This window comes from Zootoca vivipara, chromosome 9 (genome assembly GCF_963506605.1).
Source record: "Zootoca vivipara chromosome 9, rZooViv1.1, whole genome shotgun sequence".
NCBI classification, from domain to species: domain Eukaryota; kingdom Metazoa; phylum Chordata; class Lepidosauria; order Squamata; family Lacertidae; genus Zootoca; species Zootoca vivipara.
Window position 1 is genome coordinate 40,026,691 of NC_083284.1, and position 144,179 is coordinate 40,170,869.

Genomic DNA, 144,179 nt, shown 5'->3' on the forward strand with positions numbered 1-144,179 from the left:
TTGTTCCTTGGGCCGGCCTTGGATGTCTGTGCTGCTTGTGCCCTGATAGCTCTGTTACTCTGTGAGCCAGCAAGGACAGAACTGAAACAACAGGCTAATTTAAATGTAGTCTGGGAAGGGTACATCCTTCCATAAGGAGGCTCCACCACAGAGAAGACCCCGCTTCTTGTGCCTGTCCACATGATAGAACTTAAAGATTGATTCTATTACATCAGTCAGGTGATTTTATCTCTACACCCTAGAGACCAAGATTAATGATGGTTTATTTTTAAAATGAGACTTTAATTGCAGATCAGCAACACTTGAAATGAGATAATAATTGCAGACCAGCAGCAAGTTTTTAACATTTAAAAAAACCAAAACTTCACTCATTGATCATTTGTGGGTATGTATTTTTCCATGTGTGAGCCTATCTATTCATTTTTCATGGGAGAACATCACAAGCTAATTTTTCCCTATTATTTTTCTGTGGTTATGTGTTTTCCTATATATGCAATCCGCAAGATGCAATAAAGACAAAAACACATGAAATGTAATATTGATTTTCAGCAGCTGAATTTCCCACGGAGGTAATTTATAACAACATTTATAGCTTATGAGTGATTATAGGACCATATCACCCCAAAGGTCCATTTCTTTATAACTACAAACAGCTATGTGTGTGGAAGGAGACCACCCCCCCAATTGCATTGCATTGGACAAGTCAGTGTCGTTCCGCCTAACTTGCTGCATAGAATTTTTTGATGATAAAATGAGATATCCCCATGTGTGCCACCTTCAGCCTCTGAAGGTAAATAAAAGGAATATTTCCAACTTTTTTGAGCAAGAGAAACTACATGAGTAGGCATGGGAACTGTAGTTTATTGGGGGTTATAAGAGGGGATCTCTAATCCCTGCACAGAGCTACAATTGTCAGAGTAGTTTAACAGTTGATTCGTTTTACCTGGGAATTCTGGGAATAGGGGTCTCCTAACAAATCTTATATCCCTTCATAAATCACTGTTACCAGGATTCTTTTTTTGGGGGGGAGTGTCCATTACTGTTTAAAGTGGTATTATACTGCCTTAAATGCATAGTGTAGATGGGGCCTAAAACTAGCAAACCGTGTTAAGTGACAAACACCATGATTGTTAATGGAAAGATCAGGAAAACAGGACCATCTTTGCTGGGCCATGGCTCAAGGACAATAAGGATGGGGCTCGGCAAACTGGTGTAGAGATGGAGTTTGAATGCTCAGTGCCACCCCAGAAAAGGTGCACTCTCTCTCTCTCTCTGGTAAGTAGCAGCATAGCCTTTAAGGGAGGAAAAAGAGAGAGGAAAGATTAGTTTGGGCTGTGATGGCTCATGCTGAATCAGAGTGGCAAGGCGGAAGGCAAGGAGACCAACATTTAGCAGAGGTCAATGATAGGCTGAGCCAACAAATTACAGTTTTGCCCCCATCCTCCTCCCTGCTGAGTTGTGCAAGGGCAACACTAAAGGAGACGGAAGCTGACAACCAGTGCCACCCCTTGGACCACAAGGGGTGGTGGGTCGGCTGAGGTTGGTGGGGCAGTGCCCCATTCACCTCCACTGGGGCTGGTCATGGAGAGTGTAGAGAAGTTGGTGGCAGCAGAGAGAGATCAGAAGAAACCCAAAAGTATATAATAATTAAAAAAGGAGCAATGGCTCCCATGAAGTATTCAAAGCATTGAAACTGCATCCTGATCAGAAAAGGTTGCCCACTCCTTGCCTACTTCCTAATCTTGGATGAGCTCTCTGCTGTTTTTCCCTCATGCAAAAGTGACACGGGCTCTCACTACTTTTTCCTAGGATTACTTCTAAATCCTATCAAGCCCTTGGCCTCACTTGGCCTCAGCCTCCTTCATGCCCTACCAACTAGTAGAGCAAGAGACAAAACCACCTCCGACATGCTGGAGGAACACGGTGTGCCTTCATCCGCAGCCCGGCTTTCCCCAATAGCTTTTGTTTCTTTGTTGCTGTCTGTAGAAAACAGCTAGAAAGTCTACAGATATAAATCAGGACTAAGCAGACGGGGCGAGCCGACGCTATGTCACAATGTATTATCCCTTGAGTTTGTGCCGCATGGCTGCTGGCGGTATGGAAATGCTGCAGAGCTGAAAGATAGGCTCAAGAACACAAGCCCAAAGAATATGAGAACAAGGTAGGATACTGGGTCTGAAATATTGTCAAAGGGTGGGACATGGTCTGTAAGAACTGTGTGGGCTTCAGCAGCAGTCAGAAAGCAGTAGCCTAGGACTACTAAACAGGTATTTTAAGTAGGGAAAGGGCCATAGCTTAGTGGCTGAGTTCATGCTTTGTATGCAGAAGGTCCCAGGTTCAATCCTTGGTGTCTCCAGGCAGAAATGCCTGCCTAAAACCCTGGAGAGCTGTTGCCTGTTTACAGTGCTAAGCTAGATGGCCCAATGGTTTCACTTGGGGCAAGGCAGCTTCCTGTGTTGTAAGCATAGGATTGATTCAATGGTTTGATGCATATAGGTCTGTAGCCTTTTCCTGAATCTTTTGACTGGTGGAGGAAAAAAATATTATGTTGGCCACACTTGTGACACATGCAGTTGCTGGCCTGGTGGAGTTGGAGTGATGATATTTCCAAGATGGAGTCATCCGTGTATGAAAGCACCATGGCTGTGTGCACACTGCTGTTTACTGCAACTCCGGTGTGCTCCCGCTGTTGGTGTTCGAAGCTGAGTTGACATGATGCAGGCCACAATCCATATGTATCCTTGTAGTTTCTTGAGAAATACTGTGGATCGATGTGTTTCCCCTCAAACTAGCTTCCATCCTATGTAAAAATGCAAGCAGTGGCTAACCTGAGGTGTGTGTCTGCATGTGCAGACAAAAGCTTTGTTGAATAGGTTGGTGCAGGCATGGTGAAACACATCAGGTAATACACATGGGGTGAAGAAATCCCCACCCTCTCTTTGGTGTGTGCAGCCATGTAAAATTGTGACATTAAATGACCTTTCAAATCTTTTAGGAGAAAATGACCTTACTGCCTTTTAAGCCACTAATGTATACATAATGCAAGTCAGTGTATGTCATGGTATACCTTTATTCTTTTGGCTAAATTATCAAAACGTTGTCACTCTTTAAGTCATCGTGATGGCATCCTTTCAGGGTTAACCATGGTTTCCTATTATAGATTTTATTTTAAAAGCCAGGATGCTGGTAAGAATTGCTTGTTTATTTTGCTCTGAATTCTATGCATAGGGAGGGACGTATATATAACCCAAGCCTTTGACTTATCTGGCATATTTTTGTTGTGGGTGTGTTAATTTATTTGTTTAAAAATTGCATGTAAGCAGGGCCCTGTGCTCATCTTCCAGAGCAAACATGTTAAGTATGTAAGGGCCAGGGGAAATAAACATTTATCTGATACAGATCCCAGAAATTAAAGTCATTAGCAATCTTAATATATTATTGAAATGCCCATTATATATTACTTTACACATTATATGTATTATCTTTTGATATGCAGAAAATGCCTTAGTAATCTATTATTAGAGGCTTAAAGGATCACTTGGAGACTTATAATCCTCTTAGTACACTGACAAAGATAACAAGATGTATCCTAAAAGACCTTGAAAGCATAGAAATCTACAGGTAAACTTCTTCAAGAAACTCAAAAACATTAGCTTGGTGAAGCATGGATGTGCAGAGAAGTGGATATATTCAGCCTGTACATGACAAAAATCAAAATAAACATTTCTGACTCATTTGATGCCAGCGGTGATGCTTCAGGTTGATATACGGTAGTCTTTGGAGTTGCAGGGCCTGGTGTGGTCTGAATGGGATTCCAATAGATTGAATCAGGGCTAAAGTTTTGGAAACATAGGGCGGATATGTACATCAACTACAGTAGATTCATAGAAAGTAGAGTGGATTTTTAGATGGATCTAGAGTATTGCTGTAAAACTTTCTATTAGCTTATTAACTAGGAAAAGAAGATGGGGGGACAATTCTGATGACTCAAAATAAGAAGAAGAAGAAGAAGAAGAAGAAGAAGAAGAAGAAGAAGAAGAAGAAGAAGAAGAAGAAGAAGAAGAAGAAGAAGAAGAGGAGGTGGTGGAGGAGGAGGAGTTTGTATTTGATATCCCGCTTTAATCACACAAATTCCACATCTGCCAACAAACCCATGCTTTAGTAAGCCACACCTCCATGCATTCACTCACACTGAAGCAGCAGCAGCAGCAGCAGAGGAGTATGGATTTGATGTCCCGCTTTATCACTACCCTAAGGAGTCTCAAAGCAGCTAACATTCTCCTTTCCCTTCCTCCCCCACAACAAACACTCTGTGAGGTGAGTGAGGCTGAGAGACTTCAGAGAAGTATGACTAGCCCAAGGTCACCCAGCAACTGCATATGGAGGAGCGAGCAACATGCTGAAGGGCTTCTTGCCACTTGCCTTCCAATTCCTTTGAGATTTCAGACCTTGAAGAAGTCGGCTTTTGAGCCTAACAGCCAAGGTAATCTTAAATCAGACCTAAATCTCTATTGTCTGCTGGATGTTTTTGGAGAGAATTTTCAGCATGAAAATCCACCCAGCATGTTCCCTGAAAGACACTTTAAAACACCAACAGCAACATAGTTCACCACCCTTTGCATCAAAACCATTCCCCACCACCATCCTAGGGGTCACACATGATAATGTCACCCAGCTAAACAGCCAATCAGACCTGTCATTGTGACAAGTCTCTACGGGCGAGCAAAACAAATTCAGAGTGGGGAATGACTTCTTGTATTGCACTGTCCTTCTCTAGGTTGGTGAGCTGAGAACAGGGTTAATGCTTTATTTACTTCCTTACTTAGATACATAAGATACACCTCTGCCCTTCACTATCAAATGCCAGTGTGGTTTACAAAATACATGAAAATAAGACCATATTAGAAACTCTCTCTCTCTCTCTCTCTCTCTCTCACACACACACACACACACACACACACACACACTTTCTTTCTTTCTTTCTTTCTTTCTTTCTTTCTCTCTCACCCACCCACCCAGAAAAACACACAAATCCACAGGAAACTACGTAACTACATATCACTAAAATGCTAGGAATTAGGATCAGCAAATGCTTGGTTGAATAAACAAATCTACAACAGATACCAAACACAACTAAAGTTGGTGGCCATCTGTTGTACTTCAGCAGGGAGGGAATTCCAAAGGCAGGGGAAGTGCAATAAGACCTGCACCAGCAGTTGATAATTCCAAGAGGCTGGGGAAGAGACTGGCCCTCATTGCCCTCCCCAACATCGGCCCTTTGCTGCTGCCAGCCTCCTCTGGAGTAAGGATCTGGGAGCCAGCTGTATGTCATCTAGGCAAGTGAAAGGACCCTCCCATATGAACTGTATTTAAGCCATACTCCTTGGAGTGCAGGAAGACTAGAACCAGAAGCTTTGTTTTGCAGCCCTGCTTCTTCTACAGACCCCAGGTTTACCATTCTAGAATCACAGGGGCCTTATGTGCACATCTGACCCGAATCTCACTTCTGTAGCATTACAGTAAGTACATAAAAATTTTGCAGTAGTTAATGCTTTGCTCAGAACATTCTCCATTCAGCTATTATTTTTACATCATGTTTTTGTTTGATTGTCTTGATTCTCCTCTTGGTTCTGCAAGAGTTGTAGCACATACAGTATCTCCAATAAGTATACCTGCCCAGTTGGTACTGCCAGGAGGCTAGGAAAGAGGCTGGCCCTTATTGCCCTCCCTGACCTTTGCCTTTTGCTGCTGCCAGGCTTCTCTGGAGTAAGGAAGTGGGAGCCGGCTGTATGTCACCTAGGCTGGTGAGATGACCCTCCCCTCTGAAATGTATCTAAGCAAAGCTTCTTTGAGTGCAGGATGGCCAGAACCAGAAATTTTATTGTCAGTTAACTCTTGCTTTTTTGTGTACTTAAATATTGAATTTATTCTGTGTTTGTTAAATTGCTGGTTTGACTCTTTTTTTTAATTTGCTGACATGCTCTGCATTTTGATGTTTTAAAGGTTCCCTTCATGTATCCAGGATCGAGGCCATTTAGGGCTTTAAAGGTCAGCACTTTTGAATTGTGCTCAGATAGCAGAAGCCAATGTAGATTTTTTGGGACTGGTGTTATATGGCCCAACAACAAGTTTTGGCTGTATGTTGTTATTCCAACAACATTTGGGGTGAACCACTGATGAACCCTGGCGTACAGAGAGGGTTTGGGATCCTCGTCTTGATTCTTTTAGCCTTCATAAAGTTTGGAATGGGGCTTTTCTGCCTTCCCTTAGCCTCTGCACCCCTGAATTCGTATTCCTGGGTTTGGAAGCACCTTTGCAAATTGTGTGGAATGTGGAGGAGGGGAAAGCTGGCAGAATCTTCCTTATTCTGGGAAGGAAGAAACAACTTCCAATCAATTGTGTGCATGTGTGTGTTTGTGCGCACACACACACACAATTGTTAAAGCAGCAGGAATCTCTATGCACATTTATTCCTCTCATTTGTCTTGTGGGGCAATGCAGGCTTGGTAAAATTCACATAGCTGAATGCTTCTTAGATGGATTGTAGGATTGCTTGACAGGAAACTGCTTACAAAACTGCAGCAAAGGCAATTTGTTTTGGTTAGAGAAGAACCTTATCAAAACTGACAGACTTCCAGTGATATATGAGACAGAAATTTATTTATTTTTTCTCTTTCTTGTCAGGTTTTGTAAAACAAACTCTTGCTTTTACAAAAACCAAAAATCATCATCTCTTCTTAAGAATTGCTTTAATGAAGCAGCAGAAGAATATTTTAAAAGCACAAAAAGTTCCAGTATAATCAGTGTTACTGGGACTGGGGCTTCGTATTATGCATGTTATGGGCTAGTTGGCTATAATACACACACTGTAACCTTACATTGCAAAAATAGGTGGCATCAGCAAGACTGAGGGTATCCCAAGGTTTGCAGAGCTACAAAAGATCTTTAGAAGGAGCGGGAACAACTCAATGAGAAGTGAGGCTGCTTAGTAACCACAGAATGCTGAATGTGTGTTGGTGGGGAATAAGAAACAGAAAGTTGGTTGGGAAGGTGGAATGGTGTATGTATAGTATAGTATTTGTGGTATGGAATACTGAACATGAATGCTCCACACTGCACACCCCAGTTATAATAACTTAGAATGAGTTTTTATTCCGGCATGAACAACCTCCCTTCTCCAGCCCACTTTTGCATCATATGAAAATATCTAAAGGTTACTATTTTTTTTCATGGGGTAATAACAACATGGCTGTGAGGTGTACAAAAAGGATAATACAAGTAGGCTAATGACTGGCTCTTTCCCATGAATATTATTTTTATTGCAACAATTAAATGGCTACTACATGGGTAGGCAAACTAAGGCCTGGGGGCTGGATCCGGCCCATTTGCCTTCTAAATCTGGCCCAAGGACGGTCTGGGAATCAGTGTGTTTTTACATAAGTAGAATGTGTGCTTTTGTTTAAAATGCATCTCTGGGTTATTTGTGGGGCATAGGAATTCGTTCATCCCCCCCCCTCCCAAAATATCGCCCGGCCTCCCACAAGGTCTGAGGGACAGTGGACCAGCCCCCTGCTGAAAAAGTTTGCTGACCCCTGGGTTACTAGAAGCCAAAACTAAGCATTGTGTGTAGAATTTAAATGGCTCCTGCCTCAAGGGGCTGCCTATCTTGAAGCAAGTTCTATGGAAATCAGTGAGAAGGACCCTGGGTGCACTTGAATATGGTAATGGTCAAGTAGGAGAGTTGTGACAAAGCAGTCCTTGACAAAGAAGTACTGATGCCCAGCCAAGGAAGGGTTAACAGGTGACAGGCAGTGCTGAAAAAGAGACTTTTCTCCATAATTGCTCTCTGTGTCTGCAATATTCTGGCACATGCTTCTGGCATTTAAAGCAGTTCCACAACAACTGTATGTTGCTCAGTTTAAAAGTGTGGTGAAGTGCCAACAAAGACTTGAGTCAGAGTGGAAAATGTAGAGGAACCAATGCAGAAATGAAGAGGCTTGAGATGTATTTCAGCTACTGGTACCGATCCAAATTAATGCTAACGTTAAAATTTCAGATAAATGTTAAGCGTTTAGAATTCCTGTGTGCTCTTCAGAATTTCTGTGAATGTAAGTCTAATTACTGACTCTGATGTTGTACGTTTGCAGTCTTTACAAGGGTTACATGACAAACTGACCTGACCTTGAAATGCAAAAAGGCAGCACGTACTGAGAGCACTTCTATCAGTTATGTTCTTTTTAAATACCTTATAACTTCAGTATTACAGCAGTGTTATTGGTGCAGGCGAAAGAGTCACAATTTCCAACAAAGAAAGGTTTGTGTCCTTGGCAGGCATAGCCAACCCATTTGATTGTTGATAACTGCAGTCACTCAGTTTGCATAACTCTTTAGATGGCTAGAGAGTATGTACTCCTGGGGCATAATCACATGTGCACTGAAACATTGGCAATGGCATCTTCTTGAAAGGGTGGGTAGGAAATAACAATCCAGGCATTCTCTTAGGGGTTAGATCAGGCATCCCCAAACTGCGGCCCTCCAGATGTTTTGGCCTACAACTCCCATGATCCCTAGCTAACAGGACCAGTGGTCAGGGATGATGGGAATTGTAGTCCAAAACATCTGGAGGGCCGAAGTTTGGGGATGCCTGGGTTAGATTTTATCCATGCCCAAGGTAAATTTGGGTTCTGGTTAATCTGTCTCTCCTTTGGCTCTGGTCCATTTCCAAACTGAAGCCTGGCGAAATCTGCTGGGATTTCCCCCCAGTTGTTCCGTGTCAGAAGTGGCTACAGCCTGGAAAAAGGTACACTGTCAATTTGGTATTAAAACTTAAAAAGCTGAGGTACTTCAATTTCACAAATAAAAAATAAATCAATCCTAAAACATGCCTGGAGTTTCTGAATTGAAATTAGAGCCTGCCCGGCTCATTTCCCATTTGGAATCGAGCTTGAAAATATGGAACATCAAAATGTAGGTCAGTATCTGGTTGAAGCAGATTTGACCAGCATTCCTAGTATGTGCCACAATTTGCACCACCCACAATTTTCTCATCTGAATAGTAATCCTTGTAACAAAGGAAGTTAGAAAGTCCTACCATATTCAGCAGACTCATAGTTTGAGCTGTCAATGGTGACCAAGCAGGGCTGGTCCTACCATTAGGCAGAATGAGGCAGCCACCTCAGAAAGCAGATGCTAGGAGATTGGTCCTCTGCAGCTATTTTCCTCTGTTGTGCCACACAGGCTGCCCTCTGCCCCATAAGCAGTGCTGTCTTGCCTTCTCCAAGCTAGCCTGCTGCCCTCAGGTGTGATGGAGGATTCTCTTCCAGTGCAGTTGGCTTCTGTAGGTGTGTTCCATCTTGCCCTTTGCTTCAGGTAGAAAAACGTCTTGAGCCATAACCCCAAAATCCAAAAGATAACATTTTTGGTGAAGGAATGAGAAAGGGGTGGGTTCAGCCCCTGAAGGTTTCTCTAACACCTTTTGTTTTTCTGTTGAGCGTGGCATTTCCCTGGGGTAAATTTGGTGGTGGACAGGACCAGCATAGCTGTCAACCTTCCCTTTTTTTGCTGGAAATTCCCTTATTCCAGCGCTGTTTCCCGCTGCTATCCTGGATTGTTAGATATACCGTAGACTGTCCCCGGGACAGGTGAGGCTGCTGATCCCTTATTTTCAAATCCGAAAGTTGACAGCTACCGGTATGCAGGTCCAGAGCCGAAAGTGGGCTGGTATTTGCTGGTGTGTGTGTGTGTTTGCGTGTTTGCTTGCCACCCTCTCTCTCTCTCTCTCTCTCTCTCTCTCTCTCTCTCTCTCTCTCTCTCTCTCTCTCTCTCTCTCTCTCTCTCTCTGCCACCTCATTTCTGTCTCTATTATCACCTAGAGCTTATATATAATGTGCTTAGCTAAGCATTTGAGCTAAAGCTAATTTATATATGCTTTTCAAAAGACTGATATGGCTTGCCATTTCTCTCTCTCTCTCTCCCCCCCCCCCCAGCTAAAATATATAGAGAAGGATTCCAGGAGAAATGAAAAATGGACTACTCTGCTTCAGAGACGTATTTGTGCTAGTTTAATGCCCTCCTTGGAAAGAGCCTGTGATTAGACTAGCTAAAATAGCTAGTTTGAACTGGAAAATAGTGGTAATAGTGGGCTTTTTAAATAAGGTTTTTCATCTTTTCCAATCACTCTTGGCCTTTCAGAACAGTGGTTTACTTATTCTAAGAAGGTTAAATCTCAATGGAGTCTAACCAAATGCTGAATTAGAGTCATTTTGGACTCTCAATTGCTTTGTTCATTTTCTTTAACTCCTTGTGCGGAAGAGGTTGCAAGGAAATTGAAACTGAGCTCTGAAGTTTGATCCTGTGGTCTATAGGATCACAAAACTAGTGGGGCATTTCTATTATTACATATATAAATCTGAACATCATGGTGTTTGCTTTCATTTAAAAAAAATAAAAGTGATTCAATTAGGTAACATTACAGACTGTGAGGGACATGGGTGGCACTGTGGTCTAAAGCATAGAGCCTAGGGCTTGATGATCAGAAGGCTGGCAGTTTGAATCCCCACGACGGGGTGAGCTCCCGTTGCTTGGTCCCAGCTCCTGCCAACCTAGCAGATCAAAAGCATGTCAAAATGCAAGTAGATAAATAGGTACCGCTCCAGCGGGAAGGTAAAAGGCGTTTCCGTGTGCTGCTCTGGTTCGCCAGAAGCGGCTTAGTCATGCTGGCCACATGACCTGGAAGCTGTATGCTGGCTCCCTCAGCCAGTAAAGCGAGATGAACTCCGCAACCCCAGAGTCGTCAGGGGTCCCTTTACCATTACCCTCTGCGCTACTGAGCCCTGCTCCTCCCCCCTCTAAGGACATGTGATCTCTCAACCCTTGTCTATCATGGTTGCTTAGAAGTTGCTGGAATGGTGGGGGAGATTTACCAAGTTGGTCCAGTATATGGTAAATGCATCCTTGAGAGATAGGTACCTACAGCTCTTAAGAAGGTGGCAGGGTGCCCATTCCTCAAGAAACCCATATTAGACCAGGAAGTGCTATGTGCAGGCTATGAAAAGGTGCCCAAGAAGATAGTGGCAGCTCAGCACCATATACATCTGGGCTCATTCCATTCCAGGTTCAGGCCTGGTTTCAGAACAAAATCAGGATTGGTTGTCTTGATGGATGACCTGTTATCAGATGAGGGGCATGATGAGCATGTCTCTGCTCATTCTTGATGTTTCAGTGGCATTTGACTTTTTTGACCATGGTCTCCAGCTAGATCAGCTCTGTGGGCTGGGAGCTGGAGGTAATATGTTATGATGCTTCCACTCCTGCCTTCAGTCTCCTCTCCATGAAGTAGACTCCTCCATGACCCCATGGAAGCTGAGCTGTAGGGTTCCGCAGAGCTTCATCTCACCCAAAGTGCTGTTTAACAACCACTGGAAGTGGTCCTTAGGAGATTAGGAGCGAAGTGTCACCGGTATGCTGATGACACCCAGCTCTTTTTTCCTTATCATCTGAGTGGAAGAGGTTGTGCAGATTCCAGAGAAAAATGTATGAGTGCCCTGGGGAACTGGAGACAGACAAAACCGAAGCTGAATCCTGATTGAAGCACTGTGGATAAGTAATTCTTGGGGCCAGGAATTGGACCTGCCTGTCCATTTTGGACGGGGTTGCATTCCCTCTAAAGGAGTGGCTGCGTCGTTTACGGCTGCTCCTGGATCCACCACTTCCATTGGTGGCACAAATGACTGCCACTGCAAAGAGCACCCAGAGGTGGCGCTCTGGGCAGGACAAAGCTGCTAGGCTAGCTGTCATTAAGAAGGGCAGGGCATGTAAATGGTGACGAGCTAGGTGGAGACTGAATGAGTGAAGAGATCAGAGGATGCACAGGGGACTGTAAGACGGACAGGGCCAACTAGATGTAATTATGTAGATACATACTGTACAGTAGACGGAGGTCTGGAAGAGAAGGGCAGCAGGAGAGAACTATTTCTGTTTTCTGCTTAACACCCTCACAAAATTTCCTTCTTTATAATTTCCACCTGCCATGAGGAAACGCAACTGAGAAGGTGGGTTTGAGTGGTAAAATGGTGCCCCTTCCCTGCTGCTCTTCCATTCTGATCAGTTCTCTATGCCTGTTTTTCATTGGACTCCACCCACCAAAAAAAACCCCATAACAGGAGCCTCTTCCACCTATCTATCTGCACACACACAAAAATCCAGTTTTGCCCTCTGTAAAGACTGCAGACCTGCTCAATATGTGCTCTTTTCTGTCATTTGTCATTGTGGGAAATGAAGCTCATCAATTGGTTCAACATTCACAGCCTCTGGGTTATGTACACATTGGATTTCAGCTACCTTTTACATGGTGAGTGCTGCATGGCCTTTGACTGCCCCAAGTCTTGAGGTTTCCTTCCCACTAGGTGGGGAAAGGTGCAGGGCCTTGCTCAAAAGCTGAATTAAAAAGGAAGGGGGATACTGCTGGCAAGCATGCTTTTCACTTCTGTTATCTCCTTCAGCTAATCTCCTCTGCTTCCTCTCCTCTGAGTTGCTACGCATGTGCAGCTTTCACAAGAAACTGCTTAGTAAATTATTAAATGGCTAACACAATTCAACCGCACATGTACCACTCGCTGCCGATCCATCCACCAGCCTCAGTTAATTTTTGCACTAGAGAAAAAAGCTCATTATGTTCTTTCATATCACAGTACATGGATACCATCTTCCAAGATAGCGATCTATTGCCATCAGTTTAACTTTACAGTGGTACCTTGGTTTACACCCATAATCCGTTATGGAGGTCTGGTTGTAAACCAAAACAGGTTTTGCCAATGGGGCCTCCCCCCCCCAAAAAAAAGATTGGAATCCAAAAAAGGACACACACTTCCAGGTTTGATGTAGTTGTAATCTAAAACGGTTGCAAACCAAGGTACCACTGTATCCTAATTGGAAAAGCCAGAGATTGGGCTTTTACAATGGATATTACGCTTCATTTTGATGTACTATCTAAACATTTTGGGGGAGCTGCAGTTGATGTTTAAAAGCACTGAAACATCACACACACTAGGCAACAGTGTTCCTTCCTTCTTAAGAAAGCCTTGTATTAGATACAATATTCATTTTTCAATTTGTTCTCCTTGCTCCCTTTGAGCAATGTGCCTTTGAAGTTCAAGGCGTTACGCTGTAAATCTGCCAAAGCTTCAGGAATGAAGTGGCAGTTCAACTCTTCCTAACCCTCTCAGGGGATCTCTCTTATCTCTCATCTCCCCCCTCCCCCATTTTGCCTTTGAAAATATCTAGGTTTTCAGGTCCAAAACCAAGCAAAAATTTTATGGGCTAATTTGATACAGCTTGCTCATATCTAGGGGAAGTAGCTAAAATGACATTGGCAGCAATGAGACGTAGTAGGTTATTATTATCTCCCTGGAAAAATTCCTAGTCTTTTTCTAAAACAGGTTATTTATGCCTTAACATAATTAAATCACAATCGGGACCGGGGGTGGGGGGTGGGGAGAGAGATGAAGAAAAGGTACACATTGACAGTCTTTCTCACACTCCCAATCTTTCAAATCAATTTTATACATGGACCAAGGATTCAAATATACATTGATAACTACAAGCTGGTCTCTGACCGTAATAAATTTCATTTCATTTCACTGATAACTATGGGACCAGAATAAAAAGGTGGCATATATTATTAATTACATTTTTAACCACTTTCTACAAGATGTCTCAACATGATTTGCAAATCTGCAAAACAACACAATGAAAAATTGAAAAACTAAATACATTAAAACAAAATTCTTAAAAGTGCTCATCCAACACTAAGGATGAATGGTACCTCAGCCCACTAAAAGGTGGCTGCTACAGAACAGGGCAGAAATCATACCACAGTATGATCCAAATTAATGACCACATGCATACTCTTGGTACCAAGGTTGAGGGAGAGAGGGGAAAGGCCCATTTCCTATAAGAAATTACCCTGTTTTGGGTAGTTTTATTTATATAAATATTTATATTTATATAAAATGTTCCCATTTCTATAGGAAAGTGTCTTTTTCTATCCTTTGCTTAGTTTCAACAAAGAAAATGAAAATAAGACATAATTATGGTTATATGTTCTTTTCATGTAGTGCATTCCTGTCTCCAAGGAAAAGACGGCTTATATAGGCATTGTATACATAGGTCACTGAACATCTGTCAGATGGTTGCTAGTGTTACTTTATGCTTCAACCACCTTGGGCTAGAATATGACCTACTTGTGTTGCTTCGAAGATGAATGATCTTGGTCAATGAACCGAATTCATTATCAGTTCCCACCTTTAAAATGCACAAACATGGAAAATGTGGATACTTGATTGTTTAAAAATCTCACCATCTCCTTGCTCCTTCCCTGTATTTAGGCAAGATGAAATGTTTCTTAATTTGATGAGAGGTTGGAATTGGGGGAAATAGTAGTGTAATGTTATTTGGATGGTTTACGCCCACTGCATTGCATAGCTCACTTGCTTGCACAATGTCTTCAGCATATTTTCGAGATTATTTTATAGTAAAACTGACCTTGTGGAAACCAGACAAGCTTGGCTATATTGACATTTGAGTTAGTGGTGCTCTGAAGTTGGACACAAAATTATTTCTAAGCAAACTAACGTATAGCCTGCTTCTCAAATGCAATCCTCAAAGCCATATACAGTGGTACCTCTACTTACGAATTTAATGCGTTCCGAACGCTCATTTGTAAGTCGAAAATAATTGTAAGTCGAATCCCATAGGAATGCATTGGGAGAAAAAATTCGTAAGTAGAAGCAACCCTATCTAAAAATTCGTAAGTAGAAAAAATCCTATCTAAACCACATCCAAGATGGCGGACGGAGCTCTGTTAGTAAGTGGAAACATTTGTAAGTAGAGTTATTCGTAAGTAGAGGTACCACTGTACACAACGAACGTGAACAATGACTGCAATATAAAATAAAATAACGTGGCTGAAGGTGTTAATTTGTATGTGGGTGCACACATGAGCACTTTCCATCTTATGCCAGTGAAATCTATCTTAACATTTCCTCTCTACACCAGTGGGAAGCCCTTGATGGGATGTATTAGCACTGTGTGGTGTTGTTTCCTCCCATCAATTAATATTTCCTCACCCACCATAAGTTCTGGAAACCTGAAGCTAAAAACCTGTGGGCAATTTTTGTTTACCTGTTTATTTCTTTTGAAGTACAAGTTTTAAAATATACTAGATTTGCACAAAAGAGCAGTCAACAACAACAACAACAAATCTCTTTATTGTTCCAAGCCGGGAAACCTGCAGTCTGTTGTGTGGATGTCTACTGGAATTTGATGAAGTGTATGCACACTTACTTTTTTTTAAAGTACAGTTTTCTCATTGTACCAGATTGGGTAAGGGCGGGGCATGGTGCGCTTAGACGTGCCCCTAGAATGCATGGGGGGGGGCCGGAACGGAAACCCCAGCACAGAATGGTCGTATAGGCTGCAAACTGTCCTGTGATCTTGCAGTGAAGGGTGTTACATAAATTTAACACATTAACACACACACCGTCTACAACAGCAAACAGGGCCCACAGCTGAGAGCTGCTCACCTCATAATAGTTTTTCTAGGCCAGCATCCTGAGAATTGGACCCAGCAACTATTTTAGGATGTGTTCACATTACCACCTTAGAGTGCAGTGAAGCTGTTGTTTCATTTCGCAGCTCTTCCCTTTCTCCTCAGCTGTTCTTATCAGGGCAGGGAAGTCTTCATCCTGTGTAGAAAAATGTTCACTCTGGAGTGCTTAAATCATTCCTTCATTCCTAATTTGTCTATTCAGTCTGTATGAAGTACAGGATACATAACAAAAAGTACAGGATATATCATGTGAACATGGATTAAAATCCCACCACTGGAAACTGGAATATGAACACAGCCAATATTTTTAACTTCAGGATCTTGGGCAGTCAAAGCTTAGCTACTTTTTCCCCCCATTCGGAGTGTTGCATGAAATCTAATGTGTACATGACCCAGAGGCTGTGAATGTTCAATGAAGCTATGAGTTTCACTTCTCACAGTGTCAAGTTACAGAAAAGAGCAGATATGGAGCAGCTCTATAATCTACCTGGAGGGTCAAATTGAATTTTACATGTACTGTAGATAGGCAGAAGAGTTTCATGTGGATTTCCTCCCCACCCCCGCCAAAAAAAGCAGCCATGGAAGACAGTGATCACACTGGAAGAGCAGCAGGGGAGGGGCTGCTTAACCCTTTCTCAGGGTCCTCTGCCCACAGTCAAACCCACTTTCCCAATGGTTTTTGCTCATGTGGGGGATTTTTTTTAAAAGAAAAAAATGTGCAATAAGACCAGCACCAGGAGCTGGTACTTCCAATAGGCTGGGGGAAGAGAATGACCATCATTGCTCTCCTCAACATTTGCCTTTTGCTTCTGGAGTAAAGGATATGGGAACCTGCTGGATCTCATCTAGCCTGGTAAGAAGACACCTCCCCTCTGAATTGGATTTAAGCCAGGTGCCTTGGAGTGTGCATCTATGTACTTAAGCCTAGATTATGGTGTGATTGTCATTGTTTGCTAAATTATTGATTTTTGTCATTTTCAAATCTACTGATGTGCTCTATATTTTGCATATTATTTTCTGTCAGAGGCCTGTCTTCACCTGTAATCTTGTACGTATCTGCAAAATAACATTGTTCAGGGGCATTGTGGGAAATTCAAAGGGTGCCTAGACAAAGACACCCATCACTGCTTAGAGAGTGCTGCCATTGCAATCGCATAAGCCCAGCCAGGCCCCATGGACAGGTGAGCTTACTGAATCAGATCATTGGGTCCATCTAGTGGAGGCATCCCCAAACTTCGGCCCTCCAGATGTTTTGGACTACAATTCCCATCTTCCCTGACCACTGGTCCTGTTAGCTAGGGATCATGGGAGTTGTAGGCCAAAACATCTGGAGGACCGCAGTTTGGGGATGCCTGATCTAGCGCAATATTGTCCATACTGACTGGCAGCAGCTTTCCAAGGTTTCAAGGCAGGGGTCTCTCCAAGTGCTATTTGGGGATGCTGACGATTGAACCTGGCACCTTCTGTATCCAAGTCAGGTGCTCTACCCCTGAGCTAAGGCAGTGGTTCTCCAAAAAATATACAAAGCCCCAAATGTAACCTTTACTCATACGGGAATTGCTTCATCCCCTTGATCGTTACGCTTGTTGTTTTCTGAACCATTTCTCAACAATACGCTTTTCAAGGTATTCAACCCCCCCCCCCCCGGCCAACCTGATGCCTTTTGGATGTTTTGAACTACAGCTCCCATCAGCCAGTGGGGTGGAGTTGTTCTTAACTTTCAGAATTTATTAAGGGCAGAAGGCATCTCGCAAAGTGGCTGTGCGAACAGTAATACAACACTTCGGTGTAAAGCTCCCAGTGTTTATGAATGGTTTCGCAACGGAATATTTAACCAGAGAATGAAATTGATTTCCTTTATAGAAGCATTGTGGGGGGGGATACGAAATGTTTTTCCCTTCATTAATAAAATCAGACTGGCAAGTATTGCTCCTAAACCCTCAGTCTGAGCAAAATATCCTTATACTGCTAGTGTCATTTTGAAAATCTCTTCGAATGTGGATTTCTGCCAGTGTTTAAAGACCGAGATTGAATTTATTCAGCCTGCCTGCCAGAGCAAGGCCAGTTCCCCCCCCCCCTCTGTATGTGTGTGCGTTTTTAAAATACTATTAGGATGTAAATGTCACATCCATTTGGGAGGCCACTCATAATCTGGGCCATATACATTATGTAAGGTTTCCATGGCAACAGTTTCTCTGAGGGCAAACCTCTAGCTGTCTGCAGTTTCCACAGAAACTGCTCCCTGCTGAGACAGGTGCCTCGGAGGGAAGGGAAGGGAATAGGAATGAGAAGGATCACGTGACCTCTGCAGCGTACAGGCGCTGTAGCAGATGCAACGGTGCGCTTCCTCCCTCCTCCTCCTCCATCCTCACCTCTCCCGCTCCCTGCATCCTGTAATGCACATCTCTTGATCACAAGATCTTGGGCCTATATGGAGTTGGTCCTGATTTGGAAATGCCACTCATCCCGAGGACACTGAATCCGGGAACTTCAGCCTTTCAGGTCCAGCCTTTGCAGAGTCACTTTGCATGGGAACATTTCACTGGTAAATGAAAACTCTTCTTTATTTCTTTACTTTTCCTTAAAGAGCTGGAAAACAAAGGAAGGGGGTGGAGGAAGCCCATTCTCCGGATTATTCATTTGCTCAGCGATCGTAGTTCCTTTTAAATTAATGGGCTAAGAAATACGAGTTGCACTTATGTGTGATTTTTGGCCCTGGTGAATCCAGGGAGTTAATGTGTCTTTAAATAACAGGGTGTGAAATAACGATTCCAAGAGATACGACTATAAAAAAAAAAGTATAGCACCGTTTTATAGCTATAGTTAAGAAGGAGGCGCGCGCGGGGGGGGGGGGTTATACTGTGGCATTCATGGAAGTCTCAGTGCTGGCATAACTGCAGATTAACATGCAGCCTGTTTCATCTTCTGCTGTCACCTCTTTTCCTCTTTATGGGGGAAAACAGCAGCCTGACATGGTTATTAAATCTGGCAGCTGGGTTGTGCACGCAGAGCATGTAAGAGAATGAGTGGCTTTCAGATAGCAGCCTCCTTTTTTCGCTGCTCCTGGGCTTGAGAGACGGTTCAAAAGGCTCTTTCTCTTCTTTGTAATTACTAATCGGTGGATCGCTGCACAAGTATTCGCAAACAATTGCAAAATGTAAGTATTCTTGGCTTGGCTTGTTTGCTGCTTTCAGGTTGCCAATTAAGGGTAGGGGTTTCGGGTTTTTGCTTTTGTTTTTACTGCAGTGTTCTAGTAGTTGAAAGAGCAACAAGATGAAAGCCAAAGACCAAATCGGGCAGGAATGTTTCTTTGTAGGAATGAAGTGACTTTACATTGAATGGTTAAAGGAGGTGGGGAGAGAAAGATTGGTGGCTAGGGAAGGAAGTCCTGTTTTGCAGTTGCTAGTGACTGAACGTTTTCTGTGAGAGGTAAAATCAGGATCTCAAGCATTTATTTATTTTTTACCATTCTTGCTTTAAAGTGTTACATTTAGAGAGATGTAAGGAACTACTTATTCCTTGAAACTAGGGTTTGTTTTTTTGTTAATCTGGCATCCCTGGTTAAAATTTTAGAAATAAATCCAAACCTGTAGCTGAGAAATTTTGCAGGCATCTGTTTGGAATAGCTGAAGTAGGGTGTGTTAAACCTGCATTGGAGAAGAAAACAGCAATACTAACAAAATGCTGAGCAACACCTTTTTTAAAAAATAGCCTTGGTCTGTTGTTGCCTTTGAAGCATGAAATGCTGGAAATTTTTAAGATGCAGGGTTTTCTCAATGCTGAGGGTTTAGATTTTTTATGACAAACATTTTTTCCCATTCTTTAAAATATGCATTTCATACCTAATCAAGTTATTTCACTTTTTCATTTTAATATATAAGACTACAGAAATGTGGGCTTTTGGAATACAACCTGCCAACTCTCATTCTGTTATAAATAAAACTTGCATAAGAAAAAAAGGTGCAAACTCAAATCAGATAATTGCATGAGAAATGCCTGCCGTTTCCAGTCTGCCTGAGTTGTCATGTCTCGTTTGTTTATTTCCAGGATGTGTTATTTACTAGAGATTCAGTCACGGTATCCCATTTCTATCTATGTAGCGATTTTATTACTGCAATTCTTTCACACGCTTATTATAGGAGGGAAGTGTGAAGAGACTAAAAGGCTGCTTATGTTATGTCTCAATTTGAGTGTTCCTTTAAGTGGCTTGGAAGCTTGGGAAATGGTTTGCATGCTTCCTTCCCATCTCCTTTTCCCAAGTTGTGATAATCATAGTTTTATGTAATCTCAGAAATAGACAACTACTGTATAGGCAACTGTGGTTACTGTTAACTTACAAACCATGGTTTGTGAACACACTTAAAACCATGGGTTGGACTACTTAGCACTAACTATAGTTTACTGAATCCAAATGTCTTAGCATCCTGGTTTATTTCAAGTCCAGAAATGGAGAAGAGAAACTGCATGGAAAAGGAGGGGATGGATTCAATGTACTGTATCACTGAAATTTAGCCTGTTCTGCTATTCTAGGCAAAGGCACACATGTATTCCCTGTTTTACTGCAGTGAAATTGGAATGATGTGCATTTGTTTCTGTGTAACCTGGAAAGCTGTGTATAAAACTATAGCTTGGCATCCCAACAAGCTAAATGCAGTTTGGAAATGCTCTGCTTTCTCCTTTTTCCTGAAAGAGCCACACCCTGTTTCACTATCTGTGAAAATGATCATATTTGGTGACAACTGATGGGTTTCAGCTTCCCCCAGGGTGCTTCATTAACAAACCAACTGCTGAGACAAGTGGTTTCAAGGGTAATGTCCATCGCAAAAAATAAAATAAATTGGAATATGATGCCATTGGGCACCGTGTGTATGGTGAAGGAAGGAGATTTTCCAGCTGGGAAAGGTGCCTGGTGGAAAATGTCTAATCCAGGATCAAGCTGGATTAAAGTCTCTCATTTAGAATTATGATGGCATTTTTTAAATCAAAAGGATTATCATTAAGCTATAATGAATTTGACTTTAATGTTCTTGCATGGGGTGGTTTTGAAAAATGGCTAAAAGTTTGAGATTCCAAATACCTGATGGCTTGTGCTGCCTTTTCAACTATGCTTCATATTGTATCTAACATCTAGTGGTTAAGAGCCAAAAAGAAAGGCTATCTGCCTGGAAGCAATGCTCTCTCTTAAGAAAATCTGGTCCATAATTTGCATAGCTCACTGGTTACTTAATTGTGCAAAAATGGCACTTTGTGCATGTCCAGATGCAATCTGTTGTTAGTTCACTAGTTCCATTTAAGCAAATGTCAGGCTCAGAGTCCTGGCTGCAAATTGACCCTAATAGGGTCCTTGGCTGCTCACTTGCTCTTTGTAGCCTGGGGAGCCCCACCCACATCCCACCTTTGCCCAGCTGTGATCAGCCATCATCAGGGGGACAGGATAGCTGTTCTCATGCTGCTAATCAGCCATCTTTTGAACACCAGAAACGTTGTGGGTGGCGTTTGCTTCCAATCCTGCCAAAATCAGTGGGCAATGGGGAAAGTTTGTGTGGGTGGGAAGGTTGTGTGTGTGTGTGTGTGTGTGTGTGTGTGTGTGTGTGTGAGAGAGAGAGAGAGAGAGAGAGAGAGAGAGAGAGAGAGAGAGAGAGAGGGTGTGTGTGATGGCAGCACTCATCACCAGTATTGGTGATATCCACAAGTATGTGGCATCCAGACACCCATTCACTGCTGGATATGGTCCTTGGGTTCAAAAGGTTGCCCATCCCTGGCAAAAGCTTAGTGAAAAGTGCTAAAAAATCTGGACTGAGTTTCTATTTTATTTATTTTTTGCTGAATGCATGAAATGATGTCCCGTTTTTAAAATGCTTCTCTGAGACGGGGCTTTGCTTTTTGTCTCATGTATTGAGCTGTTTGATTCAGACATCATTGTCCAAATGTTATCAGTTAAGCTCAGGGTTGGCCAAAAGCATGAGGGGGAAGAGGAAACAGGCCCCCTCCAGTCAAGGTATGCAACAACACAGTGTTGGGAACACAGGAAGTGATCATCTACTGAGCTGGACATTTGGTGTACAGCTAGGTTAGTATTGTCAACAGGCCCGGCTCTAGGGGTAGTCTCAGTGGTGCGGGGCGCCGGGGCGCCGGGCTGGCAGGAGGGCGCTGCGTGGCAAAGCCGTGTGGAAGCCGTGCTGCGAGCTGCGCCCGCCCACCAGGGCGGGGGCGCCGGAGCGATCTCCGCGCCACAGGGCCAGGGCGCCCGACCGGCTTGAGACGGCCCTGATTGTCAACACTGACTGGCAGTGATTCTCCAGGGTTTCAAGTGTGAGTCTTTTCCATCTCTACCTGGAGACACCAGAGATTGAACTGGGGACATTTTGCAGGGGATAAAACCCTCTCTGTGACCTGCTGCTACCAGTCAGTTTTGAGAATACTGTGCTAGTTGAAACCAATGTTCATCCTAGGTTTACCTGAGACAGCAAATCTCACAAACACCTCCCTGTCCCACCCTGGCAGGCAGTATAGTAATAAATTAAATAATACCGTAATTTGTTGCACTTTCATGATACCCAAAATCTGATTATTTGCTGCGCTTTCACTATATGTACTCCTTGGCATCTGTTACATAATGCACATAGATCCATAGAATTGTTGACTTGGAAGGGACCATGAGGGTCATCTAGTCCACCCCCTGCAATTCAGGAATATTTCACCCACTCGAACTCATGATCCAAAGATGCTGTACTGACTGAGCTATGTTCTGGTTGTTGTTTTTTTAATATCACAGACAGTAACGGTGGTCTGTTGACCAATGCAAACGGGCTAGGAGTAGCTGTTCCTCTGCAATTGAACCAGCTTGAAACAAACAAACAAACAAAAACCAAACAGTTACACCATGTTTCTCCGAAAATAAGACACTGTCTTATATTTATTTTTCCTCAAAAAAAACACACCACACTATGGCTTATTTTCAGGGGATGTATTATTTTTTCCCTCCTCCTCCTCCTCCTGCCACGGCCGGCATTGCTGCTGCGCCTATCACTATGTCTTATTTTCAGGGTATGGCTTATATTCCTTGAATACTTAAAAATCCTGCTATGGCTTATTTTATGGCTACGTCTTATTTTTTTGGAGAAACAGGGTATTTCACAGAAGATTATACTGAGAAGTAGGAATGAAAAATGCTATGTCAGAATGATTTGTGAAAACCGGAAAGCCCTAGGTGGCCATGGATTTCAGACAATTCTTTAGCCTACAGATAAAATTTAAATTAGTAATCAGTTATTGTCCAGGCACTAGGTAATTAGTAAGCAAAAGCTAACCAATGATGCTTAAAACTGGTTAAGGACTTAAATGAAACCATGCCCAATATGGATTCACATGGACAGATTCCTTCTGTAACATTTTCTTGAACTGCAAGCAAATTTCTGCCTTTGGGTACAGAAAATGGTTTCTTCTAAATCAGCATTTGCTGTCTTATACTTTCCAGCTCATCCTATTTCTTTGCTCAGATGGGCAATGTCATTTAGTAAATAACCGCTGTTGCAGTTTGAAGATAGATTTTTAAAAATATGCTTTAAAGTCTTATTAATAAAAGTCAAGATGATCAAAAGGCCATTTTAAAGCAGCAGGGTAAGGCATGTCACATAGCTTCCTTGTGTAAGGCCAGCTGTGAACACCACTACATGGGCTTTATCAGCCATGAAACACAGTACTTAGGAATCAATAAGTATTGATGAGAAAAAAAGCAATTATTTACAGCGTAATTACAGAGATGCTGGTGGTAGTTCAGTTTAGTGCTGACCTTGACACTTTGGGCGTGGAGGAAAATAAATAATTGCCTCTAATTCATTATGTCAACTCTGTTCTCCCTGAAAATGTGAACAGAAAGAAATTGCATTGAGGCAATGTTTCAAAAAAAAATTAACACCCCCCCCCTCTTGTGGTGTTTGACCTAAGTACAGTATCTTTTTTTCACTCTGTATATTGTGCAAATTGCACAGCCATTCAAGTCTGCTATTGGGGTTGATGATGGCTGCATTCAAACAGCACTTTATTCCTTTTTCACAATGTTTCCTTACGTGATAATTTCCACATTTAACATGCTCTTTCTCATAACACAAACTCCACTTCTGGGAAACTGGCAGAATCTATCTGAAGTTTAGCACTAATTTCTGTGTTATTTGCTTGCGGAAAATTGCAAGTGTTTTGCATTGTAATTTCACCTATCAAAATTTTGGGCGCACATGGAATACATGTCTTTCCTGCCATTTTAAAATTTAGTGCAACCTGGTGGCAGGTTGATCAGAAGGCCACAGTTCCATAATACAACAGATAATGCAGTGTAAAAGGTGCATAGACCCATCTGCATTATAACCGGGAAGAAAAATGCAATAAGGCCCATGTCTGAATGCACCCTAGGCGAGAGCACCCTTGAGGCCAACAGGAATGCACAGTTTTTCTTTGTTTTTCCCTTTGTTTACTTCATAACCACCCCCAAAGGGCCTAAACCTGTTTTCAAAAACTCTCACACTGTTTAAGCCTGTGGAATAGGGTCTAGAGAAAAAATCATAACTCAGTAGTAGGGTATCTATTGTGCATGGCGGTAGGTCCCACGTTCACTCTCCAGGTAGGGCTGGGAGAAAACCCCAGATGTTTTGGATCTCGGTCCCCATCATTGTTGATCATTCAGCATACTAGTACTCCAAAATGTATTGAGGGCCCCTGGTTGGGAAAGGCTGAGGTTAGTCCTTCCTCTCCCACAGCCCCAATTCCAATTGGCTGCATTATGAGAAGAAATGATGTGGGGTGAGCCAGCCATGGGTGTCCCATATAATGTAGTTTTGGTGACTTGCTCAACTGAGTAAAAGTTTTCTAATTCTCTGCCCCTGGGGAAATTGGCCTGGCAAGTTATGTTCTAATGTGGATCTTCATTCCTCCTCCCAGGTTTCATTTCTAGAGCAGCTTCCGCTACCTGATCATAAGCTCATGATGGGAGAGAGCTTATCTAGAAAAGGAGGCCATGGCCCAGTTCTAACATAGCAACAAGCCATGTTTAATAGCTCTTTGGGTTTGAGTAGCATGTTACTGCATACTGTCTGATCATTTCTGCTTTGATCCCTTCTCTCCTCAACCCCGACCCAGCACAAACCTTGAAGACTTGGTTTGGTTTTTGTCTGAATCTGAAATTGTGGGTTTTTCCTTCTGAAGTTCAGCAAGTCATGATTTGTTCTTGGCTTGGCCAGCAGATATCCCTTCTGTTTGCCTCCAAAAACCTCTGTAATTCAGCTGTGCAAGTCTTCAGACTCGATTTTTATGTGGGACATTCCTGCTTAGATCATCTTGGTTCTCCTAAAGCCATGGAGAGGGGCCTGATTTGGATAGGAAGAAGAGTTTAACTCTTTGCAACTTCTAAAGTTTGAGTCTCTTTCCTTATGTGCTTTCCTGCCCACAGCTAACATCAGCTGTTTATGGATGATGGAGGAGGAGGAGGAGAGGCCAGAGGTGAGAGGCCAATCCCTTTCTTCTCTCTTACCCACCACCAGCTGCTTTAGGAGAAGGAAATGACATGGGAAGATCCCCACTCAACCATGAAGCTCAATGGGTCACCATCTTTCAGACTGACCTACCTCACAGTGTTTTTGTGAGGATAATATGGAGATGGAGGGAGAGCTATGTACACCATCTTCTTTATCTATTCGAAAGAAAGGTGGGATGTAAAAGAAAAAAAAACCCAAGCATAATTTTTCAAACAGCCCTTAGTTATTTCAGTTTATTTGCGTTTTCAAGGGAGCATTTTATGAAGCGTGTTTTCCATTTTCGTTACCGTGTCTGCAAAGCATATATGCAAACACATTCTGGTGTTGTTGGCTTGCCTGCTTCCACCAAACAAACACTGCAGTAATAAAATCTCAACTGAGGAGAAATTGATAAAGAGCACAAACGGCACGTGGATGGTACCAGAAACTCCAGATGACATTTTGCAAAATATTTGCTGAAAGATTTTATTGTTGTGGTTAACAATTGCTGGTCCTTAGACACGCCAAGCAATGATACACAGTGGAGTCTCTCTTTTCCCACACTTGGTGTGTCCAGTCTTTTCCATGGGCACTGTTTGTTTTCAATCAATTTAGCAATTATAATCAAGCAGAACACCCACCAGCAGACAGAATGAAATGCAGAATAATAGCCCTGCCTCTGTGTTGGGCATAACAGCCTTTCTGTAGGGAGCAGCGGGGAGACATATAATCTGACAAAAGTTTGAGTCTTGGAGATAAGATGTAGCACATTTGCCGTATAGTGTACAGGGGAACTCAAGTTGCTTATGTAGTTAAACCTGTTGAATTAGAAGCCTGCCTGGAGCATCAGGCTCCTATCAGCACTGGGAATTTACGGGAATTGAGTTGAGTGATGAAAGCACATCTGATGTGCACAAACCATACAGCCCAGCTATAGAGCAGCAACTGAAATGTTTGAGTGCCACCAACTGTTTGCACCAAATCACTTTCAGAAACTCTGGTTTTTTACCTTGCTAGCTCAGAGATGTAGAACCTCAGACCCAGGGACCAAATGTGGCCCTCCAGAATTCTCTGCCAGGTCCCCAAGACCCTCACCAGGCCAAACACCCTTTAATGGGTCCACACCCCATTTTTGCATGACTGGAATGCAACCTTGAAATCTGATAGTTTCTCCTGATTGTCTGGATGAAGGATAAAAACTGAAAGGGGCAGATGTAGAAACTCACTTGCTGTACAAAGGTAGATTTTATGTTTGTTGCTCCACCGCCTTTTGTCTCTGGCCCCACCCACCGCTGCTATGTATTTTCCACAGAAAATATCCCACTTCATATCTTTATTGGTAACAGTGAATAGATGCATGTTATAAGTACAGTACAATGTTAGGCAAGCTTGACAGTCCCAAAGTTTTTATCTTTATTAACTACAAGTAAAATAAGCATGCAAGATAAGATCACTCTCTAGGGCATAAAAAACTCTATTTTTTCTAATGCAAATTACTCTCTGCAAATTACTCCAATTTGCACTGGAGAATTTCCCAGAAAACCCACATTACTGACGCAATTTTATAATAATGGCAAATATTTGGCAAATATTTGCCAAATGCAAATATCCGTGCACCTCTACTTTCCCAGTTAAGCTCTGCATATATACTGGTAGGCTCACTGCTTTAATTATAAACACTTCAAAGGAAGACATTTCTAAATTAAACATATGAAATATCTCTTCCCTTCTCCCCTAATAATTGGTGGTGTTTGGCTGACCATTGATTACAAGTTTTCATTTATAATTTGATAAGCATGTTTCAAGATCATGAGAAGTGCATGTAAGTATGAGAAAGTTAACCTAGGAAATGGAAGGGTTTCTTTTAAATTTTAGTACAGTATTGATATTCTGGATAAGAAATGGATCTTGTTTGTCAGTCCCCCAGAGCTTGTGTTACTGGTGATCTCTGTTAATAACATGACAGCACCAGGGCTGGAAGCAAAACCCATTAACATTCAGAACAAGATCTTTCATAGGATCTTGACCCAATTATTGTTTGTTAGATCTGAAGGCCACCTTTTCCAAATAGTTGTTCCATATAGCAGTGTTGTATTTTCATAGTCCATATTTTCATCATCAGTCCTGGATTTCTGTGGTGCTACATGGTAGCTTAGGGATGCTGGTGGCGCTGTGGGTTAAACCACAGAGCCTAGGGATTGCTGATAAGAAGGTCGGCGGTTCGAATCCCCATGACGGGGTGAGCTCCCATTGCTCGGTCCCAGCTCCTGCCAACCTAGCAGTTCGAAAGCACGTCAAAGTGCAAGTAGATAAATAGGTACCACTACAGCGGGAAGGTAAACGGCGTTTCCGTGTGCTGCTCTGGTTCGCCAGAAGCGGATTTGTCATGCTGGCCACATGACCTGGAAGCTGTACGCCGGCTCCCTCGGCCAATAACGCGAGATGAGCACCGCAACCCCAGAGTCAGTCATGACTGGACCTAATGGTCAGGGGTCCCTTTACCTTTACATGGTAGCTTAAGAATGATTGTTGCATTTCCTGCATAGTGACACTGTGCTTTCTTGGAAGTAGGTGTTCAATGTGACTTACAGTACTTACATGAGTAAGTGTGTAGTCTAAAGCAGTGTTTCCCAACCGGGGACCATATGGTCTCCTCACCCCCGCCCCAGCCTAGCCATAGATATTCCCACACCCCTGTTTCTACCATTGAACAATACTTTCACTTAGACTAATGCAGGGGTCAGCAAACTTTTTCAGCAGGGGGCCGGTTCAGTGTCCCTCAGACCTTGTGGGGGGCCGGACTATATTTTGAAAAAAAATAAGAAAGAATTCCTATGCCCCACAAATAACCCAGAGAGGCATTTTAAAGAAAATGACACATTCTACTCATGTAAAAATATGCTGATTCCCGGACTGTCCGCGAGCCAGGTTTAGAAGGCGATTGGGCCGCATCCAGCCCCCGGGCCTTAGTTTGGGGACCCCCTGGACTAATGCCATCATCTTCTTAATACCTTATAAGTCAAAGGCAATAGTTTACTTGTTTGCATTGCAGTAAAGTTCCAGGTTAAACCATGGTATGCAGTACAGTATTAATGTAGTAGTAGACCTGATGCTAGCAACTGGGCAACTGACCAAGTATCCACTCAATCCTGGCAAGGGGTCCAGATTCCTATAATCCTCCTGCTGCTGCTGCTGCTGTTCTGTAGCAGACTAGTATTGAAGATGCACACCGTTAGTTCTGTATGAACAGAAAGACTAGAGGACAGCATGTGAAGAATCTGGAAATTAAAGAATGCTCCTCATTTCGATGATCTAAATTCTAAAAACTTGATTGAAGGGACAAAATATTTCAGCATAACAGCAACTCTTATATTATTAGCAGTTTTATCACAAAAAAATATGACACTCTCTCTTCATGGTAAGCATAAACAGTGTCTACAGCAAAAATATTGGCTCTTAATGGCCCTTGAAGTCACATGCATGGACAACCTCATGGATTCTCGTGGCTTTTTATGATGAAATGTATGCTGTGTCCTTTGTAAATGGTATAGAAATTAGTATTAGCCTTATCTAAAATGCTCTGCAAAAATACAGGAACCACATGCCAAGGAAAACAGTAGCTGCTACAGTTTCTGCTTGCCTTGTGGTGTTGGGATCCCTGCCAGAATTCAAGATGGCATACTTGCTTCCTTAAGGCATTCTGACCAGGAAAATGTTATTAGGATCATGTCCATTGAAATAATATGCATCACTTCAGTGTTCAAATTGCTTCACATGCATACTACAACAGTCCTGAGAGGCAGGTCAGGAATATGACCTCCATATGGCTTAAGGCCACCTTGTGAATTTGTGATATGACATGAAATCTGAACCTGCAGCCCTGGATCACGGTTCATTCTTATCCACTTCACTGAAAGCAGCTGTGTAGAAGGCTCCTATACAAATTTCAAGGCTAGTTTTCTCCTTGTTCCCCCCCCTCACCATATATTTAAGGCACTTATTTTCACCCCTTTTCACAAGGACCTCAGCCTGGTATAGAATCACAGACGCGGGTGGCGCTGTGGTCTAAACCACTGAACCTCTGGGGCTTGCCGATTGGAAGCTTGGCGGTTTGAATCCTCACAACAGGGGTGAGCTCCCATTGCTCTGCCCCAGCTCCTGCCAACCTAGCAGTTTGAAAGCATGCCAGTGCAAGTAGATAAATAGGTACTGCTGCAATGGGAGGGTAAACGGCGTTTACGTGCTCTCTGGTTTCTGTCACAGTGTTCCATTGCGCCAGAAGTGGTTTAGTCAAGGTGGCCACATGACTTGGAAAGCTGTCTGTGGATGAATGCCATCTCTCTTGGCCTGAAAGTGAGATGAGTGCCGCAACCTCATAGTCATCTTTGATTGGACTTAACCGTCCTGGGGTCCTTTATCTTTACCTTTTTATAGAATCACAGAGCTGTAGAGTCAGAAGGGGCACAATGGCCATCTAGTGCAGGAATAGGTCATCCAAAATGGAGCTCAAACCCACAACCCTGAGATTAAGGGTCCATTTTCACCCCCTTTTTATTCTCACAACAGCCCTTTGAGGTAGGCTAGGCTGGCGTGCCTGGCATGCTCTGGTCCATGGGGTCGCGAAGAGCCAGATACAACTAAACAACTAAACAACAACAACAGGCTGAGAAATAATGACAAGCCGAAAGGTTATGACCTTTGTAGGGAAATGAACCCAGATAGTCTTGGTGGCCCTATATCATGCTGCTTTTAGTGCAAGATAAATTTCTCCAAAATTTTGCTCCACGTGTATGTGTGTGTGTGTTTTATTTAACATAAAAGCAGGTCCAAACCAAATGATATGTGGTGGCTTGTGAGCTTTCAGCACACACAGCAAATGTGTATTTTTTCTTGGAGTGCCTTATTGATACATATTTTCCCCTTGTCTAAGCATTCCTCCCCCCCCTGCCCTGTTCAGCTGTGAGCACTCCCAGCACAGTTAGTTTTTCCTTGTCAGCTTTTCTCACTGCCCCACTCTCCTCTTTAAGAATGAAACACAATATCTTAACCAAACAGATACTGAAGAGGCACATCATTGGCTGGCATTGTCCCCTGATAGCACGGGTCCCGCCTCTTTGGTTGTGCTGACAAGCTGTTTATGTTATTGCAAGGCCACCCTTTAACTCAGCCTCCTGGTGGTTATAATGGGACCAATTGTCTGAATGCTGCAGGGAGCAGGATCCTCTCTTGGAAAGAGGCTGCATTTCAGTGCCTGGAAGGACATAATGGAACGCCTGTAAGTAAGCTCCTAACTGTCCCACCTTTTAGGGGAAAAAAATATATATCCTAGGATTACAGGAAATCCTTATTTAGTACAGTTCTTGTGCTTATGATTCAAAAAAGAAGTGTGTGTGTGTGTGTGTGTGTGTGTGTGTGTGTGTGTGTGTGTTGGGAAGGAAGGTTGAATCTTTTGAACGAACAGCAGCTACTTTGTATTCAGCAACATGCTTCTGAGGACTCCTCTATTCATACCTCAAATGAGAGTGAGATCATCCTGGAGAGGAACAGAAACAGATGGAACAACTTGCGGGATAAGGTTAACCAGACAAACTTGTTGAAGAAGATCTTTTACAACTTTTTTTTAAGAAGCATAACTGTGACTTGATTCTTCCCTAAGTGCTTCTTCTTAAAACATATATTAAGGTGCAGAAATTCATCCGAAAGTAGACAAGATGTGAGGTGTGTGTGTGTGTGTGTGGATATTGAACACCGTTCTTTAGAAAACTGAATGTTTTTAGAAATAGGCATGCTGTAGAACACAATGCTTCAGAAAAGTGCTGGGCAAGTGCTGTTGGTTCTCCAAGATGTATTTATAGGAATAAATAGGTTGTGCTCTGCAGGGTCTGAATAAACTGGTCTGCCTAATCAGCTGAAGCATTTTTAGGCTCACAGAATGGAAGAATGAATTAAACACCCCAGCCTCCATGGGCAAGTTACGGAACCAATCTTAGCCTTTAGATAAAATGGTAAAATTAATCAAAAACTTTTAAGTTATTGTATAGGCATGAAGTGCTTCTAAAGAGGATTCTCAAAACCCAGTGCTGGAATGGTAAACTTCACTATATTACCACCAGTATCAGTTGTGGGAGCTGATTTTAGCACAGTGTCACTCAATTCCTGAATCATAAAGACCCCATTTTCTAAATAGAGAAGATAAAGAGATAGCAGGTAAACTACGTCTCCTAAGCTGCAAGGGATGTAATTAACTTTTAGAACTTCAACAACTGATATCTTGCCTTGCCTTTCATTTAATTGCAAAATTCCTCCCAACAGTCTCTTCTAATAAGGAGTAAATTTCCTGAGGGAGTTTGCTTTGGTTAAAAGAACTACCCAAACTTCATAAAGCGATCAGACACACAAAATATTAGGTGAAGCCACCAAGAAAGCAGACTCTTCTTGTTCTGGCAGTTTCCTGTGCTTTTCACAGCTGCTTTACAGGCTAACATTTGTTAACGGAGAAATCTGAGAGCTCCCTTGGACAAGGACACCAGCCAGGAATATCAAAGCAAAACAGCAGCCATTAGGCTTGGTCTTTATTGAAGACTGTAGCGACAGGACTCCCACCTGCCACCAGGTGGAACAAGATGAAAGCCCCGAACAAAGAGGGCCCTTAACTTTTGTTAGCTGCTAATCCCATGTTACACCCCCCCAAACTACATCACGAATACATCATGGTTACATCATGAAAGGGGAGGTCTGGTGGCAGTAATCTGAGCATCGTGGACCCTGCCCCCTGCCTCCCCTTGCCCTCCACCAAACATCAGTCAGGTGTAACATAAGAGATATTTACGTTTCTTTGTTTCCCAGCCAAGTTAACCACACCCTTTTGTCTTCATCTGGGCTTGTTATTTGTGGAATGGCTACCTGTCTGGCACTCAGGTACCGTATCAGGATGCCAGGGATTATCACTCGGGCAGAGGGGCTGTTGAGTAGCTGAGCTTACATGTCTATATGAATTTCTGAAGTTTCCCCAGTAAACCAGTACATAGATACATTTATCAGTGAATTGTTACATTTGGTATTGTGTTGCAGAGGCCCTTTGAATAGATACGAAGAAACTGTGATGAAATGTTTTGTGGGGACAAATCACAAAAGTCACAAAAGTGAATGTGCTGATTTTGGTAGTGGGCTGCATGTGCATGATGTCTGCTGGAGGGGCAACCCCCCCCCCCAACCTATACATAAATTCCTGCAACACATTTAATAGCTGCAGCTTTCCAGGTGATGAGTTGATCACCTGTTGAATTTCCATCAGCCACTGAAGGTGTTTGAACAGGCATCGGCAACCTCCGGCCCAAGGGCTGCCCATGAACCAGCTCGGCAAGTCCCCCACACGCTGCGGTAAACCGGCGCAACACAGCACGGGGACTCGCCGAGTGGCCCCGGAAATCACGTCTACGCAGCCACGGACATGCGCAGAAGCCATTTCTGGTGCTGCGCTGCCCATTTCCAAAATGTCCGCAGCACCAGAAATCGCTTCATGCACAGCTGTGGACATGAACAGAAGCCATTTCCGGTGTTCCGGACATGCGCAGCGCGGCACCGGAAATCGCTTCTGCGCCTGTGCAGCCCATGTCCGGCCCGTGGACGGTAGTCCGTGGGAATCCTCCGGCCAAAAACGTTGCCGACGCCTGTGTTAGAATAACAGTAGTCTTGCTAGGAAAAGAAATGGAATAGCTCTCCAGAAAAATCTTCTTAAGCATACTTGCATTTCAGTTTCATAATATTTTATGTGGTATCTAATATGTCAGATGCTACTTAGAAAGAGAAAGTCCTTTTGGAAAACATACTAATAACTTTATGTTTTGAGATGTCTCCTGAAAGAAGGCTCTGGGTGTAACTTATTTGCATATGGTAATATTAGTCCAATAATTGTTGGAATATTTTGGAATAGCTGTTAGAATATTTAATACATGTTACAATATTTTTCCTCCAAAAAAACACATTACCGTAAGTTACATATATTTCCCAGGTTGCTTTCCCCCTGGAACAGAAATGGGGATTCTGCAGCCCTCCAGATGTTGCTGGACTCAATTCCCATTATGCTTGACCACTGTAGGCTGAAGGGAGCTGGGTCCAACAACAGCTGGAGAGCCACATGTTTCTGACCCTAATCTAGTCCTGCTATCTTTGCCAGTTGAACCGGAGTTTTCTGTGTCTCTGCCATCTGTAACTGCGGCAGCTACTACAACATGTATTTAAACATTTATACTGACAAGAATGGAGACAGACCCAGGGAAAGAGAATCTGATAAGGATCGTTTCAAAATTCATTGGCACCAATCCTATTTGTTAGCTCACCAACAAATAAACCTGTACAGAGTTCTGTTCTTCAGTAAATGAACAACTTTTAAAGTATATTTTAGCCTGGAATGTCAACATTGTTAACAGAAAGTGGCTATCACAATTTAATACATGTGGGAAATGTAAAAATGGGTCTACGTATCACCTGGGAAATTTGCCTAAAGCACACACCTCTCTGCTAATCTGATTGAAGGCCCAAAAGCAGGGATAGGCAATGTGATGCCTTCTAGATGTTTTGGACAACAGTTCCCACCTTTGCTGACTTTTGGCTGATGTGAGTTTGGGTCCAAAGTATCTGAAGGGCATCTGGGCACCCTGTCCTGAAGCTTTGGAGGAAAATGTCAACTTTTCCGTCTCCTGCAATTCTCTGTGTCACCTCTGCAGCACTGGCACCAAAATGTTGTCTACTTTTATGGGTTCCCAGTGTCAGTGTGAGGGTGTGCTGGGTGGAAAGTACTTTCCTTAGTCAAAAGGAGCATCCTTTTAAACATGTTCTCTGCGGTGTCTGTCAGGAGTAAGTCAGCCAAGTTTATTTGCTCCTTAATTTTGCTTTCACTGTTAAGTCTTCATTGACTATCAACTGATGATGTGTTATAAGACTCTCATAAATCAGACATCATCTCAGAGGGCACCCATATTGCCTCATAATACCTTGAATATAGTACTTTTCAATGAAAGAACTTCCTGTGTTCAAACTCTGAGAATCAATGAAGCTGCAATTCGGTACCCAGGTTCTTAGGCAGAAGACCCACAGAACTAAATGGCTTACTTTTGAGTAAATGTCTAGTGCATTGTGCTGTAAGAGTAAGGGTGTGATGGCGTGCTATTTATGTGTGTGTGTGAATTGGGCTCTTCAGATGAAAAATAGGAAAGAATGGCAAATAACAAGGATAACTCTTGTGACTCCTGGTATGAGTATATAAAGTTAGGAAAAGCTAATCCTGGGCTCACTCAGAACTGCACTGAGATTGCAAAGCCATTGTTTGCTTCCAGTTTCACTACTGCACTCAGATGACAGATAATGCGCTAATTTGGTGCTGTTGAGTTAAATTGGGAGGGGTTGGAATGCAAAGTAATCTGATGGGCTTTGAGCTACAGTTGCTGATTTGAGCCGGGCCACCTGTGTTTATTCTGCCAGTCCGTGATTTGCGGTTTGGACTAGCAGATGGCAGCACAAAGATCTGCACAAAGCCCCTGTCTGGCTTGAAAGTGGGCATGCTTCACTTTCTCTCTCTGTGTGTGTGTGTGTGTGTGTGTGTGCGTTTTTCGGTCGCTTTCTGCATATCTGTATGCAAATCTCCACTTAGAAACTGACTGAACTGTGTCAAAATTCTGCACAATTATGTGCCAGGCCAGCTGGAAGGAATAATATTGTGACAGGGCTGCCTGTGACAGTCCTAACGCCCCACCTGGGTCAGCTGGTGTCATTGCAGTGAATTGTATGATCTGCAGCTAGGGGGGTGTGGTGTTTGCAAGCTTCACTCTCTCCTCTGTGATTACATCAGACTATGAATCAGGTCAGCTGGAGCCGGGCTGGAGGGTGTGCAGGATTTAGCTTTCTGAGCAAGCTTCTGTCATCCTGGCATTTTGACCAGTTTGAACCGTGGTGTGTAGGCAATGCACTTGATCCCTCTCAGCATGAATTTCATTTGTTCTTTCAATTCCCTCCCGCCCCGCCCCAAGCATGGTTTGTCAGGCATAGAGACTTGCATACTGATACAAAACTGGAGACAGGCTGTAGATCCGTACTGGGTCTGGTTGTAGGAATATTTTCATTGGCACTGGTAAGATCTAATGCTGCTTTCAAGGTACACTGCTGAAATTCTAAGATATATTTCCCTGGCAGTCAGCTAAACATGCAGTCTTTTGAAACAATTTTTAAAGAAATGCAGGTTTGAAATGGACAGCTATTGGGTATTTTAAGACTCTGAGATTCAGATTACTTCAACTTGTGAAATTCTACTGACAACCGGATAGAATGTGCCTTTGTGTTCATGATAGATCTGGTGTGTGAATGGTCTGGATGTTTAACACAATAAATTTTACCCCTAGAAGAACTCCGAGTAAATAGGTTTTCACTATATTGTTTGCTTTTTCTCCTTTTCCATTTTCACTACATCGCTGGTGCAGGTCGAAAGTGGTGACAGCCTTTTAATTTGTAGAATTGTAACATTCTGTATATCCCACCATGGAATAGTGGAGCAATGGATTTGGAAGGAAGTTATTGCTGGGTTTTGTTTTTTTTACTGGTTAAGTTTTACTACAACGCCTTGCATTAATTTTCATTACAAAGCTTCTGTTGAAGTGTTAGAAATCTCAGCAAAAGTGTGTTCTTAACAGCAATTCTGCTGTGTTGATGCAGGAGCGTGAAAGATGAGAGAGGGAGGGGGAGGGAGGGAGGGGGGAAGGAGCACAGTGCCCCTCCCCCCAAGTTTGTTTTGGGAGGAGAGGGTGTTGGCCCCCCGCGTGAAGTCAACAGCTGGCATTTTGATAGCTTTCTGCCTGCAGAATATCTATTTTAGAATTTCAGTCATTGGAGCTTGAGAGTACAGAATACCATCTTGACAGTTACAAAAAGGGGGGAAAGGACTTTTGCCCAGTTCTGTATGTCAGGAGTTGTCTGGCTGTCGGAAGAGATTGTGGGATGCTCTGTAAGCTGGAAGAGCCATGAGAAAGAAAACAAATATTTCCTGATTTATATATATATATATATTTTAAATCCTGGCTCAATGCCAGGCTTCTTGCTTGTGAAATGTGGAAAAGTGTCTATATTAGAAGAGGAATGTAGTCAAATTTTCCAGGAGAAAAAAACATTGTTGCTTTCAAACAACTCTTTTTAAGTTGGTTCATCATTTGTTTCCTGTTGTGTGCATTTTTAAACCAAACCCAAGCGTGGTAACCGCCTTCTATTTCTTTTGGTGGAAAGAAGATGTTCAACAGATAAAGTAAGTTAGCAGACTGGAAGTGCAAGATCTTTTATTTGATTTTTTAAGTTTATTGCATTTAAATGTAAGGAAATGATTCCATGTCTGCTGAGTCTGGAAGTGGTGATTTTATTTAAAGGCATTTCATCTACTTTTGTCTTTGTACAGTTATTCAATAACACCTTATTACTTAGTTACAGGTAGGTAGCCGTGTTGGTCTGACGTAGTCGAAACAAAATAAAAAAAATCCTTCCAGCAGCACCTTAGGTAAAGGTAAACTAAGTTTTTGTTTTGGTATCAGCTTTCATCTGCATGCACATAAAAGCTCATACCAAAATAAAAACTTAGTTGATCTTTAAGGTGCTGCTGGAAGGAATTTTTTTATTTTGTTTCGACCTTATTACTTAGGCTAGGTGTTTGGATCTCAAATGATAAGCACATAATAGGATTATAGGCATACATGATGGAAATAACAGAGAAAGGTGAGGAAAGGAGGTTTTGGTGTTCTAATGAGTTTGGATCAGAGGTTCTGTGAGCACATTACATAGTCTTAATAACATTTGTAAATTAACTGCTTGCGTTAAACTTATTATACAAGCAGTAATATTATTGCAGATAGCAACTGGAAACTGTTGGCATTCATTGAATGTTGACAATACTTGAATCAGGGGAAGTCAGTGAGTGAGAATCCCCAAGTTTCTGATATCCACAGTTAACAATTAATATAATTTGTAACATACTAGCAGGCACCCCCAACCTGCGGCCCTCCAGATGTTTTGGCCTACAACTCCCATCATCCCTAGCTAACAGGACCAGTGGTCAGGGATGATGGGAACTGTAGTCCAAAACATCTGGAGGGCCGAAGGTTGGGGGTGCCTGTACTAGGTGAGTTTTTAAAAAAAAAAACCTGCAATTTTTTTGTTTAGCCAGAATGTAACCTTATAAGCAACATACAATGACTAGGCCTTTAGAAAACTAGGCTCATTTGAGATTGCAGTGGGTGGGGGGAGCTGTCAAATCCAGTCAGATGTAAAGGTTAAGTGATTGTTATGATGAGAGTGTCATTACTGCTTGCTATAAATAATGTGTGAAACTACTATGATGCATTGCTATGCAATCACTTATCACAGGAATGCTTCCTTTTATCATGCCAAATAATTACCCATCCTTGGGAACCAAGCTAGGAGGTGGATATGCTTATCACAGTCTGCCCTATTCTATTTTATCACAGTCTGCTTCTCCTGTTTACACAACTTCGGAAATCACTTTTGGTTTCTGACTTTCAGTGCACACTGAAAGCCCAAGTTACTAGAAGAGAATGAAACATGGGGTGGGGTTGGATGGTTCCAGGAAGGTCTATTTATGCACATTTAATAGGGAGTGAGGCCTAGTCCAGATACTGTTTTCAGCTGCATGGCAGCTGCTGTATCATGACTGCTTCTCCCCTCATACTGAAGACCATGTGTCACATGAATGGGGTTAACTTAATGGTCAAGTCTAATGGTCAGGCTTCAGTAAATCTGCAGCTTTCCCCCACCACCCCAACTTTGAAGGTGCAGAAGTAGGTGGAAGCTGCACTGGCAGTTGTGTGGTGATCCCCACAACCTTCCCATCCCCAAAGATTGAAGAAAAACTGGGAGACAAGGCAAAGTGCACTGGCCATGGGATTAGCATGCCTTCAAGCAGTGGCGTCCATCAGGGGCAATACTAGGCTTTATTTCACCCAGTTTTGCAACCCCATTATGCATTTGCATACACACACACACTGGCTGGGAGCCTCAATGACGCCCCCTGGAGGATTCACTCGGGACAAAGAACTCCACTAGTCCCGGCTTCCGGTTTAGCGCCAGCGCCGTCCAGTGGGGTCTGTCTCGATCTCCGAGGCAGCCCATCTTTGCAAGGGGGGGGAGCAGTGGGGGCGACGCTGCACCCCATAGAGCCCTATATCGAGCGTTATAGGGACGAAAAGCCTCAGCGGAGCCCCAATTCGGACTCCCCAACTCTCTGGTAGGCTCTAATAAGAGCTCCAGAGCGAGGAGGGTTGTAGTCGCGGGGCCATTTTGAGCACCATTGTTGCCTTCGCAAAGAGAAGCTCCGTTCCGGAGGCGGAGAGCGCTGAATACTTCCAAAGAAAAAGGATTCAAAAAATAGATTACCGTGAGTAAGAAGGCTAAAAAAATTTGGGGGGGGACACTTAAATTTGGAGCGGGAGGAGATTTAAAAAACGGAAGCCGATCTCCCCCATATTGATTGAAAGTGGAAACAGTTAAGAAAATACCCATTGCCAAGTCATTTGTGGATTTGTTATATCTATGCATCTGCAAGAACTGTGCTGAAATTCCCCTTGGTGACAAGGTAGAGGGGAGAGTGTGAGATTTAATAAGAGAGAAGAGTCTCTTACTACCGCTGGAATCGGCGGTCCTGACGGATTCAGCAAGATTTGTGTAATAGGGAGTTCTGAAACAATGTTGATAAACTGAGCTGTAAAAGTTGCTTACGAAAACTCCCTTGGATTACAATTTAGAAACAAGTAATGGATTTTAATTTCTGAATACATTGTAACCAGTTTGGAAAAATGGCGATCGAATGAAAAATGCTAACACTTCCTGTGCTCTGGGATTGCACTTTGTCCTTGAGAGGAGTACAAAAATGTCAACATACGATTACACAGTTGGATTTAAAGAAAAAACTCTGAAACTCTTATGGGAACTTACTATTGGAACACATAAACAGATTGCTCAATTAGAGGAAACAAATCGACTTCTTCAAGGGGACAAGGGACAAAAAACGTTGGAACAAGAGAATAAACAAGAAACAGAAGGAAAGCGAGAAACATGTCAGCTTTTGGATCAAGAGGAAGTCTGCAATGAGAAGAAAGAGGAAAAAGTTTTTGAGCACGTGAATCAGGGGAATGACGCTCCCATGGAAGGGGGAGCAGAAATTATGTCTGGACTTCAGAATACCCATAGGGAACAAAGACCGTGGGAGAGGATTACCTACATTGAGTGGATGATACAAACAATAAAGGGGCAACAGCGAGGGAATGGAAAATTTGGACATGTAAAATTTCGCAGAAAGGGAGTGGGGTAAATGGAAAAAGGTTTCTTGTTTAAAGGCTGGCTAAAATGGTTTGAAACTGGTTTATGGACCATGGAATTTGCTGATCCGAGAAGGGAGGTGCCGTGAACAGGGGGGGAAGAAGCTAAAATTAGAATATAAGATTTAAAATGGAATAAGAAAATGATATATAGATTTTATAAAAGTATGAAAGTATGAAAGTTCTTGCAGGAAAATTTAGGCAAGGGAGGGAAAGTAGAATAGAGATGTGTGTGTTTTTCTTTTTAGATTTGAAAGGAGATTATTAGTATAGCTGGGAATGAATAATGGGATAGCGGGGTTCTCTAATCCTCCTCCCGTGGTCGTCTCCGTTCTGGGGTTCCCTGGTGGCAGAGGGGGACTCCCGGAGTGGGGGGGAGGGGGGAGGGGGAGAACCAGCTGGAAAAAGAGCCATCTCTTCCTATCTTCCGTACCTTGGAGGCTCTCAGTGGCAGGGAGAGTTCTGGGGTGTGGGGAGAAGGAGGGGAATGGAAGGAGATATATAAGTAAACAAATAAAAAAATTATTGATAATTTGATTAATTGGCTAAATGGACAATTTTAAATTAAATGACATTAGAATGGTTGGTAAATAGTGAAAACTGTAAAGATGGAGTTGGCAAATGAAAATCAACAAAGGGGGGGGGTCTGGGGAAGCCCAATAGACAATGTTTAGGAAATTAGATAAGATTTGAATTTTTGATGTTATGTGTTTTGTTTTTATTTTTATCATACGCTGTGGATTTTTTTCTTCTGTTTTTTTTGTCATTATTTTTATTTTATTTTTTATTTTTTCTTATCGTTTTTGAATGTTAAAGTTAGACAACAGCTGGGTGGATATTCGCCTGTTCCTATCCTTGCCATCCTGGGACCTCTTGGTGGCAGAGGGAGGTTCAGGGGGGAAGGGGGGAGGTGGATAGAGACCCAACTATAAAATGAACCACATTTGATTGCCTTCCTCTCGGGGGGTTCTCTTGTGGGAGGAGAGAGCTCTGGGAGGGGGGTAGGAGAATGTGAAAAATATGTTATGTATGTGTATGGTCTTTGTTATTATGTAAAATCTTATTATGCAAAATCAATAAAAATTAATTAAAAAAAAAAGAACTCCACTAGTCCCCATCCCCCTGGCAGCTATGGCACTGCATCCATGCTGGTACACTCCTCTCCTTGCCTGGCTGGGAAAGGCAAGTGGGGAGTATTATTTATTTATTTATTTATTTATTTATTTATACCCCGCCCATCTGGCTGGGTTTCCCCTGCCACTCTGGGATTACTTTGCATTAGTAGAGACAAAAATTCTAATCATGTTCAGCCACTTTGTGTGTATGATCTCTGTTGGCAACTGGTTGGGAATACAGTAGTGACATTGCAGCAGTCTCCACACCAAGTAATGTGTGTGAACTGGGCCTGACTGCTATACTTTGCATGCTTGCTCAGAAGTGAGTCACACTATTCCCAATTGCTGCAAGTTGCATTAAACTTACCGCACTAGTCCTTTTCAGTATACTAGGTTAGTGTTCCGCTATTAAAACTGAGATTTTCCCACATTATCTCCTTTTTAGCCCAATTCATCTCCATTTCATTTACTAGTGAAATGTTTTAAAATGTGATTGGAAGAGCTGGCATAATAACTGATACAAGAACAATACACCATTCACAAAATTATTGGCCAGTGTGAGGGACAGAAGCTACAGGCAGGGCTAGTGGGGAGGGAGATATCTCCAGCGGCGACTCAGGAAGTAGTGACTGAGGCTCAGGCAAGGTAGCGGAGCCCATGCCTAGTGTGGGAAGGGAAGTGGGAGGCAAGGGAAGAAGGCCGATCCCGCCGACCCCGGAATTGCGCAGGAAATGACGGGGGCGGAGATTCAGTATCCCTAGACTACTTTGCTGGAAGAAAACACGCGAACCTCCATTCGGAGGTTCTGACCCCTAACTGACAACATGTACATAGCACTGTTCTGCACTGTAAATAATCAGCACTAAATAAAAGCATGAAAAGACAACGCTTGGAGGAGTCATTACTCTAGAGTAGCCGCAACCGCGCCTGTGACAGCCAGGCTTACATTTTTGCAACAACAAACTTAATGAAAAAACCAACCAATTTGGTGACATAAATGCACCAATTTCATCTTTCATCTTCATCTTTCAAGAACTTAACGTAGTGCAGAAATTGTATCTTGTCGTTGACATTTGCACACACTTGGACACAGAGGAAGAGGAATCCCCAGCATTCACACTGTCAGTCCCAAGCACACAGAGATTTCTGGGATAAGTAAACAAAACCTGTTAGATTCAGAGTCCTAGGTGGTTATAACCTAATGGATGTGAAAGCAAATAAAAAGCAAATGTCTTAATTTAAGCCTGGCATCCTCAGACTCTAATGCTAAGGCATCTAAAGCGAAGAAAACTGCCAAAGCCTTCTGAATTGCGTTAGGAATTGTACCCTGGATGAGTGAGCCCTGTATTTTTGTGTGTGTATTGCAGTGTGTTGTCTTTAAGCATAGCTAAATTAAGACGAGGGCTAATCTCAGGACATGCAAAATATGCAGGATGTTTCTAGAACTTCCTGTCCCAGCTGCTGGTTTTATTACTTGGGTGAGTTTATAAACAAGCAGGCATGATGCTTTCTTTGATGCTCTAATGTCATGGGAGGCATCAGATGACAAAAGGCTCATAGTCTGCCCTGGTTTTCCATGACAGGAAAAACAAATTGAGAATTGTCGAGTCGGAAGCTACCTGAATGTCAAGTAATCCTCTGCCTTTTCAGGAGTCACCTTTTAATTCCAACCTGCATCTTGGGATTCACCTTTAATTTCCTGCTGCATCACCCTGCCTGTCAGCTTTGTAGTGGTGATGGTTTGTGAGCAATATACCAGTTGTAGACAAATTATCCCATTCATCCTTTCTGCTATTAAATTAGTCTCCTGTTCCAAGAATTAATACCAGTGTTTGTCCATGTTATACTATCATGTATCACAATGACAGAGCATAAAATATATATACCGGTAGTTGCCGGTACGTTCTGGTTTATTTCTTCTTCATCATCTCACTTTGGACTCTGAATTGGAGCCTATATAATTGGCATAACTACCGGTACCTATTCTGCTTATTTTATATCCATACATAAGATATGTATAGAGAGAACTAATTAGATTTTGCTTTACTGATAATAAACTAAACAGTTGATGCTGTTACCTTGCTTGCTGACCTAGCCTACTTCAGAGTAGTTTACAGACCCAGTAAACAAAAACAGAAAGTGTGTGCCTAACTTTAGACTTGTGACATGTAGTGTAACTTCAGGCTGCTTGTTTGTTAATAGTATCAGTTTTCATCTGCGAGGTGGGTTGGCTCTCATTCATGTGGAGTGGAGTGGAAGAGTCCTATGTTTAATGACTGCTGTTGGCCTTTTGCTGTCACGTTGGAATCTGGGTTGCCTTAACTACAGTGGTGCCTCGCGAGACAAATTTAATTCATTCCGTGAGTCAATTCGTTTTGCGGAAAATTTGTCTTGTAAATCACGGTTTCCCATAGGAATGCATTGAAATTTCTTTTTTTGCCTATAGGAACGCATTAATTAAATTTCAATGCATTCCTATGGGAAACCACAATTCACAAGATGAATTTTTCGCAAAACGAATTCGTCTTGCGAGTCACCATCAGATCGCAAGACGCATTTGTCTTGCGAAAAATTCGTATTGCAGGGCATTCGTCTTGCGAGGTGCCACTGTAGTTCATTGTGCCTTGTTGTTTTTGAAAGTTCCAAAGCACTAATGTAACATGTACTGAAAATTCTTTGGTCTGTGACATGGGTCCAAATTTAGATTGTGTTATTTTCCCAACCCTTAGGGACGCGGGTGGTGCTGTAGGTTAAACCACTGTGCCGCTTGGGCTTGCCGATCGAAAGGTTGGTTGTTCAAATCCCTGCAACAGGGTGAGCTCCCGTTGTTCGGTCGCAGCTCCTGTCAACCTAGCAGTTCGAAAGCACACAGTGCAAGTAGATAAATAGGTACCACTCTGGCGGAAAGGTAAACAGCGTTTATGTGCACTGCTCTGGTTTTGCCAGAAGCGGCTTAGTCATGCTGGCCACATGACCTGGAAAGCTGTCTGAGGACAAATGCCAGCTCCCTCAGCCTGTAAAGCGAGATGGGCGCCACAACCCCAGAGTCATAAGACTGGACTTAAATACCCTTTACTTTTAGTATGCTACTCAAGCAACTGTTCTATGAACTCTCAGTACTATCAAGTGACTGCATTGCCTAGCATCCTGGGTATTTTGGGTCATAGCATATGTCATTAGGCAACTCAAAATGCTTTACAAAACAAGGATTTTCAGAAGGCCATGCGAGTCTTGCTACCATGCCAAAATTTGGTGTTTCAAACTTTATGCAATGATTTTCTGCCTTGCAGGATGCTTCGCTATTTGGTATGTCCTCAAATAATTCACAGAGCTAGGAAGATTGCTGAATATTGGTGGAAGGAATAGGGCAGTAGGAAGGTTTTTGAATATCCCTCTTCCTTTCCCCCCAGCTTTAGGAATAGAAGCACTTATTGTGAATGGTCTCTTCAATCCTTACATAGCAACTTTCTTTCCTGATCTGTGCACCCAGCTCATCACCCAAGTTGATGGTGTAACCCTTACTGGGATTAGCTCTCACTAGCCATATGCTTCTGGAATCCCTTCTAGTTGTGTGGGATGCAAAGCATGTTCAGTATTCCAACAGAGTCCTCCTGCAGGAAGGAAAAACCCTAAGCTTGAGAAAAAGCATGCCTAAACAACCAGTGTATATGTATTGGTGGTTGTGGGGTGTATGGTTTCATTTCTTTTTTTCTTTTGAGCTAGACCATAGTCACTAATATAGTGTGAATAATTATAATTGTGCCTGCTAAATAAATGAAAGAATGTGTGGGCCAGCCAAGATTAAGTGTGTGTGTGTGTGTGTGTGTGTGTGTGTGTGTGTGTGTGTGAGAGAGAGAGAGAGAGAGAGAGAGAGAGAGAGAGAGAGAGAGAGAGAGAGAGAGATGCTATGTCTTTAAGGACCAGATTTTAATTATTTAGTAACAAAATGCTTATACTTGAAAGGCAAATATAGTGACTGGTTTCAAAAGGCCTAGAAGAAACCAAGTTCTCTAAAGTGTTGCTAACTTTGAAGAAAATGTACTCTGTGCTAAAATACACCAAATGTTGTTTCTTTCAATTGTGAATTAATTTCAAAAATCTTAAAATGAGAACTATTAGTTATTGTACAGTGACTCACTGGTGCAATCCATCTCCATAGAAGAGCAGCAGCAGAAAACATGTTCCAAGCAGCTTTGATGATCCTTAAACGTTCCCCTTGTTAAAGCATTTCCTGGAAATGCATTGGAGAGCACCTGATCCTCTATTATGCCTATTCCCTGTCATCACTACCTTGATATAATGTCTCTTCCAACTTCTACCTTATCTAACTGCCCTCTTCCTGCCCCTCTTCAATCTCTTTGTTCCTCTCCTACTACCCCTTTCCGCCTGCCAATCTCCACCCCTTTTGCATCTTCTCTTCTCTCTTCTCCTTCTTTCCTTTTCTCTCTCTTTAGTTTCTCTATCGTTCACGCACAGTTACTTTACCAACATGCAGGACTGGATCCCGTAGCTTTTACTTTAAAATGAAAAACAATGAGAATTACCCACCACAACTCCAATGTCTATTTTTCTGATTAGTTAACACTAGTTCAGACTATAAGTATATAGTTTAGTTGTTGTTGGTTCTTTTACCCTCTTTTCTTTTACAAATCGTGCATCCCTTTATGCTAATTTTGAACATTGGTCATCATTTTGTTGCCCGTTCATCCATTTTGGAGAGACCTTTTTGGAACCCCTTTGCAGTCTCTCTTGGTTTTGACTCCTATAAATAATTTGGGTTTGTCTGAAAACTGGACTTCTATTTTTGATTCTGGTTTTTTGTACCGATCTCCAAGGAATATTTGGAGAAAAGCATGGAGGTCCCTTTTTATATTTGGAACATCTACCGTACTTCCACATTAATTGAAGAGCAGATTCAGGAACACAGGAAGCTGTCATATTGTCTATAGCAGGAGTAGGAAACTAGACATGGAGCACCTTTGAAGTTTGCTTGTGGGCATAGTTTGAATCCAACCACCTTGGTTGCATTAGGGCAGGGGTCAGCAAACCTTTTCAGCAGGGGGCCAGTCCACTGTCCCTCAGACCTTGTGGGGGGCCGGTCTCTATTTTGGAAAATAATAATGAATGAACAAATTCCCATGCCCCACAAATAACCCAGCGATGCGTTTTAAATCAAAGCACACAATCTACTCATGTAAAAACACGCTGATTCACGGACCATCTGTGGGCTGGATTTAGAAGGTCATTGGGCCAGATCCGGCCCCTTAGTTTGCCTACCCATGTGTTAGGGAGTTCCCATTGGAACTTGCTGTCAGTGCAGCTTGAAAGAGAACAATTGGGAGCTCATTTTAATCTCCCAACTTTGCAGCCATCTCCTAACCACCCTCACACCTGATGCCACAGGTTTCAGGAAAACTGCCTCATGGGACATATTAAGACCTGTGCCATGCCTCATTAGACCCACAGGCTAGAAATTGGGGGAGCAAATCTGAGATGCACAAAAGCAGGGGAGGAAATGAAAGTCCCACTGCATTCTTGAAATTTCGCATAGCCTTGGATACAACTCACTGTTTCTGTTTCCCTTGCTCAATTTTGTTGAGTACTTTCCAAAAGGAACTTTAAAAAATGTTGGCAAATACTTTGTGTTCAAATTAGGCTGCTTAAATTTGGGGTCCTCCTGAGACGAGGCAACATGTGCATAACTTCATGATGAAGTTGAATAGTCTTATTTGCTTCCTCTAAGTTGAGAAATATTTGGTGATATCAGGGGTTGGTGGTTCTGGTACTTAGAAACTTAGTACACTTTGGGGCAAATTGGTGACCTCATCTTATTCTGCACATTGCACATTAAGCAGATACAAAAGGATTATCACATTAAACATGGGGGACATGACGTAAAAATATGAGCAGCAGGGAGAAGCCGATTAGAGATTTCTCCCTCTCTCATTTTCATTGATTACATCCCATTAAAACCAATAATACTTCTTTCCAAATAAATGTCTGTTGAATCAGAGCATCAGTACTGGATCTATACTTCAGTGTCGAGAGAAAAATACTTACGTGTGTCTTTTGCAGCCGAACTAGAATGGTAGCTTTCTCTGCCTGCTAATCCTGTAATAACATTCCATAGACCATATTCAGCAGACCAGCATCTGAGCCCTGAAACAGCTGATTGCTGGCTAGAAAAGAGGAAGAAGGGAAAAATCCACCCGGCAAATCTCATTGCAGCTCTATGCTGCATCCCTATCCCACAATCCCTTGCACGGTTTGCTGCAGTCTTTCAGCTAAGGGTTGAGTGAGAAAGATGTACTAAATAAAGATTGATTGGCTGGAATTCTTTCGGGGTGGGGTGGCGTGGGGGGGTCTCCCACTTTGTCAGTGACCCGGAGAGTGGGGGGAGGGAAATGAATGACTGCTTGGCTGGGCCTCCTTTTATTACTTCCAGGATTCTCTCCATGGAGTGGTGGAGCATTGTTAGCTTAAGCAAGAAAATAGTGCTGCGTCTCTAGTAACGGCTAACAGGAATTCTCTAACAGTTTCACACGTGAGGCTTTCAGCTGTGATACATCACTGTAATTATGGTTGGCTCATTTGGACGACTGCAGGACACAACTCCATCCTGGAAAGGCTTTTCCCTTTTTTCCCTTGGCAGTGCATTGATTTAAGCTCCTTTTCGTGAAGATGGGTACGTCTCGAACATTTGTTTGTTCAGTATTGTGCCTGGTGGCTAGTAATGTTATGCCTTTTTGAACCCATCCCCCATTGTAGCTCCTTGCTTTACATAATGATGATGATGATGATGATGATGATGATGCATGCTTTAAGGCTAGAAAAGTTATTTAAGCCATATGTGAGCAAGATGATTTTAAAAACAATGAGAAAGCAAAAATGTGGAGGGGTGTGTGCATATGTACAAGATAGTCTTACTTCCTGATGATTATTATTAATCATAATATATATATATATATGTGTGTGTGTGTGTGTGTGTGTGTATGTATATATATATATATATATATATATATATATATATATATATATATATGAAATAGACTGTTTTTATAGCCTTGTCTCTCTGGTTTGCGTTTGCCATCTGAAGTGCTGTGCTTGAGTAATTCTACCTATAGCTTATCCTGTCTTTGAAGCAGGGTTTATATAGCAGGAGTCCCACCCTTGCCTGCAGTTCTGGAGCTTGCAAGTTCCATTGCAAACGTTGCTCCTGGAAACCTATTCATTCATAATGCATGGCTTAGACCCTCTGGGTTGTGCTCACCATTGATAAGTGGTAGGCGATTCAGTCTGATCTTTCAGAGTCTAATCACAGCTCTGGTTGGGTGGAGCACTGCCTTTATTTGAAAATCCTATACCTATTGAACAGGCTGCCCTCAATCTTCTTTATACTTTCATTGTGTAAAGCCATAATTCTGAGATAAGTATGTTTATTAAAACTCCACAAGATAGTTATTTTTAAAGCTCAAAATGGTTTATTTTATTAGGAGTTCTGTTTCAGATGGGTGTGGCTGCCCACACTACTGATTTCTTTCTTCCCTCCTTTCTCTCTTGAGATACACTTACTATTAGTGTTCTTGCAGTACGTGCACACACATACGCTGTGTTTCTTAAAGACCGTTTTTATTAGAAATTGGGCACTGCTTTGTACATCTTTTATAATTAGAAACCTGCAAGAAGGAATGATGATGATGATGATGTCATTTTCTGGGAGGCTGCTTGATGCAAGCATTGATCTCTCATCAAAGGCTGCTAGGTATTTAAAGCTTGAACTCTGGATTTGGTTTTTGGTTTTCTCTGGAGGCATTTATTTAGTCGGTGGTGAGAATTTGTGTAGGATTGTTCATCCAGAGAGTGCACGTGTCACCCCTTCCGCCTGTCTAAAAAATTGATGAAAAGAACTTGCTTCCCAACTTAAAGATAACAGCTTGTCTTTTTATAGCTTTGCACTGAATTATTAGCACAGTTTATAAACCTTCCTTGTTACAGAGACCTTTCAAACCAAATCTTTTCCACCTCTGCGACATACTACATCATATATGTGCTTTTCAGGTGAATCTGTGCAACATCCGGAAAAAGAAATTGTGTTCTGAACATAAAAGTTACATGCTTTCTCATATGAAGTTCATTAATATGAGTTTCAACAAAGAACCAATCTGTTATAGACAGTAGAAAGACTTCTTGGACAAGGAGACATGGGTTCTAGTTTATGCAATCCATGGTCTCACTGCATTCATATGATCCTCCAAGCCAGAGCTTGCTCAAACCATATTTTTGTAGTGTTGATAAGATGCACAACTATGGTTTGTTTAGACCTGGAAGTTGCCTATTAAGCCACATGTGTCAGGGCAGAAAGGAGTGTTTGAGCTCATGGCTTCTCTCTCACACCCTGTTTGGAGGATGCAGCCATTGTGTAGCTATTAGGAACTCACCTTCTGTATTCTTACACATATTTACTTGGGAGTAAAACCCATTAACCAGACTGAACCTATTATTATTATTATTTGTTAAACATGCTTAGGAGAGGGCTATCCAGTAGAAATTTAAGTGGGGATGTGGGAACCTTTTAGAGTTTCTTGCTCAGAGAACAAAGCAATACTTGTAACTCTTTTGTCTGTCTTCTTTTTTTACATACATGACTAAGTATGTATAAATCTTATCTGGACTGGGACCTTGTGTATCAGAACATTCGCAGACCCCAAAAGCAGCATAGTAGGAGGCCTAATATACCGTAATATCCTCTTTGTGTAATAAGAACATTAACAAACACCCTAGTCACTAGGCTTGAACAGTTTGCATAGTGGGCCCCACCCCAACGTCTCCACCCAGTCAAATCCAGTCAAGCCTGAAAGAGGATTCTGGGCATGTTTGGGTGCCTGTGCTTAAAAGCATCCTTATGGTAGCTCTACCGTATGTTCTCAGGGTTCCCTGCAGGGAGGCTCCTACCGGTAAGTAATTCAGTTGAATGTGTGTGAAAACCTACGCTGTATGGTGAAGCTGATTGTGGAAAGGTCAAAAGTTGAGTCAATGAGGACTTTGGGGGTGTGGCAGCTGCATGTGCATCCATTCATCCCCCTACTCGAGTTTTTCAACTGCAGCTAAAACAAAACCTGAATGTGACTTAGGAAGAAGGAAATAGTAAATGGTGTTGGTTTCTGTGCACAGGCAAAAAAATATTTATTCCATTTCTATAGTATTGCTCTTCCAATAGCTCAAAGTGGCATATGTGGTTTCCCCTTGCTAACTTGTGACCCTCCAGCTGCTCTTGGACTACAGCTCCCACCATCCCTGATTTTTGGCCATGCTGGCTGGGTTTGATGGGACTTGAGAATCCAAATACATCAAGAGGTTAGCCACCCCTGGGGCTAAGAGCCGAGGTAACAGCTGTCCAGTCAGCTTGATGGCTGAGTACAGGTTTGAACCGTCTCTCTCTCCATTCCTAGTTCAACATGCTAACCACTAGCTGGTATAGGGAATTTATGTTGTCTTTATTGATAAGCATTATGTGTCTTGTTAGGTTCTGAATGTATTATGCCTATTTTGCTTAATTGCACTTGCTGTAGAATGGAAATGAAATATTTATGTTGTTTGCAATTTTTGCAGGCATGCAATTTTTGAGATGCAATTGCATTTTGAAGTTTGAGGCTTTCCATAAATCCAAGGAACAACTTACAATCCATATGTGCAAAGATGATGTTTGCCTTCTTCTGCTGGTATTACTAAGTCCTGTTTGGCTTCTCTGCAGTAAAGGCTGTTGGAAAGCTTTTGTCCTTACAGTGGTGTCTCGCTTAACGAACGCCCTGCTTAACGAAATTTCTGCTTAATGAAAGGATTTTTCGAGCGGAGCTTGCCTCGCTAGACGAATGCGTCTAGACGCGGTTTCCCATAGGAATGCATTGAAATTCAATTAATGCGTTCCTATGGGCAAAAACAATTCAGTGCATTCCTATGGGATTCGTTAGACGAATTTTTCACTATAAGAAAAGACCCGTGGAACGAATTAATTTCGTCTAGCGAGGCACCACTGTATTTTTAACTAGCTTTGTCTAAAAGAAGGGTTTATGGGGGAAATGAAAGATAACATTTGAGTGGAGTTACTTAGTCAAATATATGCCTCTGTTTCCATGGGCAAAAGCTGTGTGAGAAAGAGATCTGTGTTTTAACTCTGTGCGACTGAGTCTTACCTTCCTGCTAATGGAATGTGGCCCTAAAATACATTCTGTAGCAGCAGTAATGTGGCTTTCAGCATGAAAATGGTTCCTTACTTCAGATTTAGACTGATATAGATGGTCTTCCTATTGACTGCAGGCTATGAGGTCTACCAGCATGGCCAATCACTGGTGTACAGCTGTAGCTGATGATATATGCAATATATAAATATGGGAAGGTCAAAAACAGAGAGGTGTATTTTGCATCGCATGTTACCTGATTCTTTCAAGTGGTGATGGCAGAAATCCAACCTACTCTATGCAACTCATGTGCTCCACCAGTGAGTTATGCTCATTCTATAGCATTAGAAATGTACACTCATCTGATCTGAAAGCTTGTTCAGTTGGTTAAGGCACCCTTTTTCTAATACTCGATATCACAAAAGTATGGTCAGGTTTTAGCCTTGTCAGTTCTTGGATGGGAAGATAGCGGGAACAGGATATAAATATAAAGAATGAATTTTAGAAGCTAATGCATTGTAGTAGTTGGGTTTTTTTTTGCCTTGGCAATCTTCCCAGATGCTTTTAAAGCAAGCATTTCTAGTGTAGCATTTCCAAGCACTACACACTGCCTTCTTATAAATCTTGAATCAGGATGAAGCCCACTGGGATCCATTGTTAATAAGAAGTTAACAGGGGAAAGAAAACCGAATGGTGGGAGGGAGGGGAGTCACAAACTCGGCAGAGTGAATGGAAAGGAGATGGGCAAATATATGTGGGAATGTATTTTGTTTTGTTTAATTGGAAAATCTAATAAAAAGTATTAACAAAAAACAGGAAGTCAATTCCCCACGGCTTCTAAAAGGCTGTTGTTTGCTTGAACCTTTCAGCAGTGTGCAGGGCAAAAGAGAACAGGACCCACATGTCAGTGGTCTAGGATGGCCAGTGAAGCCGCCAACATCCCAAGTCCTGTGGTGCGTCAGATTGACAAACAATTTCTGATCTGCAGCATATGCCTGGACCGTTACAAGAATCCCAAAGTACTCCCCTGTCTGCACACTTTCTGTGAGAGGTAAGGATGATTTCTGTTTCCCCCAACCCAAAGTGCATTGCAGCTGGCTTGTCTGTCTGGATTGCCACAGTGATCTGTTCCCAGATGCCTAGAGTTACACTGTTAATTCAATGAACCCCTCAATCCAGTCAACAAGTTCTCCTGAAATATAAAACTTTTAATGAGTAGGAAGGTAAAATGCCCCTGGGCTCGTTTAGATTTATAAGAAGAAAGACAGGATTCAGATACCATTGCAAAAGTAATCTGTGCTCTTTTGGTAAACCATTCTGTCTTTATTGTGAATATTCAGCCTGTTTTTATTTTTAAGGTATGGCCTTCCATGTCAGCAATACAATTACAGATAGAAGGGGTGGTAGCAATAATTTCTTACTGGGCTATTTGATCTGAATCTAGGCAATGAAACTTAGCCCATTTAGCTTAAAAGTAGATTTCTTCAGCATGAGTAGAGCTTGGTTCCAAGTGGAACAAGTTCAGAACTGAAGGATGCTATATCTGAACATAAAGATGATTCAGCACTTTGGCCTACAACTCCTATCAGTCCCCGCTAGCATGACCTTGCTGTCTGGGGCTGATGGAAAATGTAATCCAACAACATATGGAGGGCACCAGGTTGCAGCTAGAAGATATGCAGAACTTGAACCGGTGGCATTTTTCCCTACGTTGTGTTTCCTTTCCAGGAAAAGAAGCAGAGAAGCCTTATCATTTTAAAAAATGCTGCAGCACTGTCTGAAAGTGGAAACGACATTTCCACCATTTCTGCTTTTGGCTTTTCATGGTTTGTCTGTTTTCATTTTGTTAAACTGCCTAGTCTACCATGTTCCATAAGCATTTGCTTTGTTCTTTTTTTTTTTTAATATTTCAAACGCAGCGCTGCTAATGACCCTTATCTTTCTATACATTTTAGAAAGAGCTCAGGTTTTCTTGGTGTATTACATTAGAAGTGTGCATGCACACGAAAGCTCATACCTATGACAAACTTAGTTGGTCTCTAAGGTGCTACTGGAAGGATTTTTTTTTTTATTAGAATCTGCTTCAGCCTGAAAGGTAGTCATATGCATTTGCCGCCATGGGCTGATTTTTGTCTGGATTCAAATGCTCAGAGTGATGGGCTCAAAGCCAAATCTGGGCTTAAAACAGCCTGTGGTGACAGATGCACATAATTGCCTCACCACAGGCTGCAGCAGTTAGAAGTCAGTAAAGGCTGGGCTTTTCCCTCACAAAAGCTAAGGTGGCTGTAAGAATAACCCTCCGGAATGGTTCATCATCCTGTGATGTGGAGCCTGGAAAACAATTCGAATAGCCATAATGCTGTTGTTGCTTTTATTAATGTAAGATGAAAATGGCAAGTGATACTTGGCAGTGTTTCCCCCCCGAGCTTTGGAGCAGAGAGTGAGAACAAGCAGATGAAAAGATGCTCTTGTAACCTATAATGGTTGTGGAGAAGAGGACCCTTCACAGCGCAAGACAGTCCTGTAGGGTCAGGAAGTAATTCCTGTGAGCAGAAGCTAAGGCTGTCCACAGGAGTCATAATCATTCCTGTTTTTTAAAGGAGCATTTAAAATGCATTGCTTGTTTTCTGCACTATTGTCTGTTCTCAGATTGTGCAGATTTAGGTGGTGTGTGTGTGTGTGCCACAGATGACAGTGTCCTAATAAAAATTAGTGGGTACACTGCAAGAAACAAAGCTTCTGTCATACCACAATCTGCTCTCTGGAAAAAGTTGCATTTTTGATAGTACAGCCTGGAGGCAGTCTCTTCTTCTTGCGCTAATGCCTTCCCTCCTTTTCTCCGGTTTAGTCTGTCTCCAGTCATCTCACTACATCACTGCCATTTTATTTAGGTAGAACCCCCTATCCCTCACCCCCACCTGTGGCTGTCCATATGTTGCTGTATTACAACTCCCACCCATTGGTCAAGCTGGGGCTGATGGCGGTTGGGATCCAATAACTTCTGGAGGGCAACATGTTGGGAAGGCTGTCAGAGTGTTTTGTTCCTCCCTCTTGATATGAGTTGCAAAATGTGAAAAAGTAAAGCTGTGTTCATGATTACTCTTCTGTTCTACTACTACCAGTAGGAAATCGCAGACAGCACAGTTTACTTTTTGCTTTGATACTGGCTTATCTTTTTACCATCCTCATTAGGTGCCTACAGAACTACATTCCAGCCCACAGCTTAACCCTTTCTTGCCCAGTGTGCCGCCAGACGTCCATCTTGCCAGAGAAAGGGGTTTCTGCTCTTCAAAACAACTTCTTCATCACCAACCTGATGGATGTCCTGCAGCGAACTCCAGACAATAGCATTGAGGAGTCTTCCATCTTGGAGACTGTCACAGCTGTTGCTGCAGGGAAGCCACTCTCCTGCCCCAATCATGAAGGAAATGTAAGTGGATTAGGCTCCTATAAATAAGGCTTCATCAATTTATTTGGCAGAGAAATGGCTGTTTTCAATGGCTCCCCCTGAAATGATAGTTGGGGAGTATTGGACTTGCAAATGATTCATTAATTTCTGCAACATAAATCTTTGCTTGATAAATTTTATTCAATCGATTGAATGCTTTCGAGAGTGAATTGGGATGAATTTGTGTGTGACATCAAATTAACTCTTAGTCAGCCCAATATTGATAGTTTTGGTTATGTTTTTGTTTTGTAGGGCATTGCATTGACATGTCATGATATTGATCATGGTGGTTAGTAAATGTGCTTTCTGGCTATCAAGATCAGATGCTAATGTTCTATAATTCATTTAAGCTGTATTTTGTACATCAGTTTTAGTTTTAAGTGAAAGCAGCTGTCTATAATTCAGAAGGTGTCTTGTTACTTTTGCTCCTCTTTTCATCCATAAATGAAATAAAGTATTCATTGAGTTGAAAGTCCATTTCTTTCTCCGTTACCACCACTGTTATGAGACCTTTCCTATCATCAGTCTATTTTCAATCTTTACCAACCTGGTCCACTTCAGATGTTGTCAGGGTGGATAAAAACCAATGATTTAAAAAAAACAGATTTTTTTGATTTAAATCAATTTTTTTTATTTAAATCTGATTTTTTTTTAAATAAAATGCTTTTTGAGGAAAATATATTACCATCCAAAGGTTATTCCATCATGAAATAAAGATTAGTTTTTAAATGTAGAATAAGGTTGTATATGTTTAATTTTTTGGGTAAATAAATTCCATTAATCCATTCACAATTTCACGCTCTTCCAGAGGTTTTTGTAAGATTATTGGGCAGTTTCTCTGCCTACAAGATATTATCACAGATGCTTGGTTTACTTTTGCAGTTCTCAAAACTGAATTTGACTCAACAGAGATCACATGCCTCTTCTTCACAGCAAAAATGTTATAACATGAACAGAGTTGAGAAAAAGACCTTAATCCTATTGTTCTACAAACCTATGAATACAGAAACAACCCCTTCAGTGCTAAGTTTCAAGAAGTTCAGTGAATAGAATAGAAACAATATTTTTCTGATTGTTTGGAGTGGACAGTATTTAAGTTTTTCATATGTAGGCTGGGCTGACAGTCTAAGTTTCTTAAAATATATATATTTTGTTTTTGTTTAGCCAAATTAGTTAACAAACATGGATGTTTGTTTAAGCAAATAACATATGCTGTAATGTTACTGTTTCAGTTGAATAAATCTATTTAAATTGTTATTATTAAGGTAATGATTATTTTTCTCCTTCCTAAGTACAACAGTAAAGTTGTCCAAATATGAATGATTAACCTATTAAACTGGGGATAAAAAACTAATATGAAAAGTTGTTATTCTAAAAATCTTCATCTATTTGCATATTAAAGTTATACCAGCAAGAATTAGTCTTTATGTAGAAAACTATGATTTAAATCAAGCCTTACTGACTAGTGATTTAAATCGTGATTTAAATCAGTTTGATTTAAATCAAATCCACCCTGGATGTTGTTGAACCACAACCCCCCATCAGCCCCAGCCAGCATTGCCAAGGATCAGGGTGGGTGGAGGTGGGACCCTAAGAAGCATCTGGAAAACACCTTGCTGTGGGAGGCTGACCTATGCAATCCAGATCATAATAGGTAAATTGGGGAGCAAATGAACTGCAGGAGGTGTCTGCAGAGCAAATATTTCCAGAGCAACAAAGCAAACAAAACAGAACTACGTCAGATTTAGGGCGGTGTGGGCTGTACAGGGCATACAAACTTGATAAGCTCCATAACTGAGAAGAGGGGGTGCCAATTCTGGGCTCATATTGTAAAAGATTACCCAAGTCTGCCCTTGAACAGAAGGGAAAGCAATACCTTTCCCAGCAAGTTCTTAGCTAATCTGGCCTAGGTAGAAGGTTTGGGGGTATTCCTTTCTGATAGCAGGTCATAGCCTGCATGTGGACAAAAACCATTCAAGAGAAATATTATTAGATTCAGCTTTACACCACCTGGCACAATTGTTTTCCGGTTATGGTAATCAGTGGCACTGAAAGATGAAAAATCTGCATCAGGCACATATGCTAAAATGGGTCCTTGGGAATAAATGGAGCATATGGGCAGAATTATGTCATTATTCCACTTGAACTGGTGGGTTGGCATCCTTGTTGTTGCATCACTAAGCACTACCTTGCATTCAAAGTGTGCCAATATAATGTGAGCGGCATTGCGAGCATTGCTGCACATGATTAGGAAGCTTTTCGTAAAATTGAAATGCAATTAAGTGCTTGGCAACACGACTCCTGGATGTAACACACAGTGCTATACACTTATGGCTCCTGGATGTAACACACAGTGCTATGCACTCATTAGACTCCAGCTTCCATCAGCCTCAGCCAACATGGCCTACAGTCAAGGAAGGTGGGAACTGTACACCAGAAATCTGGAGAACACCATGTTCCCCTGCTCTCTCCTCTTCCCCTCCTCCAATTATGATCATTGTCCTCCTTTGTTCCTAAAATCCCCTTCTGTTAATATATCAATCAAAACAAGATTGTGATTTTTTTTCTTGATTTTTTTAAAATCTTTCTGTAAACCACTTTTTACAATCAAATGGTGTATGAAATTTATGAATTGATGAAATAAATTACCGGTAATATGACTTAAAAAAACAGATCCAGTATTACAAGACAAAAATGCACCTTTTTGTAGGTAGGCTGGTAGCATATGTACCTGGTTTTCATCTGCAAATCAGGAGATTTATGATCAGTAAGGTCCACTCCTTACAAACTATATCTTCTTGTTGTGGCCATGACATCTTAGTTTTAGGCAATAAGTTCCAGGCTTTCCTTCAATGAGACAGTTCTTCATTTATTTATTTCTTTCTTTCTTTCTTTCTTTCTTTCTTTCTTTCTTTCTTTCTTTCTTGAAGAGGTATCCAAACCATCTTGGGAGTACAAAATATCTTTATCTTTCTGAAGTGTCCAGACTCCACTAAGTAAGAGTATTGCCATTCAAAGTGACCTTAAACAGAGATTGTGGAAACTTCTTCAGTCCTTTTTCTTTTGTAGGTTGAAGACTAGAAATAAGAAAGTGAAAATGTTTTATCCTTTGTAAAATGAAAAAGTTTATATTTCTGTGGATCTGCAAGAGCTTCTTGGCCTCACTGAGTCCTTTTTATATAATTCCTTTTAATGTTCTCTTGCTTAGTTTGAAAAATAACTGGTGCTCTCTCCCTCTGGCAAACTTTTAAATGCCAGCCCTAAGCAGCAATGATCACTCCCCGTTAAGCTTTTGGCTGCCAAAAATATGGCCCTCATTATCTGCAAACCTGATGCCATTCTGCTTTGTAATTCAGAGTGCATCACTAATGCCTTAGGCATTTGTGAAGTAACTTAATACTGTACTCCTAAAGCACAAGGCTTGACAAGGCTTATCTGAAACCAAATAATGAGAAAATGACAGCCATGAGAAAGAACATGACAGCCGTGAGTGTACCTTTTGGCATTTCAAGTACCCTAAATTGTGTACGTATTTATTTGTGATTCTTAAAAGTAGGGAAAAATTCAACATAATGGTTCATACAAACCACAGCTATAAATCCATGGCATTAAACATAATCACTGCTTTTTAACATTTTAATCACAAGCAAACATTTTGTTTGATGGTGCAACTCCAGTCATCGGCTCACATGGCTACTTATTACACAAATCCCATTCTGTTGACTTCTTTTGCTTGCAGGATTTGTAAACAGGGCATTAGCAGAACAATCCAATGCACATTTATTCAAAAGCAAGCACATGGAAGTCTTTGGGAGTAAGGCTGCAATCCTTGCCCTGCTTACCTGGGAATTCAGTAGGGCTTGAATTTGAGTAGACATACTCAGTATTCAAAATGGTGTGCCTCTATTTGGAGAAACTGGTATTCTACTGATAGTCACACTCTCCCTCTCTGTAACAGCTGATGGAATTTTACTGCCAGTCTTGTGAAACAGCCATGTGCCGGGAATGTACAGAAGGAGAGCATGCAGAGCACCCCACAGTACCTCTCAAAGATGTAGTAGAACAACACAAGGCTTCGCTTCAAGCACAGCTAGATGCTGTCAACAAAAGGTATGGAACCACCTCTGCAATGTGCATGTTTTAGCACACAGTGTGGCAAAACGTTTTGGTTTTGATTGCCAAAAACCCAGAAGTAAATGCATCTGTTTCCAAATCCGCCTCAGAAGTTGAATGGCTTCTGCTGAGTGTTTCTCAATTTTCTCAATTAAATTTGCAGGCTGCCCTCGGTTTTCGAATGTTTTGGAAGTCAAACAGTCTTCCGGAACAGATTACATTCGAAAACTGAGGTACCACTGTAGAGAGAACTATATAACTGTGTTACATAAAGAACTATAACTTTCAAAAGGGGGACCTGAGCTTGCTTTCTCTTGCCTCTTTCCCCATCCTTTTCCTTGTGTTATAAAGTCTCTGTAACAGAATTTCTCTAAGAAACACTTGAAATCTGATTTGTATCTTTATCCCATTGTGATCACCAAGAATAAAAATCTTGTTGCATGATGTCACAAGGAAAAACTATGGCAATTCTATTTCAAACAGCATTTGTGATTTACGTTTCCAACAGGCTTCCAGAGATTGATACAGCACTTCATTTCCTATCTGAAATTATACATCAGCTGACCAACCAAAAGACCAGCATTGTAGATGAAATTCATTCCACTTTTGATGAACTCCAAAAGACTTTAAATGTCCGCAAGAGTGTGTTGCTCATGGAACTGGAAGTCAATTATGGCCTTAAACATAAAGTAAGACCCTTGTTCTTTTCAGTCATATTTTATTTCATTTCTGGGGTGTGTTATGTTACTGGGAGAAACAATGTCTGAAATCTAATCTTTAGCTGAGAGAGAGGCTAGGAAATGGCATGTTTGCCATGTAAGGTTAATTGGGAACCATGTAAGGTTAAAAGGGAACACAATTAATACAGCACATCCTTGCACAAATTCATTTTATCCAACAAAATTCCCCTACAAAAATGCAGAAGTGATATGTAACACTTGAGTCAGAGATATATTTTAAATTGTTCCGGTGTTTCTTTATTAAAAAACAAAACAATGGCAACAAAAACTTTATATTGCATCATTGTATCATAGTTATTGGTTGTATTTTCATTTTTTTACTTTTCTGGATATTATTAGTCAAATAGTTGTAAAAACCTTACAAAAGCTAAGTGTCGCTATCTTGGGGAGTGGAGGAAATAACTTTTAACATACATTGTTCTGGGTGTTTTCCATATATCCTCATATGAAAAAGTTTATCTGTCTTCAGTTTGGCCCAAGGCTTGTTCATGTAATACAAAAAAAACCCAGCAATAACAGTTTAGTTTTATGTCAAAATAATGCCATGAACAAAAGCTCTCCAAACTGGAAGCTTAAAAAAAATCATCCAAGAGAACTTAGCACATATTTGATCAATGCTATTCAGGTGGTTTTGTTTTGTTTTTGTTTTGTTTTGTTTTGTTTTGTTTTGCTTTGCTTTGCTTTGCTTTGCTTTGCTTTGCTAGAGCCCAACAAATTTTCTGCAACATTATTCCATTCAAGGCCATACCTCTACATTTCCCACGATGGATGGGAATTCATTCATTTATTTTTGGGGCTACTTGGTTTAAATCTATATAACCACAGCATTCTGTCTATCCAGGTCCTGCAGACTCAGCTTGATAGCCTATTGGAAGGACAGGAAAACATAAAGAGTTGCAGCAACTTTACAGCCCAAGCACTCAACCATGGAACTGAGACAGAAGTCTTGCTTGTTAAGAAGCAGATGAGCGATAAGCTAAATGAGTTGGCTGTCCGTGACTTCCCACTGCAGCCTCGTGAGAATGATCAACTGGACTTCATAGTGGAAACCGATGGGCTGAAGAAGTCCATTCATAACCTTGGAACTATTTTAACCACAAATGCTGTCGCTTCTGAAACAGTGGCCACAGGTGAAGGACTGAAGCAGACAGTGATAGGACAGCCTATGTCGGTCACCATCACTACCAAGGACAAGGATGGTGAGCTCTGTAAATCTGGGAATGCTTACCTCACGGCTGAGCTCAGCACGCCTGATGGGAGTGTGGCGGACGGAGAAATACTTGACAATAAAAATGGCACTTACGAATTTTTGTACACTGTCCAGAAAGAAGGGGACTTTACCCTTTCCTTGAGACTCTATGATCAGCATATCAGGGGCAGCCCGTTTAAACTCAAGGTAATCAGGTCGGCCGATGTGTCCCCCACCACCGAAGGAGTTAAGAGGCGTGTGAAGTCTCCTGGCAGTGGCCACGTGAAGCAGAAAGCTGTGAAAAGACCAGCTAGTATGTACAGCACTGGCAAAAGGAAAGAGAACCCCATCGAAGATGACCTGATCTTCAGAGTAGGTATGGAGTGCTTTGCCTTCTAAATTATTTGGATTGCAATGTCCAGCTGCAAACACTGTGCGTGGAACTGTATTGTTTTAGGATAAGTGTCAACACTAAGCAGGAGAGAAGAACCTGTGGTGCTCAATAATAATAATAATTTATTATTTATACCCCGCCCATCAAGCAATTGTTGGGTTCTGGTTCCCATCAGCTGCAACCAGCATGACCAGTGGTCGGAGAAGATGGAAGCTGTAGTCCAGCAACCTTTGTAGGGCCATGGTTTCCCATCCCCGCCCTAGGACATTATCTAGTTCAGAGGTGTTGGTTGATCGATGGATATTCATTTGAATGAAAAGTGGCATAGACATACAGAGTGGCCTACAAACAATAAATAACAACAACACAATAAAACAGAATAGCACATCACAGATACAGCGTGAACCATATCAAATAATTAACAAATCATCTATGAAAGAATTTCAATCTACAAAACACTACTAACGAAACATCAACTAAAAAAAGGAGCTGAACATCAATATTACAGCAAATGTCATATAATTAACAAATCAGTATGGCTTTTGTAATCTGTAGAACAATACTAACAACGTTAAAAAATAGCAACAAAAAGTTAGCTAAGCATTGTTAAGTTCATACACACACTCTTCACATTCCCACAAAATCGTAATCTTTCACTCTATTTAATTTGTTAAAATACACATAATATTGTTAAGTTTGTTGTAACTGAGCCTTAGCCATACTGTAGTTGGACTTTTCTAACTAGATGATTCTCCCTCTAATTTTCTGTGCCAAAAGTATTGTATTTAGTAAATGTTGTATGCACTTCTGAGAATGGGTGGGGGAATCACCCCATCTATATTGCTTATGGATTTCATAATTCAAAGACAGTATGTCTGTCGCAGGACTGCTCGTTTATCTCATCCCTCAGGCGTATTCCAAAACCTTATTATCTTGAGGGCAGCCGGAATTCCCTCTTGGACATTCATGCACACGGAAGTCCCTGCCCATAGTGGGGGAGAAAGGGGAGAGCAACACACTCAGCTCCCCCAGAGTCCCAGACACCCCTGTTCTGGAGACTGTGGACCTCCCCCTATTGATCTTCACATTGTATATTCATGATGATATTGGGGTGGTTTATTTTCTCTACCCCAACCATTGTGAAGCCCCTTTCCGTGCAATACAACTCTACGTCTCTACTCCTAATGATGAAGCTGCTGATTGGACCTGGAGGGCTGAAATGAGTTTTTGCAGCCATGTACTTGACTTCTTTCCTAATTGTTTTTATATGTACATCTCCTTTTAGGTACCAAAGGGAGAAACAAAGGGGAATTTACAAATCTTCAGGGAGTAGCTGCATCTACAAATGGAAAAATATTAATAGCGGACAGCAATAATCAGTGTGTGCAGGTATGCTCGTTTTTTCTTCTCTGTAAGGGGGTGGGCTTACAGGGAGCAGCCACCCCCCATCAAATCCAGCTACTCAGACGGTTCGGACAGCAGCGGAAGGAAAAGAGAAAGGAAGGAGGAAGTGAGAGGAGCGGGGTAGGGCTCAGACAGCATACAAGAGCCCTTCCTGCAGCCTGTGATATCAGCGAGGAAGGAGGGGCCAGCAGAGAGTTACAGCGGGGAAACAGCAGAGGGGCGTCCTTTCAAATTCACCCCGGAACTGAGGCGATCAACGGCTCGCAAACGCAGGGGGAGGAGATTTGGGGTCCTCAAACTACTCTGCTGGGGCAGGAGCCGAAAAGCGCCATTGGAAGAATCTGATAGCACTGAGTAGACATGTTTTCATGAAACTCTTGCATTGTAAATAGCTTTCGCAATAAAAGCATTAAAGACAAGATGGTTTGGAGTGTCGTTGTTCGAGGGTAGCCAGCAACCGCCCTGACATTCTCTTTACCCATAATGGATTGTTTTGGAAAGACACAGTACTGATCAAATGTGGAAAAGAAACATGTTATTGGAAGTGTCAAGATTATAAGATCTTGATAGCGAAGGATTCATAATTACTTCTGCAATAAGTTCACGTAATGACTCAAATGCCATTTTCCAGTTAAAAATTCATTCATTTATTTAAATCTGCACCCCACCATTAATCTCATGGATGTGTATACATGGATACATTTTATGTGAAAAAAACTATTTTTGAAAATTACAGATATTTTCCACTGATGGTCAGTTCAAGAGTCGCTTTGGTATCCGGGGAAGGTCCCCTGGACAGTTGCAGCGGCCTACGGGAGTGGCTATGCATCCTTGCGGCGACATCATTATTGCCGACTATGACAATAAATGGGTTAGCATATTCTCCTCTGATGGAAAATTTAAGGTAAGTTTATGAAGTACAAATAAAAAAATACAAGGAAACTCATTGCCATTTTTAAATTAATAGTAAACCAACAATTTTTCTGAAGGCTTGGGGAATTGATTCTGTATTTCTTGATTAAAGAACTAACTGTTGGTGATGAGGGAAAGGATGGCCAAATTCATGCAGATGAAATTACTTTGTTTGATGGAGGGAAGGGTGGGGTGGGGGGTGGGGGAAAGACTCTAAACATTTGCCCTGGTATTGACTTAAAATCATACAGGGTGGGAATCCTTTTTTCAACCTGATGGTCTCATTCCATTCTGGGCAACCTGAGTGCCAGAAACAAAAGTGGATAATGTAACGAATAGACATTTTTACCTTTGTACACTAGGCCACTTTCTACAACACTCTCACACGCCCTCTCTGCTTCCATCCAGGCCCACAAGAGTCATTAATGGAGTTCATGGTTGCGTTTTAGCCAGGCAAAAAACAGGGTTCAAAAGCAGGGATAGTGAGTGTTGTGGCCTAAGGGGATTTCAGAGGGCCAAACAGAGAGGCATGAGGATCCCCACTCCCCATCATAAGTGCCAACTCCTGGATTGAAAAATCCGGGATCGGCGCGGCGCAGCACCGGAAGTCGCACTGCGGCCATTTTGGAACTGGGCAGAGTGGCACTGGAAATTGCTTCTACGCATGCTCTGCCCATTTCCAAAATGGCCGCAGTGCCAGAAGTCGCGCTGCGGCCATTTTGGAACTGGGTAGAGAGGCACTGGAGGTCGCTTCTATGCATGCTCTTGCCATTTCCAAAATGGTTGCTGCGCCAGAAATCGCTTCTGTGCATGTCCAGAGACTCCAGACATGTGCAGAAGGAGCCTCCCCGGGCCGGTAAGACTCCGGGAGATTTACGGGGTTTTTAAAAATCCGGACTGCCAGCGGGAAACGGCTGGAAAAACAGGGGTTTCCCGAGGAATACGGGAGACTTGGCAGCTATGCTCCCCATATAGATCACAATGAAAGTTGTTACTTCCAATCTCTTGCACTAATTTACTACAGAATCTTCTCCCAAGTATGAATAGTGGCAACGCTAAGAACCCAGAGAACATTACAGCAGTCCAAATGCGTGTATGTTTGAAGCAACTTTAATCTCTCTCTTTCTCCTGTAGACAAAAATTGGATCTGGAAAGCTTATGGGACCAAAAGGCGTTTCTGTGGATCGCAATGGGCACATCATTGTGGTGGACAACAAAGCATGTTGTGTGTTTATCTTCCAGCCAAATGGGAAAATAGTAACCAGATTTGGAAGCCGAGGCAATGGAGATAAGCAGTTTGCAGGTATCAGTTGTTGTCCAATATGCATTTTCTTTTATTCAGATCGTGTGTGTGTGTGTGTGTGTGTGTGTGTGTGTGTATTTGAACATGCTGAAAAAGCATCACTCTAACTTCACCACAGTAAGCAAGACAGAGTAAGTAGACTGTAGTCCATTAGTACTGTCACACGTCCATAATTTCCTGGACATCGCCAAAACTTTGACAGCTTTGCCAAAAAACGCTCAACAACTTTTTGAAATATGGTAACCCTATAGTCCAGGCATCCCCAAACTGCGGCCCTCCAGATGTTTTGGCCTACAACTCCCATGATCCCTAGCTAACGGACCAGTGGTCAGGGATGATGGGGATCGTAGTACAAAACATCTGGAAGGCCGAAGTTTGGGGATGCCTGCTCTAGTCCATGAACAATTACTGTATGTCATAATAAACACACACAGCTTTATTGTGGTCCATAGACCCCAAACACACAGTGCAAAAATAGTACATAAATTTGTTTGTCATGAGACTCTGTTGTATTTGCTTTTCTAAATAGGAGACATACAATTGTTTTTTCTTTTTTAAAAAAGGTACTACAGGGGCTCAGTAAACACATGGGTTGAATGCATACCATACAGTTAAAGGACATTATTTTGCTTAAATAATCATGGGAACTGCAGTTTATTAAGGATGCTGGGAATTGTAACTATATGAGGGGTAAACTGCTTTCCCCAGTCTTGGGAACTGTAATTCTCACCCCCCCCCCATTTTATTAATCTGGATTTTCAAGATAGCCTGCAAAGGAGAACCATAAAACAAATATAAAACAGATCAAAAACATCAGTAACTAAAACAATTATAATAGCAACAGTAAAAATTCAAAAAGTAGTAGATATAAAATCAGTGAAAACCCTGAAATGTGGGTGTAATTTTCACTCTAGTTGTTCCTTAGGCCTTTGGGGTGAGGGGAAGTTGCTTTCAGGAGCAACAAAACTCCTCTGGTCTGACTCCTGTGGTTTGCTGATCAAGTCATGTTTTAAGACAGAGGGAGACAATGTGATCTCCACATCTGGCTGGACCCCAATTCCCATCAGCCCCAGTCAGCGTGACCAAGAACAAGAAGCATGCTCACTTGCAGATGTTAAACAAATTTTAAGTAATCTATTGTTCAACTTGGAAGTTGTACTAAACATTTAGTGGTTGGAAACCAGTCAAACTGGTTTTGAAGTTGGCCAGGTAGAAACCTTTTTATTTATTGTTCTCTAGAGCACTTGTACTCTTGCCCAAGTTCATATTTTTCTTGAGTTCGTAGCTGATTATGTTCTTCTTCAGCCATTAACGTGTGACAGTGAACGCAGCAACATGTAGAGTTCAAAATGGAACCTTGGAGCACCACCTCGTGCTGCCCTTTCCAGAGTCACTTCCAATCAGGCAGGCTGCTAGCGCATTGGTCAACATCAACCATTTTGATCAGAACCCGCATGCAAACTGCTACTTCACATGGATTGAAATATTGTTGTCATGACCTGCATTGAACTTCCTTCCTTCCATTATTGCAGGGCCTCATTTTGCAGCTGTCAACCACAATAATGAAATTATTATTACCGATTTCCACAACCACTCAGTCAAGGTACGATGCTGTTACTTCTTCATAAAATGTAAAATCCCATTGACAATGCATTGAAGCTGTTACTCCAATATGTAGTTAAATTCACAGGTATCGTGCATCAGCCATCAAGAAATAATTGTTTACGTTAGAGGTGGAGAAATACTTGGATTAAGTCTCTTGCTTTGCTCTTTTAAAATAAAGCTGTGTATGTTCTTTTAAATTGATTCAAGAAGTATGAAGTTGGATGTCTAGAAAGGAGCTCTTGGAGTCATTTTACACCATTTTACATCGTTTTGACATGCTAGTTGTCTCCTGGAGAAAGTTACCGGTACTCTTGCGCCAAGTATTCAGGATACTCTGGGTCACTTAACATAATTGCAAAATTACTACATAGTAGTAAGCCATATGTGCCATTGACTGCATAGGAAGCAACATTATACAAAGCTGGAATGAGGAATTTGATGGGCCCTGGTCCATCTACTGCAAATCAACCAGAGATCTACCAATAGATCTCAGTCTGCCTTCTGCCCATCCTGCACTCAGTGACCATTGCTACACCCTACAGAAGCCATACAGTAGTGATGGCAAACCTATGGCATGTGTGTCAGATGTGACACGCAGAGCCCTCACTGCTGGCGCGCACCCCATCAGTTCATTTGCACTGTTGTTGTTGTTGTTCCCCCATTTGTTCTCCCGCTCCTCCTCACACTACAGCTTGTCTCCGCTGTTAAAACCCGGATCCTTTTTGTTGTTGTTGCTGCTGGTAGCCAGAGATTGGTTTTTTTCTGGCGCTTTGGCAGACAATAATTGGGTGTAACAGCTTTCATTTTTAACCCATTCTGTGCTGGGTTTTTTTGGCACTTTGGCAGACTATGTCGGTGCTGCGTGTTAGTTCCAGCGAAGGTATTATTCATCATTTATTTCTGTTCTCTTCCCCCCCCCCAAAAAAAGCAAAGCAACTTTTGCACCCGAAGCAACTTTTTGCACCAAAAAACCTCCAAAACTTTGGTCAGCAGCTCCCCCCAAAAAGCTCAACAACTCTGGGCACTTTGTGATAAATAAGGGTTTTTTGGTTTGATTTGGTTAAATAATTAGTTTTTGGTTTATTAAATACAGTTATATATTACAATTATACATTTTTGTTATTTAAACTATAAATATCGCGAAATTATGGTTTTTTTCTCGAAGTGAAACACCACCTGAATTATGTTCGGTTTTTTGGCGAATTTTGACACACCAAGCTCAAAAGGTTGCCCATCACTGCGAGACCTTTCCAAGTGGGTTCTGTGATAAAAGTAATGCGTAGAACAAAGCTAAGAGCAGCAGGAAGGCACAGTCCCACGTGGGTAAGAGAAATGTGACATGGGCTATTGTAGGGCTTCTTTCAATCTACATACAGCTGAGAAGTGTAACTTTGAATTTTAAATTGAGACTGTTTTTCATAGGCTTCTGGAATTAGGCAGGAAATAACTGTTGCTGTGGTTTGGATTACAATTAAGGAAGCAAGACCACAGGAGAGACCCTAAATGGATTGTTGGCATAGTTTAGCGGGGGGGGGGGGCGCTCCTCTTTTGATAAACATATACCCTGAGAAGCAGCAATTGTTCAGCAATGCAGGATTTCCTAATGACAACAGAGGTTTTCAGTTCTATGGCCAGACTCTGGCAAACAAGGAAATAAAATATGTTGGAGACAAGATTTCATTGCCAACCTGCTTAATAAAATGGAAGGGAACTCAAAGCCGATCTGGTTTAAGCTCCTGGTTTCAAAGGTACAGCCGGCACATGGTTTTCAAAATACATTGTGGCCAGGATTGTAGCTAACATCCTCCCTTCTGGCTTCCCCAGCAATACTGGAATGGGCAAGGGCAACTTTCCAAACCTCTCTCTGTAATTGTTGTGGCCTTGCAGCTCAGGGAATATTTTCGACACAATGATTTGTAGTATAAATAGACCATGGCCTTGACCTTCTGCTAACTCCTACGTAAATGTTGCCACATTTTCATTTATGCAGGACAGTCTACAGTGTATCATACCCAAAATACAGGGAAATAGAAGCATGCAAATATAATTATATTGAGAAGCATGGATTGTATTATAAAGTTGTCATGAAGCCAAGCTTTCATGCATACTTATTGTTCTGTTATATATATATAAACAATTAGCTAACAGAAAGAGTTTAATTTTAAATTGCTAGGAAATCAAATCCTCCCCCACATGGGAGGGAGAATGCACTAGGAAATTGGATTCGGGGCTCTTGTTTAAAAATGGGCATTGTTGTTGTTTAGTCATTTAGTCGTGTCCGACTCTTCGTGACCCCATGGACCATAGCACGCCAGGCACTCCTGTCTTCCACTGCCTCCCACAGTTTGGTCAAACTCATGTTCGTAGCTTCGAGAACACTGTCCAACCATCTCATCCTCTGTCGTCCCCTTCTCCTTCTGCCCTCCATCTTTCCCAGCATCAGGGTCTTTTCCAGGGAGTCTTCTCCTCTCACGAGGTGGCCAAAGTATTGGAGCCTCAGCTTCACGATCTGTCCTTCCAGTGAGCGCTCAGGGCTAACTTCCTTCAGAATGGATAGGTTTGATCTTCTTGCAGTCCATGGGACTCTCAAGAGTCTCCTCCAGCACCATAATTCAAAAGCATCAATTCTTCAGCAATCAGCCTTCTTGATGGTCCAGCTCTCACTTCCATACATCACTACTGGGAAAACCATAGCTTTAACTATACGGACCTTTGTCGGCAAGGTGATGTCTCTGCTTTTTAAGATGCTGTCTAGGTTTGTCATTGCTTTGCTCCCAAGAAGCAGGCGTCTTTTAATTTCGTGACTGCTGTCACCATCTGCAGTGATCAAGGAGCCCAGGAAGGTAAAATCTCTCACTGCCTCCATTTCTTCCCCTTCTGTTTGCCAGGAGGTGATGGGACCAGTGGCCATGATCTTGGTTTTTTTGATGTTGAGCTTCAGACCATATTTTGCGTTCTCCTCTTTCACCCTCATTAAAAGGTTCTTTAATTCCTCCTCACTTTCTGCCATCAAGGTTGTGTCATCTGCATATCTGAGGTTGTTGATATTTCTTCCGGCAATCTTAATTCCGGTTTGGGATTCATCTAGTCCGGCCTTTCACATGATGAATTCTGCAGGAATAAGCAGGGAGACAATATACAACCTTGTTGTACTCCTTTCCCAATTTTGAACCAATCAGTTGTTCCATATCCAGTTCTAACTGTAGCTTATTGTCCCACATAGAGATTTCTCATGACATCAATTCTGTAATACTGGGCATCACACACTTTCAATTTTTGGAATTGAAAAAAAATGTTTGCATGATGGGACTTCTAGTTTCTCTTCCCACCCTCCAGGCCCCCCAACAAATCTGTTCTGTAGGACACCCAAACCCCCCAGAACAGATGTTGGGAGCATACAGAGGACTGTTGGAAAGAGGAGAATAAGGAGAAACTGCGCAAATGGGTGTGTAATGCTAACCATGGTTTAGCACTATGGACATGAGTTGGAGTGAGCATGAGTGAGACTTTGGCTTGTATGCCCACCCTCTTCATATGCAGCTGGAAGGAGGACTTTGGCAGCATTTAGTGCATGAGTAGGCAAACTAAGGCCCGGAGGCCAGATCCAGCCCAATCGCCTTCTAAATCTGGCCTGCTAACGGTCTGGGAATCAGCGTGTTTTTACATGAGTAGAATGTGTCCTTTTACTTAAAATGCATCTCTGTTTTTTTTTGTGGGGCATAGGAATTTGTTCATTATTTTTTTCAAAATATAGTCCGGCCCCCCACAAGGTTTGAGGGACAGTGGACAGGCCCCCTGCTGAAAAAGTTTGCTGACCCCTGATTTAGTGCAACTTTCCCTAAATTGGGTTGCCACCCCCAAGCCCTCCTAAGGATGGATCTAAAGCAAGCTAAAGCAACGGTCAGACAATGATTCATTGATATCGAAAGACAACAGGTCTGCTCAAGATGCCCTGGATACAGAACTGGAGAAATTGAGAGATACATAACTGCCCCGGCACCTTACCTCTCCTTTCTCCTGTCAAAAAACGCAAGAAGGGCTTTTACACTTGCCAGAAGCACGGCATTGCCCACGCCTGTGCTGGAGGGGCTTTACAAAAAAATCCCATATGCCCAAAGACTCTGCGTATTCCCACTAGGGGAAATAGGAAGCCCTGAGCACTTGTTCTTCAGATGCCCCCTATATGAAGAAGCTCGAAGGGAGATCCTGGACCCCATACTGGTGAGCTTAGCAAGCCTCCCGGAAAAGCAATTATACAACCTGCTCTTGCTAGGCAAAGACCTGAAGATAACCAGGGCGGTCGCCAGATTCTGTGCCCAAATATGCAGACTCAGACTTTCTTCCCAGCCCGTCTGAATTTTTCCTCAATGGCACCCCGAGCGAGCTAGGCTCAGCTTTCTGCAGCCACTATTTTAAGGGTTAAACTTTTAGCATGGTTATATAATTAATAATTTACTTTTAAATCTTGTTCAAAGCGTCATATACGTTACGCTCCCGGAAACTGCTCTTTCAAAGGGATCCATTTTCTTTTTCTTTTTCTTTTATTTTACTTCTAAGAGCTGGTCCTCGACCGTAATAATAAATAAATTAAAATTAAATTAAAATTGGGTTGCCATTGTGTGCAAACCAAAAATAGTGGTTTATAACTAATTCTGGCCTGTTTCAAAACAAGCCAGTTACAAACTCTGCTCCTTTGAAGCTGGCTTCTTAAATTAACCTGGGTGCTCCTCACCCTCGATGAATCACCATCTTTGGTTTGCTTGCAATGATAAGATTAGGAGAAAGTGAAAGTCAGTTCTGATGGAAACCCACTCTCCCAGCCACACAAAAGGAGGGGAGGGGAGAATGCATGAGCTTGAGTCACTATGGCTTATTCCAGCTTGTGTCTGCAATACCAAACAATGGCTTACTGCTACATGTGACCTGGTCCAGAGATGTGCAGTGCAATCCTAAATGTGTTTGCAATAGGATACTGTTGCAGAAGAACAAGAAATGGTTATTATTTTTGTGTGAGAATAATTTCTTCTTGCAAGCAAATCATGAACTGTAACCAGGGTTTGTTTTTGGCTTACCACACGTGCTTTGTTTGGGAGAGATAAGCAATGAGTCTGGGTTCACACTTAACACGAAGCCACCATGGCTTAGCTCCCATTAGCACAGCAACAGTAGACTTAAGACCCTTGTTTGTTCAGCTAAGCCATTGTGTGTCAGCAACTTAGGATGGCTTTAATATTTTAGGCTTTAAAAAACATCAACTTGCTGGTACCTTCTTGCACAGATTGCTATAATTTTCTTCTGCAGACAGTACTGTCATTTTGGGTTGGTTTAACTATACTTTTGTCTATGACATAGTTTCTTCCTCTTGCCTCAGAAAGGAAATTTTTGTCTTCCATTAAGTTTTGATTTATACGTCTGAGGATGATAACTATTCAGTTTTGGCTTTAGGCTCTTAACCTTCACCATCAAGTACTATATAATTTGTGTCTTGATTTTTATTTATTTATTTATTCAGGTATTTAACCAGGAAGGTGAATTCATGTTGAAATTTGGATCTAATGGAGAAGGGAATGGACAGTTCAACGCTCCAACAGGAGTAGCTGTAGATTCTAATGGAAATATTATTGTAGCAGACTGGGGGAACAGTCGAATACAGGTGAACAAGTGATTTTTTAAGTCAGTTGGTTCAGTATGATGTATGTTGTTTGGATGGGGATGTTTCCTCATCTTCGGGTCCAAGCATCCCATCTCCAAAATGTTCAACTACAACACAGTCTCTTGCATATTTAAAAATGAAATAAGAGTCCCATTGACTTTCCAACTTGGTCTTACTCTGAGATAAGCATTGTGCCTTATTGTGCTTGGGAGAGAAAATATCAATGAGTAATGGAGTAGCTGTGTAGTTAAGGGAAGGGGAACTTGTGTCTCTTCAGCAGGTAAGAAGCCTATGTCAGGATTAAAGGTGTGCCCATGTTAGGATCTAAACACATCCTTCTGAGAGGAATGGAAACCTTTTGTTTGAGGGGCAAACCCCAATGCATTGTCCAAATGCATGATTATATTACCCTTTATTTCCCCTTGTACCCAATAAAAGGATTCACACACAAGATCTGAATTAAAGAGTGATTTACTACATGGAAAAATAAAACAGAAAACATAAGGGGAATGCCAGCCTGTATGTTAGGAAAGAATTCTAAAATAAACCTCTAAGTCTTAACAAGCATAACCTGAGTCCAGGTTCTTATTACTAAGAACCCCAAGCCTCTAAACCAGGGGCGGAGCAAGCGGGGGGCGGTGGTCCGCCCTGGTTATTGCCCTGGAGGGTGTGTCACTCGGGGCCGCACCTTCGCTCCTCGCCTCTGCATGGCAGCCTCTAGAAAAAAAGAAGAAAAAGCTGCAGGTGTGCCGGCCCCGCAATTGGCGCCTGAGCCTGGACACTCCGTTTAGAAGTCACGGGGGGGGGAGATCCCCCTCTACCTAGCACCAATGTAGAGGGGATCACACACCCCTGCGACTTCAAAACGGAGCCTAAACGGAGCGCCCAGGCTCCAGGCTCTGTCTCTGATGCCCACCAGTCTGGTGGCTCTTAAAGGCAGGTCTGAGAGTTTTCTATGGGTGCTGACAGCCGTTCAGGTAACCTGTTCCCAAAATGTTTGGGGCTATGAAGAGCAATGCTAGTGCTTTAAATTGAGCCTGAAAATGATTAGAAAGTATTGGTGTTTCTATGCTCTGAGCCTAGGTCCCAGCAAGCATCCTTGCAGCTGCATTCGTATTATTATTATTATTATTATTATTATTATTATTATTAGTAGTAGTAGTAGTAGTAGTATTTCCCATCCATCTGGCTGGGTTTCCCCAGCCACTCTGAGTGCCTGTGAACTATCTTTCAATACAGCCTCTTGCACATTAAATTATGTCAGTCTAGTCTGGGTGTGACCGTGGCAGGCTTTCAGCAGATAGGTTCGTAGCTGGTGACTTTGCCACCTTAGATAATTCTATTTACTTCATGTGAATCTGTGCGGCTGCCTGCATTTATGCATATTAGCTTCTAGGTGTCCACAGTTCACAGTCTTTGGCTGACACATGCTCTCTTTGACTTTTTCACAGGTTTTTGATGGGAGTGGATCCTTTTTATCCTATATTAACACATCCGCCGATCCACTTTATGGTCCCCAAGGTTTGGCCCTTACTTCAGATGGCCATGTTGTAGTTGCAGACTCTGGCAATCACTGCTTCAAAGTCTATCGGTACTTACAGTAACAGCTGCGGCGGCTCATGCTCAAGAAGTTACTAGCCTCTGAGGGCCAACGTAGATCTTTTTTGTGTGTAGGATGTCTACTTCTTAAATATTTCAATTTTAATACTGAAGGAGTCTCCAGTTTTTGTTTTTGTTTTAATTTCCAAACCTACCTTGTTTACATAGGACTTGCACCTCATACGTTACGCACTGAACTGATTATAAGGATTAATAAAAAAGACCCTCTTCCCTCCCCACCGAATTAAGAGACAATGGGATACTAGACATGTGAACTGCGGCTTGTAGATCAGGCGTTCATGTAATTGATTGGGGGGGGGTTCTGAAGGAGGGGAAAGAATTTTAAAAGCAACATGATCTAAAGCGTTTATTTAACATGTGAATGGGAGCACTTGTTTAAAGCTTCCAAAATTTGAAAATTGTTACTGTAGAGCATTATTTAACCCAGCAGGAAGTCTGGGAGTCTTCTAGATCGCATAGCCCTAGTAAGTATTACACTTGTAACATTCTTCAGTCTTAGTAACTGTAATGAGTAGTTTCTTTTAGTAAAGAGATATGGTTAGCCCTTCCTGTCAGACCTAACACAGCTTAACTTCTAGCACTACAAAAATCAATGCAAACTTCTTGCCCCATGTGGGATTGATGTACATGTTTATCAATTTTCCTACTGCTCAGTGTGTGTTGTAGGGATTTTTCCGGAAACCTGAAACTTCTAAAAAGCTATGGAAATATATTCCAATAGGGATAGCTTATTTCTGGCACTTCATAAAATCAGTTTCCTATTAGCGCTGTACTGATACATTAGGAAGTTAATTGCCATTATGTCAACCTCGCTTAGCTTCGCACCTGACACCCGTGTTTCAGACATGTTCTTGCTATGGTTTATGAAAGTGATCTGCTTTGTTCCAATTGCCCATTTTCACATAGGATAATAAGCCACACATGTACCACATCTGAGGGCCTGCCTTGTGCAACCAAAGGAAGTTTGGTGGTTGACAGTTTTTTTTGTTTGTTTGTTTCATTTTGGGTAAAACCAAGGGTTACCAAAGCAGATGTGCATTTGTTTGAATTCCAGAAAGACTGAGCATCAGAATTAATTGAACAAGTCTTGGAATATCCTTATGAGTGCGAGAGTGTTTTACAGAGGGATTTCAAAAACTGTTCATGACTTCCTCCATCATATGCGCCTGTAGTGTGGGGAACAAAAGAACAAGGAGCATAAATGTAGGGTGATAACAAACAGGAATGCGCATAACCCTGGGTATGACAGAATGTTCTGAAAGGGTCTATTTCCCTCTCTTCCCCTTCCCACATACAAGTCTTGCAACTTATAATTATCAGATTCACCTCAGTGCTTGCAATGTGTTTCCTCCTTTTGCTTAAGTTATTTCCATCAAATACACTTTTGCCTACGTTGTTCCATCAAGTGAGAAGAAAAATACATTTGATAGCAGTGTGGGGTCACGAATTGCCTCCGGCCTTACAAAAGAAGATTCCTGATGGTGTGGTTCGTGAATCCCAAATTTTGCATTTTTCTTCTTGATCTTTAGTTTGACCTGTCAGGGTGGAATCTTAATATCAGCCAGCCTGAACTTTTGGGGTGGGTAGAGCCTTAAAACATTTAAATAATGAGTACAGTACAATGAGAAGACTTGCAAAAACAAAGATTATTACCTACTTTGCCCACAATACAGTAGCTAAAAAGTTGGTTGTTTTAAACTAAGGAATAGATAAGCACTGTTTAAAGGCTTTTACTCCTTCTCACTGTTATAAAATAAACATCTTAAATGAGTAATGTTAAGAATCTAAATTTATGGTTCCTGGATTAATATTTTTGAGTGTCTGCAAAGGCAATAGACAGACACTGCATGGTGTTATTCTCGGACACTGAACCATCTTGAAATCTATTTAAATTCTTTGTGAAAAGGGATATCCTATTTACGATTTTATATGTATTCATTAAGCCATGCAAGCAAAAATAAAACAAAAAAACCTTAAGCTATCTCATAATTGTTATTGAACTTTTAATATAAAGGAACTCACAAACTGTTAAGTATGTTATTACTATAGACGTAGTTCACGACATGTTTTCAAACCAATCTGGCTTAAAATTTTAGATGCTTATGCTTTTATAAACATGTTCTTGTGACAAAAGGAAATATTCACTTGAATGTTACTGTTCTTAGTTCGGCAATTTCTTAAACTGGATTAGGAGCACAACTGTCCATCATGCTACCGTCTCACTTCTAGTGAAGATCTGTGCTCGCATCTCAATGGAATTTTTGTAGGAGCCCTTCCCAGTGAATTGTATTAGGGAAGCATCCAAACTTAAATTGTTATAAATTCACACTTGGAGACCATTTCATGCATGCGGACATTGTCCTTCAAATGCTTTCCTAAAGTAATTGTTTCTTAATCCTAGTAAATAATACCCTAGTAACGTTGTATGTACTATCAACTCAGATTTTAATTATTGCTTATTTCCTTTACAACATAGCTAACACGTGTTAAGGGTAATGTGGCCTTTCCCTCAATATCTAACTTTTTAATTTTATTTTAAAGATCCTGGTTCTTCCTTGATGAATTGTTAAGATTTATAATCTGTTGGTGATGCACACTATTTACAAACTGGTGCTAGTCTGGAGCATTGTTGAATTTCATATTTTTGCCAGATGATATTTTGAACGCTTAGCAACATCAGCTAGCTGAGCGAGGGGCAAAATGAGCGCTTGAAAATTAGCTAGCAATAATCAAAAATGTTTCTTGCTCACCAATTTCCAGTTGTTCGCAATTGTTGCCCTTTACCTGGTTAGCTGATCGAGGAAATGAAAAAATAACCATTGTATAAATGTAACTTCTTTTTTTTAAAGTCATTTTTGGGGGGCCGGGCAAACATTTGCCAGAATTACAGAGTTTGCAAAGGCCTGTGGCTCTGCTGATATTGTTGGACTCTTAACTTCAATCCACCCCATGGGCCAGTGATGATGGGATCTGTATTGCAACATATGGAGGGCCACATGTTCCCAATCCCTGATCTAAGGCATGCATATTCGACCCACCCCCCCACTTACACTGCCAAACCCACAGCCTAGGACACATCTGCACTACAGACCTAAAATGGATTGGTAGTAAAAGGTTGCCCCATGGTGGTTTTTCTGTTTGTTTGTTTGTTTTATTCTGGTTTATGTTTTCAGTGTCCATCTTCTGTCAAGTGGTGCCCAAAGGTAGATTAATAAGTAGTAAATGCACCACGAGCAGAGCAAGTGCATGTGTTTATGAAGGTAAACACTTGCTAAAAATAAGCCTACACATGTCAGTTCATTTTTCAATAAACTCGCAAACTGTACATTGAATGATTTTTTTAAACTGTAAAAAAAAAAAGGAAAACTGATAAATACTAGTAAAGTTTTTACACTGATTTAAAGTTTCAGCAAAGTAGTAAGAAAAATGTTGTCTATTGTTGTTGTCCTTCATAAACATTACAGGGCTTTCAACTTTACAGCTGATTTTTTTTTCTTTGATGACTAAGGATCTAGTGTTGCCATAATGAAAACAAGTGCCCATTAAGTTATGCTTGTTGTGTGAGGAAATGAATTTTTTTAATTTTTTTTAAATGGATGACAGTAAGAAACAAAATGTTAATGTCCATTGAAAATGCTGTTGAAGATGAACTGTGAGCAATGATTTTCAAGGTCTGTGTTTGGAGAATGTATGGAAGATGTTTGTATTTAGCATAGGATGATTCCAAAATGGTGGTAGTTTCCGATGAATGTACCACGCTTAAGTGGATGTTTGTGAGCAACACAGCCTTAACCCTGGTGGTTTGCTTTCTTGCTTTATGACATGGGAATGTTCCATAATGTGCATCGTGTATTGTAATCTCCCTGCGCTAGAAACGGAATTGTTTAATAGGTTGTACCTTTCCAGTCCTTGGAGTGAACGACTCTTTTTGTACATTCCAGCTTTGTAAGCCAGTTTCATATGTTTTGTTTAAAGAATGCTATAAAGTCTTGCACTCTCTGAAAACGATGTTGAAGTATCTTAAGTCAGTTTTTCTTTCTTTCCCACCACAGCCATGCACCCTCTCTTGTTGAGAAGAAATATAAACTATGCCTAGTTAAGGCTGAGGATGAAAGGTGTTCATTGAAGAGTGTTTGTGTGTAGGTTTAGCTTTGTGTATGCCATGGTATTTTTATGCTTTATCTTACAGAGAAAGCTGAAAAGAAAATACCTTGTGTTGGAACAATAGGAAAATTCAGTCAAATGTGTATCCTTTATCATGCACAAACCCCAGAAATAAAAATAAATGAATAATGTGTGTTTCTTTCTTTCTTTCTTTTATACAATGTTGTATTGATATATATATATATATATATATATATATATATATATGACATGTTTTGTTGAGCACTTCTTGTTAATAGGGTAGAAGAAGAATATATACTGAAGAATAAAATTTTATAACACATATACTGTACAAAGAAGCAGAGGGAAAAGCTTTCTAATGAACATTAGGTTGTCTCCACACATACACCCAAGGCCTCATAGAGGGTGTGCTAAGACCCAGCCTTCAGGCCCTCTGATATCCACATGTTCAGCATGAAATCTGAAATAGGAGCTGTGAACTGGCTGAGAAATTCTGCTACCAGTGCACCTACTGGAGGTTTATATACATAGGAATTAAAGTAAGTAGCTCAGTTTTCTTTATAAGGGAGTAAAGTAGCACTTGAGACTTTTAAGGATTACTTTGTTGGTTTACTAATGTACAGTAGTGGAAACAGACTTTTATGCTGTGTACATAGCACTATTGCTAATTCTGACAAAAATTAATAATAATAATAATAATAATAATAATAATAATAATAATAATAATAATTTATTATTTATACCCCGCCCATCTGGCTGGGTTTCCCCAGCCACTCTGGGCGGCTTCCAACAGAAAAATAAAACACAGTGATCTATTAAACATTAAAAGCCTCCCTAAACAGGGCTGCCTTCAGATGTCTTCTAAAAGTCTGGTGGTAGTTTTTCTCTTTGACATCTGATGGGAGGGCGTTCCACAGAGCGGGCGCCACTACCAAGAAGGCCCTCTGCCTGGTTCCCTGCAACTTGGCTTCTTGCAGTGAGAGAACCGCCAGAAGGCCCTCGGTACTGGACCTCAGTGTCCGGGCAGAACGATAGAGGTGGAGAGGCTTCGATTTCTCCAAATGCAGAAAGAAAAACCTGCATGATTTGTGGTAGCGAGGGACTGACTGCATTTGCGCTTTTAAGATTGCTGTTTCGAGGTTTTATTTACAGTGAAGTGGTATACAAATGTCTTTAAATAAAAGAAGCACCACATCCTTTAAGAGGTTCTCGTGTGAATTAACTGTGTTTCATAATCTTTGCAGGTAGACATACTACTTATGCGGGATTGCATTGGAGGCATAGCAGAATACTGCAGATAGGTTTTCTCGCTCTTGTCAGATGTACAGTAAGGAGCAGGGAGAAACTCCGTGCGAAAAAGTGCTGCGGAACATAGACTTTGGGGAGGGAAAGGTTAGATTAGAGACCCGGAAGCCAGCTGGAGCGTGGTCCTTTTCCAGACTGAAAACGCACTACTGTTTTATCTTGCTGCGCGTTTGTTCAATGACAAATGAACGAGAGAGAGAGAGATATCCTCTTTCCAATTTTGTTCCTTGTTTCAGACGTCTATATTGTGGGATTATTGATAACTTTATTTAGACAGCTACCTAACTCACTGTGCGACTTGGAAGATACTGTCATAGCTGCCAAGTTTTCCCTTTTCTCGCGAGGAAGCCTATTCAGCATAAGGGAAAATCCCTTAAAAAAAGGGATAACTTGGCAGCTATGGATACTGTGCTCCAAAGGCGGCCATAAAAACGTAGTAACAAATAAAGAGCAAATCAACAATGGGGGGGAACCCCAAACCCTCCACGGAAAACAAGCAAGCAAACGTATCTGCAGTCCCAACCCAGCAACTGAGATGCCAAGAGCTTGGCCTCAGCGACGTCCATTTTGGGAGGGCGGGGGATTAAGGGAAGCCGGTGAAAACGTTCCCGGAAGTGTGCTCTCTGGCGGGCGCCTCTCCCACTCTTCTCCCTCCTAGCTCTATGGAGTTACAAAGGGCAGGGTCGGCTCGGCGGGGCTGCAGTACCACCTTAAAGGCGCCAGGTGGCGGTAGCGTACCAGGGAGGGAGGGGGCGGAGCAGCGTCGGCGTCTCTTCCCCCTCAAACTCAAATTCCCGCCATCCGGGGAGGGAAGGAAGAGACATGGTAAGCTATCGCCGCCGCCGCCTCTTGGGCTCTCCGCACTCTTGCCGGTTCCCTGTGCGGCGGGGGTGCAGGGGCTGAGGGCGGGTTCAGGTTGCCGTGGAGCGGGTGGAATGCGCTGCTCGCGGGGTTGGCACAGCAAGGAGGGGGCGACCCTTTAAAGTAGCTCTCCTGCTCCCTTTCTTTATATGAGAGCCCAGCTGCCTCAGAAAAAAAGGCCCTCCACATTAATAGACTTCTCTCCCATATATATCCCGCCCTTCTTCCGAGGCAGCCCCCCGAACTACCTTCCATGTTGTCCTCTCAACAACCCTGCGAGGTAGGCTAGGGCCGAAAGTGACAGTGAATTGCGTCATCGTGCCCGCGGTCAGAATGAGGGTGGGGTGACGTCTCTCTGAAGACAGGCATTGCTTTTGATGGGAGATAAGCAAACATTAGCTAAATAAACGGGCAAAACAGGTGTCCTTTCTGTAGCTGTATTCAGCAGTGTGCCACTGAGGCATTCATAGTGGTTTATACCAGAGAAGGGGGTTCCCCAAAGAGGGGTCTGGGGACCACCAGAAGTCAGTGAGTTTCATTCGGAGGGACCCGAATGTGGCTTTGTGGCTGGAAGACTGCTCATCCAAGGCGTGAAATGTTTATATGGATTTCTAATGGTATTTTCACAGGTTCTTTTATTTATTGTATATTAGTGTGTTGCAATTTGAGTTCTATGGAATAAAGTATAAAAAAACTAAAAACTGAACAGCATCTAGCATAACACATTGCAGTTGTTGCAACAGACAGAAATATTATGAAGTAGTCTGCCAAGACCCTCAACGTTTTTCAACTGGTCTGTGGGGAAGTTTGGGAATCACTGTACTAAACCACCCGCACTATGTCCCACTATAGTTTGTAGAACTTCATAGGAGAAGTACAAATGACTCAAACCCTAACCTAGTTTGTCCCTTCTCATCCTGGTTATAGCACTCATTCCCAGCTCAAGGTCACACAGTGAGCTTCATTGCTGTTCAGGTCTCTGAGCCTGGGTCCCTCCAGCTGTTATTTAACATTGCAGCATTATTTTCCTCAGTGGACAGCCAGTTGTTTCTGGGAGGCCACATTGAGATTTGAAGTTGTATGAAGTGTGCATGCACACGAAAGCTCATACCAAAATAAAAACTTAGTTGGTCATTAAGGTGCTACTGGAGGAATTTTTTTATTTTGTTTCGACTCAGACCAACACGGCTACCTACCTGTATATTCTACAGTTTAAGTCCAATACTCTAACTGTAACACCATTCTTCTCTTATCTCTCTCTTACATATACATGACCTATATTTTGCTACACTACAGTTGCATTCTTATGACTGCCAGATCAGGCCAATGGCCCATGTAGTCCAACATCCTGTTCTCACACTGGCCTGCCAGATGCTTGTGGGAAGCCTGCGCACTGAACATGAGCGCAACAGCACTCTGCCCACCTGCAGTTCCCATCACCTGTATACGGAGGCATAATGCCTCTGACAGTGGGGGTAAAACATAGTATAATGAATTATGTTAGTTCTAATGAACCTAGCATGGCTAAGATGCTTGTCTTTTGATCATGATGCCATGCTTGGGCTACCAATTTTCCTTTCTATATGTCAGCTTTAACAGCTGCATGAAAGTTCAGAAGCAGAACAGTTTGTAGCCCATAGAGGTTCAGTGATAGAAAAGGATGAAGAGTGTCTAAATTTTATCAGTTGTGCAGTTGTTGAGTGCAGGGGAACAGTACCAGAAGGAAAGATGGGAACCCATAAGGTGTGAAATGAAGAACACTTGTATATCTTTACTTCTTAAGTGTCCTGGATGATGAGTTATTCAGGGTGATTTAAAGATAATATAATTCACGTTAAGTTTTTGAGATTGGGAGTGGGCTAAATATTTAACCCCCCCCCCAATCTGCTTGCATACTAGTGAAAGGCAGCAAGCTCCTGGTCTTTGTGCATGGACTATAGCATAAGTTTGAATGACCAGTTGTTCATTTCCCCATAGCCTTTGATTGTAAGTCACATACTCAACAAGTAAGTTTCAATGAAAAGGAAGACACACAGGAACATGTGGGAAGCTGACTTACAATATCAGCGTCCTATATGATAAACTTTATTTCTTATTCTGGTTTGCAAGTAGTAGGCTTTCATGCACTTAACTAGTAGAGATGCAGCTGCTTATCCACATTGCAGTGCCATGAACCTGCAGGAAATAACATGCAGACTAGCACCGCTCAGTAAATGAAATGAGGGGTTAAAAACCTCTGTTTGACTTGAACAGGTCAGTTACCACAATCTCTCTTCAGTCCTGCTGCTGGCAGCTCTGCTGAAGTTCTCATGCTGCTGAGTTTTTAACACATATAACACCTGTTGCTTCTCACACATTCTGAGAACCACAAGTAGAACCACGCTGGGTTAAAAAGCATGTAGATGTCAGCATTTCAAGGCAAGTATAATAGAACTCTCTGCAGGACAGAAACTTAATATGGCATCTTGTCACTGCTTTGGGTTGAAAACCCACGTCCTGGCATGTTTACCTAACTTGCTTCCCCAAGAGATTGAAATGATTTTTTTCCACACTGTGGCTTGAGCCTTTTTTATGTAATATGTCTCCCAAGTGCATTTTATTTTTTTTGTTATGCTCCCCGGATATACACATATAACAGAGCATGTGTCCCAGCCCTTTAATAATAATGTGTCCCAGCCCTTTAATAATAATTTGCCTGGTAGCCACAGGCAACTAGGAATTTTGTGCAGGTGAGTGAATTGGCTGGTGGAAGAGGGGTAGATCTCTCTTCATAGCTTCTCCTCCAGTCCACTTGGTTTCTGTGAATTAAGTAAACTCAGCTATGTGTTTTCTCCAAGCCTGTTTAAGAAAAAGCTTCCCCCCTCCCTTAAAATAAAATTTTAAAAAAGCCTAGGCCATTATTTTGTGTTTCCATGCTGGTCACAGAGAAGAGATTCCACCTACTCTGCAGCCAGTATGGAAACAGACTATACAAGCTCTTTCAGGGCTATGGTTTCTTTTGTTTGCAGGCAAGTATATTGTGGTCTCATTTACAAGGCCACTGTGACAGACATTTATATATTACTGAGGATGTTGCTGCTGCTGCTTGGGGGACGGGGACGGGGACAGCCCTCTTGCTGTGTGAATGGCTGTTACTGCTGTTGCTGCTTCCTTAAAAATATGCATCCCATTATTGGAAATGAGCCATGCATACCCTCTTTCCCCTATTTTAAGACGTAGTCATAAAATAAGCTGTAGCAGGATTTTTAGGCATTCAGGGAATATAAGACATTCCCTGAAAATAAGCCATAGTGGTTTTTTTTTTGAGGAAAAATAAATACATGTATAAGACGGTGTCTTATTTTAGGAGAAACACGGTAGCAACCCTGTGCATGCTTAATTTGGAATATATCCAACTGAAGGAAGTGTGACTTCTAAGGAGACATGTGTAGATACAAAAGTATCAAGTAATCAAAATGTATTGATTACAGTATTCTGGGAAGTCTCAGATTTTCCTATTGTATGCCATCTCTTGGCATGGCATAGATGAGAGAGGCAAGGGAAGAGAGGCTTGGAGTAAGCAAACAATTACTTCTATGGTAGTTTACTTAAAAAGAAGAAGCTTATATTGCAAGTAGTGTTAGTCATTGTTTTAAATGTTGTTACTCATCCTAAATGTGCTGCCTGCCAATATTCTGAATGTGGGTCATCATGCTTGTCTTGTCTTAATAGTTCTTGTCTTAATAGTTCATAGACTACATAGGCCAAAATCAATATAATCTAATACCAATTAAAGTCTTAATGCACTTAGGTTGTCAGACCCACACTAGGTGTAACACCATGACCTCATAACGTATCATGCCACCCTTCTTTCCCATCTTTTAATGCCGCACCATTTATGAGCTTCTTAATCCTTCCAGCAGAGATTTATCCAATTCACTCATTTGGATTCAAGCCAAGATGGAAGGTTCTTGCATAGCAGGCTTATAACTACTATAACCCAAAGAGGTCTACTAAAACACTACTTTCAGTCCATATGGGAGGCATAGGAAGTTAATGTGTGTACTGAGCAGTTCGATTGTTGTTCTTTATTTATCTTTCTTTTGTATTTATATTCTGTTCACTGCTTTGGGGGCCTTTGAGCCAAAGCTATATAAACAGAGTAAATAAACAGCAACATAACATTTTTTTCTCCCTATTCAGTCAAAGAAAAGGGGGCTGAGTGTTGAAGAGAAGAGAACACGGATGATGGAAATATTTTTTGAAACAGTAAGTAATACTTTGTTGTTGTAGGTAACATTATGACTGTTTTCACAGTGAGCATGTATTGACCCAGAATTGAAACATGCAGTTGCCAAATGTGTGTGGCACTGGCCCAGAATTGATTGCTGCGAACGGAATGCTTGTGCCAGAAGCCCCCATAATGTCAGAAAGGATGTGTACTACAATGGGGTGTACTCTCAGCTTGCACAGAGATCTGGCTGTACCAAAACCAGCATAAGAGCCTTTGACTTGCATTCTCCTTCTGGTATGGTGAGCACCTATTGAAGTTGGCTACCTGTGTGGTTGACAACCAGGACTGCATTAATTCAAGCAGGGATGTTTAAAACCCCACACATTCTTGGACTACAGCTCCCATCATCCCCAGCCATTGGCCATGCTGACACGCTGGTGGGAATTGGAGTACAGCAACATTTTGAAGGGATGCAGCTTTTCCATTCTTTCTTTAAAGTAAGATGTTCCAAGATGTTTTCAGAAATCAGTGTGTATGGCGCTCTGAATTGCATAAACCTAAAGGACCCCTAGACGTTTAAGTCCAGTCAAAGGCAACTATGGGGTGTGGCGCTAATCTTACTTTTTAGACCAAGGGAGTCGGCGTTTGTCCACAGACAGCTGTCTGGGTAATGTGGCCAGCATGATTAAACCACTTCTGGCATAACAGAGCACCACAACGGAAGCCAGAGGGCACGGAAATGCCATTTACCTTCCTGCTGCAGCAGTACCTATTTGTCTACTTGCACTGGCATGCTTTGAACTGCTAGGTTGGCAGAACCTAGCATTGGCTAGTACCACATGAAGAACAGGGGTTAAAAAAAACAGTGTTCTCCCACTTCTGTAGCTAGGAATATTGGTGTGAGTGGGCTAAGAGTATACTTGGAACAGGTTGTATAAATTATAAATCCCTGTTCTCCTATGGGAGGAAACAGGACAGACAGAGGTGAAGCACTTGTAATGCATGTAATCATAAGAGAGAGAGCAGAGGTAGCTTCTATAGGTCAGCTGCAGTTTCAGTGTGGTTTCTACACTTTACTGCAAGAAAGGGAAGGCTGTGACTCCCCTGATGTTGTTTGACTCACATTCTCATCCTTTAAATTTAAGTACTGTGCTATATATTTTGATTGAATGTAACCCATCATAGGACCCATGAGATTTTGTTAAATTTGCAGAAACCCTGGGCTTAGGTAATTGGAAGAATAGTTTACAAGCCTGTAGAGAAGTAAAAACAAAAAATCCAAAATGCAGAGATGTCTTCATGCTTGAGACTTTTATGTGTGTGTGTGTGTGTGTGTGTGTGTGTGTGTGTGTGTGTGTACCGTGTTTCCCCCTTTTTAAGACACCGTCTTATTCTTTTTTTTACTCAAAAAAACCCACGGTGTCTTATTTTCAGGGGATGTCTTGTACCTTAAGGCCTCCTCGGAGGGGCCAGGCAGCTGGCTCGGGGTGCTGCTGGGCGCTCTGTGCGGTGCTGCTGCAGCAGCCGGTTCCAAGCACCAAGGCAGCAGGCTGCTGGCTCAGTGCTCCGCCTGGTGCTGCTGGGCGCTCCGCTCTGCAGCTGCCGGTTCCGGTGGCGAGGTGGCAGGCAAAAAAAAGGAAGAAGAAGAGGCCAGGCCGCTCCGCTCCCTCCAGCGCTGCAGGGTGCTCCGAGCGATTGGTGCTGCGGAGCGCTCTGCTGTGCAGCTGCCGTTTCCGGTGGCGGGGCGGCAGGCAAAAAAGGAAAAAAAAGAGGCCAGACCGCTGCGCTCTGCCCGGCGCTGCAGGGCGTTTCGAGCGCTCGGCGCTGCGGAGCGCTCCGCTCTGCAGCCGCCGGTTCCGGTGGCGGGGCGGCCGGCAAAAAAAAAAAATTAAAGAGGCCAGGCCGCTGCGCTCCGCCTGGCGCTGCAGGGCGTTCTGAGCGCTCGGCGCTGCGGAGCACTCCGCTCTGCAGCCGCCGGTTCCGGTGGCGGGGCGGCCGGCAAAAAAAAAATTAAAGAGGCCAGGCCGCCTGGCGCAGCAGGGCGTTCTGAGCGCTCGGCGCTGCGGAGCGCTCCGCTCTGCAGCCGCCGGTTCCGGTGGCGGGGCGGCCGGCAAAAAAAAAATTAAAGAGGCCAGGCCGCCTGGCGCTGCAGGGCGTTCTGAGCGCTCGGCGCTGTGGAGCGCTCCGCTCTGCAGCCGCCGGTTCCGGTGGCGGGGCGGCCGGCAAAAAAAAAATTAAAGAGGCCAGGCCGCTGTGCTCCGCCTGGCGCTGCAGGGCGTTCCGAGCGCTCGGCGCTGCGGAGCGCTCCGCTCTGCAGCTGCCGGTTTCGGTGGCAGGGCGGCAGGCAAAAAAGAAAAAAAAAGAGGCCAAGCCACTGCGCTCTGCCCGGCACTGCGGATCGCTCTGCTCTGCAGCCGCCGGTTCTGGTGGCGGGGCGGCAGGCTGCCTCGGGCAGGCAAAAAAAAAAAGAGAGGCCAGGCTGCTGGCGCGGGCGCTCCAGGCGCTCCCTGCTGCAGCAGCAGCCGGTTCCAGGCCCCTCTGGCTGGCTGGGTCCCGCTGGCTGGCTGGGGCGCTCGACGGTCTCGTTCTACACGGCATGGAGGTATGCCTTATTTTCGGGGGGTGTCTTATGTTTCACTAATGCTAAAAAACGCTGCCATGGCTTACTTTCTGACTACGTATTAAAAAAGGGGAAACACGGTATGTATAAAATTTACTGTTTCCAATTTGCCCAGTAGCAAGTGTAGATGGGAGTTTAGCACTTGTCTTGATCACAAATAAGTAAGGTGGTTTTAGATCACATCCACACCATACATTTAAACTACTGTACATTAATACCGCTTTAACAGTCATGTCTTCTTCTAGGAGGCCTGGTAACTTTAATTTACCCTCAAAGAACTACATTTCCAATAACCCTTGACAAACTACAGTTCTCAAGATTCTTTGGGGGAAAGCTATAACTGCTAAAATGGTATGAGAGTGCTTTCAATGTATGGTACGGTACAGAATATGACCTTAGATAATTCCTACCGTAGGAGCTTCTGTTGCTCCCAGAAAGGCACAGGTAGGAAATTAATCAGAAGGATAACCAGTTCCCATATGTGAAAGCAGTAATGTGGTGCAGTAACTTATGTAAGCTGCAAAGAGCTCCACTGAGTCATAAATGTTACTCTTAAAACCACAAGCCCTTAGATTAATTGAAGGAATTTCAGAGTCACTGTGTGATTATGGATGATGTGTATGTTATTTTTATTTTATTTGTGACAGAAAGATGTATTCCAACTAAAAGACATTGAGAAAATTGCTCCAAAAGAGAAAGGAATCAGTGAGTACCTAGACTTACTTCCCACCAACTTTTTACTCATAACAGCAAACAGTTTTGCAAGGGTATCACATCCTGTTCATGCATAAATGTTAAGAACGTGATCTAAATAGCAGTATTGTAAGGAACTATATGAGTGCTGTGCTCTTCATGGTGTAGGTGAGGGGTAGGGAACTGGATCTGACCACCAGGCAGATCCTTACTTCTCCCTTCCACCCCCTGCCCCATGGGCCAAGTTTGGCAGGTAGATGGGGGTGCCCACATATCAATCACCTGTTGTCACAATCACACCAGGGAACCCATTTTTGTCTTGGTGTCAATCAGCTGGTTATTGGGATTTGCACAGCACCATATATGGAGTTACGCAAGCCTTGACACTTGCCTGGTTGTCGGTCGGTGCTTGCAGAAAGCTATGCACAGGTATTTGCAGGAGTTGCCAATCGGCTAGTCTGTGGTGCTTGCAGACTCCATTTGGCCCAACCACTTATTTGCATGCCTCACACCTGATGTGGGTGTGGCTTGGCTAGAGCAGCCTGATGGACCAAATGGAGAGACCCAGTGGACTGAATTAGGCCTGCAAGCTGGATATTCCCCATAGTTGCTGTAGGCTGATAAGGGAGGGACAAGGGAGAAGCAAAACATACTGACCTTGTTGTTGGTGTGGAATTTCTACACACATATAACACTTCTTATTAGGCGCTCTGCTGACAATGCTCATTCCATCAAAATGAAGCCTCTTGCTCCATAATTAATATATAATTGAAATGCTAAAAATGGGCTGTGGGGGAAGAGAGTTGTTTTCTTCTTTGGCCAGACAAGTGATTATGGTTTTTTTTTTATAAAAGGTGAATGCTTAATTTTGGGGGGTTCTGTAGCCCATTTTAGGAATTCAAAGTATGTTGCATATACTGTAATTGTTTCTGACATACCTGCCAAAGAGACCAGTTCTATTCCCTGTGTCCCTCTGCAATATGTCAGCTGTGGTTATGTCATCTGTGTGCCAGATTTGGGCAGCAGGGGGGCATAGAGAGGCAATTTCAGCAATGCTTAAACAAGTCTTAAATTTGTTTACAAATTTTCTGTACTCCGAACAACATCTAAATCAGGGGTTGCATGGCCAGTAGTCAGAGATGATGGGAATTGTATGCCAACAACATTTCAAGAGCCAGGGATTCCCTATACCTGCTCTAGATATGATGAGTTGTATCCAATTGACATTATTAGAAATTACTAACGTAGAATCATTCATTTTAGTGGGCTACCCTGGGTACAACTTGATTCGCTACACTAAATAACTTTTATTTGGGCTGATTTTTGAGACTAGAGCTAAGTTTCCTGTGCCCAAGACTTTGTGTGCATTTCCTTTTGACTAGCTTATTTTAGAAATTGTAATGAGCTGTGAGATTTAAGATGGCAAGGGCTAGATACCCAAATAAATAAAACTTGCATCATGCTACTATTCAGAATTATCTTGGAACAGGTAGGATATAAAAACAATACCCCTTCCAGTTTAATTTAATAAATAATAATAATAATAATAATAATAATAATAATAATAATAATAATATCATGACCTCGCAACGATGACTGTTGCATAAATTCAATAAGTCCCTTGGAAACCCTTACAGACGTGGCCTCTTGACATCTTCCAAGATAATAATCCCCACTCACATTATAAAGAGCTCATAACCCATCTACTCTCAGCAGCCAGAAGCATCATAGCCAGACTCGAGAGACCTGCCAGGAGTAAACATGGACCAATGGTATCAAATAGTATAGGAAACAGCCTTAGTAGAAGAAAAATTAACCAATAAACTGAAACTGACATGGGGACAAATAGAAGAAGACACCTTCACCCTGGTTGGGTTCCCGTTTATCACATACATAGCCCAACAAGACAACAACAATAATCTGCTGACAGCATACAAATCAATATGTCTAGCCCAGGGGTCAGCAAACCTTTTTAGCAGGGGTCCGGTCCACTGTCCCTCAGACCTTGTGGGGGGCCGGACTATATTTTGAAAAAATATATATGAAGACATTCCTATGCCCCACAAATAACCCAGAGATGCATTTTAAATAAGAGGACACATTCTACTCATGTAAAAACATGCTGATTCCCGGACCACCCGCGGGCCGGATTTAGAAGGAGATTGGGCCGCATCTGGCCCCCGGGCCTTAGTTTGAGGACCCCTGGTCTAGCCTGACCCAAAAACCCATACACTCACACACATAAACAAATCTCACTACGGCCAACCGAAGACAACCAAGCACACAACCAAGCACACCCCAATCTTTCTTACCACCAAGCAAATATAACAGGTGAATAGAAAGAGAACACACACATGTGACGCTGACACAGAACCCCACACATACACTAAGTAGAAAAATAGAAGCATTGCCACCCCACCCCACCCTATGCTCCACCCCCCTCTTTCCACCTCTTTCCTTCCCATCCTAAATACTGCATGCAATACCAATGTCTCGCAACAAATGTTAGTGATCTATAGAAAACACAACTTGAAAAAAGGGACAATGCACATATTTTTGTAGACTAAGAAATCTTGAATAAAAATTTATTTTTATTTTAAAAAAAGAAGCGGCCTCTTGGTACTTACAGTAGCATACCCTACAGAACCACCCTCAATTATTCCACTAGAGTAGAGTCTTGTGTCAATCCTCTGAGGAGTATGTCACATCTTCCCATCACATGACAACTTTCATGCCGTGTGGCAGAGATTCTCTTAGAAGTGCAATATGAACTTCCTGGGTCAGCCCAGCATCCTGTTCTCACAGTTCCCAGCCCATGGGAAGCTCAAGAGTAGGGCCTGTACTTGCTCATGCTCAGCAAGCCTAATTTAATCCATACTGTTCTGCAGTGACTGGCAGAATTTGCCTAAGTACCATACTTGTAGTATTTTTTTGTATGATTTCAGAATTAGCCAGAATTCTCAATGTCCAGTAATGGACATTCTAATGCAGTGTTTGTGTCCTTGACAGCTGCTATGTCGGTGAAGGAGGTCTTACAGAGCTTAGTCGATGATAGTATGGTGGACACGGACAGGATTGGGACTTCAAATTATTTTTGGGCTTTTCCAAGTAAAGCTCTTCATGCAAGAAAGCGTAAACTGGAGGAACTGCAGAATCAGGTAATTCAAGGTTTATAACCTACTTGCCATCCACCACACATGGATGGAGGGATGCCAGAAGGCCAGCATACTCTCAAGTAACATTCCTCCCCCCCTCTTCTATTCTCGCATAAGTTAATAAACCAACATGGTGGTGGTTGTAAACCTGGCCTGTTACATAATTTGAAGCCACTGGCCTTTTTTCTCAAATATTTATTCATCACAACTACAGTGGTGCCTTGCTTAACGAATGCCCTGTAAGACGAATTTTTCGCTAGACTAATGGATTTTGCGATCGGAGGTTGCCTCGCAAGACGACGAGGTTTTCTATGGCCGCTGCTTCGTCTTGTGAAGCGTGGCCATAGAAAAACAAACCTCCGACTGCAAAGTCCAGCGTGCAGCTAAAAATTGCCAGGGCTTTTTGCCGCCTGCCTTCCCCTTGGCTTGGGGAAGGCAGGCGGCAAAACACCCCCGCACCGCTGCACTTCGGCTCCGGGGTTCAGAGCCGAAGTGCAGCGGTGCGGGGGCTGCAAAGGCAAGCAGCTGTGTGCCAGGCGGCTGGGGGAAAGCAGCCCCCGCACTGCCTCCGTCCCCCAGAGCCGAAGTGCAGCGGTGCGGGGGCTTTTCGCTTTCCAGGGGACGGAGCCAAAGTGAGGCAGTGTGAAAGCCCCCGCACAGCCGTGGGCTTTTTGCCGCCTGCCTTCCCCTTGGCTTGGGGAAGCAACCCTTTCTCTTCCTTCATTCCTCTCCCCCTGCCACCGACAGCAAGGAGAGCTGCGGGGCTGTTGCCGCCTGTCTGTCTGCCTTCCAGGGAGCCAAGCGAGCAAGCGCCGCCACTGCCGCCAGTCCCCCGGAGCCCATAGGAACGCATTAATTAATTTTTAATGCGTTCCTATGGGAAACGGTGCCTCACAAGACAAATTTTTCATTGGATGAATTGACCGTCGGAACGAATTAAATTCGTCTAGCGAGGCACCACTGTATTTATAATCTGTTCTTTAGGCCACAAAGACTTTCAGAATGTCTCTGCATGTAACCTAGTGCTTTGGCCCTAGGCATCTGTTTCGAGCTGTATGCTTAATAGATAGCACTTAAAATATTTACTGCGCATAATAATCGTTTTGCATCCAAGATGTTTAAATTCTAGATTATGACCTCAGCATTCATAGCCTTAACTATGATTAACTTAGATGCAGACATAGTTCAGGGCAGCAGGGCATGGGGTGGAGGAATAATCCAATGTATGGTCTCCTTTCAAGAAACAGAGTTTGTGCCCTAGGGAAGGGTGGAGGAAATACACAACCCCATGGTCTGTTCTTGATTTCTTTACTACTGTGAAGGAACAACAATGTGTTCCATCTATGCTGACCCTTCTACAGAATTAGTTGATTCTTTAATAAAATAATTATTAAATTGAAATATTCCTCTCTCTGGGAAATGATCTCAGACTCGTATTTTCCCCTGTCGTGGATAGTGTGCCATCCAATCAAGCACTGATAGCCTAAGCCAAATTACTTTGGTAATTACAACGCACCACTACCACAGGAATCTAGTGAAAAATATACAGGGATGTATTGGTTCCTTTAAGGAAATGAAATTCTAAGATTCATATGAAATGAATGCATGCAGTTAATTTTTCAGTGAATGAATGCCCTGTAGAATGGGGCATTTTAAGTGCTTGCTCAAACTACTTCCTAACAACTTAGAAATCTCTTGTAACTTCAGAAATGGGGGGGGGGGAATCTGATTTTTTTCTTTGCTATATGTTAACAGCTGTTCATTGTACTGTCTGTGGCAAAATGAGGAAAGGTCACAGGAAGGCGAGGATCTGTTTAGTGCTCTGAATTTGGAGGAAAATATGCTTGGGGGAGGGTCTTTCTTCTTGTTCTCTGTGAGTGAAGGAAGAGACCACCATCCTGTAGCCTACAATTATTCCACTCTCCAGTCTTCTTTTACAGGATTATTGGATACGAAAAGTTTGGTGGTGGTTGTTTGATTAAATGGTAAGCTTTAGTTGGCTAATTGTTAAAAAGTGGCAGATTTAAATTCAACTGATTGAATTTGATGAAGGTGTTGCCATGTTTGCTGTAGGGTGTTTTTTGCTGCAAATCTTTGAGCTTTACATCCCATAAAACCTACCCTGATCATGACTGCACCAAGAAAGAGATGTTGGGATCATGGCGGCTGCTCAATGAAAATGTCAATGTAGTGTGTAGCCACTGTAACAAAAGAAAAAAAATTCCACGAATGTTGAAATATATACAGGGCAGACAAATGAAAGATTCGGGACAGGCAAAAGAAAGCACTTCTTCAGACAGTGCAAAGTTAACGTATGGCATCCAATCCCGTCTGATGTACCGATGGCCACCAACTTGGATGGCTTTAAAAATGTATCGGACAAGTTCAGAGAAGATAAGGCAAGCCATGATCGCTGTGTACTGCATCCAGTTTTGGAAGCCGTATGACTGAATACCAGGAACCGGGGAAGAAAAATGAGGAGGGTACTATGGTGTTGGTGTCATGTTTGTGGCTTCCTGTAGACCAGGGGTTCCCAACAAAATTTTCTCGAGGACCCCTCATCGAGCCGCTATTGTGACAAGGACCCCCATTAGTTCCTAATCCTAAAATTAAAAAGTGAGAGCCAAATTAAGAGTCTTTTTATATTTTATATTTATACGTTTTTTACAGTTCTTCCTCTTCATCTGTAGGCCTTTGTCGTTTTAACGAACCACTTTTTAACCAACGGTCCATTTTTAACTACGCGAACTGTAGCTTCCGCGAAAAACAACGCTTTGTTTACAAACACTACTGTTTTGCAAAGAGGCAGCGCGCGCCAGGGAGGAGGGAGGGGAATGGAGAAGACAGGGTACCTGCGCAGTAGCGCACAAATGAAGCCGACGCCGCAAAGCCTCTTGGGGAGGTGAGCGTTAGTAGAATGCGCACGCTGCCTCTTTGCAAAACAGTAGTGTTTGTAAAGCGCCACCTAACAGCATACAGCAGAACTACTGCCTATATCTAATTCTAGTTTTGCGCTAGACTCTGCTCATGCAGGAAGCGGCCAAAACAAAAAATCTGTTATCTTACGAAATATATTTAATATATTTTTTTATTCTAATAGCATCTTGCGGACCCCTCTGGCATAGCTCGCGGACCCCTGGGGGTCCCCGGACCACCTGTTGGGAACCACTGCTGTAGACGATTGGCCACTGTGAGAACTGGATACTGGACTAGATGGTGCCATTGGTTTAATCCAGCAAGGCTCTTCTTCTGTTCCCTTAACGATCTTGCATGCTTTCAGATGTGTGGGGATAGGGCAGGCATAGGCAGACTCGGCCCTCCAGATGTTTTGGGACTACAACTCCCATCATCCCTGACCACTGGTCCTGTTAGCTAGGGATGATGGGAGTTGTAGTCCCAAAACATCTGGAGGGCCGAGTTTGCCTATGCCTGGGATAGGGTACCAACCGTGGGGTGTCAAGGCTAAACATTCTTTAATGTTGGAGAATATAAATGCGACAGGTGCTTTTTAAATACGTGGCAAATCCATTTATTCATTACTTTGTATATGCTTCAAAATATTTAATTTAATTTAACAGAACAGGACTAGGTACTCAGCTATTAGTTTCAGGAGGTTGTTGATCAGCCTGATCAGCTATAGCTTCAAGAGTAAATGTTCCACCCAATGTGTCATTGTTGTTTTAATATTGCTGTTTCTCTTGATTAAAGGTTTCCTTAAGCTCCTGCAAAACCTGTATTAGAGTCATGCATATAGGATTTGTTCATTGTGAATAGTGGAGATGTGTTAGAACAGTTGGCCACCCCCACCTACCTCCGTTATCCTGCAGAGTTCAAGAAGACAGGACTGTTATAACATTTCTTAAGCATGGTTTTATCTGGTTACATAAGGTTTAAGGTATACCTATTAGTTACTAGTGTGTAGGAGGTTATTGTCATAATATTTATATGCGGGCTGTAACAAAGCCTTATACAAAAAGAATTTTACAACTGGTGTTGCCTGCAGGCTCACAATGTAATTCTTCAGAAAAGTAACTTAATTGTGTGCCTCATTTGAGTATGGGTTACAGGATCATAAAATATTCTAATGAGATGTCAGTGATTGTGTTATTTTCTATTTGATGCTTATTGGATTTACGGCACAGGTGTCCCCAAAGATTCCGTTGTTGCAGCTTTTATTATTTGCCACTTCTTTCCATAAACAACATGCTGTACAGAACACAGAAAGCAATCTAGTCTCTACTCATAGGGCACTGCTTAAAGGACAGAAAAAGGAACTCTTCTTAGGAGTAGGGACAGCTGGAGTGAGAGTTTAAAGCAGGCATCCCCAAACCTCGGCCCTCCAGATGTTTTGGACTACAATTCCCATCATCCCTGACCACTGGTCCTGTTAGCTAGGGATCATGGGAGTTGTAGGCCAAAACATCTGAAGGGCCGCAGTTTGGGGATGCCTGGTTTAAAGCAATGCATGTTGACATAACAAGGAACCTAGTATGCTGGTTGTGTCTTTATTGAAGTGTGCTGTCATAGTAAATTGATATCAGAATAAATGTCAGTTGATAACCAGTTTCTATAATTAGGCATGCTTAAATTACCCTCCTTCTCCCAGGTTAATTTGGAATGGGCTCTGGTAAAACAATTTATTTTTTTAAAAATCAGGAAATAGGAACCTGAGCTAGAATAAAATTACCTGGTGCTGAAATGACAGCAAAATAAACTCAAAGTACCACCACTAAAAAGGGTCTTATACCAATTGTCATCCATTGGTGGCACCTGGAAAAGGACATCAGTAATAATAATAATATAATAATTTATTTATTTATTTATTTATTTCCCACCCATCTGGTTGCATTTCCCCAGCCACTCTGGGTGGCCCCCAACAGAATATTAAAAATACACTAAAACATCAAACATTAAAAACTTTGCTAAACAGAAGATTAGGTGGAGACAGGTGATCTTTCAGGTACCTTAGTCACATGGGCAGCTGCTTTATACGGAATCAGACCTATTAGTCTCTCTAGATCAGGCATGTCAAATTCCCAAGAGATTGTGATCTACTCCTACTATAAAAAAACTGGCAGTGATCTACCCATTGGATTGACCAAAGTTATTGAGGTTTTTCGGGGGAGGAGGACCCAAAGTAGTAGAGCTTTTTTGGAGGGAGACAAAGTTGTTGACCTTTTGGGGGGGGGCAATTGATTTGGATCACACAATCAACCAGGGTTGCCCCACGATCAACCGATAAATCACAATCGACCGGTTGGACATGCCTGCTCTAGATCAATATTGCTTGTATTGATGTTGCAATTTCATCCAGAAGACATTCCCAGCCCTACTTGAAGTTGCAGGTGAATAAACCAGGAACCTTTGCATGGAAAGCCGATGTTTTATCACTGACCTATGGCCCTTCCCCAAAGCATTAAAGGTCAAAGCTAGTTTGTTAAATTGGGCCTGGAAGTGGAGTGGAAGTAGTGAAGTTGACAAATATTCTTACTTTCCAGCTCTATTTTGAAATAATTGAAGTTTGTCAACAGCCTTCAAAGGTAGTCCCACCTGCAATGCAATGCAGTAGTCCAAACAGGAGCTTGGAAGAGTCTTGCAGCATTGTCTCTATGCTGTCCTATAACACTGGTGCAAAATCTCAAGCACCAGAATTCCTGACAACACTAGTAAACACCCAGGAGCCATTGGAGGTACATTTTGCAGAGGTTCAGGCACATGAGATGCTGCTGCTGTGCACAGGGCCTTGGGATGTAGGAAAATATGGAAATGCTATTTAGTGGGCTAAATAGCTGGGAGAGCTGCAGACTTGGCAAACCAAACTGGGCCTAAACTACAGAGAAGGTTTCAAACTGGCTCCAAGGAGTTTGGGGGTGTGGGGCTGAAATATTTAAACTCCCAAGTTTCTGGTCAGAGATTCCCTTACCTCATTTTGCCCTGATGTGCAAGCTTTCAACAAACGGAATCATTTTCGTAAGGATGTTTTCAAACATGTGATCTTGCAGTTTTCAATCAGAAGTGGCAGTCCAAAAAGGACTGCACAATATGCAAAAAGGTTTTCCTACATTTGAATTGGGCCTTAATATTCTGCTTGGCATACCAACAAATTTCTGTGTTGCCTTTGGTTTAGAAGATACATATGCTGAAATGTGTTTTTATCCACATGCAACCAGATTCATGCTTTATACATAGACTGGGAAGATTGACTCCCCTCAAAAGAAAGTTCTGTCGGTATTCAAATACACCCATTCAGCAACTGCTGTTATAAAACCCTACAGTTTTTTTAGCCTTTGAGGAATTGCTGAACCACACCCAGCACATTTTGGACCAGCAGTGGTGTATGACTCATCTGCACCCAACCAGGAAAACAAGACTCTCTCTCCTCCTTGGAATTTTTTAACAATATGACTAAACCAGGGTGCATTCTGATTTAGTGAAATGGCCCCCTATATTCCTGGAGAATCACAATTTTTGGACCATTATGTCCTATACCAAGCCATCTGTGATGTGGAAGGTAATAACAAAAACACCTGATTTGTATGTTTCTGGTAATCAGTGAGCCTTACTCCAGAAATATAGCACCCTATGCACCCATATTAATTGATTTACAGTACATGGAACTTTAGTTACAAAGGTGTTTTTCAAACATTTATCTTGCCTCTCTTCTCAAGAGTATTCAGAAACATTACACTTTCATTTACAGGAAACTGAGACTGAAAGTGACTAAGCTCAAATCATCTTTCCTGAGCCTGTGGCAGATGAGATTCCACCCAAGACCAGACAAAATCCAGGATTATGCTACTTTTGAATGATGACAAACTGTAATCAGTGTAGATAGATGGCCAACAGCCAAATTAGAGTAGTTTTTTAAATTTTTAATTATTATTTTTTTAAAAAGAAAACCCTACAGACCTGACCATGCCCTGTTTGGGTCTTAGAATTATACGTTGGGGTTGAATTCTAAGGTCATTTTGTGGTTCACCTCAGATGCCAAAATGTATTGTCAGTCGTTGATTTCGCACTGTTTCTGTGTTAAAAACACTCGTATCGCAGGCATACATTTTGCAGGTCAAGTTTATCCAGTCATAGCTTCTCCATGCTGGGAACAGGTTTAATTGTGGGATTTCTGCCTGCATTGTAGTTCTCAAAGCACAGGAGCTTTGCCAGGAAAAAAAAAAGGTTTGTAAGTGGAAAAGGAGGGCTGCCCCTGGGCATTTGGAGTTAACAGCGGACTGTGCCGAGGCTAGCCAGCGCATGAACAGCCTTGGGTGAACTGATTAGCTGTAGGTTTGGGGTGCAGGGTAGCAAGTACGTTTTCAGTAGAAGCAGATATACCAGTGGGGAAATGAACCATAAACGGGGATGAGATCAGGAACACTGCAGCCAAACAGTTAAAGAAACAGAGAAGACGATGCACAGGAGGGCATGGGGACACAAGCTCAAGCTAGTTGACAGCATGGCAGCTAACATTTGCGTTTGAAAGTAGCAAACCCAAGAGTATAGGAAACCTTTCTGTTTAGTTGGTCTGTAATAGTTGTAATAGGCAATTTGAGTTAGGATTGCAGAATTCCATCATGTTTGCAGCTGTCAGTATGAGCTAGAAGACATTGCTTAATTCATTCACAGTCTGTGCACAAGGGCGTACCCACCACGGGGCAAGTTAGGGCAGCTGCCCTACTCTAGAAGCAGGGCTGGTGGGCAGAGGCGGAGCACAGCCTGGCGGAGCGCAAGTTCGCCGTTCCCGCCCGCCGCGCTGCGCCCTCCCTCCAGCTCCCTGTCGCGCCCTCTGGCAAGGCCAAGCACGGCGGGGAACCAGAGAGCGCGGCGCGGCGGGCGGGAACGCTGAACTCGCGCTCCGCTGGGCTGGGCTCAGCCTCCGCCCACCAGCCCTGCTTCTAGGGAGGGGCACAGCCCGGCGGAGCGCGAGTTCGCCGTTCCCGCCCACTTTGTGGCCCCTCCCCTTCCGTGCCTTGGCCCCTCCCCTTGCCCCCCCTAGTTTTGATCATGGGTACGCCCATGTCTGTGCATTCCGGGTTGCTTGGTAGATTGGGTACCTACTTTAGAGAGACTGAGAATCCTAGAGAAGGGTGACTTCCCCTGACAAAATTCTAGCATAATATCTATTAACTGAGGTTCTACAACTGTTTACTTTGCTGCTAAAATTAAGACCTCTTGTTACTTAGACCTCTGCTCTAATGCATAGTTTCAAGAACTAGCCTGCCATCCTCAAGGTAATGGTGATGATTTTATGAATCACATTACGTATATAGATTTCAAGGTGATTTTCAATAAAAACAACTGAAATAGGTTTTAAAACGACATTCCCCCCCCCCCCCGATCCAGCTGAAAAAAGGTTGTTGAAACAAAAATGTCTTCAGTTGTAAGTCTGTAACAGCTTGAGTTGGATTTACTTCTAAGGAGATGGACTGGTGACTATGGAACTCTAGCGAACAGAAAATAGCTCATCAAAATGCTAAATGGGATTTGGTGCCATGTAAAGCATGTGTTCGTGTGCATATATAAAGTTGGGGGGCAGGAGAGAAAAGCAGGTGGTAGGATTATGGACATGCAAAATCACACATGGTTGCAGTTTTTGGGTAAATGCAGTTAAAGCTCTCCTTTTTATTCTCCGCTGCCTCTTTTAAAACTGAATTGGTGTATGTAGAATTCCACAGCCAACCATCTGTCCCTCAGGCCAAGCCAGAGAGCTCATTTATGAGGCACTGAGGCTTTGCTCTGCCTTTTCAATATACAAAAATGTTCCCGTTCCAATTTTGTCTTACTATAAAAAGAAATACTTTGCCCGAATTAATTAGTTTCTCTTTGCTAGCTGTAAGGTTTTCTAACTGGCAAAGCAAAATACACACACACAAACACACTTTTTGCAATTGCATATATATTGCCATGAACAGAATTAATTGAATAAGAAGAGATACACTGCACTGATAAAATGATCTGTATATTAAATATATAGTTAATCAAAAGTCTTACTGCAGTTATGATAGAACCGTTAATCAAATCCAGGGTATTAATCTGGATGTTATTATCTGCTTGCTACAATTAGAGGGCAGCTGGTGTCTAAGAGTTGCTTGCAGAACTATGGGTGGTATCCAGTGTACTTGCTCCATTGCCACAAGGATTTCTGTTTGTGCAACAGGAACTTCCTTTATTTTCCTCTCTCCGTGTGCAGCCTCCCATAATCTGCTCCAGAGGCTTGAGAACCCCCAAAACAGAACAGATTTGGTGGGGGGGGGAGACAGGGGGGAAGGTTCTGTTCTGCAGCCCATAGTTCTTGTGCTGATGAAATGAATGCACTGAATTCTTCCCAATAGATCCACACAGTTCCTTGTAAACCAAATTACATTTACCAACTAGCATTTAAATACTGAAGCCAGGTTCTTTTTTTGGAATACATAGTGATGCATTACCATTTTTAGGGCAACTGAAATGTCACAAATAGTGTGCAAGCTTTTGAGTTCTCCAGAATGCATTAGCTGGCCAGATAGAACATAGGTAAAGGTGAAGGGACCCCTGACCATTAGGTCCAGTCGTGGACGACTCTGGGGTTGCAGCGCTCATCTTGCTTTACTGGCTGAGGGAGCCGGCATACAGCTTCCGGGTCATGTGGCCAGAGCAGCGCACGGAAATGCCATTTACCTTCCTGCCAGAGCAGTACCTATTTATCTACTTGCACTTTGACGTGCTTTCGAACTGCTAGGTTGGCAGGAGCTGGGACCGAGCAACGGGAGCTCACCCCATCGCAGGAATTCAAACCACCGACCTTCTGATCGGCAAGCCCTGGGCTCAGTGGTTTAACCCACAGCGGCATAAACAGAAGCAAATGGTTGAGGGATTTTGACTGACACTGAAGCCATGGAGTCTGCTGGAAAGAGAAAGTAGCAGCGGACATGAAAATGAAACTTTTAGATGCTATTTGGGTTGCACCAAGACTTGTTGCATGTGTCCTTTCTTGCTGCTGCTGGAATTCCAGGACGCAAGCCAGAGTCTGGCTTGTTGTGACATTGGAACCTGGGCTTGTGGTTTGTTTCCCCCAAACAATCCACAAACATTAAGCCAAGAACAAACCTTGGCGACGTTCATGGTTTATTTGGATAGAAACAAACTAGGAGTACGTTTGGACATCATGATAAACCGGATTCTGGCTTGTTTCCCTGTGATGTTCACTTTAAACCAGTTTGCTTTATCTGTGGTTTAGACTTAATGTGTAAACCAGGCTACTAACATTTCCCCGTTCCTGAGGATGTGGCTAGATTCATGGCATAACAGTCAGTTTTTAAATTTTATTTCTATGATGTATGCATGTCTTTCTAGATAGCAGGTGTGCAAACCGTTATAAATTGTTAAGAACATAGGATTTGTATGGTGGTTAGAACCAGTCCTTTTCTTCTAGAAAAAAGGTGCTAGTACTCACCATGAAGTTGTTACAATAAATGCCACACTTTTAACCAGGAAAAATGTACCTCTGCTGCTAGTACAAATAGTGGTATAAAACATGCAATATGTGGGCGACACACAATAATCTCCAAATTAAGCCCCAGAGACTTACAAACTACCAAATCTGAAAGGGACTGTTGATATCTGATTCCAATGATTTTTTCAAATGTTTGACTCAGTCTAAATGTCCAATTCAAATATGTTTTATAATATTTAACTCAGTCCAAAGGAAATCAAAAGACTGAGTTAAATATTATAAAACCTATTTGAATTAGACATTTAGACTGAGTCAAACATTTGAAAAATTCATTGGAATCAGATATCAACAGTTCCTTTCAGATTTGGTAGTTTGTAAGTCTCTGGGGCTTTCCCATAAAGTTTTGTATTTTTCTCAGAAGTTTTGATAAATAATGTATGATGAATAATGCATAATTAATTTGGAGATTATTGTGTGTCGCCCACGTGTTGCATGTTTTATACCACACTTTTAACCAGAGATTTTCTTTTAGGGGGGAGTGCTGGGACTGTGTACCCTTGAGTACCCCCTGGAGAAAAAAGCACTGGTCAGAACTCAGCTGTGATTACTTTAGCATTGCAGTTTGTGTGTGTTTAATTATGTCCTTATGCCATATTTACATTGTTTTCCTGGCTATAAAATATTAAGTGTGTTACAGCTTTAAAAGGTCATTATAGCAGGGAATACTTTTCAGTGGCTGCATTTAAAGGACATTGGTTTGAATTCTAGCCAGTGCATATTTTCTGATTAGGGCTTGCATTTGTGTGAGCAACACCATGGTCGTAAACATGGCTATCTGGGAGAAAGGGTCATTGATTTCATCACAACTTTTTTCTTCTAATATGTGTTCTTAGCACTGCAGTGAGGTTTGTAGAAACTTTTCTACTACAGTGGTACCTTGGTTGCCAAACGGCTTGGCTCCTGAACAAATCGGCACCTGAACGCCACCAACCTGGAAGTAAGTGTTCTGGCTTGCGAACGTTTTTTGGAAGCCGAACTTCTGATGCGGTTTCCGTGGCTTCTGAGGCCAATTGGAAGCCGTGCCTTGGTTTTCGAACCGTTCCAGGAGTCGAACGGATTAAGTTCGACAACCAAGGTATCACTGTACTACTAAACAGAGTTGTAAAACAAGTTTAAGGGAAGATTTCATGTTAGTCTGCTTTAAAGTTTTGGAATCTGGAACGTGGGGATCTGAGTTTCTGCATTTGACTGGAAAAAAACAGGAGATGAGGTCTGCAAATCTTTGCAGTGGAAGGACACCTTTTTTAAAAAGCTTCACCATAAAAGGCGATGTGGATAGAGTGGGAGCTGTAAGTACTTGTCAGTGAGTCAACAAAAGAGAACCTTAGCAATGTCATTTGAATAATGTGTTGTGAACTGTTCTTAGTCTTGTGCTGGAAGAATGAATCTGAAAAAGTGCTATGTAAGCAGGATTTCTGGAGACCTTAGAAACACAATAGCCTCTGCATTATAAGTATTATAAGCACTATATTTTGTTGATAATTGAATTGCTGGGCAACTTAGGAGCATGTAAGGTTACTGCTTAGCCAATGGTGCTTTTTTGACTAGCTGCTAATAAACCATGAACGTGCATTGGAAGGAATCCCCTCTAGTCTTTTTTTTAATGTTGGAAAGAGTAAGTATATTCACATGAACTTTACTTGAATTCATAATAAATATAGTTGCTGTTCATTTCATTAAACCCTGTCTGTCTTTGTTGCATGGTATCTGGAAGGCCTGCACAGCTTGACACCCACCAGCTGTTTATGGCGACCTTTCAGTGGTTTCATAAACCACCTTGATGCAATTTTGAAGATACAATAGCAAGAAGTTTAAAAGCTCACTGGCCCCAGTACATGGCTGGTGGGTTGTATTCAGCTTGGTTATTCAGTTGTTGTACCCCTTTGGTATGTAGGTATTTGTTTCATCCAGAACAAATGAGTTGCTTCAGTGTAGCAGATACGTCATATCCATAAATGGATATATGTGCAAATTTCACATCGGGGAGAGGCACTTGCGGTCTGAAGTGCTACAGTCCAGAATTAGATTTCCTTCCTCGTCTGCTGTTTGTGAAAACTAGGCCAAAATACGGAAACTGATCTATAAGAAATGAAGTGCTCCTCAAGCTCTAGGATGGGTGTTTGGAATTTGGGATTATCTAGTCTTGTTTCTTGACACTAGGTGTGGATCAAATTAGCCCATTTAATACCCCTGCCTTTTCCCTTAGGAGGGTGTAAAAAGAAGTTGGTCATGTTCCCTGTACCCTATTTTGCTATTTAAAATGCTTCAAGATTAAAGAGAGTTTATGAAATAGTCACGTCTTGGTCAGAATCCTGATTTATCACTGAAGGATAGGCCTGTAGCAGACTTACTCTGTTATTTCTTAAGCTGAAAAATTGTAACTGTACAGTCAAATATAAAGATGGAAGAGGTTTTTACTAAAAATAAATTGTTTTGAGTTCTGTTTCTTCTCTTCCTTCAGTTCTCAGAATATAGCCAAAAGAAAAAAAGCTTACAAGAAGCCATTGAGAAATCAAAAATGGGGCGCCAAGACACTGTAAGTTTTACTGAATCTGAAATATCCACAATAAATCATAATCTGAAAACTTTGGGATGTTAAAGGTGGAAGCCATTCTTTAAATTGGGGTGCATTTGTGGCAGCAGGTGGCGTAGGCAAAACCCCTCTTGAAAAGCACCTTTGCAGTAGCTCTGATATTTGTGTATTATATTGGGGGCAGAAGCATAGGAATAAAGAAAAAAAAGGTCTTATATTGATCTTGTTCTTTTAAAAAAATGCTTTTCTTAGGGCTTGCTGCACTTCCAAATAAATGTTAAACATTCAGGGTGGGACATGCCTACTTCTGCACCAGAACATTTTCACAACTATGATGTTCTTAGATGCTATTTCAATGTTGCTGGCAAATGCAGCAGTATAATACAGTACAATCATGCCTTGCGTTGGTTAGGGTGGGGTTAGGTTGGGGTTGGCACATATATGCAAAATCATGTACAGTATACCTGAACCACCCCTGTGTGACCATCTGGAAGTCTCTTTCTGTGCTGGGAAAACCCAGCTCAAAAGGAGCTTTTAAGCTTTCCACCTTTGGGATTTCAGGGATTTAAGCCATGCAAGGTTGAAATCACACAAGTTAATCACACATAAAATACAACCCTACTGTACTGAAAACTGCTCAAACTTTTTACAGGCAATGCCACTTAGCCCAAATATGCATCAGTATAAAGTCTGTTTCGTTGAATCAGTGTCATAGCTCTAGATCTGGTGCTTGCATCTTTAGAGAGAAAAGAGGGTAGCACGAAACACTTTCCTTGTAATTGACACCTTTTAAGAATACTGGTTAATTTTTTAACACAGGCAGAACGTGCTGCACTCATAAAGGAACTTACTGCCCTTCGTCAGAAGAGAGACCAACTAAAGGCAGAAATAGATAAATACAAAGAATGTGATCCGGATATTGTTGAAGAAATCCGTAAGTTGTGTCTAGAGTTATTTTACCACACTGTATAGTTACTGAAATTTTGGAACATATCAGGTGTGTCGACTGAAACCTCAGTCATTAGCAAAACTTTTTAATAACTCAGTTAGCTTGTCAATGGCAGGGGAAACTAATGTCTAGATAAGGGGTGGGTAACCTTTCTTAGCCCAAGTTCTGCATTGCGGGTTGGCCACCCCTCCAGTGGTGATCACGACTGCCAGCACGTGCTCACTTGCACATGTGCACACATGTTCACCAGGCAGTCAGTCAGATGCACATGCACACGCAGCAGAGCAGAGGGCTTGTTTAGGAAATAAGTGTGATATTGTTGGCTGCCTATCAGCACTACTTCCTGTTTTCTAAGTACCTCTAAGACCTTCTAACAATGGCACCACACCAGGGTGAGAAGTGGTGATTTTCAAAGGGTAAGAAGAGGTGCCTTATTTAAAGAGGTTGGCAGGCCATTAAAAATGGCTCACCACGAGTAATCTAGATAAGTAACTTACACGTAGCTGGGTGAGAAATATTGTAGACATAGTATGAGTGGACTGTGGCATGGGAAGGGAAGGGAAAGTGCTATAGAAATGAAAATGAGATTATGTTCTGCTGGATCAAACCAAAAGTTCATTTGGTTCAGCATCTTGTTTCCCACATTGACCAGCCAGATTCTTCTAAGAAGCTCACAATCAGGATTTGAAGACCTACTGTTGCTCCCCAGCAGCTGATGTTCAGTGGCACACAGCATGTTGTCCTAACAACTGTTGGCAGATTCCATACGTTTTGTTTAATCCCCTTGAAAGCTATCTAAGCTAGTGGTCATCATCACGTCCTGTGGCAGTGAGTGCCATGAACTGCTTATGGGCTGTGTGAAGAAGTACTTTGCTTTTTTTTCTCCTGAGACTGTTGCTGATCAATTTTATTGGATGTCCACAAATGTTAGTATCATGAATGAGAGTGACAAAGTTCTCTCTTGCCACTTAATTCCTTGAATAATTTTATAACCTTATATAATATATTTCTGCTGGGTTGTCACTTAAAAATAAATAAATCTGCTCCTTAGGGTTGGGAGGAACCCCTTGAACAGATATAAGAGTTATGATTGGGGGGAAAGAGAAAACAGAAAAGTTCTGTTGTGTAGCCAAAGTATCTGCTGGTAGACCTACTTAATTGATCCTTTCCTGTTTAGTCAGTCACAACCAGTTCAGACTCTGTGAGTGTGTACATATATTTTGAACGTTTTGCTTGAATATGTGTGTGAACCACTATGGTACAGTTAGTAGAAGAGTAGATTTGGATTAAAAACCAAGATATTTCATATCTTAAACTTGTTGGGTAGTCCTAGGCAAGTCACTTTTCTTTCAGCCTAACCTGTCTTACAGGCTAGTGGTACAGATAAAAATATTGCTTTCGGTTCTTTGGGTGAAGGAGAGGAGACAAATAATAGTTACTGAATAGGAAAGCACAAGATTCATCTATCTCAGAGAAGAATTTTCTCTTTGGCACATTCCCTAATTGCCATACAGTGGTACCTTGCAAGACGAATGCCTCGCACAACGAAAAACTCGCAAGACGAAAGCGTTTTGCGATGTTTTTGGTGACTTGCAAGACGAAGTTTTCTATGGCCGTGCTTCGCAAGACGATTTTTTTGCGGTTTTTTTTTTTTGCCAAGGCACTTTGTAAGACGAAATTGTCGCAAGACGAAGCGACTCGCAGAACGAATTAATTTTGTCTTGTGAGGCATCACTGTATCTTGTTAGAGGTTTGTTTGTTTGTTTGTTTTTGTTTTGCACAACTGTTGTCTTTCTTTACTTCTGCCCATCCCTATTTTGCCTTTGCTTGTTTAGATTAGTGGCCCAAACATTCCCCCCCCCCCCGTGGACCACATGAAAATTGCTGAGGGTCTTAGCGAACCATATAACAATTTTTCTGCCTGCTGTAGCAATTGTAATTCCACAGAATTGAAATGTAATACAATATAAAAAACTAAAAGAAGCAATAGAAATACAATTAGAAATCAATATGAATATTCAGGGCAATGCATATGCTGTCTCCCATCTTCAACATCCACAGGCATGCTGTGGACCACCTGAATGAAGCTTGTGGCCCACAGTTTGGGAAACCCTGGTCTGGAGGTTTAAATTTCCTCATAGCAGGAAGGTGGTAATGGTTATACACAGATGCTTCTGTATTTGGATAAACAAGTGGGGCCCAGGAACAACTTGTTGCAGCGTGAGGGGCTACAAAATTCTCCCTTATCAGAAAAAAGGCAGCTGGTGTTCCTGAATAGGAACACTTGGAAGACCTTGAAAATAAAGATCAGGTTGGCTGTCAGGTGATAGAATCTGCATCTTCAAAGTAGTACGGTTGCTCGGAGCAGGAAAGCCTCATCATTTGAAGAGGGATAGTTATCTGCATTCTCTTTCTGCCCCCACGCTGGAGATTACTCGTGTACACTTTCACACTCTTAGCTTTTTCAAAAAAATTAAAGCTGTTTTTTAAAATACATTATTATTATTATTACTTCTGCAAACCTCTCGATTCTCATGAGGATGTTGATGCCACCCTGTTGCATGTTGGTGCTGCTGTTTTGGCTACATAAGTATCGAGGTTCGAAAATGAACATCATAAATGGAGGGAATGCTGATACACACATCCTTCCTGCCAGCATGGTATGATACAGACAAAATATCCATGGTGTGATCTTCTGGACAGACACAAAGCCCATGAGTTGACCATTTAAAATGTACCTCCTGCATTGATCCAGCTTGTGAGTAAATTGGGCTGCCCTTTTGTGTGAGGGCTGCTTCCGCTTCTGCAGTGCGATAAAGTTTTTTGTGCAATGCAGATTTTGGAGGATCTCTGTTGCGACTGTGTCTTAGTTAAATCCTTGAACAAATGTCATTGTGCACATTAATTATGCATTGCCTTTGACCCAACATATGTAGAGTCCTTCTGTAAAGCTAAGGAAGTGTATAAAACAATGTCGCATCTGCCTTTACACTTAAGAACAGGGCATATTAAAGACTACTCTGCTAGCTGTGCCTTTGTGGGGCTGCATTGTTAAAGCATTAGATCTTTGTGAACTGTTTTTTTTTTATTAAAAAAAATTAAAGAAATCTGTCAAGTCCCATCAATGCAGGCTTCCCATGTCCCTTATGGAAAGGTCAGACTGTCAAATCTCATCAGTACAGAAGTACTGTCTCTCCCGAAAGTGTCTGATAGGGTTTGTCAGGACTATGTAACAAAAGACTTCTGTCAACTCCACACAAATACATTGTCTACAACCATACGCTAGGCTTAGTTGTACTGCCCACACACCATTGACCTATTTGGGGTTTCTTTCTCTCTCTTGAATTAAAAGAGCTTTTTGCTCATAACTCAGCTCCACAGTCAGCACTAGAAGATGGGCTGAAAATCTGCTGTTTGCAGTTTGAGCCTCTTCCCCCACCACTGCAGTTCCCAGTCGTCTTCACGTAGCCGCCTCTCAGATTTTTCTGTTGTATGGAGAGCAGAACAACTGGACAGAGAGCATAAGTTGGCTTTGCCTCTTGGTCATCCCTAAAATGGAGGAGGGCAGGAAGAAAGGTCTTTCCTGGTCTTGTCAGGAATGATGGGGGTTGTAGTCCAACAACATCTGGAGGGCCACACGTTCCACATCCCTGATCTAGCCATTGCATGATTTATGACTGCACTTGTCATTGTCAAAGAATTTAGCATCCAAAAATAGTGGTTTTTTATTTTTAAAGGTTCCTATTTCGCAGGTGGCATTGTGGTCTAAACCACAGAGCCTAGGGCTTGCTGATCGGAAGGTCGGCGGTTTAAATCCCTGTGATGGGGTGAGCTCCCGTTGCTCAGACCCTGCTCCTGCCAACCTAGCAGTTCGAAAGCACGCCAAAGTGCAAGTAGATAAATAGCTTCCGGCGGGAAGGTAAATGGCCTTTCCATGCACTGCTCTGGTTCGCCAGAAGCGGCTTAGTCATGCTAGCCACATGACCCAGAAGCTGTACGCCAGCTCCCTCGGCCAGTAAAGCAAGATGAGCGCCACAACCCCAGAGTTGACCGCGACTGGAACTAACGGTCAGAGGTCCCTTTACCTTTACCTATTTCCTGTGTAAAGATAAAGTTATGTGCATGTTTAGTGACGTGTTAGTAGTCAGAGTAGGTCTTTTCAGTTTGTTGTTTTCATGCCATTGTAGAATGATGCAAAACATATTTGCATATATTGGCATGGTCTGCCTATTTCTTTTTCCTGTAACAGAATTTGACCCTGATGCAGAATTTAGTCATTTCTTTATTTTAACATAGCTTTGATATTTAAGAGACTTTGTGCTTCACCCAGCTACCAAAAGGATAGAGTTAACATCACATTTGAGTAATATAAGATGTATGTAGCCTAATATATAACAGAAATAAACTGCAGGCACTTAAGACCCCAGATTACAAAATCCTGTACTGTTGTAACTATCCGAATGTGTGCAAACAGGCCTCACTGCGGATTGGCATAGAAAGTTGATTCCTTCTTAAGCAGAGTATGTCTCAAGCGTCTGTGGAGTCTTGAAAGAGCTCTCCCTTATTTGGGAGTGGTAGCCTGTGCTAGCTCTACTCCAAGTTGGACCTGTTAAAGTTGATGTATATGACTAACTTAGGTTCAGTAATTTCAGTGGATCTGAAGAACGCTGTCAAGGAAACACATTTTACATCTTTATTTTTTATTTAACAAAATGTATTACTGTAAATAGAACATCAAAGTAGTTTACAAAAAAAGGCACACCCTGAAATTGTCAATAAAAGACAAATGTATCCTTAAAGAATCAGAATATAATTGAATACTAGCTCTTAAGCTAAAAACAATTAAAACACATGCTAACTTCTACTTGTCTGGATAGGTTTGTCTGCACAATATATTTTTTTTTAGTAGAAACCAAAAATTGTGCAGCCAGGGTGCCTGTCTGATGTCAATAGGCAAAGTTTTCCAAAGTGTAGGTGCTGCCAAGCTAAAAAAAGAGAAAATATTCCAAGTGTGGAACAAGTATTATGTGGCACTTGTAACAATGCCAGTTCCTCAGATTGAAGCAGTCAAGTGGGCATATATTGAGTAAATGTATAAGTAACTGAAAGTGAAAAATGTTCTGCTCTAGAATTGCTGTAGTAATTTATCTGTTTCAGTAGTTAGTGATGGCCTGTAGAGTAGGTTATGTTTCTCATGATTTGCAGAACATTCTTTGCTTTTTACTGTAATCATCTCGCTATTTAAGTGCAAAGCATGATTCAGTAGGAGAACTGTACAGCTACAATTTTAGAGCTTCTACTCTGATTTCAAATGGTGCTGGAATACAGTCATTCCAGCCTTTGCGAGTGTCGCTGAAGTAATTGCTCAGGAATATCAGAGTAAAAATGTGAGTTAATATGTGCTATTTTAACAGTAACTAATTTGAAAGTCTCCTAGGAGATTGGACCATTGCTGGCCAAAAGAAATCCAGAAATCCTGCTTGCTGGTAGATATTTGAAACCTGATAGCTTACACTGGCTCTAGCCACTTCTTGTTTTGTAAATTTAGATACTCTTTCTATCTGAACATACTTGATGCTTTTTTCAGGGTCAAGAACTTGAGGTTCCTGTTTTCTAAAAGGTTTCATTTTACATCTTGTCAAGTTGCCTTAAAAGATGAAAGGGCCAGTATTGTTTGCAGATACTTTTGCTGAAAATTCAAATGATGCTTGGTTTTAGTAGGACGATGCAAAAACCCAGGCTGCCAAATCCTCAACGCGGGGTAATAAGGTTACTGAGGATTAAGAGTTCTATCATTGTTTATAACTGTTGATTATTGAACTTTCCCCAATATTTTCTTCTGATCTTTTACATCAACTCTACAAATCGTTTGAAACATTATCTTACTCCAAATTCTTAGATATTGCAAATTGCTTACTGCTTTGCTCACAGCAATTATCCCAGTCCAATCCCAGAATTTCCAGGTGGCGCTGTGGGTTAAACCACTGAGCCTAGGGCTTGCTGATCAGAAGGTCGGCGGTTCGAATCCCTGTGACGGGGTGAGCTCCCATTGCTCGGTCCCAGCTCCTGCCAACCTAGCAGTTCGAAAGCACGTCAAAATGCAAGTAGATAAATAGGAACTGCTACAGTGGGAAGGTAAACGGTGTTTCCGTGTGCTGCTCTGGTTCGCCAGAAGTGGCTTTGTCATGCTGGCCACATGACCTGGAAGCTATACGCCGGCTCCCTCGGCCAATAATGCGAGATGAGCGCGCAACCCCAGAGTCGGTCACGACTGGACCTAATGGTCAGGGGTCCCTTTAGTTAGTTTAAGCATGTCCAAAGTCTGTTTTGGGGGCCTAATCCAGCTTGCTGGTCAATTTAATCCGGCTTCCATGGCAGTATATGACCTGTGGTCCTACAAAAAGCTCAACAACCTCTGGGTAAAATTGTAAAAAGAAAGCTCAACAACTTTGGTCGGCCCTCACTTCATCAAATCTGGCCCTCTTTGAAAAAAGTTTGGGCACCCCTGAGTAGGAGGGTGATAGGAGTTCTAGTCTAGCAACATTTGGAGGACCAAGGCTTAGCCACATCTGGTTTACAGACAAGACCAGGATGGAGCTTAAGCCCAATGAAAAGCGGCTGTTGGGAATGAAAAATGTTCTTCCAGGCATAGGGAGAAAAGTGATGCATATAAGACAATGGTGTGTAAGGAGGGGAGAGAGCTTGTGTAAAATATAGGGAGTGAAGACTACAAAGAGATGTCACTGTTTTGGCAGCAGTATGTGAAAAGGTTTGATACTTTCCATGTCTCCACACTTGTAAGATGGCAACTAGGTAAACATAGTTAAAACTCCAGTGGCTCTTAGAACCTTATTTAGACCAGAGAGTCATGAAATCATTCAATATTTTTTCCTATTAAAGCACAGTTTGGCGTGCACCAAAAACCTCCGTGTGAAATACTTGGGGTAAAGTATTGTCTTTGTAGATGCCGCATGTCCCTAAAGACAGTTGCAGTGCATAATTATACTCTTTGTCGAATTCAGTTGTGGACCTACACTGTACCACCTTGTTATCTAATAATCACATTGAAAATAAAGGCTTACTGGGAGACTTTTTAATGTTTTGCAGCATCATTTGAAAGTATGCTTATTTTATGCCCTCTCTGAAAACTTAAAACAAGTGTGTGGGGGGGAGCTGATTCAAAAGAAAATGTTTGGGAACAAAACCAATGTTTTGAAACAAAAAGTTTGATGAGTGCAACCTTATGTTGCTTTCAACCTGCTAAAACAGTATTTTCTTATGCTCTTTATATTGGGCTTATTTTATTTATTTACTTATTTATTTATTAAAAAATTAAAATTAAAAAATTGTAGAAAGATAATCTAAACTTCCTATTTCTATGTCACAGAAAACACAAAAGGGCAGAGGCCCATTTCCATTTCCATTTCCATTGTGTTTTTTTAAGAAATAAAAAATGCACGTACCTTGTGAACCGGGCTGAGAACAGTACTTAGACTCAGAAAATGTACATTATTAGCCTTCCTCGTGTGTTTGACGGCAGCTCATTTTGCAAGTTGAGTAAGTCTTGCCTACAGTGCAAACATCATAACAATGAAATATTTTATGTTGCTTTAATTTCTCAGCGTCCCTAGAGACAAGCTGTTGGCTGTGCATTGACCAGTGCCAATAAATAATAGAGGCAAGCACTGGCAAGACAGAGGGGTGTGTGTGGGTGTGAGAAGCATGACAGCTCTTTCAGGCTTTCAGTATGGGAATCTGAGTCTGCGTCTGTATACACTCCAAAGGGGAAAAGCTGAAAGATCTGAGAGAGAGTTGTTTGCTTTGTATACAGTTCCCCACCACCATCCCGCTTCACAGTGTTTGTGGACTGATCTTAAGACTATTTTAAAAGGATTATTTGGGTACATATTTAAACTACTGTCTTGTACATTCCTTGGAGTGCTTGCCTTACTTCCACAAGTTGTCTGTTTGTACAAGTAGGCTAGTGTGTCAGCATGAGACTTACAAACCTCAGTCTAGGAGGCAGGTTCTTCAGTTATGAAAGTTGCAGTGCTTGATGTTGATAGCGACTGGTTCCCATATAATGATGGTCACTTGAAGAAATTGCCCTCATGAGTAAGGAAGATGATTTAAAAGAACATGTGAAGTGGCCCATGAGCAAGGTCACTCCAATCACTTAAAAAGAAAGAAAGAGAAATTTCACCAGGAGGTGAAAGAATCTCTAATTTGTCCATGTTTTCTTTTTGTGTGAATGTGTGGTGTGTGTGTGTGTGTGTGTGTGTGTGTGTGAGAGAGAGAGAGAGAGAGAGAGAGAGAGAGAGAGAGAGAAACCACATGGATTATTTCCTTTTTAAAACCGTATAATTTTCTTTGGCTGTATCAAGAGAGATGATGCAGACATTTCTAGTGATGCACCACAAAAGTCAGGTGCCAAGATTCTGGAATAGGATGTGTTGAGGGCCACAAATATGTGGTCCTAAAAGCAAATTGAGCAAGCAGGTGGGGATGTGGTCAACAGAATTGCAAGAGGATGTGAACAGTTAGATCCCAATCTTATTGAGCCCAATTTTCCCCAACCTGTGTGCGGAGCCATTTCTGGTGCGTGATAGCAGATTGCAGTTCCAAAGTTGCTATGTGGCATTTTTTAGCGTACTTGTAGAAACCACATATTTAGCATGCTGATTCGGTTTGATATAATTGTGTTAATCTTATTTGAAGGGTTTGGTGGAATAATAAGTTCAAAAGTAAAACATTTTCAAGCTGTTGCAAAATAAGAATTGTTCACAAAACTACTTTAAAATGCCATTTTAACCCCTTTAAAGCATTACATGACTAGGAATTGCTTGTATTGATTTCCTGTTGTTTCCTTTTTTTCCAGGTCAAGCAAATAAAGTAGCTAAGGAAGCAGCCAACAGATGGACTGGTGTGTCTGCATTTGCATTCCTTAGCAACATCCCTGTCCCTTTCTTGAGGAAAAATAAACTCAAGAGAAGAAGCAATCATTCATAAAACTTGCAATTTGTTAGCTCTTACCAGAGTTGCTATACAATTAATAAAATATTATTTTACTGGTTGTGTTTGCCATTGCTCAGGAAAATACTGCACATGAATGCTACTCCTCATGAATGCATTATTATAAATTTATCTCATGTGTTCTTAACAACTGGAGTCATAGCCACATATCATCATCATTTTTGTTCATTTCAAACCACTGTATATGTTAAGCAAACCCAGTCTGCAGATAACGTGCACAGTAGGAGAATTTGTTCCTTGCATTTCATTTCTGCACAGCCTATAACGGGGGGCTTTCTTTCTCTGCAAACTAGCAAAGTGCTTGACTTTCAGCCGGTAAAAGACTGATGCAGGTGAGCCTGGAGGACACAATTGTGCCTTTTAAATTTGATTCCACAGCAAATCTTAGATTACAGCAAGCTCTTCCTATTCATTTTCACCAGATATCCACGTTTATGGGGATCAACGGTACCATATAAATGGAATTTTTGCACTTCACAACTGCTTCTCATGACAGCTTGTTATCAAGTCTAAAGCAATTGATGTTTGTCTAGGATTCAGCTGCATCACTTCTTTACCCTGATAAAGTCCAGTAGAAAATAAAACATGCAAATTCCACTCACTAAATTGATCTATTGAACATGCATCACAGAAGGTGCAAAATATAACTAAATATGATGGATTGCCTTAAAGTTATCTTTTTATGATTATCTTCCAAAGCCCTTCTCCAGCTGCCCCCACCATCAGAAGTTAGGCAGGTGGCTCTTGGAGAATGGCCATTCCACTTTCTGGAATGTCCTTGCCAGGAAAGCTTAGGCAGGCATCAACTCTTTGTTTATTTTCATAGACCTTTTTAAACCACCTTCAGAGCAGCAATGCTGAAGGGCAGGATAAAAATAACAAATCTCCTTTTTTTGTTTGTTTTTTGTTGAGCTGCTCTTTGAGTGTTTGCAAGCAATGCTGTTTTAAGAACTGGATATGTGTTGACTACTAATGTGCCCTGATCACCTTCCTTATAATTTTCCCAGTTCTGTTGCAAGATCTGATACAAGTTACCACTTGACAACTCCTGTTGTGGAGAGTTTCCTCCCATCAGATGTCATGTTGGAGGTTTGAGACTGGTGAAGAATCTCTATGGGTAACATACAGACAAGTTCATGGTAACCAGTGTTAGGTGTTGCAACAGAAAAGCAGAAAAATCACTTTGAGGAAGACCTTGGCATGGAATGGTAATGTGTAGAGTGGCCCTGCTGTTTCAAACTGGCAGTGGGCCTTCTTTTAAAAAATAAAACAGAAATCCCTGATGATTGAAATTATGGAATGAACTCTCCATTCTAAAAACTTTATTTCTTGAAAACAAAAACCATTTTATTTAATGTTTTTGCCCCCACCCCTATTCTGTCCACAGATAATATCTTTGCAGCAAAATCTTGGGCCAAACGGAAGTTTGCATTTGAAGAGAGCAAAATTGACAAAACATTTGGCATTCCTGAAGACTTTGACTACATCAATTAGAAAGGTTTAGTAAGAATGGCAAGTAATTTAAAATTGTTCAAGAGATTTTGTTTTCATTCTGAAGTTTCTTTTTCTTTTACCATCATTAGTATTTTGGTTAATAAAATCTGAAAATACATTGAAAATATATATTTGCTTTCACTCTGTGACCCAGTAATTTTATCTCATAGAATCATAGAATTGCAGACTTGGAAGGGACCCCAAATGTCAACTAGTCCAACCTCCTGCAATGCAAAATGAGAGCCAATTATAATGAAGTCTATTATTAAGGTAGATGCTATAATGTCCATTTTGCTGGCTGCATTATGTCAGAAAGTGTTGTGGCCTAGGCCAAAAACGTGGGTGAGAGAGAGAAACTGGAAACCATGTTTTATCCTGGAAATAAATAAGGCGGTGAAATAAATTACATCTGTAATTAAAAGTTTTGGGGGAAGATATGAATGAACAGCTATATTCATTTCATGCAGTGCACTAGATATGCACAAAGAACAGGCAATGCAGTTAATCTCTTGATGGTTTAGTCAGTTTTCCTAAGCTATGGTCTAGGATCACTGAGCAATTTTGAAAACCCAGTGCTGCTGGGGAAAAGAAGGAGGAAGTGGGGAGAACTCCATGGGGGCTGAAGGGCATGAGCCATGCTGGCTGGCTCTTACAGAGAGACATGGGGATGGCACTTGGGATGCCTCTGAATCCAAGGCTGCACAACTGAGAAGGACAAGCCCCTTTAGATGTGAATGCTGTGAACTCACTCTTCATACACTTCAGGTATATATACAGTATGTGCGAATAAACCATACTTCCTAAAGACACTGCAGACACTGCTGTGCCTCATTTTCTCCAAAGGAAACCCAAACCCTGATTGAGTGCTAAGACCACTTGGCAGAGTTTGGGGTGGCCAGTAACAATATTTTCCTGGGATAAGCAGAAGAGGCAGTCAATTAGTAAAATGTAGCAATCACAATTCACTGACAATAGTGCGAAATAACACAAGTGCTGGAAATTATCCTCTCACCCACCATGACTGCAGTTTCAGTCATTGTAATATTGTGTTACTCGTTGATGGCCTTTCTACAAGACTTGAAATAAACAGTTGCTACACAGCTGTGGCATCTTCCTCAAGTTCCTGCTTCTCATTCATTCATTCATTCATTCACAATCCCACGGCAAACAGCACCACCTGCACTGGTTACCTGGCAGCTGCCTTTACCTGCACCTCATCTGGGTCAGCCCCCCTGCATTTCTTCCATTGATGCTACTTAGCTGGCTGGGTTTCACATGCTAGATCTGTGGAAAGAGGTTCTGGTTAGACATGTGCATACACAGCTCCCAGGCATCCGCATGTGGACAGAGTGTTGATGTGTACGCACATTTCCCAATATTATCCCCTCTTTGCAGCCCTAGTATATGAACCCAGTGGACTTTGTGATGGCAACAACAACAGGGCAAAATATAGAGAGGACTGAATGAATGGGGGAAGTCTGCCACCACAAGGCAATCAGCCATCAGGGATCTTTCTCGTTAAAATAAATAAATACAGTCTTTGTTCTTAAGAAGAAGAGTTTAGATTTGATATCCCGCTCACTACCCGAAGGAGTCTCAAAACAGCTAACATTCTCCTTTCCCTTCCTCCTCCACAACAACACTCTGTGAGGTGAGTGGGGCTTAGAGACTTCAGAGAAGTGTCACTAGCCCAAGGTCACCCAGCAGCTGCATGTGGAGGAGCGGAGACGCGATTACGAGTCTACTGCTCTTAACCACTACACCACACTTGATACACCCATCTTTGCATGTCTTGAAATGCAACATTTTAGCTGTTATTGAGAAAATGGCATCTAATCCTGAAAACCCTCAACAAGTCTCACCTCTCCCATTGACCATCTGCTGTGGCCTTGGACCAGTCAAATGTCTTTCAGCTTTAATCACCCAACTGTAACTTATCTGGCTCTGTTATTGTGAAAAATAAACAATTCAGATTCTTGATTTGCAGTGTGCTTTGTGAAATGATAAATACTAGTACTGTAATATATGTGCTTCCTTAAGAGCAAGGAGATGAAAGACATCCAAAGCGTAAACAAAACATAGTATAATATTAACTCCACTGAAACCTTAATAATGCAGTAATTCAAAATATGCGTTCTGACCACAAAAACAAAGCCGCCACCCCCCGAAGCTATTTGTTTTTTGTCTTCTTTCCCACAACTTTATGTTAACAATATGTTTTGTGCTTTTCCAAAAATCTTAACTAGTCACCTGATTTTGATGCAGATGCTAACCCTACCCTGGCAGTTACAAGGAAACTTGTTATCAATTTCATATCTTGCTTGAAAACATAAAATTACAAAACCCAGCAAAATGCTCAAAAGGTCAAAGCTAGATGTGTCTTTAATTACATTAATCATATCTAACCAAAACCATAACTATACTGCAGCCTTACCGCTTACGGAAATAATCTGTAGAACAATACAGTTTTTAAGCTTGATACAGACACAGACCATAATCCTCCAGTTGGAGCCAGGCAGCTAAAGGTACTATAAAATTCTGTGCAACAGAACTGTAGAAAGGCTGGTAAAGAGAATATATATTTCCTCTGTTGTGGCTTGGTTGCAGTATCTTCAGTTTTTATCTTACTCATAGGCATTTTCCTGTTTGACTCTTGCAACTACAGATGTGGGGGGGGGAGGGGACTAGAGTATCTCCATAATAAGTCCTCCTGCTAAAATTTCACTATATTAAAAAAAAAATGAAAAGAGAAAAGTGAAAGCAGCCCTAAATATGAAAGTCTACATGTCTTACTCAAGTCCCTTGGACAACTTCTAAAGCTATAACTTGATTTCTTGTGTTTTCAAAGTCCTGTTAATTGTTCAGGGTTTTTTTTATATACAAGTGGTTTATTTAACTCTTTTCATAGTTATCTTTCTTTCAGTTATGCACTGTCTTGTTCTTTTGTCAATTTCATATGACTAAGTTGAACAGCTGCAGCAAAATTATCCTCAAGTCCATTTGCAAGTTAAATAACAAAAGGTGAAGTGTAACTTAAGGTGTAACCACATAAGGATATCAGTCTCAAATTGATATTTACCTGAAATTTGAATTTGAAAAGTAAACTAAGACGCATAGGCATACAGAACATGATGTATCCAAAATGATGCTGTGATCTGTTCTTGTGCTGGGTGTGTGTGTGTGGTTTGCAGGGTTAATTGGGAGATATTTCATTGGTACTCTGATATCTTTTAATCCAAATATTGGTGCTTTTGCATCCCTAAATCAAGTCCTTGCACCGTTGTGGAATATTTAGGGAAGTTTGAATGTTTGATGTTTTATTGTATTGTTAGTATTTTGTTTTATTGTATTGTAGTATTTTGTTTTGTCCTTGCACCGTTGTGGAATATTTAGGGAAGTTTGAATGTTTGATGTTTTATTGTATTGTTAGTATTTTGTTGGAAGCTGCCCAGAGTGGCTGGGGAAACCCAGTCAGATGGGCAGGGTTATTATATAGTAATAATATAGATATAATATATAATAATAATATAGATTATTATTATTATTATTATTATTATTATTATTATTATTATTATTATTATTATATCACTGGGGAATCATTTCACTTGTCAAAAAGTTCATACACAAAAATATATAGTTACCTGTCCTATGTCAAAATAATGTTGATTCCACATGCAGGTTTTTCAGTAAATTTAAAATATTTTTTAAAACTGGTGACTTTTGTTCATGATGATCCACTAACAATATTCACAACTGAATCCCATGGCCTGTGAACAGTATGTAGAAGCATAGTTATTATACTTCCAAATGGCTGCCATAAGTATCTATATAGGGTAAGCGCTTACAATATAAATAGTTCACTACTAGTTGGTCATGCTAGGAAAGGAAGTATGGGTATTAAGATGAACTTGTAAAATCCCCTTTTTCAACTTCTTCGTGACAAAAACCAACAGGAAATATAAATGGGTGCCAGATGTGAGAAAAATGCAGCTTTTAGCTGCCCTCTGTTAGGAGCTCTCAGATGTTTTGCCTTTTTGCTGCTTGTTTAACATCTGGTGGTGATGGTTGGATACAGATGGCCATGTACCAAATTATAACTTGACATGCGGTAAGCTGTTTGTCAGCAGTATCTTGCCAAAGGGATGGTGAGAAATCTACTGCATGTCCAGATATCTGCAGAAAGAGAGAAATAGTGAATTTCTGCTGGCTTACCCGATGATTATAAAATTGCCACTTGGTAAATTATTGCCTGAATTCACACCATTTCTTATGTGCCTTCTTGGATAGATACTCCGTTTAATTATAATTTGAAGGATTACGGTAACTCTGTGACCAGATTTAGGAACAGTTACTTGTTCACTCAACTGCTGAAACAAAGAACTCAGCCAGTTTATCTTCTCATGTAAAGCTGGCAGACTAACCCATGAGACCAGTGTTGCCTTAATGTTCTGTTTGTTACGATTTGGTGGGGAGGAGACTCTTATATTGGACTATCTTAATCTCCCTCCCCCCAAAAAATCTCTAGCTCATTTCATCACACTGAAGCACAATCTGCATGCATGATTTATCTCTGTCCTGTAAGATGACAAATTGACAAGCATGGATCTGATCACAACCACTCACACATGTACAGAGTTTGATTCAACAAACTTTACTTTCAACAAACTTTAAATTTACTGAAAATTTACTGTCATGTGTTGTTGTTCATCTGAGGTTGTATTTACCTAATTTTAAGACCTGCTAAGGAACAAATGATTGTTATTATGTCCTGATATGTAATACCACAGAATTCAGAGAGGGTGTACTTTCTTTCTCCCCTGACTGCATATCTATATACACCACCACCACCCCAAAAATAACCAAAAAACAAAAACAAATCCCTCATATACCCGTACATATACACAAACAAGAATTTAATCTCACAGATTTCAGTGTCTTTAGGACACACTAGAATTCCTGTCTGCTTCATCTACCTCAGGTTTCACCAAAATCCCTTTCTTTTCTCTTAACCCCTAGACTAGTGATATTAAATACTAATTAACGTTCTTTCATTTGACCAGTTCTTGGTTGGAAAGATCTGACGAATGATGGATAGAGGACTGTTTATGGGGATCAAATGGATGTTGCCCTTCCTCCAGTCAGCATCTTGCAAATAGAGAAATCCCACTAGTAAGTCATGAGTGAGAGTTTATTGGAGCCTTAAGAAATTCCTTACTACTAAGCTCCGTATGTGTTCCCCACATCAAGGTTACAGTCCTTAACTGTATCCAAATGTCCCAAGTATCAAATGTTTGATTAGAGATTGCCCTCTTGCTCTCTAAATTACATATGTTTAACTTAAATATTTCCACAAAACATTACGCTCTTCTTGATTCTTCCCTATGTTAAGAAAGCACAGACCTCACTTAACAAAATTAAGCCTAAACATAGTAAATTGCTAAAAAGATTATTCCCAGTTGTGGTTTACAGGTTTAGCACTCTTTCTTTGTGTGAGCCATGAATTCTGCATCGGTGTGGGCAAGAACCCTAATCCTTATTTTTAAACATGAAAGATGGTCCATTTTCTTGTTATAAATAATGCTTACTAGGAAATTGTCCCCTCATCTTAAAATACATGGCTGTGTACTTGACTGTTTTAACTCTCAGTTGAATAACTATTACTAAATCATTTCATTATTTCCTGATTTTCCATAATTGCATGGATGGTGAATAATATGTGTATACAGGTGATTACATTTTTTCCAGCAGTAATTAAAAATAAAAATAAAATACAGTAGTTTATTTGGCTCCATGGTAGAAGGCTGATGCTAATAGGCAAAAATGCCATTTTAATGGCACATTTTGAATAGGAAAACCACAGGTTTTGTTACATAATATGGCAAATAATTGGTAGATACAGGCTCATACAGGTTTTGGCTGTAACTCCCCCCCCCCAAAAAAAAATCACCAGGCAGAAAGAAAAATGGGGAAAATAAAACATTATTACACAGTTTCTGTTTGGCCCCCTCCCTCTCTCTTTTGCTATTTTACTTTAAAAGGCTGTCTTTTCCATTATAAGATATTCCCATACATCTCAAGGAATTCTTCTTCAGAGTAAGTTGTTGCCTGGCGCTCCATTGCTGTCTGAGCCGTATCTGCGCTTTGCCAATGAGTGCCCTCTCTCCTTTTTTTCTCCCAAGTGGCTCACTGCTGTTGGAAGTGCCAGTACTAGATCTGTCAGTCCTGACTCAGCTTGCGGTGTCCTGTCAGCTTCCCCATTTATTCCATCTTGACCCTATTTGCACTATAGATTTAAAGTGGTATCATGCCACTTTAAACAGCCAACAAATCCAGGTCGCAGTTGTTTCTTACAGTCGCTGAGAGTTGTTAGGAGACCCCTTTTTGACCTCACAGAGCTGCATCACAAAATTGAGGAAAGTGTGAATTTCTAAAGTTGGCTGCACTGCATGTCCTGTTTTGGTACATGCAGATTAGGTAGGCACACATGAAATTGCAAACTGAACCAAGTTTCTTCCCCATCACTAGGGGCTCTGCTGCTGCAGACAGCATTCATCCTCATCATTGTTGTGTGTTTCCATTATGGACAACCCAAATTCTTCTGTATCAAGCCTTACCAATATCTGAGTGATGGACTGGGCTGTCCATGATATGCCTGCTTCCTTTCCTGTCTAAAGCAGCCTGGGTCAAGCACAGTGAGGTGACCATCTGAAGTAGTGGTTGCTGGGTGGCGAGCAGCAGTGAGTTGTTGGAGCTGTGTTTGCCGTGCAATTTGCCCTGTGCCTGCTAAGGTAGTTTGCTGCTCTCAGATGTGATGGGAAATGCAGGGCCGGCCCAACGTGCAGGCTGGGTGGCGCAGGGCACCACGGCACCGGCCCGCCAGGAGGGCGCCGCGAGCTGCGCCCACCCGCTGGCCGGCCGGTCCGCCGCACAGCTGCGCCTGCCCGCCCGCCCACCGCACTGGGAAACGGGGCAGGAGGGCGCCGGAAGGATCCGGCGCACCACGGCGCCAGGGGCGCTTAAGACGGCACTGGGGAAATGCTCTCCTCACCAGTGTTTCAAAGTCTAACTGGGGGCTGAACACAGAGTGTGGGGTGCTGTCTTGTCCTTCACTTTGGGCAGTAAAATTTAATTATTGGGCTGGCCCTAGGATAGTAGGACATCCACTATCAATGTCCCTCTAACTCTGAGAGGGCTTTCAAAAGCAGTTTTATCAGATAATGTTTGAGATCTACTGTTCAAAGGAGAAGAAAAGCCTCTTGCTGGGCATGCTTTCAAGTAGCTCTTTGGATCCCGGCCTCTGTATGTTTTTGTTTCAGTTTCACTAATTATTTCCCTCTGTGCTGTTAGGCTGAGGTCTTCTCGTTTACTGTTCCCCATCGTCCACAGGGATGATAAGTTTTTAAAGTACCTTTCAAAGGCTTGTTTCCTTGCTTGCAGAGAGTCTTTGAAATATATTACAGGCCGAAGAATTCTGAGGCCACGTAATTTCAGCTCTATATTTCTACACAAGTACACTGGCCTTATAGCACCATGTCTCTGAAACGGCTCCTTACAGTTTCTCTCAATGTTATAGATGGGCTTCAGATTCCTCCCGGGACAGGGTGGGGCAGGGGGAGGAATAAAAGCAAAGGCCTTACCAACCCTGTCAATCTTTCCTCTCAGTCTGCAATGTCAGTGCTCTTAACTCCCAACAAGTCCAGGCACGTTACAGCTGGTATTTTGGTCATGATCTTGATTTGACTTATTTAGTGTGTCGAACATAGCACTAGGCCTGTGGGGCTTTGATGACGACTGGATGTAATGTGCTTAGTCTTGTGTCAAGCCTCGAAGTCAGACTGCTGTCTGACCTTACCCAAAAGAAGGTTACCAATATCATGGCAACCCCAGTAACTCAGTCATAACATTTCTACAGCTGTCTAGAGAATATAGTAGTTCCCTTGCCGTACCTTTGGTGTTTGTGCATATGTTTGCACATATGTATATGTGTGTGTTTATATAGGGGTGTGTGTGTGTGTGTGTGTGTGTGTGTGTGTGTGTGTGTGTACTTCTATTTATTATAAAGATGTGATGTCTCCACCAGCTTTAATCTCATTCTGGAAGTGTGCATGCTAGATTCTTTCTCCAGTCTTAAGCATAAAGTTGATGAGCATATTTCTCTTTCAACATAGTTCATAGAAGAGAGTAACGCTTTCTAGTTTGTTGTCAGGGACCAAGCATCCCTTCCATACTGAAGTTGCAAAGCCAGGAACTGTGGTCTAAAGAAGAAACAGTTCAAGGATGGCAAGAGAGAGAGAAGTTCAGGAACATAAAGCAGGGCTGGGAAACCTTTTTGTTCCATGTGAGGAACCTTCCAGTGGTAGGTGGGGCGAGAGGCAAACATGGGTGGAGCTATGAATCTGAATTTTGCACATTTGGTCAGAGATTTCTGCACCCACATCTCTCCATCCAGGCAAGCAAAAGATTTTTGGGAATCCCCCCCCCACCTTCATATAATACTGTTTCATGTATCTTTGTTTTTATTGTACTGTTTATTGTTCAATATTTTTATCTGTTAAGTAGTTTGGTGATGAATTCAAAGCAAACAAATGGACAGATCACAGTTCAGTCAGGCAGAAGCACATGAAGAGGATGCAGAGGGGGGCTGGCCTGGAGGGTAAGGGAAGGGGAGCTGGCCTGGAGGGAGTCCTGGAGGGCCTCATTAGGCTCTTAGACCTCAGGTTCCCCACTCCTAATATAGTTGTGTTGTTGTTGTTTAGTTGTGACCCCATGGACCAGAGCACGCCAGGCACTTCTGTCTTCCACTGCCTCCCTCGGTTTGGTCAGACTCATGTTGGTGGCTTTGAGAACACCGTCCAACCATCTCATCCTCTGTCGTCCCCTTCTCCTTGTGCCCTACATCTTTCCCAACATCAGGGTCTTTTCCAGGGAGTCTTCTCTTCTCATGAGGTGGCCAAAGTACTGGAGCCTCAGCTTCAGGATCTGTCCTTCCAGTGAGCACTCAGGGCTGTGATTTCCTTCAGAATGGATAGGTTTGATCTTCTTGCAGTCCATGGGACTCTCAAGAGTCTCCTCCAGCACCATGATTCAAAAGCATCAATTCTTCGGCGGTCAGCCTTCTTTATGGTCCAGCTCTCACTTCCATACATCACTACTGGGAAAACCATAGCTTTAACTATACGGCCCTTTGTAGGCAAGGTGATGTCTCTGCTTTTTAAGATGCTGCCTAGGTTTGTCATTGCTTTTCTCCCAAGAAGCAGGCGTCTTTTAATTTCGTAACTGCTGTCACCACCTGCAGTGATCATGGAACCCAAGAAAGTAAAATCTCTCGCTGCCTCCATTTCTTCCCCTTCTATTTGCCAGGAGGTGTTGAACTCCTAATATAGAACATGTCAACTAGGCTGCTGCAATGCCTTCTTTGTGGGGCTACCTTTGAGGTTGGTCTGGAGGTTGCTGTTGGTGCAGAACATGGCTCCTAGGTTCCCGGAGAGGGTAAACTACTCCTAGCATATATCACTTTGTTTGTGGGACTTCCACTGCTTACCAATCTTCTACGAATTCAAATTCAAGGTTTTGGTACTGACATAAGATTTTATTCTGTAAACTGCCCTGAGACCTGCAGGCATACGGCGGTATATAAATTCAATATAATAATAATAATAATAATAATAGGCCCTATAAACCTCAGGACTAGGTTACTTGAGAGACTGTCTTATCCTTTATATACTCAGTATGTCACTGTGTTCTGCAGGAGAGTTTCTCCTTAAAGTCTCCAAAATATCAGGTCTACTCCACAATAACTTGGAGCAGAGCTCTCTGTGGCTGCCCCTGTTCTGTCCATTTGACCCTTCCCTGTCCTTTTCTTCTGAGTTAAAATGTACTTTTTGTCAGTACTTATGTTTCTCTCTGTATGTGTGAGCCCAGGGCATGTGTCCCTACTGTTTCCCTTTACCCCCCCCCCAAAAAAAGCCTGAATTTAGTTATTCATAAAATTTAAAGACCATTGATCAGCTTGAGAAATATTGATTTCAGAGGAAAACATGCACATTTCAAACAAAATAGTGAGGAACTCTACAATGTCTGTGTTGGTATATTTACAGGTTCTGAATTCTAGGTCTAGGGCTAAATTGTGATAAAAGGCTCACAAAGTTTTAATCTGTAGTTCACTCACTGCTTGATTATTTTCATACAATGCCTGGAGAAGTAGCTGTGCCCCATTAGCAGGAATTGGAGTCTGCTGTATGAGAACATATGTCTTGAATTAGCAGCAAGGGAATGCTTGCAGCTGTATTATGTTTTCCACTGAAGCTTACCTACCTCCTCTTGCAATCAGTTTATAAGAAATTCTGGCATCAGGATAAAGATATAAATATATCTAATTAAAAATGAATTGCTGTGTATGTAACCAGTAAGAGAGAGGTGGCTACAATTAGTCAGGAAAACTTAAGCATATTAAACATGCAATGCATTTTTATATTTGGGGATAGACAAACTTCTTACGTGCCAGTTGTACCTAACAAAGCAGAGGAAGGAAAGTAGCGTTCACAATTATTTGCTGAAGTGAATATCAATTTGAAAATATGCATTTTGATGAGACACTGGGCAAATATTGACGCATACTACAACATAACTCACAGACAAAATGAGGCAAGAGCAAAATTATTTGCTCTAGGAAGCAAAAAATAAGCAGCAAATGTTTAGGTCCAAGGTTGTAGTCAGAATCACCTATAATGCTGATTTTAACTCCAAAAGTTAATAGAAAAAGGTGGGATTGTGTATGGAAAGAGTAAGTGTTAGATTTTTATAAACATGCTTAAATGTGTATCTGAAATTTAACAGATAGAAAACGGATGCTACATTTCCCTTCGATCAATTATTTATGAATATATAAGGAGGATATGCTAAATGCCTACATGCATAATAAAGCTTACAAGTTTATTGGTAGTATTCATTTGAAACTAAAAAGCAATTCCTTAAAAAAAAAGGTGTGTGGTTAATTAGTTTGCACGTAGTAAGGACTATAGTTCAGTGGTAGAGCACATTCCTTGCATGCACAACATTCTGGGTTAAATCCCGCAGCATCTTCAGAAACGAAGCGTGTCTAAATTCCTAGAGTGCTGCTGCTAGTTCAGTTGACTACACTGAGCAAGAAAGATTGATTGTGAGGCATTTTCCTAAGTTCCTAGTCAGCACCAGGTTTTATATACTGAATGCTGCTAATGGCCCAGTGTGTCTAAGATACTACAAAACTGGTCCTGTATAGAGATAATATGAGCCTGCCACATAATGAATCAGACCCTTGGTCATTTTAGCTCAGTACAGTGCTGTTTGTCAGAGGTATTTCCCAGTTCTGTTATCCTAGATCCATTTTTAACTGAAAATTCTGCGGATTGAAACGGGGATCCTTTCCATTCAAAACATGTGTAATTCCCTTAAGATATAGCACCCCCTACCACAACTCATGAGACCCAGGTGGCGCTGTGGTTAAACCACTGAGCCTAGGGCTTGCCGATCAGAAGGTCGGCGGTTCGAATCCCTGTGACGGGGTGAGCTCCCGTTGCTTGGTCCCAGCTCCTGCCAACCTAGCAGTTCGAAAGCACGTCAAAATGCAAGTAGATAAATAGGAACCGCTACAGCGGGAAGGTAAACGGCATTTCCATTGTGCTGCTCTGGTTCACCAGAAGCGGCTTTGTCATGCTGGCCACATGACCTGGAAGCTATACGCCGGCTCCTTCGGCCAATAATGCGAGATGAGCGCGCAACCCCAGAGTCGGTCACGACTGGACCTAATGGTCAGGGGTCCCTTTACCTTTACCTTACCACAACTCATAGGGACGCGGGTGGCGCTGTGGTCTAAACCACAGAGCCTAGGGCTTGGTGGTTCGAATCCCTGCAACGGGGTGAGCTCCCGTTGCTCGGTCCCAGCTCCTGCCAACCTAGCAGTTTGAAAGCACGTCAAAGTGCAAGTAGATAAATAGGTACCGCTCCGGCAGGAAGGTAAACGGTGTTTCCATGCGCTGCTCTGGTTTGCCAGAAGCAGCTTAGTCATGCTGGCCACATGACCTGGAAGCTGTACGCCGGCTCCCTCAGTAAAGCGAGATGAGCGCCGTGAACCCAGAGTCGTTTGCAACTGGACCTAACAGTCAGGGGTCCCTTTACCTTTACCTTACCACAACTCATATTCTATACGAGGAGTTTGTTGGCAACTGTCTGCACCTTGAACCAACAAGGAATACCGGTATATAGTTGTATATTCCATCAACATTTTTAGTATCTACTGTTGCATATGGATTCTGATTCTGGGGGTAAATTAATAGCTGGGTTTGGAACATGTTCCTGAATGGGAGTAATGAACGAATTCACCCATTTTCCTATAACCCTGGGTTCCTCAGGAATCTGGTTGGTCACTGCGAGAACAGGATATTGGATTAGGTGGGCCACTGGTCTGATCCAGCAGACTCTTTATCTTCTTACGTTAGTCCAACATTCTAACCACTCCATCATTCTGTTTCTTCTAATATAATTTGCAATGAGGTTAGACAACCGTGTTTGGGTTTTTTGATGTGTTTTTTTTTTGCCTCTGCAGAGAATAGCTCCAAAGTTGTAATATCATACTGCTTAATTGAACTGTTATGCAACTTACTCAAAGGAGTTGCTTACATACAAAAAATAAATGCAAAATGTAATAAAACGATAAGCTGGAACATCAGGCAGCAAGGATCAACAAATTGAACCAAATTCAGTATGCAGGTGGGCAAAATTAAGCAGACTCACCAAAGGCTCATTAAGACCAAAAAGAAAATCTTTTCAAAATATGCAAACAGCCTCCCATCACAGTGGGGAATATAGTTATGTAACCTTTGGGAGAATTATTTTAAAATCTATGGTCCTGGTGGTAGATATTCTAATCAAATATATTGGGAGTACACACACAGTAGAGTCTGATCTGAATTTAAATACTGCAACGATAACTGTGATAACTGCTTTTCATGATCCCACAAGGCAATGTGGTCCCTCAATTTGAAAATGACCCCCTACCCCTGATCTAGGAGAGAAACCCTTGGCTTCAAACTTGTTTCAAGTTCAACAGAGATACTTTAACCCGTTCTATGACAGACATATTTATGTCTTAAGTTTTTATACCAGCATCAACTCTGTGTTGTCTGGATCCAGTATCCATCGGTTCCACTTTTATGTGCATAGCCGTGGCATCCAATATTTGTCCAGGGCAAAAAGAGCAGTAGCATTCCTGCATACTGTTAGAGAAATATACAGTTGGGTTGCAAGAAAGAAAGAAAGAATAGGTATTTTCTATCTTACCTGCTTAATGTTTGCTGAGACATTATGCCAGAGTACCTGCACAGAGGTGTTGGTGGGGTTTGTTTCATAAAAAAAAACACAGTCAAGAATTAAACTAATGGTTTGCAACAACAACAAATAGATTTTCAGACATGGCAATCAGTAAGGTTTCCAAACCTTACTGTCTTTTTAATGGAACTCTTTAAACACTCCAGCATTTATAGCAATATCACAACTGTTGCTCTTGCACTTCTGGTTTTATAGAAGAACATGAAAAAGAAACAATTGTTTTGACTTCCAGACTCCCTGTTGAATAAAATGTCCATGTGGCATGCTAAGCATTACGAACATGGTTCTTTTTAGGAACAGAAGCTGTATGTCTAATCCTCCAGCGCTGTGTTACAGATCGACTGTTTCTGTCCTAGCTGCTGGTTTTCAACTGTCGACAAAAAATGCTGACGATCAAGTGAATAGGCTCAGGAATTCTGGGCCTGTGCTAATGTGCATATAACTGCAAGATGGTTGAAATGAAAGGAAATAAAAAATAAGAATGCAATGTATTAGAAAAGTCATACACATTTGAAGACCTTCTGCTTAGATTATTTAAAATTTCAAGCTTGTTTGTTTTGAGATCCTTGTGAAAGAATATGTTTTCCCCTACACATAAATCCATGGGAGTAAGGTAAAGTTGGAATTCTTAACTAGATGACATGCAAAATCTTATTTATTTTTTACTGTCCTTGTTCGTCAGTGAAATAGGCAAGCTGGTCTGTTCAGCCTCAGTAAAAACTTTGAAACAGTCCTTCTCCCTTATCTTTGTTATGGCTGCAATAGCCGAGCCAATGTGGTTAGTGAGCTCAAGTGTGAGATTTCCTTGTACAGTACAAGGAAGGTCTGATGCAAGATCATAACACCACTCAGCAGGTGACCTTGACTGGTCCTTATCCCTCGGCCAACCAGAATTCTTTCCAGAATTACTGTAAAGGTAAAAGGAGGAATTTGGAGGAATGGTGGAATAGAAATAAGACAGGAACAAAGTTAGGCTACAATCCTATGCATACTTACCTGGGAGAAAGCATCGTTTAGCATTGTGGTACCCGCGTTTCTCCAAAAATAAGACACCGTCTTATATTTATCTTTCCTCAAAAAAACCACAGTGGCTTATTTTCAGGGGATGTCTTGTTTTTCCCCCTCCTCCTGCCGCTGCTGGCATTGCTGCTGTGCCTATCACTATGTCTTATTTTGGGGGTATGGCTTATATTCCTTGAATGCTTAAAAATCCTGCTATGGCTTCCGACATCTCTGTGTGTGGCTAAAAGCAGTTCTGTTATTTGAATAGGGACTATGGCATTGGGAGTGGGTCTAATCATTTCCTCTACACTAATTCCCCAATGCATATTGCACCCCTATGTGTTTGCCCCTTCTTAAGCTATTGAGGATGCATTCATATATCCTCCATGTCAGATCTAGTTTAACCCTAAGACTACCAGGTTTTGTTTTTTGTTTTGTTTTGTTTTTGTTTTTGTTTTGTTTGGTGAAGTAGTAGGCTGAGATTCCTGCATTTCAGGGGGTTGGACTAGATGACCCTTGGGGTCCCTTCCTACTCTACGATTCTATGGCTACATCTCATAAAAGCACATTTCACAATACAGTACATTATTCAATATTTAAGATGCCATGGGACACTTTGCAACAATCTAGCACCTAATCTAGAATTAACAATCTAGCACCTAATCTGGAACTCTTAATTAAATCCAGCAAGAAACTTTATCCATTCTTACCTGTCAGTTCTTGAGAGTCTTTTTGGGTTCAGTTCAGTTCCATGCTTATTGTTGCTGTATTTAAAAGTGCTTTGAGATCATTTATGACTTCAGGGAATCCATCCAGCTTCATTGTCTTGGAAGATTTCAAAGCTTCGCATTCAGTTATAAATGCCTTTTTAAGCACAGACAATGCTCAAACAGGCTTCCCAAAACGCAACGAAGCTTACAAAGCTTGAAACGCTGTTATAAAGCAGTAGGCCTGGCAGGAGGTGACTCAAAAATTATGCCTTGGATAAGTATCTGTGGTACTTAAGTAGAGGACTACTTATGCTGAACAATGTAGATTGAGCAGGAAGAAAAACACATGGTGTGTTCGTATCAGCATTTTCTTCTAATAATTAAATTATGCTGGTCCATGGGGTCACAAAGAGTTGGACACGACGAAACGACTAAACAACAACAACACATTAGTAATTGGACAGATTGCTGCTGTTTTCTCAAATGTGTTAGCAGCATCTATAGAGAAAGGGAACACCTAGCCTGGGAACGTCAAACGTCAACCTTGTGGTACACACAAGGACATCTCCACAGCGAACAGGACAGTTTATCTTCCTTGGCCCTGAACAGTGGCCTTGCATGAGTTGGTAGGTGCATCAGCGATATCACCATACTGGATATTGACACATAGTAAAGGGGTTTCAGTATGTGTGGTGTTAGATAAAGAGTGGTATTCGCAGAATATTATAGGCTTTAAGTTTCACCTGTTGTTATGCTCAACAATATACTCCCTTGCTTTTTCATACTTGACACATTGTGCAATTACAGTTGTACCTCTGGTTACGAACTTAATTCGTTCCGGAGGTCCGTTCTTAACCTGAATCTGTTCTTAACCTGAGGTACCACTTTAGCTAATGGGGCTTCCCGCTGCCGCCGTGCCACCGCCACACGATTTCTGTTCTCATCCTGAGGTAAAGTTCTCAACCCAAAGTTCTACTTCCGGGTTAGCGGAGTCTGTAACCCGAGGTGTTTGTAACCCAAGGTACCACTATATTAGGGAAACTGCAAGCAGATGTTTACCCCAGGATGAAAAGAGCAAGCTTTAGTTGCTGATTTCATGGATGGCCAGGCTCTTTAAGGGTATGGCTGACTCAAATATTTCCAAAACAAAAATTTAAAAAATCCTTCCAGTAGCACCTTAGAGACCAACTAAGTTTGTCATAGGTATGAGCTTTCATGTGCATGCACACTTCTTCAGATACAGTACCAGATATTTCCAGTTGGACCGGTCAGCTTTCCAGGCATTGTCAGATGCCATGTAAGCATTGTGTATAAAACATGACTCAGTAGTTAGTGAACTGGGGGTTAGTCTTAAGGGGTGGAAAGTTCATTTTGTAATTCAACAGGAAGTCACACCTGAGTTCTTAAAGGCTCGCCCAATGCTGTATGCTTTGCAGGAGGCAATAGGCGAGCAGATAACTTTTTGCAAGCAGAAGGCGTCGGTTTTTCCAGTGACTACAGTGAGTAGGTAGCCCTTGATGTGTGTGCAAGTTGGTGTGTGTACCAAAGCACGATAATATGGTCTGAATCTCAAAGATTATAAAATTGCAATAAATTCATTCTTAGCTGTTGAACAGTATTCTACTTTCAAAAAGTTGTATGGTTTTTTATGTACAGTTGTCATGTACAACTTCAATATTTTATTTATTAATTAGTGTTTTTATAAAGAAAATAACAATGATATAAATAAAATAGAGCAAAGAGGTCACATGCATTGGGATTATCTAATTACCGCCAAACATTATATATGGACCGTCCTATAAAAAGCAACTGTTTTCAGGACACAGCACCCTGGTACTAACTAGGTTGTACTGCACCAATCATGTCTCCACAGTGTTGATCACATGCTTTCTGTTTCTTCCTTGGCGCCAGTGATGGCTGGGTGTCTTCTGGGACCAGTAGGGTGGAAGGCACGGAACAACCCTTGGTGCCAGAGTCAAGGACATCCTCTTCCCTTTAAGTTTAACAAGGGCAAAACTAAGAAGCGGACAGCAAGCAGGGTTGCCTCCTAGATCGTAAGTAAGAAAGAAGGCAGGCAGGTGGTGACCGGCTGTTGACAGGCTGAGGTTAGTGGGACTGTGCCCCATTTGCTCTAATGGACAAGCCTCCACTGGCACAATTCCAAGTTCTGGATTTAGCCTTTAAAATCCTAAATGGGTATTATAGGGCTGTGAAACCAGGAAACCTTCTCGGTTATTAAGGTAGAAAGCCCTCTCCACATGCGCTGTTGCATTAATGTGGACAGTGGGTTCCTGTCCCCACTGAAAACATATTCACTCCATGGGCTCCCCATCCAAATTCTCAATGTCTTCTGCAAATCAGAACTTTCTTACTCCTAAATCTTCAAATGAAAACTGTTCTTTCTCCCAAGTACTTTGGGGAGTTGCTAATTGTTTTACAGCAGGCATCCCCAAACTTCGGCCCTCCAGATGTTTTGGACTACAATTCCCATCATTCCTGACCACTGGTCCTCTTAGCTAGGGATCATGGGAGTTGTAGGCCAAAACATCTGGAGGACCGCAGTTTGGGGATGCCTGTTTTACAGTAGTTGCTTTCCTGTGACGTTACCGACTGCATGTCTCATTGGCCCTGGGTTTGTGTGGCACGTCAGCCAATTTTGTTGTTGTTTTGGAATGTGATGTAAATTGAATGCAAACATGGGGTGTATGCTTTTCAGTAAACATAAATACACTAATGGCTAGTAGACAGTCATGTGAGTATACCACATAATTAGAGGTCTGGCCCCACCCCAACCTACCGTATGTGAGTGCTTCAATCACACACTGAAATCCTGTCCCGGGTGTTTTGAAATTTAATACTAGGTGTAAGTGGCTGCCATTGGTACTGCAGTGCATAGAGAGGTGTGGTTTAAGCCTGCTGTGATCTCAGTAAAAAAAAATCCCCCATGGCAATTAGTATCAGGAAAAATGATGTCATTCTGAGCCCCCTCCCATTCTAATTGCCACTCTGGGGGTGTTGGTGTTTCCAATATAGCTGATGATGATCCCTTGGGGATCCCCATGCTTAAGTATTTCATTTCAAAACACCCAGGCCATGATTGCTAATCAGATTGTTAAAGTAACATGTAGTTAGGCTCTCAGAGAGATGTGGAGTTATGTAATGGGGAAGTGACGCTTGCATTGCTGCAGGTGCATACAAATTGAGACACTGTTTTAGGCTGGGGAAAAGTGATTAGCCTGCAGGCTGTGGCTTGCTTGATTAAGTTAAGTCTCCACAATCAGTCAGGGGAATCCCTGATACTGGATGGAAACAACCATATGTTTGATGCACGCTACTCTGCAGAAAGCAAGGTGCTCCCTGTGTTCCCTGTCTAAACCCTGAAGCAAAACTATATTTTTAAATATACAGAATGTTCACAATACACAGTACAAACCATTTCATCAAATAATGGGTGCATTTAAAGAAGGGAAATAGAGCTTTTATATAAGTTTTTCTAAGAAAAAGCAATTAAAAAAACATTTCTAAACACCTAATTGTATGACTGCCCCTCTATTTCTTTCTACCCTTTACATTTTAAAAATGGCAAATGCACACACACGTAGAATCGTATGAACTACTTTCTGCAAAGCTTTGATACACATATGTAAGAAGAAGACTCTAAGAAATATGTAAAAAAAATACTACGTAATTATGCAGTGTATAGAAAAGAAACCACAATTCTAATATATATTGACATAAGAAACAATAATTGCTTTTTTTAAAAAAAAAAGGGGGGGCGGAGATAATCACTCTTGCTCTCCCCCTTCTACCGTATCTGCATTCTTTTTGGGCTGCTTTCTGACGAAGTGTTCTTCTGCTTTAAAAAAAAAACGGAAAGGGAAAACATAGCACCCCTTTATCTCTTTGCACGTACTCAGGGCGTGCCTTTTTAAGTGAACAGAAATTAGTTAAAGTTTGTGAATGCTGAATTTAAGCAACTGTGAACCAGCAATTATCCTTGCTCTAAGAAAGGGTGGGGCTCACTGTTTGCTGAAGAGGGCAAGTGGAACTTCGTGTTAGGAGCTTGCTCACCTTCCTCTGCATTTCAGTGCTTGTTTCTGGCTTTAATATTGTGGAGTTCATGGATCAGGGGTTGAGAACTTCAAGGGTGGGGCTCCCTAGGCTTCCCTGTCTGACCTTGAAGACTCTTCCCTAGGCTATAACCATCACTAATCCTGCTCCCACACCCTCCTCAAGTGCTTCGGCCTGGCTAGAATGTGGCCTTGAACTGGGACAATGTCTCTTGCTTGTCTGGATGGAGGTGTGTGTGTGTGTGTGTGTGTGTTTGTAAACACTGCCTTTGGTGAAGCTGGAATGTAGCCCATTTTTGCCTCTGGCCTCACCTACCCCTGACATGCAGGTAGGGTGGGGTCAGCCCAGAAATATAGACCTTGTGGGGGGCTGGACTATATTGGGGGGGGGATGAACGAATTCCTATGCCGCACAAATAACCCAGAGATGCATTTTAAATAAAAGCACACATTCTACTCATGTAAAAACACCAGACATGTCCCACAAATAACCCAGAGATGCATTTTAAATAAAAGGACATATTCTACTCATGTAAAAACATGCTGATTCCCAGACCGTCCGTGGGCCGGATTTAGAAGGCGGTTTGGGCCGGATCCAGCCCCCAGGCTTTAGTTTACCTACCCATGGGATAAAGGGACAATTCCATCCATCTGCAAGACTGCTAGGAGGAAAGCAAGCCTCAAACTGGGAGTAAATAGGCTTATTCTTCTTTTTTGCGTGGTGGTGGTGGGGAGAAATTAAGCACAACATGTTTAATTAAAATATCCCATTAGTTTTAATTCTGCTTTGACCACAAAGTTGGTATGAAGATGGAACAACCACAATAGCCCCCCTTTAAATAATATTTCATTTGTACTTGACACCAGAGTGCTCTCAAAGCCTAACCTACTGAAATACCACCTCTTTGCTGCTGTTTTTGAATGAGTGCAGTATCTTTGCTGACATAGACTAGGGTTTTTGTTTTTCAGGTTTTGAAAGTTCTAAAAATTTGTGAGCTGAATTTGTAGGAGGTGTTATAATATTACTATTATTATTTTATTGGTGTGAGTTTTGATCACCTATGAAACGGAATAATGCACAGCCAGGCCAATGTTTGCTACAGAACTGCTGTCACTGAGCAATGCCTCTAATGTGTTGTTTGCATTTGGTATTTGCATTCTAGGCTGTTATGTTAAACAGCCAATAAGTCTCTCTGAACTCAGCAGACTTTGTTTTAAATTTGTATAATATTGGCCTGCATGTGGGTAGATCACGGGTGTCAAACACAAGACCCGCGGGCCAAATCCGGCCCGCCAGACCTCGTCATGCAGCCCGCCGAGCGCCCAAACCAGCGGGACCCAGCAGCGGGACCTTGCTGCTGAAGTGCCGCGCCGACAAAGCGCCGACAAACAGCTGGGGCGGGGGGGGGGTAGAAAGGTGGCCGGAGCAGCGCTGCGTGGAGCGCCCCGAGCCACAGCAGGAGAAGGAGGAGGCAGCTTGCCGGGTCAGCGCATGGTAGCACCGCATGGAGAGTCCCAAGCCTCTGTGACGCAGCAGTGCTCTGTAGCACTTTGAATCCTCCTCCTCCTGCAACGGCTCGGCGCCTGGAAACGGCTGCTGCTGCTGAAGCACAGACAAAGCACCCAGCAGCGCCTCGTGGAGGAGGATTCAAAGTGCTACAGAGCACTGCTGCGTCCCAGAGGCTCGGGACTCTCCGCACGGCACTGCCGGGCACCGACCTGGCAAGCCGCCTCCTCCTCCTCCTCTTGCCTCACCTCCTCCTCCTCCTGCCGCAGCTCAGCCTCATGAACGTGAGCTCAGCAGCGGCTCAGCCTCACAAAGGTGCAACTCTGAGGCTTTACCCACTTCTCCTAAAACAGACACCCGCTGCCTCACGCTGCACGGGAAATGCTTTTTGCCCCTGGGTCCCTTCGCGCTCTTTTCTGGCGCTGAATCAATTACATCACTTACATTATTACAAAAAACAGTAATAATTGAATGCAGTGACAATAATTTATGATAATAAAGAGTGGACACATAGTCCTACAGATACAACCGGCCCTTTGAGGGTGACCAAACTGCTGATGCGGCCCCCGATGAATTTGAGTTTGACACCCCTGGGGTAGATGATTTATCAACTAGGGAAAATGTTTCTTTACACTCATTATGTTCTCAAAAAACTCTTCCTGTGCCCTTATGGGCCCTTTGTAGGCAGAGATAAAGAGGTAGCAACATATTATCTGGAGCCAGTTAAGATTCAGATACATTGTTTTGTGTTCGGGTGTTGCAGCAAAAATATAAGAGTGTGTCTTGTGGTACCTCAAGAAGGCAGACACTTTTGTGGACGGGATGCACAATGTAGTCCAGGGGTCAGCAATATTTTCCAGCAGGGGGCTGGTCCACTGTTCCTCAGTCCTTGTGGGGGGCCGGACTATAATTTGGAAAAAAAATATGAACGAATTCCTATGCCCCACAAATAACCCAGAGATGCATTTTAAATAAAGGCACACATTCTACTCATGTAAAAAACACCAGGCAGGGCCAACAAATAACCCAGGGATGCATTTTAAATAAAAGGACACGCTCTACTCATGTAAAAACATGCTGATTCCCAGACCGTCCGTGGGCCGGATTTAGAAGGCATCCAGCCCCCAGGCCTTAGTTTGGGGACCCCTGGTGTAGTCTTTTAAGCTGCAACAAGACCCTCTATTGTGTTGTATTCCAAAATCAGAATGTAAAGGGGAACCCTCATGAAATCAATCTGGAAAGTCCTTCTCACCCAGAACCAGAATTTCCAGCTACGTGTCTCATGAGATTCACACTGTATCTGTAATTGGAGAGCCAGTGTGTCACAGGGGTTAACATGTTGGACTAAGACTTGGCGGATGACTGCATGCACACACACCATACATTTAAAGCACATTTACCGTCCCGTCCCCCGCATTTCAGGGCACTGGGAATTGTAGCTCTTTGGGGATAAACTACAATCCCCCCAATTTTTATTTTTTTTTGAGTGTGTGAAATGTATGGCTGGCATGCAGCCGAACCCTCAGCCATGGGAACTCGCACTGGTCTCAGACCAGTTTCTCAAACGCATATTTAATTGGATGATTGTGCTTATAAAATGGTTGGCAGGGGTGGAGAACAAGGCTTAGCACGTCAAGCCATCCAGAGGTCCTGAGAGGACAATAAATAAACAATCGCGAATATTTCTGGGGTCAAATAACTTGGGTATGGTTCTGCAGGCATAATGATTGGCGGGAATTTCCTCCCCAGCCCTGTTGGGGGGGGGGTTTGACTGCTCTGGAGGGGCTTCCGTTCTTCTGGCGCAGAGCAGGGGCTTTAAGCTGCGGGCCGCTCCGTCTGCCGAGGGCCTTCCCCGCTCTCTTCTCTTTTTCCCTCGTGCGCATCGGCCTGGCTCGCTTTCCCATGTGCTCTGGAGAAAGAGCAGCGCCAGCGCCTCCCCCTCCCCCCCCGCGGGGCGGAGCCCATCGCGAGGAGGGGAAAGCTGCCTTCTCATTGACCATGTCCCACCCCGCGCCTCGCCGCGCTCTCTTCCTCCCTATCTGTGTCGCACACGCGCGCGCAGCGGAGGGAGGCGGCGGCCGCCACCGCAGCAACAGCTGTAGCTCGGCCAGCCAGCTCCGAGCCATAGCGCAGAGCAGAGGCGAGGCGAGCCGAGCGAGCGAGCCCGAGACCAGGCAGGCAGCAAGGCAGGCAGCATGCCGGGGCTGCGCTACCCGCCGCAAAGCAGCTACTGCCGCGCAGCCACGGCCATGAACCTCCTGCTCGGCGTCTTTCAGGTCCTCTTGCCCTGCTTTCGCCCGGGAGAAGCACAGGGCCAAGGTAAGAATGAATGGCTGGAAGAGGCGGCCAGCTTGGAAAGGAGTGGGGGCTTTTTTCAAGGCACTGCTGAGGTGCAGCGGGGCTGGAACGCCGCTTCGTGAAGGGAGACCCCACACGGGCCCCCACGGGCCGCCTTCCTCATCCTGCCTTTGTGCAGCGACTCTGCGCTGCCGCCTTAATGGTTCCCAGCCCCGCTGAGGCTCTTCCTGTCTCGTTCGCGGAGCTTCGTTCGCCCTGCCGTTTCGCTTTGTTTGGACTGCGAAGGGCGGCCGCGACCTTATGACAGGCGGGCAGGCGGCGGGGAAAAAAGCGGGCGGCGTCGGCCCACAATGCGGGACTCCTTCCTTCCCTGGCGCGCTGCCGCTGCATGGGCTCGCGCTGCTGCTGCTTAGGCGGCGTCGGCGATGCCGCCCTGTCTGCAGCCTTCGCGGGTCACCACTTGAAGGAAGCGGAGGCCCTTGTTTGGACTCGGCCCCAGGCTGATCTTTTCGTCAACCCCCCCCCCCCCCCCACACACAAAAAAAACCCTGGCTTCTGATGCTCCTTTTGTGCGCCGGGTCTGCCTGCCTTTCGCCCGTTGCTGCTGCAGCAGGAGCGTTTTAATATGGAAGCGTCTCAGGGACGAAACAAAACAAAGCCCAGCCTCCTCCTCCTCCTCCTGCTGCTGCATGCAGCGCTCTGGCTGTGAATGGCCCGCGAGCCGAGAGGAGGCTCTCCAAGCTCGCTGCGTGTGGGTCGAGGCCAGGCCTCTGCATGTCCTCCGCTCTTGTTTCTGGTGGAAATTGAAAGGAGCCTTCTGTTTTGTTTTCGCCTAGCCATGGACCCCATCCCCAACGTGGTGGAGTTGTGGCAAGCGGAGGAAGGGGAGCTCCTGCTGCCTGCTCAGGTAAGGAAACGAGGGGCGGGGCGCGCGGGGGGTATTGCGCAGGCGCAGGAAGGTGGTGGTGGTGGGAAGTTCTCCTGCCTTTAACTCTGCGCAACGGGAGTTTGCCTTCTACAATGCTGCCTGCAGCTCAGTCTGTTTGCCCTTTTTTCAACCTTGCCTCCTGTGCATGATTTTGCAAGTTATGGTGGATTTGGATTCGGAGATGGTGAGACCCGGTCAGTACCGGAAGTGGCGCTTCCGCCTCACCTTGCCAGGATTTTGGCAGCAGACGCAGTTATGATTTCATTCTGCTCCTGAAAGGGAAATTGGGTAGGCATCAAGTAACATGTGATGCTGTTGGGAGGCGCGCTGAAGTCTGGCTGCAACTGATATTTGTAAGACAAACCCAATTGATGCAGCATTGCAGCATTATTTCTACAGGGAGCAAGTTTTATTAAATTCAGTGCATAGGATCAGTTCTGCTTTTCTCTTCTGTTGGTTTAGTGCTTTTCAAGACTGCATCAGTTTATAAACTGTAACACTTATTTCCCCCTCCCCTTTACAGTACAGCATCTTTCGTTTTCCCCTTAAATGCCAACCATATTAAAGTGAGAAAATACAACAACTTAAAGGAGTGTTTTAGAATTTTTATGCACAGTGAACAGGTTATTCTCAAATTAAGTTAATATTTTATTGAAATGAATTTATTTTTATTTCTAGAAGTATGTATATCCTGCTATATCATAAATATCAGGGCATTGTACATTAACACAATTCAAACCATACAAAATAATTATTGAAGTGTCTGGCTAATAAAAATGTCTTAAGCAGCTGATAATAGCTTGTCAGCATACAAATACCTGCAGCATGAAATTAAAAACCAAATGACTTATTTACTTTGTTAACGTTGTACCCAGATGAAATAATTATTTGTTTATTTATACTACATTTTAAGCAATGAATTGGTAGGCTGGATGTGGGTGGGGAAAAATTGCCATTTCTGGTTACAGATACAATGAAGAAAAAAAACAAGTAGCTGCAACTTTTTAAAAAAATGGTTTGCCTGTAGTTGTACACAGGGAAGCATTAGTAAATGCAGTTTTTGGAGAAATGCATTGCAGAAATCTCAATTCACCAGTGCAGTGTCAGGATATTAGTAGATTGATCTAGTAAAGCCTTGTGAAATGGTAAGTAGACTGGTCTAGTGAAGCAGGTGTGGGGAACCTTTAAACCCGCAGATGTTTCTGAACAATAAGTCATAATACCTGGCTATTGGTCATGGTGCTGGAACTACTAGGAGTTGCAGTTCAGCAACATCTACAGGGACTACAACCCCCATCACCCCTAGCTAGCGTGACCAGTGGTCAGGGAAGATGGGAATTGTAGTCCAAAACCAACTGGAGACCCAAGCTTGGGAAGCCCCTGCTCTCAGCCACCTTCACTGCATACAAGCCTGGGAACCACCTCTGCCAACTGTGCAGAAGACTCTCTATTTGAACTAGCAATACATCATCTGCAGAGCATTCATCCTGCTGCAACTTCTGCGGAAGAGGCTATAGATTACATGAGCAGGTGGTGGGTTGACTCTTGACGGGTTTCCCCTTTTGCACATTGCCTCTTCATGTAGCATGTAGAGGTGAGGGTGCTCTTATCCTTTCTGATGCAAGTCCCCTGGATCTTTCTTGTGAGAGAAGGCTATGTTAGGGCCATGGTAGTCCACATGGTGCCCTGTAGGTGTTGTTGGCTACTAGCTCCCATCGGCTCCAGCTAGCGTGGTCAATATTTAGGGATGAAGGTGATGGCCCAGGATGAGGATGAAGGCTGCTCCGTATCACAGTAATTTAAAAGAGTCCTCACCCAACTTAGTATCTGCCAGATGTTTGTACGGTATTACATTTCTCATCAGCTCCATTCTGGAGGGGAAAAGGTTAGACAAGGTAGATCTGAACTATGGTTGTCATGGAAGTTAGGGATGCAACTGTTTATTGTGCATAATTTGTATTACTTATAACTCTGTACCTTGCGGGCAGGGTTGACCTCTAGCTCACCCCTTCTCAGTATCCAGTAGCTAGTCAGACCACTGCATCAGTTCTGCAAGCAAATACTTACAAATGCACAATCAAGTGCATTCAGTTGATATTGATAGGATAGCTGTTTTCTATCTTTTGATTTCCTGGTAACTGTTGCCTTTTAATTTGTATCATCTGCTGCATGACCTGCTGTCACATATGTTAGGGGAAGTTTAGAACCAACATTTTCTTTGCTCATTTAGTTAGCTGTAATTCCCTGTTCTGTGTGTTTTGTAAATAAAATCTGGTCATTTGGTTAACTACATTGGTGTGTTCTGATCCAAAGGGATTCTGGCCAGCCTAGTTTATTGTACCCTATCTTATTGTTTTGGGTCTTCCTACCAGACACCTGGGATGTCTCAGTTGGTAGAGCACAAGACTCTTAATCTCAGGGTTGTGGGTTCAAGCCCCGCGTTGGGCAAAATATTCCTGCATTGCAGAAGGTTGGACTTCTATGTTTCTAGCAGCTGTTAAAGTTGGTATCGAATATTGAGGGGAGTTAGGTGAACAGAGATTGAGAACTGGCAGAGTGGTGGCTTGGTGTGCTACTGAGATTATTCTTCCCCTAAATAATTCAGAGTCATATTGACCTAATAGATGAGGTCAGCTAGTGATTCCTTGACCTATTCCAGGATTGTTTTAGTCCTTTGGGCAATTTTATATGTACACAAGTGGGACCCTGTGATAAAATGTTGCAGTGTCAAGTGCTTCTACTCATGGCCCTCGTCACTCCATTCAGTCCCCCACCACCACCACCAGAGCATGCTCAGGTCATCATTTGCCTTTTGGGAGTTTATTTGAGATCTGTGTGGTCGACGCAATGTGGCATTTCATTATTATGGAGTTGATATACTATATATATATATTGCATATCTGTAAATATTGTTTATTGTAGGCCAGTATAGGGGAAATAATTCTTTCAACTTCAACATAAAATAGTCTTTCTTCTTTTCTACCAAGAACCTTCTCCAAGCTATTAGAAAAGGAAAGTTCTTATTTCCTTAGTGTATTGTATTACACCACTTTGAAAACTTTTCAGGGGATGAATTCCTGCTCATTTTTATTTTTTATTGGCAGACATACTAGTATCAAAATAGAGTCAAACTCATTTAGGCATCTCACTGCTGACAGTTCTAAAAAGCAGCAGTGAATTGCTGACAGATCTTCATCATTCTTTGCTATAGCCGCTAGGAGAAGTGCATGCCAAGCAGAAGGGCCATGTTGCTCTTTGTTTGACTACTTCTTAAAATGCCTTACAAGGAAGGGATTTAGTTTTTAGATGCAGATTGTTTTATTTCTCCCTATGACTTGCAAAAAAAATGTGCAGCCTGTGTGTAATTCCAATCCTTAGTACCCCCAAGGATCTTCTAGACCAACCTCCTGCAATGCAGGAAATATATTAATGTTTTTAAAGCCCCAAGAGTGAATTGAGGGTTAAGTTTTTGTTTGTGAAAATACCCGGCCACCAGAGTTATTATTTTAAGTTCTTTCAGAACCTTAGTCATTTTCCGATGGCTTTGGAGTGCCACGGGAGGGTAGAAGAGACCTTTTCTGTATGTTGAGGTAAAAGGGAGTATGCAACTAAGTTTTACTCAGAGTAAACCCAGATTGACTTTAAACTCAGACCCATTGACTTTAATGGACCAGACATAGTCTTGTTCATTTATGTTAATAAATGAGTAAAACTTAACTGAACACTGGTTGAAGGATATATCAGTGCATTTGGGTGTATATGATACAGTGCAAATGTGGTCAAGTAATATGGGATGAGGCAGTGCTATAACTGCTCTACTGAAATAATATTGTGCCAGAGTATACCTATTTTTAGTCATTTGCAAGTTGAAAAATAAAATAAAATAACCAACTTAAGCTTACCAGGTTGCATGGAGATGACTCTCAATTTCTGCCAAGCAATTGTACAGTGACCATTCTCCCAATGATGTCTGTGAGAAGAAGCCCTCCTATCCACTATGAATTTGTACAGAAATGTTGCATATACATGTATGTGTCTGTGGTTACCTAAATTTCCTTGTGTGCCCTCAGCCGTATGACGAGGGTGTCCAGGGAGTCCTAGCCCATTCAAGAAATGATTTCCAGTTAACTTTCAGGGAAGTAGGAAAGACCATGTGGCAGTGGCTATATCTGATGCTGTCCCTGCCCCCAACCTCCAATTGCACTTTATGGTGCCCAAGGAGAGCCAAACCTGAGTTGTGCTTGGTGTGCTTTAAACAAGCATGTTTTTTATTTATTTATACATCATTGCAACAGTGATTGCTGTATGTGAATATGAGCTATCAAAATGCATATACAGTAAAAAGCAACCACAAATAGCAGGTTTCTTTTGAACTTGCCTTTGTGGGAGGATTGGTTAATTCGTTTTTTAAAGGACTGGTATTTCCTTTTAAGAAAAAAAAATGGTGGTACTTGTGGGCAAAGATTAAATAAAAAGGAGCAGTTCTGAAGGTGTTAAAAATACAGTTTTGTCTCAATTATCAGCAACCTTCCACATTTATTTTAGTTAAGCTACCTTGGGCATTTCCTAAAGTTCTTTGAATCAGACTGATATGAAATATATGATACAGCTATAATATGAAACTAATGAGAAATGAAAGAAAAATAAACATTGAAACCAAGAAAAATTGAGGTGGATAAAGCCAAGTCTGGAAACGTAAAGCAGCAGCTGCTGCTTCTCCAAATATGAACACTGCCCCACATACATGAGGAAATTGGTGCAGAGGGTGCCACCTGATTAGAGCCCTATCTTTGTTTTTGCTTGTTGCATGAAGAGGTATAGCCAGATAAAGTTAATCACTAGCCTGTGTAGGACTGCTGGTAATACTTTCCTTCATTTGTATTTTGACAATACAGTTGCACACTTTCAGAGAGAGAGAGAAAGAAAGATTGGTTTTAAAAAATTGAAGAACTACTATTGATGGTTTAAAATAACTCTAAATATGGAATCTGCATAGCAGAATCTGGTTACAGAATATAAGGCCCACAAGGAGTCTGAAGGTCATTTTAGTCTTTGTGTTAAACCACATTTATACCACAATTAAACTCCATTACAGATTAACTTTATCCTGATAACATGCCACAAGCCATGACCCGGAGCTAAAAAGTGCTTTGTTCTAAATTTCCCCATAGCCAATGGATTCATGAAATGTTTTATTAGGGCTGTCTATATAGTTTAGTTGAGCAAACCTAGAAACATTTTGAAGGGGAAAGCAAAATCCTTAAGGGCATTGGCCGTCAAACCTGCATGCAAGAATATAGCCAGCTGTAAGGAGAATGCTCCCGTTTGTCTGTTTTAAGGGTATTATTTGCACACACACACACGCACATACACACCTGTGTTACAAAGCTATAGTTGCAGCTGTTGCAAATTTCAGAGGTTGCATGTGGCTTCATGGGGGAAATGGATTCTTCTCTTGTCTTTTATCAAGGATGTATCATATAGTAATTTGAATGAAAGCTCAGAATGTGGAAGCTATGTTCTCATAGTCTTAAATGCAACATTAACGTTTCTTGCTATTTTCCTCAAAGGCAGGGCAGGAAAACCTTTGCAACTTTAGTAAATATTTAGAATCCTGGGCCCGAAGCAATGCCTGTTGACAGAGATTCTTCAAGAGAGAATTGGGAGGTATACATATAATTT

At 42.2% G+C, this 144,179-nt stretch overlaps 3 protein-coding genes across 13 annotated transcripts in view; all 3 read left to right on the forward strand.

Moving 5' to 3' along the window:
* Positions 1-17,961: 17,961 nt before the first annotated feature.
* Positions 17,962-77,444, forward strand: TRIM2 (tripartite motif containing 2). Of its 6 annotated transcripts, none has more exons than XM_035112110.2 (12): positions 17,962-18,152; positions 51,636-51,817; positions 53,959-54,196; positions 58,173-58,324; positions 58,836-59,016; positions 59,909-60,632; positions 61,936-62,039; positions 62,791-62,958; positions 64,101-64,269; positions 65,802-65,872; positions 71,387-71,527; positions 72,979-77,444. In XM_035112110.2, exons 2-12 carry the CDS (start codon positions 51,684-51,686, stop codon positions 73,129-73,131), a joined length of 2,235 nt encoding a protein of 744 aa, XP_034968001.1. In that variant the 5' UTR covers positions 17,962-18,152; positions 51,636-51,683; the 3' UTR covers positions 73,132-77,444. The 6 variants fall into 6 exon arrangements, with proteins under 6 accessions (XP_034968001.1, XP_034968002.2, XP_034967998.1 ...); XM_035112111.2 differs by lacking the exon at positions 17,962-18,152 and adding an exon at positions 30,084-30,388; XM_035112107.2 differs by lacking the exon at positions 17,962-18,152 and adding an exon at positions 35,161-35,239.
* Positions 77,445-77,560: 116 nt separating this feature from the next.
* Positions 77,561-118,080, forward strand: MND1 (meiotic nuclear divisions 1). Its single transcript, XM_035113364.2, has 8 exons — positions 77,561-79,402; positions 83,621-83,686; positions 86,919-86,976; positions 89,974-90,122; positions 103,070-103,144; positions 103,961-104,075; positions 112,969-113,013; positions 114,511-118,080. Exons 1-8 carry the CDS (start codon positions 79,400-79,402, stop codon positions 114,615-114,617), a joined length of 618 nt encoding a protein of 205 aa, XP_034969255.1. The 5' UTR covers positions 77,561-79,399; the 3' UTR covers positions 114,618-118,080.
* A 19,180-nt stretch (positions 118,081-137,260) lies between these two features.
* TMEM131L (transmembrane 131 like) overlaps positions 137,261-144,179 on the forward strand; it is a 68,618-nt gene continuing 61,699 nt past the window's right edge. For 5 of the 6 annotated variants that reach the window (XM_035114143.2, XM_060278666.1, XM_035114144.2 and 2 more), the window contains exons 1-2: positions 137,261-137,590; positions 138,406-138,476. In XM_035114143.2, coding sequence (XP_034970034.1) covers positions 137,467-137,590; positions 138,406-138,476 — 195 coding nt within the window. In that variant the 5' untranslated portion in view covers positions 137,261-137,466. The remainder of the gene's footprint in view (positions 137,591-138,405; positions 138,477-144,179) is intronic. The other variant, XM_035114147.2, reaches the window with a different exon arrangement.

Excerpts from the sequence above, each read along its gene's own strand:
- TRIM2 (XM_035112111.2), top strand. The coding sequence starts at position 30,251 with ATGTTATTGCAAGGCCACCCTTTAACTCAGCCTCCTGGTGGTTATAAT. Across the intron at positions 51,818-53,958 it reads CTGCACACTTTCTGTGAGAG|GTGCCTACAGAACTACATTC; the intron begins GTAAGGATGATT and ends CATCCTCATTAG. Across the intron at positions 59,017-59,908 it reads ATTATGGCCTTAAACATAAA|GTCCTGCAGACTCAGCTTGA; the intron begins GTAAGACCCTTG and ends CTGTCTATCCAG.
- MND1 (XM_035113364.2), top strand. Across the intron at positions 83,687-86,918 it reads TGGAAATATTTTTTGAAACA|AAAGATGTATTCCAACTAAA; the intron begins GTAAGTAATACT and ends TATTTGTGACAG. Across the intron at positions 103,145-103,960 it reads AAATGGGGCGCCAAGACACT|GCAGAACGTGCTGCACTCAT; the intron begins GTAAGTTTTACT and ends TTTTTAACACAG.